Here is a 121,896-nt window from a genome sequence, read left to right as displayed (position 1 = left end):
GGTAAGATGGGTGAGAGGGAGCGAGAGATTCATGCTTCCAGTTATCGAATGAATGAGTTGCAGGAATAAAAGGCACAGCAAAGGAGTAGAGTCCATGATGCTGTCACAGTGAGTAATGGGACAGATGGGGGCTACGCTTGTGGCGAGCGGAGCATAAGCTATAAACTTGTCAAATCACTAAGTTGTACTCCTGAACTCCTGAAACTGATGTAACGTTGTGTGTCAACTATAGTAAAAAAAAAAAAAAAAAAAAAAGAAAGATGTTACTAGCACAAAGCCTGACCTGTCCTGGCAGCTGGGTGAGACGGGGTAATGGGGTTGGCCCAGTTGGGGTTCCTAGTTGCTCTGGGTCTAGCACAGCCAGCCCCAGAAGCAATTCCTATCGCCCCTATCTGTTTCCCTTTCTTTCATCTTTTTAAAAAGATTTTTATTTATTTGACAGAGAGAGAGAGAGAGATGAAGAGAGCACAAGCAGGGGGAACGGCAGAGAGAGACGGAGAAGCAGGCTCCCTGCTGAGCTGAGCAGGGAGCCTGATGCGGGCTTGATCCCGGGACCCTGGGATCATGTTCAGAGCTGAAGACAGACGCTTAACCGACTGAGCCACCCAGGCAATCCCCTCTGCTTCCCATTCTTCCAACATTTTTTCAATGCCCTATTTTTCTAATTAGAAATTCTGACAAAGATATTTATGTCTATATCTCTCATTGTTACTCATAGTGATAAAATACAGGTACATCCTGAATGTTTAATAGATGCTTAAACCGTGTCCATATGATAGAACATTTATACACCATAAAAAATACGGAAACTGCCCATATGTACCATATTATTCAAGTTACCTTGTATAATTATCTAAGCTCTTAAAAATATATATGCATAAGATTAAATACACTAAATATTCATACTGGTTATTTCTGAATTACAATATTCTGGGTGACTATTTATTTATACTGTTTGGTATATGTCAGGTTTTCTATGATGAGCAAGTATTAAAGTGAAATAAACAAAATCTTAAGTTAAGGGGCGCCTGGGTGGCTCAGTGGGTTAAAGCCTCTGCCTTTGGCTCGGGTCATGATCCCAGGGTCCTGGGATCGAGCCCCACATCGGGCTCTCTTCTCCACGGGGAGCCTGCTTCCTCCTCTCTCTCTGCCTGCCTCTCTGCCTAGTTGTGATTTCTCTCTGTCAAATAAATAAAAATATTAAAAAAAAATAAAAAAAAATAAAAAAAATCTTAAGTTAAAAAAGATTTCTTATGAATTTGTGTCAGCTTATACATCTGCTATGCCAGCAGCAAATCATCTCTAATGTCTAAGCCTTGCTACTAGTCCCAGCCAGCAATCAGCATATAGAACTCAACTCTGGTCCCACAAATGCTGCCCCAAGGGTAATATTTTGCATGTACATAATCCTTAAGTCATGGCTTTTTAAAAAAAAAATTTTAAATTTTAAATTTTAAAAATAAAAAAAATTTAAAATTTTTTAAAAATCTATGATTTAAAAATCATAGATTTTCACCAAATCTTAAGATTTAGGTTCCTCATGAAACTGAAAGTTGAGTATACATGTCACGGATCTTCACGTTGTTTATGTCCTTGCATTAATCTGAAAAGGCTTTATTACCAATTCTAATAGTGGGAAAGCTTTCTATTAATGAAGGGTGTTCTGACTGTGACTTTGGAGGGAAAGGGCCGTACCTTATTATCTTTCTGTCCTTTACAGGACTAATATAGTAGGAACTCAGAAAACATGCAATAAAATGATTGAAATCATATATTGTAACTCGTTCATGAGTATCTAAGATCCAAAGCATACGTATTATACATGGTTCAAGGCAACCTAGGTGATTATCTGAACATTTTTTGCTTGCAAATTTTTCTTGTCTTGTTTTAGCCTCAACTGGCTGCTTCAAACTTGGTTCACACAGAGTTTTGAAATTCTGATGAGCTCTTCAGAAGTACATCAAAAATATATTTTGTCAGAGAAATTTGGGTTACTTTTCCCATTAAATACCAAAAGTTTTTGCAGAAATTGCTAAGCGGATCTGCAGGTGACCCAGAACAGCTAAAACAATTTTGAAAAGGAGAAACAAAGACGGAAGACTCAGAGTTCCCAGTTTCAACAGTTATTACCCAGGTGGAGTAACCGGGACAGTTTGGCACTGGAATATGGATGGGCGTATAGATCAATGGAACAGAATTGCGACTCCAGAAATAAAAACGAAAATAAAAAAATAAAAACTCAAGCAGATCATAGACCTAAATGTAAGAAGTAAAACCATAAGACTTTTATTAAAAAAAAAACTTAGGAATAAATCTCTAATTGAATTTGGCAGTGGTTTCCTAGATATTTCCTAGATCAAAAGCAAAAATGACAAAAGAAAAAATTTAATATATGAAAATTAAAAAGACTTGTGCTTCGAAGGGCACATCATGGTAAATATGTTTTCAAATCATATAGCTGATAAGGGATTTGTACCCAGAATACATAAAGTACTCTTACAAGTCAGTAACAAAAAGAAAAATATCTCAGTTTAAAAATGAGCAAAAGATTTAAATAGACAGGACGCCTGGGTGGCTCAGTGGGTTGAGCCGCTGCCTTCGGCTCGGGTCATGGTCTCGGGGTCCTGGGATCGAGTCCCGCGTCGGGCTCTCTGCTCGGCGGAGAGCCTGCTTCCCTTCCTCTCTCTCTGCCTGCCTCTCTTGTGATTTCTCTCTGTCAAATAAATAAATAAAATCTTAAAAAAAAAAAGATTTAAATAGACATTTTTCCAAAGACATACAAATGCTGAGCAAGTACATGAAAAGATGCGCCTGGGTGGTTCAGTGGGTTAAAGCCTCTGCCTTCAGCTCGGGTCATGATCTCAGGGTCCTGGGATCGAGCCCCGAATCGGGCTCTCTGCTCAGCAGGGAGCCTGCTTCCCCCCCTCTCTCTGCCTGCCTCTCTGCCTACTTGTGATCTCTCTCTCTCTCTCTGTTAAATAAATAAATAAAATCTTTCAAAAAAAAAAAAGAAATGCAGATCAAGACTGTAATGAAAATGATTTCACTTCCACCAGGATAGCTGTAATTTAAAAAATGGACTATAACCAGTTGTTGATGAGGATGTGAGGAAACTGGAACCCTGACACACTGCTAGTGGGAGTGCCAAATGGTGCAGCCACTGAAGAAAACAGCTTCGCAGTTCCTCAAAAACTAAATAAAAAGTTACCACGTTACCCAGCAATTCTATTCCTAGGTTTATACCTAAGAGAATTGAAAACAAGTGCCCAGGGGGCGCCTGGGTGGCTCATTCATTAAGCAGCTGCCTTTGACTCAGGTCTTGATCCCAGGACCCTGGAATCCAACCTCGCATCTGGCTCCCTGCTCAGCGGGAAGCCAGCTTTTCCTTCTCCCACTCCCCCTGCTTGTGTTCCCTTTCTCTGTGTGTCTCTCTCTGTCAAATAAATTAAAACCTTAAAAAAAAAAAGAAAAAGAAAACAAATGTCCACACAAAAAGAAGTACGCCAAAGTTCAAAACATTATTACTCATACAGTAGCCAAAGATGGGAAACAAGACAGAGGTACAATGGGGTATTATGTAACATGAAATGGAACACAGATATATGATACAACATGGATGAAAATATTAACTAAAAAAAGCCAGAGACAAAAGAACACATATTGAATGATTCCATTGGTACGAAATGTCCACAATAAGCAAATCCACGGAGACAGTTGACTAGTGGGGCTGGGGCTGGGTGCATGGAACGGGGAAGTGGGAAGTGATTGCTGTGGGCACAAGATTTCTTCTCGGGGTGATGAAAATATTATAAACTTGGTGGTGATGGTTGCACAACCAACATTTTCGGGTTGTACACTACATGGGTGAATTTTATGGCATGTGAATTTTATGTCAATAAAGATGTTTAAAAGTGCACGAGAAGGAATGACTTTGGATTTTAGACATTTGTTTTAGTATCTGTATATGTGTAAAGACACACACACACACACACACACCCCCTTCAACGATGCAGGAGTTGGGGGGGCTGAACCCCCATGCAGTCAAAAAGCCCCTTATAACTTTTGACTTCCTAAGAACTTCACTACTAATAGCTTACTCTTGGCTGGAAGCCTTACTAATAACATGAACAGTTGATTAACACATATTTTCTGTGTTACATGTATTATATACCGTATTGTTACAGTGAAGTAAGCTAGGAAGAAGAAAATATTAAGTAAATCATAAGGAAAATACATTTATAGAACTGTATTTACTGGGGAAAAAAATCTGCTTATGGGGCACCTGGCTGGCTTGGTGGGTGGAGCATGTGACTCGATCTCAGGGTTGAGTTGAAGCCCTACCCTGGGTGTAGAGATGGACATAAAAAAAACAAACAACCTTTCAAGAAAAAAATCCGCTTATAAGTGGACTTCACAGTTCAAACTTGTGTTCCCATGTTGTTCAAGGGCCAACTGTATGTGTGTGTATATCCAAAATGTGTATTATGTCGGTGTGTATAAATAATGTATATGTGTATATATAAATTTATAAGCCCTGACATTCTATTTCACAGTCACTTTCATATTTGAGATTTCTGTTTTAGATGGATTTCATGTATAACTCTGAGCTCGGAGGCTGAGTCATTAGTATTTTTAATTTCCCTGTTTCCTCTTCTTAGTAGTTTTGTCAATTTTTAGATTCATTTTAAATAAAATGACTGTCGGGGCAGTGTCGTGGACTGATTTATGTTGCCCCCAAGTTCCTATGTTGAAGCCCTAATCCCTAAAACCTTGGAATGTGACTCTATTATATGGATATCTCCATAGGCGATACAGTCAGGCCTTCAGGTGAGGCTTAATCCAATTTTAACTGGCATCAGGGCACGTGTGCACCGAGGGATGACCTCGGGAAGAGGTAGCCTGGGGGCGGCCGTCTGCCAGCCAAGGAGAGAGGCCTCCGAAGAAACCGAAGCTGCCAGCATCTTGATCTTAGACTTCTAACCTCCAGAGCCGCGAGAAAACCAGTTTGTGTTGTTGAGGCCACTCAGGCTGTGGTATTTTGTTATGACAGAACAAGCAAATGAATGCAGCCAGACTCATCTGCAACTGAGTTATGGGCTGTCAGGCTCGCCTCCAGGAAGATCCACAGTATGAATCCCAACCACCAATGCCCTCAGCTTCTACCCTTAGAATGGGGGTACTTCAGTGGCTTTTCATCGAGAGAGAGGATTAAGTTATGCATAACCAAGTCAGAAATGACTTTCTTGGAAAGAATGCCTTTCTTATCTTCTAACGAATTACTAATTCTTCATGTCACTAAATCATATATTCTCAAATGTTGGCCTTTTGACAACTCAGAATCCTGCTTATATATAAGCCAAGTGTAATGAACACCTGCTTGCATGTTGAATTCGAGAACAGAAAAAGGACATTAGCTTAAAAACTACTGAAATCTGAATAAAGCACATAGTTTAGTAGTAATGTACCAATTGTTTTTTTGATGTGAAAAATGTACCACAGTAACGTAAGATGTTAACAACAGAGAAAGTGGTATGGGAGATACAGGAACTCTTTGCAAACTTTCCTGAAAATCTTATAAACTATTTTTTTAAAGATTTTATTTATTTATTTGACAGAGATGACAAGTCAGCAGAGAGGCAGGCAGAGAGAGAGAGGAGGAAGCAGGTTCCCTGCTGAGCAGAGAGCCCCATGTGGGGCTCAATCCCAGGACCCTGGGATCATGACCTGAGCCACAGGCAGAGGCTTTAACCCACTGAGCCACCCAGGCGCCCCTAAACTATTTCTCTTTAAAAAAGATTTGAAGGTGGGGAGAAGGGGCAGAGAGAGAATCACCAGCAGACTCCACGCTGAGTGCAGCGAAGCCTAATGCAGGGCTCGATCCCACAACCCCAAGGATCAAGACCTGAGCCAAAATCAAGTCAGGCCTTAACCAACTGAGCCACCCAGGTGCCCCTTAATGTTCTCAAATCAAATGTTTATTTAAATTAAGAAAACATCATATGACTAAATGCAATATGGTATTCTCCACTGAGCCACCCAGGCGCCCCTCTCTTTTTCAATATGGTATTCTCTATTGGATCTTAGAACTGGAAAAGGACACTAGAGGAAAAAACTGGTGCAGTTTGAAGAGTCTGGACTTTACTTAATAGCAGTGTACCAGGTTGGTTTCTTAGTGTTGACTAATGCCCCACAGTAATGTAGGTGTCAACATGACGGGAAACTGAGAAAGGAGTATATGGGAATTCCATATTTTCTGCAACTTTTTTGTAAATCTCAAGTTATTCCAAAGTAAAAATTTTATTTAAAAAAATGTAATGCAGGGTAGCTGGATGTATGAGCAAACTATCTGCTTGGACCACCCTAGCTAACTTCCGTGACGGCATTTGGTTTGTTTGGGACTCTGCGACAGATCTTTCCTTGCGGTCTACAGTGCCACTGCCCTCCGCCTCGTGGCGTCCACCTGAATGGCTTTCACGTGTGTGAATCTCCACCAGAGCAGTGCCTGTGGTTAGGAAGGGAAGCCTGGTTTCCCCAGGAGCATGGATGACTCCAATCTAGAGAACAAAACAGAACAAAACGGAACAGGCAAAGCTTCCGAACTGAAGGGAACCGGAGAGCAGCTGAGCGCAGGGGGTCTATTGAGCTGGAGTTAGCTCAAAGCAGAAGACAGTTAAGATTTTGGGGGGAAATAAGACAAAGATTTCAGGCCGGGAGAAGAGGACCAGAGACCAGGGAAAATGTCACTATGGAAGGTACTTGGTTTTCTCTGCCTTACCTCTCTCTGGCTTACTTATAAACTCTGTTACCCATATTATCCTTGCTGCTGGTAATATCAGATGAACAAAGATTGGCCTGAGATCAAGTGGCTGCCACCAGTTACCAGGAAGGGTGGAACAGACAGGGGTTAGGACGAGAAGGGGCATTTCTGGGGCCACAGTCACAAGACGGTTCCAAGCCTCTTACTTGTTTCTGTGGGCATCTTCTCCGCCAGACTGTGAGCTCTCCTGGCACAGGAATGCTGTCTTATTCTGCTGTAGTCCCAGCGGTGCTGTGTGGGGGGTAGGTATTCAATAAACACCTGCTTCACGAATAAGTCAGTCAGAGAGCTACAAACCAGTAAAACTGGGAATGTTTTTCTTTTGAAAAGTGATGGGGAAACATTAAATCCCAAACAGGTCTTTATCTTGAATCCTCATAGTAACTGAGGTTATTTTAAAATATTCTAACCCTTGGAAAAGGCTGCTTTTCTTTAACCAAAAATAACTGAAATCCTTAAGAAAAATACTCTTTTTTTCATGAGTAGGGATATCTGGCCTCTGATTCTCAAAGTTACACAACTGAAATCGGGGTTTGAGGGATAATACATTGTTAAAAATGTTATTTCAAGAATAAAAAGTCTCTGCCCAGCTGTACCATTTGAAGATTAGAGAAAATGGCATGCTAAATTATGCTGAGTCATTAATATTTTAATTCCAATTAAAGTAAATGAGAGAGAGGAAAAAAAAGCTCAAAATGACGTTTCAAAGAGCTTTTAATACCCAGAAGGAGAAATTGGAAAAAAGGAGTACGGTTACTTTTTTCTTTTTTTCACAAGCTAGGTTTATTCACTTTAATAGATTGTTCACTGCTCTAAGATGGTAAGATTATAGCTAACTTTTATTAACTATAAAAATGTTCTCTCTTCTGAAGAGGTGATGGTAGATGGTTTAAGATCAAAGCATCAAGTTGGAAAAAAAAAAGTTGGTGCCTTATGTCAACCCCTAAAAGGCTATTCACCCAAGAAATCTCAGATGTCTAGAAAGCACTTCTATATGTTTTTTTTACAGGGGAAGAGGGTCTAGAGGGCACGGAGGGATTTGGGAAAGGTAGTGAGAAATGCACATTTGTTGAGAACACCTACTTACTAGGCACCAAGCTTTAGACATACATGATTTCTCAGTAAAAATTTATAATTTCAGTTAGGTGTTCTCCTATTATAGACAAGGAAATGGAAATTAATATAGGATAAATAACTTACCCAAGGAATGTGCTAATGGAGGGAGCCAAAACTAAGTTTATCTGATTCTACACTCTGTGCTCTTTCTTCCATACCACTCATTATAGTGAGTTTCTAATACTCATTTTACGGAGAAATATTGATCAGTTTTTCTTGAGTCTTTCAAATTCACCTTCTGACTTGTAAATCTGCATGTTATTTATGTAGTGTCAGCAAACATTTAAAAAACTAAACCTAGAAAGGTTAGTATTAGTCTCTCAAACTCGCATGCCAACTATTTTTTGCCTTTTCGTTCCAGAAACCACATGAAACCTATCAGGAAATATTCATATGGCAAGGCCCCAATTATGTGCAATTGAAATGGTTAGTGCCACAACAGTACTACAAGTCTTTGGGCAGAAGTCAGTGAAAGCCAAGCTGCCTCGAAGAGTTGAAGACATCAAATTCTCTGAAACACTAGATCAATCCAACTGCCAGCCAGATCTTGAGACTAAAGCAACGGACCAGTTACAGAGCCAACGGCCTGACAACTCCATGTGTCACATAGAGTACAGAAGAGTGAGCGGAGAAGGGGGAGAGCACAGCACTGGCAATAGGGGTAAAGCAGCACAGGGGTGAAACCAAGGCAAACAACATGCAATGAAACAGAATATTCAGAACACTCCAAGACCATGCTGATTAGTAAGGATATAATCATGGCTTTCCAGCTTCTCACAGATACCAAAAACAAATGCAATAAAGAACACATAAGCATACAGGTAAACTCTTATCAGTGTTCATTTTAGAATTAGAAGGATATTTTTTTGTAAGGTATGTGGTTAATGCACTGTTAAGTCAGGGGTCCAAAATCTGGTCTTCTGCTTGTTAAAAATCAAAGTATAAAGTAAGACTTTGTTTTTCTTACATTCCTCAGTTTCCCAAGGTCATCTGAAAATAAAGTCACATATTTGACAAGGGTTTGGCGACCAACTTTTAATAATACATATTTAATTTTCAGAAACATATGCTAACCATCAACAACATGATCAGGGTTCCATTGCCCCAAATGTTATTTCATTGGTACATTATATCAATATTTACAAAGGCTTTCAAATTCAACAACACAAAACAAAACAGCTTAATTTTTAAAACTACAATGCTTTAAAAAAATGTAAACAGTTCATTTTTACATTATTGTAAAAAAGAAGACTCACTCCTTAATGCGGCTTAATTTTTTTAAGTGAGCAAAGCCTGGTGCTCATGGATAAAGAATGAAAAGAATTTTTTACATAGAAACATTGTGCTCCAGTGTAGCAAAAAAAAAAAAAAAAAAAAAAAAAAAAAAGAAAAGAAAGAGAAAGAGAAAAAGAAAAACAAAAGAAGATAAAGAAAAAGAGAAAGGGAGAAAAATTATATATATACATACAAAGAAAATAATTTTAAGTCCACAATTTAGACCACACACAAAAAAAATCTTGTCCCCAAATTGAGAAATTTATAAAAACCATTTACACATGGTTGTTGACCTATTGAAAACCTGTATAACATTTTCAAAACAGTAACTCAGTCAATACCACTTTTCTGAAAAATGAAGTTTTGTGCAAAAGAAACTTTCAAAGCTAGAAACAAGACCCACCCCCCGTAAGAGGCCAAAAGGGCCACTGAAATAATTTAACTCTGTTAGATTTAGTGCATGTAACCAAAAGGCACACACATGTGATTAATATATTAATATATTTTCATGCAGAAACTTGTGCATGTTCACAATTATGTAACAAAAACAAAAATATAACAAAACATAAAGCCTAATGTTTGGCAATGTTATTCTAGCCACATTCTGTCTAGTCTATCAGTCCAGGGTTTATAGGTCATTAACACTGCCGCTCAAAAAATATATTATATTTGAACAACTTCCAATAAAAATTAAACAAAAAAAAGGATGTTAGCCTGAAACACTATAATATACTTTTTTCAGTTCTGATACATACAGAAACTTACTGATATGTTTATTTTAAATGTCATTTCAAATTAAGACACATTTTTCCTTTTGTTAATAAACACTTTGATTGCTCCAGTGAAGTCAGCAGAAAGAAGAACTTCTGTATTATCTGTCTTCATGATACCTTAAAAGCATAAAAAAAAGTTTTTAGTTGAAATATAAAGTCTGCTGTTTTAAGTGTCACATGCCCGTGACCCCACACATTTCCCCCACGTTTTCAGTCTTTTCCCCCCAAGATTTTTTTTAGAAGATTTTATTTATTTCACAGACAGAGATCACAAGTAGGCAGAGAGGCAGGCAGAGACAGAGAGAGGGGGAAGTAGGCTCCCTGCTGAGCAGAGAGCCCGACGTGGGGCTTGATCCCAGGACCCTGGGATCATGACCCGAGCCGAAGGCAGAGGCTTAACCCACTGAGCCACAGGCGCCCCAAGATTTTTTTTTTAAGTAATCTCTACACCCAAAGTGAGGCTCAACCTCACAACCCCAAGATCAAGAGTCATATACTCCCCTGACCAAGCCAGCCAGGTGCCAGTCTCTTTTCCAGCTCGCTCCAGTAATCCTTTCATTCTCGTACTCTACTCCTCTCTGAGGCTCATTTCTACTTCCGGGGCCTTAGCTAGTCTTTCCCAGGCTTGGGGAGATTACAGTCCCTTGGGGCCTGGATGCCTGAATTTACTCCCAGGCAGCCTAGGCCTCTAAACTGTCCAATGCTTCACTTCACGGCAAGAGGATAACATGTTCAGCTCTAGAACTGGAATGCAGGCAGAATGGGGTCAGCTGGGCCAAGTGTGCTGTTATCAAGGGTCTCTAATGAGGTTGACAGTAAGGTTCATGGTCCAGCAGACATACTGAAATTGCCAGGAAATGAAGTACACATGATGGCTCTGGGAATGCTGACAGCAACTTGCTTCCATGGTTTGTATGAAGAGCCATGTAGCTATGCTGAAGGGCGATATGCCTACCTCTGACCTTAACCAGTAAAAAGCATTTAACAGACAAAATTCACAATTCCATTATACATAGGTAAAAACTATAGATTTATGAAGGACTGATTAGTAAGGAAGAAAATAATCCAAACTTTAACTGGAAACTTGGGTACAGAATGGGTTAAGACAAAATGGCTTCATTTAGATTTGCTAAAAACATATCCTAAGCCCGTGAACATTCCTTCCCACTCTCTGGCCTATCTCAACCTTGTGCTAGGCAGCAGGAGGCAGCAAAGGACTTGCGATAGGAGATGATGAGAAAGGCTGGAGAACAACATAATTCGCAGTACACAGATAAATGCTCTGTAAGATACAACAATAAGGACGTCTCCTACGCAGCAGGCATTTTGCTAGATACTTTATATATTCTCTTTTAATTCTTGTCACAAACGTATAAACTAGGGATTATCATGACTTTATACATGAGAAAAACTGAAGCATAAATTGCCAACTATGTCAGAGAGAGGGCAATCAGATATATTTTATGATCTCATACCAGTTTTCAGAGTTTTCTTTTTACATTTTATCTCGATGGGTACAAAACAGCAAACACAAATCTGAGTATTATCCATTAGAAGTTGTGCCTCTATAAAAAGGACCCAGCGAGTCAACTGAACCTTGTTAATATGGTGGAGTTCTGAAAAAAATGTTTTAAAAGGACTTTTTCATCTTTCAAGTTGTTTTAAACATTAGAATTTTCAGAGGCACCTGGGTGGCTCAGTCAGTTAAGCGTCCAACTCTTGATTTCAGCTCAGGTCATGATCTCAGGGTTGTGAGACTTTTGTGAGTGCTCTGCGACTGGGCGCGGAGACTCCTTGGGATTCTCTCTCTCCCTCCGGCCCTCCCCGTCAGTTCACACTCTCTCCAAAAAAAATAAATCCTTAAGGGGTGCCTGGGTGGCTCAGTGGGTTAAAGCCTCTGCCTTCGGCTCAGGTCATGGTCCCAGGATCCTGGGATCAAGCCCCACACCGAGCTCTCTGCTCAGCAGGGAGCCTGCTTCCCTTCCTCTCTCTCTCCACCTACCTCTCTGCCTACTTGTGATCTCTGTCAAATAAATAAATAAAATCTTAAAAAAAAAATCCTTAAAAAGGCTAGAATTTTCAGTGAAATGTGGAGGGGAGATGCACAGAGTATAAAAAGGTATCACTGGAAGGGGGAAAAAAAGCCCAAATGACTTGGGTTAAAGGAGAACATTGGATCTGGTTCTGAGAAAAAAAGAAAAAGAAAAATTGCCAAACAGGCATTTAGTAAAGGTTTAATAATGCTGACTTGGTATATTTCTAAATCTTGTAACTGAAGGAAGTGCTGGACTGAAATTCGTCTTTGCAATCACAGACAGAAGAAATAGTGTATTTAGTGTAATGCGCAGTGCAAATAATACCGCAAGGGAAATTACTTGAGATTAAATGAAATAAAATATTTGTGAACTGTAAATTATTCAAATACTTTTAGAAGAGGCGTTTGTATACTGTAACTTTTGTTGTGGTTTTAAAACTCTAAAAAGTCTAGCTGTAGTCTCTAGAATGAAAAAGAACATTTAATAAACTATTCTGAAATTCATTTCAACAATACATTTGTTTTCCAAATTTATAAGGTCTCACCATACTCTTAAGGGCTAACAGGGACTTCTTTTTTTTTTTTTTTTTAAATTTGAGAGAGAGCTGGGTGGGAGGGAGAGGGAGAGGATCTCCAGCAGACTCTCTGCTGATCTCACGACTCTGAGATCATGACCTGAGCCAAAACCAAGAGTCAGAAGCTCAACCGACTGAGTCACCCAGGCACCCTAACAGGAACCATTTTTATATAATTGACACTCGGTACAACTTTCTGGTGGTTTCTTTTTACTTCCTAATCTGACCATTTTATATAACTGGAATTACTCCTTATTTCCCTAAACATATGCTGCAAATCACAAGAAATCACAGGCTTGTAAATAGCTACCTGAGAGGTTACAAAGCTACCAGTTTGTGGCAAGTAGAAAAGGACACCACTTTTATTTGGTTTAATTCATTTGTTTAACACATGCTTATTAGGACCAACTATATGTAGGCAATGGCATTAGAGTAATATATAGGACATAATAAGTCTCTGTCCTCAGAATGACAGTCTGCTAGAAGAGACAGACAACAAAGAAATTTTGTATTTTATGCCTTGTTTGCACTTCTCCAAAGGGAACAACTGCCCATAAAAAAAGTAATGAACTTTTGGGGAGTCTGGGTGGCACAGTCGATTAAGTGTCTGCCTTTAGCTCAGGTCATGATGGGACTGAGTCCTGCGCTGGGCTCCCTGCTTAGTGGGGAGTCTGCTTCTCCCTCTACCCTTCGCCCCTGCTCATGATCTCGCTCTCTCAAATAAATAAAATCTTTAAAAATAATAATTAATGATGGGGGCAGCTGGGTGGTTCTACCTTCGGCTGGTCATGATCCCAGGGTCCTGAGATCAAGCACTTGGCTTGTGCTCTCTTTCAAATAAAAAAAATAAAATAAAACCTTAAAAAAAAAAAAAACTTCCAAAATTTTCATTTTTAATTCAAAGGTAAATTTAAATGAAGTAAAGCTTGCAAGAAAGAGGTTACTGAAATGTTTGGAAGGGGAAACTCACACTTAAGTCGTAAACAAGAAATTATTTCTTCATACACACAAAAACCTCACAATACCCAACGTAGGTCAATGAAGCTCTCAGTGCTGACTAGAAAACATGTAGGTCAAATAAAATATGAGTACCTACCAGAGGGCATGGTATCTAAAACTTCAGCATCTTCACCTTTTTCATTCCCTTCTGCTTTTTCGGATTGCATATCCAAAGACAACATCAAACTTGGGTTTGGAGCAAAGATGGCTGATGTAACGACTGCATTATGTGCTGGGGGAAAAAAAAGTACTTCAGCATAACTAATAAACTTGATCCTAAACATCCAGACAGAAAGTGTCATGCAAAAAATACAGTAGTCTATTTTTTAAACAGTATGTGTTATTAGCTAGTATCCTTTAAAATTAGCACATACGTAATTAAGAATGATTTAAAACCCAAATATATGTGCTTAGAAAAAAATACCACATACAGGCATACCTCAGAGATATTGCAGGTTTTGTTTCAGATCATTGTAAAAAAGAGGATATTGCAGTTAAGCAAGTCAAACGAATTTTTCTGTTTGCCAGTGCATATATAAAAATTGTATCTATCCTGCTGCAGTCAATTAATGTGCAACAGATTTAGGTACAAAAACAATGTACCCAGCTTAATTAAAATGAGGTGCTCCTGTATAAGTTCGGCCTTGGTATAGAAAAGTCAAACAAAGCGAAATACAAAGCAAAAGCAGTTATGGCTGCCAGACTGTCTCTGAAGTAATGCCTATTCATACTTACTTGTAATACATCTCCATCTTTTTTTTTTAAAAGATTTTTATTTATTTATTTGACAGAGAGAGATCACAAGTAGGCAGAGAGGCAGGCAGAGAAAGAAGGGGAAACAGGCTCCCTGCTGAGCAGACACAGGGCTCGATCCCAGGACCCTGGCATCATGACCTGAGCCGAAGGCAGAGGCTTTAACCCACTGACCACCTAGGCGCCCCTAATACATCTCCATCGTAACTTTACTCCTTTGGAGGACACACAGGAGCGGGCAATTTACTTACCCTTAATACCTTCCCAAAAATCATTCCGGTCTCTCCTGACTGAAGTAAACTTGCTGAGGTCATGGTAAGTACTCCAGATATAAACATACTTATCTTCTGAGCCACTGACAAGGTAACTAAAATCATGGCTAAAATTGGGAAAGAAAAAGTCAGTTTTGGGTGTTTTAGGTTTCCTTCTATCAACCCTTCCTACTTTAAGAATCCCAAGCGAACACCTAGGAGAGCTTGTTGACATACAGACTCCTAATCTCACTCGAGAGGTTCTGAACATGCAGGTGTGACATGGAGCCCAGAGGCACAAGGATTTTCACGAAAGCTCTAGATAACTGTGCTGCCTGTTAACCCACACGGGGAGAAACGCCTACTTGAGAGATGAAAGAGAGAAGCGGAACACTTCACCAACTAAATTTCTCGGTAATTACTGGGTAATTCAAGAAGAAAGGAAACTGTTAAGGAAAGGGCTGAATGAAAGAGGGCTATGAGGAAGAAAACGCAGTAAATTCAGGAGCGCCTCCAGACCCCCAATTAAGAGTTCAAATAATAATGTGATGTAAAGGTATAAATACAGGATGCCATACTTCAGGGTGTTAAAATGCTTTATCAGCTTCAGTACCTAAAAGGATCAAGACCATGGGTGGTTGGCAGGTAAGCTTCCTCTTAGAAAAGCTGACATAAAAGTACAAAACCACAAATTCCAGAGCTGGGAGTGAGTCTTCTAATCCCAGCTCTGCCTGCAACTACCAGTGACTTCAGACAAATCACTTCATTTTCTGAGTCTTGGTTTCTTTGTCTGCAGAATAGGGGCAACTCAACTCTGCCGACTGAACAGGTGGATACGGTTAGGACTGCAGGATGACAACGTGAGTGGTCCATTTTAAAAGTGCAAAGAAAGTAAAAACACCATATAGACATAAGGCATAGATCAAAGAAAATATGGGAGTAGAAGAGAAATATCTCTTTTGGGAATTTCTCATTGCCAGTTTACCTGAAACTTGCTTTGATCTGGCTGCTACTGTTGACATAACCCTTATACTTCATGGACAGTGACAAATCTCTAAGATCATACAGTCTGATTCTGGAGTCATTTGAGGTTACCAGTATCTAAAAATACATCAAAGGAAAAGTTAAAAATGCCATCTTTTAATCTAAGTTAAGGTATAACCAAAAAGGGTATTCCATACACATATACAGAGAAAATATACCTCAAAACTAGAAAAGCCTATATTCCCTATATTACACATGACAGAAAATACATTCTTAAGCTAGGACAGTAAGAATTTTCAGGAGTCTATATACAGTGCGAGGAGAGATGGTTTTGAATACTTAGTACCTTATTTTCTCCAGGTAGAGGTTCAATGCCAGTAATTTTTCTTCCAACTTTGTTGCGTCCTCTGGTGGACCGGACATGTATTTGTGTGTGGTATTTCAAATGCTGAAAAGAAATCACAAATTTAAAATATGAGGATTAGAAGGAACCTCAAAGATCATCTGATACAACCTACAGAGAGGCCGAGTATCGTTCACCCCAATTTATATGCCCAAAAAGGATATACCAACTTATACGAAACTGTAAGTAGTCCATCATGCAATTTACACAACATAATCCTTTACCTCTGTATCATAGAAAATACATCTGCCATCATATGTCCCAATCACTGCGTATTTGCCATTCTGACAGAAATTTGCAGCTGTGATCAATTTTGTTTGACCATCTACTTCATTCCACAAAGCGACTTTTTTGTCAGGTATGTTCCAAAGGCGGAGCTTTCCATCCAATGACCCACTTAGAAAATACCTGTCATCCTAAAAATGTTGCAAAAGAGAAAGCTCTCATTTTACCAGATCAAGAAAAATTCATTAGCAAATCAAAACATAAAGTCTGTTAGAATTAATGCTTAAAAAATATTTAGATCCCATTTATAAAATACTATTCTTTAAGTATTTTTTTTCCAGATTTTATTTTTAAGTAATCTCTATACCCTATGTGGGGCCTGAACTCACAACCCCAAGAAGATCAAGAGTCACATGCTCTATGGACTAAGCCAGCCAGGCACCCCCAAGCAAGCATTATTTTATTCACTAAAAATGACTATTAGAAACTTCAGTATTCACTTTGGAAAAATGACTTTCTAGGGGCACCTGGGTGGCTCAGTGGGTTAAAGCCTCTGCCTTTGGCTCAGGTCCTGAACTCAGGGTCCTGGGACCGAGCCCCTCATTGGGCTCTCTGCTCAGCAGGGAGCCTGCTTCTCTCTCTCTCTCTCTCTCTCTCTCTCTGTCTGACTCTCTGCCTACTTGTGATCTCTGTCAAATAAATAAAATCTTAACAAAAAAGAAAAATGACTTTCTAATTACTTTATCATATCCTTAAACTGCTTTTCCCAAAGTATGGATGTTAATGGATAATGTGTTGGAGAATGGTTGTGTGGGAGAATGGTTCACGTAAGTTTGAGAGATTCTGGGTTACAGAAAGTTAGGATTCTCAGTTAATATGCATTCTCAATCTCCAAAAGAGGAATAAAGTAGGTAGCGTTTTCCAACTTATATAACCAGGGACCTTTTTTTTGGGGGGGGGGGGGTGTTGTGGTTGGGAGAGTCGGCAGGAACACCTAGCAGGGTTAGCACTCTCAAGGAACACGCTTTGGGAGAAACTATCCTATAATGATATGTTTGTCCGGATCTTCCTCTGGGATACACGTAGTACTTGGATACAAGACTAACGCTGGTTAGCCCAGAGAACCAGTTGTTTTGTGGTTAATTTTGACACCATGTCAGTAGGAAATTACTTCAGTATTCAAATTCTCAATCCAAAAGTAGGGCTTCTCAACAGGGGGCAAGTTGGCCCCATAGAGGACATCTAGCAATGTCTGGAGACATTTTTGACTGTCACAACTGGGGATGGGATGTTCTTGGCATCTATTGGGGAGAGGACGGGAACCCTGTTAAACAACACTCTACAATGCATAGGACAGAACTTATTCCCTTTACAACAAAGAATGATCCAGCTCAAAATGTCAAGTGCCAAGAATGAGAAACCCTGCTATACACTAAACCAGGCCTACCACTAAGCTGGTCTAATGAGAGATCATTGGCAGACAATGTTATATTAGTTTCAGGGGTATAACATAATGATTCAAGATTTGTATATGTTGCAAAAATGATCACCTAAACTGGTCTCTTGGTAACGTAAGAATTAAGAGTAAAATAACTGGAATGCCAAAACAAGAAGTATTCCCTTCGGCTTAAGACTATCATTTTTACTCACCTCTGAAGCCTGTCAAAGACAATTTCTAGATAAAGGACAGTTTTATGGCTGTGGTATAGTAGGCTCTACTTAATGACTACCAGTAGAAGAGCAGAACAAGTAAAAAGCCTTCATGTTGGTCTTACAATTCAGGATTTTATTTACATACATGCATACGTGTGTGTATATATTATCTTCATTTTGCTATTTCTTTTATAATTCTGCTTCCTTCTTTCTAGATAACATTATTTTAATAGTCATGTTTCCTAAGAAAATGTTAACACCACACCACCCCACCCCAGCCCCTCTTTAAAAATCCTTCAGATCTACAGAATTTTAGAATTAGGGCTTTTCGGTTTCCAAAAATGAAACCAAATGTAAGTATAGAAAAAGTACTCACTAAACAGGAACCTTAATAATAAAGTACTACATAGGTAACTATCACACCTAATACCTCTCCCTTTCCACCCTGACACATTAGTTAAAATAGAGGTGAGGGAAGGATTTTGTTCACAGTTGCTGACAGGAGTAAAGCCATTCTTTTGCTGCATCCTTGGCTGACAGGATGGGGTTGTTATTCAGAAAGAAGCCTCAAAAAGCTTGACGGTCCAAACTGATAAGGTATCTGCAAAGATTAAGCATTTTTAATTTGCTAAGTTCTGAACCAGTCTTCTAAGGGTCTGTATTATACGCCTGCCCTGGGAGGGAAATGATATTGAAGGGGGAAAAAGTCATTCTTCTCTCTTAATTTGGGGAAAAAGAGGAAGAAATGGGAATGTAAATAAAATGCTGCATTAACATGATAATGGGTGTTAAACATACAAAGATGGGGATGTGAACAGAAATAGGATTTATACATCAACATGGGGGAGGGTAAGTCAGGTCAGCTCAAGTCCTCCACTTATCTCAGCCCAGCTAGTGGAGCAGCACCGGCACGGGCCTTCCCTTGTGCTTATAGTTGTAAAGAGTGAAAATTAATCTAGCCTTACTCATTTGGTGGCTTTATCCTTTAAGAACATAATAAAGTCAGCAATTCCAAGATGAATTTTCCTCCTTTGGTTGAAATCATATGAAATACTTCCTTTTTAGAGGAAAGATTGTGAGGGATTTTCTACACTGAAAATGAATTAACATGGATCTCACGATTAACAGTATTTCCAGGGGCGCCTGGCTGGTTTAGTCGGTAGAACATGAGACTCTTGATCTCGGGGTCGTGAGTTCAAGCCCCATACTGGGTACAGAGCTCACTAAAACAAAACAAAACAAAAACCCACAACACCCAACCAAAAAACCCAAAACAGTATTTCCAGACATTAAACAGGAATTCAGTATACCTTATCATGAATTTTGGTCTTTGCCTCTTTCAACCTTTTCTTCTGTCTCTTCTCACCCCACCCCTCCCACTATTCTTCCCTGTATGCTTTCCTATCTTATTTACCCACCTGCTGTCTCTTCTTCCTCCACCTCCGATCTCTCTCATCTTTAACAGGATACGTTATTTACACCCTGCATATCTTATTAAAGATTTGGGATGGCTTTTCATTATTATAGTTAGACTGTAACATTTCTAGTTCTCATACAGATTAGCAGAATATTTCCTTTCTTCTCTTTTCTTTAAATAGGCTACACACTTGTAACCCAAGGTGGGGCTTAAACTCACAACCTGGAGTTCAAGACCTGAGCTGAGATGAAGAGTCAGATGATTAATGGGCGCCTGGGGGGATCAGGGGGTTGAGCATCTGACTCTTGGTTTTGGCTCAGGTCGCAGTCTCAGGGTTGTGAGATTGAGCCGCACATTGTTGGGCTCAGCGCTCAGAAGGGAGTCTGCTGGAGAGTCTTCCTCCCTCTCTCCCTCCCCACCCACCTCACGCTGGCGTCTCTCTCTCTCTCAAAATAAATAAATCTTAACCAAAAAAAATTAAAAAAAAAGAGGCTGCCTGGGTGGCTCAGTTAAGAGTCCAACTCTTGATCTCAGCTCAGGTCTTCATCTCTGGGTTGTGAGCTAAAGCCCCACACTGGGCTCCATGCTGGGTGTGGAGCCTACTCTAAAATAAATAAATGAGGAGGGAAGGAAGGGAGGTGGGAGGAAAGAAGGAAAGAAAGAGAAAGACTAAATTAAGTTATTCTTAACTATGTGGCTGCTAATAATTTTTTTCCTATAGTTCAACAGCCCTCCAGAGAAACCAGGTTCCCTCACCTTCCTTATGGTCTAATAAAAAATACATAAAAACAATTCTGGGGCACCTGGGTGGCTCAGTGGGTTAAAGCCTCTGCCTTCAGCTCAGGTCATAATCCCAGGGTCCTGAGATTGAGCCCCGTGTCGGGCTCTCTGCTCAGTGGGGAGCCTGCTTCCCCCTCTCTCTGCCTGCCTCTGCCTACTTGTGATCTCTCTCTCTGTCAAATAAATAAATAAAATTAAAAAAAAAAAACAAAAACCAACAAAACAATTACTTACTCTTGGATGGAAAGCTATGGCAGTGACAAAATCTATATGTTGGAAACAGCAAAGGCATTCTCTTCTGGAAATGTGCCATAACCTGACCGTTTTATCCATCGAAGAAGAAAGCAGGAAGTAGTTCTAGTGAGAAATTGACATTGATCATTTTATCACCCTAAGAAAACACTACTTGCACAATAAAAGCAAACTTTCAGTTCTATGATCTCAACAGTTTTGTTATTATTATTGTTATATCTAGCATTAGAAAGAACAAAAGGTTATCCAATTCACTTGGAAGATCCCATTTTTCTCCCCATTATATGCCATATTCCTTTGGTTCTAAGACTTTTTTTATATGACCTCTTCTAAAATTAGGATTATCTTATGATCTATGTTAAAATAAATCTGCTAAGCACCAAGACGACTAAGGTGTGCCTTAGTTTTTATAGTCCCCATATAGTGAAACTAGGCTATGAATATAAGACATCCATTCACATGATTGTCACTTTAGTTATTCTGACATTGGCAACACTGGTGAATTTTAACTCACAAGAATTCCCTAACTGCCACTTAAAATGCCTTCAAAAAGATTACCCTATAATGCAGCATGGAAATGAAAAGTTATTGTGCACCTGTCACACCCAAGGCAAGAAAATGAGAGAAGAGAAATCGTCGAACATCTCAGAATAGATCATAGAATTTTCTAGAAGCTAGAAGAGGGGAGTGTAACGGCTTTAGGCACACTGATGGCCCATCACCCAGGAACCAAACATCTATCTGTCAAAAGTTTCCAGCTGGCAGAAGTTCTTTAACTTTTTGGCATAATTTAAGAACTATGTGTTATACTGAATGAGGAAACACAAAGAGACCCTAGAATTCTCTGGTATTCCTAAAGGTGCTAAACAAATCAAAGCAAAGATGACATTTATTGAGTACTTGCAATGTACTAAAAATTGTTAACACTATACTATGAACTAGGTATATCATTATCCTCCTTCATAAATGAGAACACTGAGGCACAGAGATGTTAAATACTAAGTGTAAATGTCGATTTGGATATGTTACTGCACTGATAAATATATGATATTTGGGGATAGCTGTAAAAGTGTATGTTTTATGTGGTATACCTGTTTTTATTTAATTAATTAGAGAGAGCATGCGCACACGTGCTGCCTGCATACATGGAGGGGAGGAGCAGAGGAAGACAGAAAGAATCCTTAAGCAGACTCTCAGAAATCAAGAGTCTGATGTTTAACTTAGTGACACAGGTACCCCTACTTGTTTTTAAATAGATAGTGTAATGGTGCCTGGGTGGCTCAGGTTAAGCCTCTGCCTTTGGCTCAGGTGATGATCTCAGGGTTCTGAGATCAAGCCCTGCACTGGGCTCTGCTCAGCAGGGAGCCTGCTCCGCCCACCCCACCCCGCCTACTTGTGATCTCTGTCTGTCACGTAAATAAAATCTTTAAAAAAAAATAAAAATAGATAGTGTATTAAATAACCAAAAAATAGAATTCTGGTACAATATTACTCAGCCATTAAAAAGAATGAAATCTTACCATTTGCAACGATGTGAATGGAACTAGAGGGTATTATGCTAAGTGAAATACATCAGTCTGAGAAAGACAGAGACGTCTTAACTGTAGGAAACTAACTGAGGGTTGCTGGAGGGGAGCTGGGTAGGAGATGGAATTCCAAACACTGCTTCAGGCTTCAAATGCCTTAAATAAAATTTAGAGTATCTCTTTAAATTTTTGCAAAACTGCTAAGATATTTGTTCAATGGCAAAACAGGCCCTCCACTTCTGAAATAATTTTGCTCTAAGGGAAAAAACACATAAAGTGATGACTTATCAAAGAGTCATATATTGTTAAACTTAATGATTTAATAAATATAGCAGATTAACCAAAGCAGTCTTGATTAGATTAGATCTGACTTCAGCACTGTAGCTGAAATCATATATTCATTTTGTAAGAATAGCAACTTTGCAAAACTAGTTTATAAAGAAGCCAAAAATACAAGTATAAAGACAGATTCAGACAGAAGCTGTTAATATAAACATTGTATTAGCCTAATTGAATGTTTCTCCTCTTTTAACCGATTACTTTGTAGGTAACTCCCATGTAGTATACATAACCAAACACTTGAAAAACAAAACATCTGTTTTTATCCTGAAGTCTTAGTTATGTAGAATTAATACACTCTCCAAGTAAGAGTTTCTTACTTTAGACCATGAAAGATCAAGGAGATCAGCGGTATGTCCTTTATATTTGCAAAACGGCCGCTGCCGAAACGGTGCATTTTTATCATCAGGGTCTTCATCAGCTCCACTGCACACCTATTTAGATATAAAGACAAATGTTAAAACTAGACAAGCAAAAACTTCACACTCTTCCCACCCCGTCTGTTCTCTCATCATTTGCTGCCTGACCAAAATCTTCATCTACCAGAAACAAACTCCCCTTTACGACGAATCTACTACTTATCACTCATTTACCTCCTTGTTCCAACCAAACCAGGATCATCCCTGAAGCCTGTGCTATCGAAGTCTTTCCCTCCCTAACAGAGCCCCTACTTTGTCCTTTTCTGAGCATTGGTTCCTTTGGAGAGATGGGAGCCAGCACCAGGGGGTGAGTCATGATTGGTCTGAGCTAATTAAGATGAGCTCATTCCCTTTCCCAGTGATGACTGGTTTAGGCATGGGCATGTGCTGCAGTTTTTTTCAATCAGACATGATGGAAAGTTTATAGGGGGAAAGGGGTGGGTGGAGACAGGGGAGAAGCTTCCAGAAAGATTTCCTAAGGGGCATACTGAAGGGATGTTCTCTCCTTCCTCTGAACATAGCCATCTGTGTGACACCTAACACTGTAGCTGCCATCTTACTACCATGAGGGGAACAAACCCAAGAATAACGAAGAAGAGCAGAGCAGGAGGATGGCAGGACCCTGTGTCCCTGATGACACTCCTGAGCTGCTACATTAACCAACCTTGGAACTGCCTTACCTCCAGACTTGCTTCCTCATTGTTTAAGCCATTTTCAGTTGGGTTTCTGTTATTTGAAGTCAAAAGCATCCTGACAGAGGTAGGTAGAAAATAATGCCATACGTGTGTGCATTTAGCTTACAACATGCGTTTGTATTCATTACCTGAGTGAATTCCTAACAACTCTGTCAGATAGGTAGTAACATTATGAAGATGAAGAAATTAAGAAAAACACCTGAGGCTCAAAGATATCAAAATAACATACTAAAAGCTCACAAAGCCACCTGTAAACAGCAGAACCAAAGCAGAAATAACAACTTTAAGTCCAAAGACTGTCCCTCAAAGGTTTCAGAGGATGTAGCATGAGCAAAAATACGGAGTTGTCAGCTAACAAGCCTTGCTCACTTAGGGAAGGACAGGTGGGATGGCGAGGCCCAGGGAAAAGGTGTATGGAGATACAGCAGAGGATTAGGTGGGAAAGGTACTTTGGGACCAGATCCTAATGAGCCTCGCATTTGTGGCTTAAAAGTTCAGATATTCTAAGGAGATGGAGAGCCAGCACAGGCTTCTGAAAAGAGAATTAACACGATGTGACTGGTGCTTTAGAAAGAGAAAGCTAAGCAGGAAGGTAAAAGATGGTAGGGAGAAAGCATGGGGGCAGAAAGAGCAGTCAGCAAGTGTGAATAAGAATAAGGAAGGCTGCAATTAGGCCGGGAGCCGAGGGACGGACGAGAACTACCACTACTATTTGCCTAGAACTTGACAGAGTAGAAAAGCATCTTCATACCACTGTGGAGGTACAGCAGCTACAACGGTGCCCTGACCTTTTGCCAACCACTCCTAATCCTAGAGGATTAGGCTCCGGCCTCTCCTTGTGCTGTCAGAATGGTGAGCACAGCTGGAACACATAAAACTAACCAGGCTTGACCTATTACATAAAGTCCAACCTTCTGTTTAATAATCATTTACATTTCATTAAGTCCTCAGCATTATTCCTCTAGCAGTGATTCCAGATCTTATTTTTCTCCTCAAACATCCATGTTCTTCTCCTTGTACTCTGTATTTTGTTTCAAAATACTTAAATACATTTTTGATTATAAATACATGGCCAGGGGTGCCTGGGTGGCTCAGTGGGTTAAAGCCTCTGCCTTCAGCTCAGGTCATGATCCCAGGGTCCTGGGATCGAGCCCCGCATCGGGCTCTCTGCTTGGCAGGGAGCCTGCTTCCTCCTCTCTCTCTCTCTCTCTGCCTGCCTCTCTCCCTACTTGTGATCTCTATCTGTCAAATAAATAAATAAAATCTTTAAAAAAAATAAATAAATAAAAAATAAATACATGGCCAGTGTAGATAATTCAGAAAGCACAGGAATAAAACAAAAATTAAAACAACACTCTGCTAACACGATGACTGCCTTCATCTTCCATTTTTTAAAAAACATTAATTTAAATCACACACGATTCACTATCTTCCTATTATGAGAATTTTCAGTAATTCACTCTCTGAAAACATTTACTAGCTGCACATCAATGTGCCATAATTTAATCACTCTCCAACTGGTTGGTCATTTAGATATTTCCAGTTTCTTGCTAGCATAAATAGCAATTCAATGAACATCCTGGAACATGAATCTTTATGTCTATTTTATTATTTATTTATCTTAACATAAAGGGTATTATGGTCAAAAGGTTTTGAGCTTGAGACTTTGACAGTATCTTCTGTTATCTGTTTTAATAAAAGCAGGTAATGTTTACTAAAGAAAATTTTAGGGGTGCCTGGGTGGCTCAGTCAGTAAGCGTCTGCCTTTGGCTCAGGTCATGATCCCGGAGTCCTGGGATCTAGGCCTGCTTCGGGATCCCTGTTCAGTGGGGAGCCTGCTTCTCCCTCTCCCTATGCCTGCAGCTCCCACCACTTGTGCCTTCCCTCTCTTTCTCTGTCATATAAATAAGTAAAACTCTTAAAAGAAAAATAACGAAACTTTTAGAAGTACAGAGAAGTATAAAGAGTAAAAGAAAAAAAGAAGACCTAAAATCCCACCACCTAGAGATGCTACTAGTAATAATTTAGTATATTTCTTTTCTTTCCCAAAGATTGTTTTTTAGTAATCTCTACACCCAATGTGAGGCTTAAACTCACAACCTTGAGATCCAGAGTCACATGTTCTACCGACTGAGCCAGCCAGGTGCCCCAAGTTTAGTGCATTTCTTTGAAATTTTAATCTATAAGTATTTAGATATGCTTAGTAAAAACTGGGATAATATTGTATTCAATTTTTCATTCGCTTTTTTCACTTAACATTTTATTTTGAATATTTTTGGAGTCATTAAACAGTCTTTGAAAACAACCTAAGGACTGCATAGTATTCTACTTTAACAATAACACCATAGTTTTTATTTTCTAGGTGTTAAAAATGTAGTTGTTTACATTTTAGCTATTTTTAGAATACTAAGATGAAAATCTTTTTATTTACATCCGAGCCTGATTATTTTTTTTTCTAAAAGATTTTATTTATTTATTTGAGAGACAGCATGCCCGTGAGTGGGGGGAGGGGCAGTGGGAGAGGGAGAACAAGACTAGCCGCTGAGGAAAGAAGTGGTGGGGGGGCTGGATCCCAGGACCCTGGGATCATCACCTGAGCTAAAGGCAGCCACTTAACCAACTGAGGCACCCAGACACCCTCCTTTTTACTTTTCTTTTTTTTTTTAATTTTTTATTATTTTTTTATAAACATATAATGTATTTTTATCCCCAGGGGTACAGGTCTGTGAATCGCTAGGTTTACACACTTCACAGCACTCTCCATAGCACATACCCTCCCCAATGTCCATAACCCCACTCCTCCTCTCCAACCCCCCTCCCCCCAGCAACCCTCAGTTTGTTTTATGAGATTAAGAGTCACTTATGGTTTATCTCTCTCCCAATCCCATCTTGTTTCATTTATTCTTGTCCTATCCCCCTAACCCCCCATGTTGCATCTCCATGTCCTCATATCAGGGAGATCATATCATAGTTGTCTTTCTCTGATTGACTTATTTCACTAAGCATGATACCCTCTAGTTCCATCCACGTCGTCGCAAATGGCAAGATTTCATTTCTTTTGATGGCTGCATAGTATTCCATTGTGTGTATATACCACATCTTCTTTATCCATTCATCTGTTGATGGACATCTAGGTTCCTTCCATAGTTTGGCTATTGTAGACATTGCTGCTATTCGGGTACAGGTGGCCCTTCTTTCCACTACATCTGTATCTTTGGGGTAAATACCCAGCAGTGCAATTGCAGGGTCATCAAGAAGTTCTATTTTTAATTTCTTAAGGAATCTCCACACTGTTCTCCAAAGTGGCTGCACCAACTTGCATTCCCACCAACAGTGTAAGAGGGTTCCCCTTTCTCCACATCCTCTCCAACATGTTGTTTCCTGTCTTGCTAATTTTGGCCATTCTAACTGGTGTAATGTGGTATCTCAATGTGGTTTTAATGTGAATCTCCCTGATGGCTAGTGATGATGAGCATTTTTTCATGTGTCTGATAGCCATTTGTTTGTCTTCATTGGAGAAGTGTCTGTTCATATCTTGGGTGTGCCACTCTATATGCCCAACAGTACTAGAGGTACACTTTCAGGTACTCTACATGAGTGCTAACAAGAGTGAGGATATAGTTAAAAAGAGATAAATACATCACTATCATGAGAAAAGAAAAAAAAGAACACACATCAGGAAAATTAATAAATGAATAAACTACACTGTGCATACCGCCCCTCATTATAGCTAGCACTAGGTTCCCAAATAACACAGCAAGTACCATAATCCAAAGGCAAATGAAATACAAGCCTCTTCTAACCATCCCCAATCAAAATGACAGAAGCGAAAGAAATACCAATCTACTCTTGAAAACAACAGATATAAATGATACTCAACTACTATAGGAAAAAAGCTCAGTACTCCAGGGGGGGTCACTACTTTTTGTGTCAAAGAACTGTTATGTTCCTCATTTAAAAGGCCTGTATTTGGGGTGCCCAGTTGACACAGGTGGCTGAGCATCCGATTCTTATTTTTGGCTCAGGTTGTGGTCTCAGGGTCATGAGATCAAACCCCGCATCAGGCTCTGTGTTCAGCATGCAATCTGCTGGAGTTTCTTTCTCCCTCTCCCTCAGCCCCACCCCACCCCACAGGCTCGAACTCTCGCTTTCTTAAATAGATGAATCTTTAAAAAAATAATAAAAGGCCGGGGCGCCTGGGTGGCTCAGCGGGTTAAAGCCTCTGCCTTCGGCTCAGGTCATGATCCCAGGGTCCTGGGATCGAGCCCCGCATCGGGCTCTCTGCTTGGCTGGGAGCCTGCTTCCTCCTCTCTCTCTCTGCCTGCCTCTCTGCCTACTTGCCTACTTGTAATCTCTATCTGTCAAATAAATAAATCTTTAAAAAAAAATAATAATAAAAGGCCTGTATTCAAACAAGATGGGAAGTTACTTAGGCTTTTTGTAGGGATGAAGTGGGGTAGATAGACGTAGTTAAGGATCTGTCAGTAGGAGGGAGCCTGGCTGGCTTAGTCAGTTGAACTTCCAACTCTTTTTTTTTTTTTTTTTAAAGATTTTATTTATTTATTTGACAGAGAGATCACAAGTAGGCAGAGAGAGAGAGAGAGGGAAGCAGGCTCCCTGCTGAGCAGAGAGCCCCATGCGGGACTCGATCCCAGGACCCTGAGATCATGACCTGAGCCGAAGGCAGCGGCTTAACCCACTGAGCCACCCAGGTGCCCCTGAACTTCCAACTCTTGATTTCACCTCAGGTCATGATCTCAGGGTCCTGGGATTGATGCCTCGGAGCTCAGCCCAGAGCTGGTTTAGTATTCTCTCTCTCCCTGTTCCTCCGCTCCTACCCCCAACTTGCGCTCTCTCTCTAAAACAAATAATAAATAAAATCTTAAAAAATACATAAAACGGGGGTGCCTGGGTGGCTCAGTGGGTTAAAGCCTCAGTTTGGGTCATGATCCCGGGGTCCTGGGATCGAGCCCTGCATCGGGCTCTCTGCTCCACAGGGAGCCTGCTTCCCCTCCTCTCTCTCTGCCTGCCTTTCTGCCTACTTGTGATCTCTGTCAAATAAATAAGTAAAAGCTTTAAAAAAAATAAAAAAATACATAAAATGATCTGTTAGTAGGATTGTTGAAATAAGCATAATATAAGTTGGGACAAATAGTTCTGGTTTTTAATAATAATCAATGCCTGGAAGCTTTATGGTGAATTAAACTAATAAAAGCAAAACCTTTCCCCCAAAGCAAAGTGGTTAAAATTTTTACTGCTACATTAGTCAGTGAAGGCTTTATGGAGGAAGTGGGCCTTGAAGAACCAGCAAGCTTCCCCCAGAAAGAAGGGAGATTACAGGCCTCCAGATGAAGAGGATAGGAATAAAGGCACAGAAGGAGGAGTTCAACACTGAGTGAGGCCCACTACAGTCAGGCATGGGGTTAGGTTCCAAGGACACTAAGATCTGTAAAGTATAGTTTTTTGCCTTAAATCAGCCCAGAGTCTAGCCAGTGAGACAAACTGCCAAAGAAGACATGGTAAGTAATATCAGTGTCAAAATACCTGTAACGTTCTGTCGGAATAAAAATGAGGAACAATTCTGCCTGCCTGATTCAGGGAAAATATTAAGAGACAATAAGATATTTGAACCAAATCCTTTTTCTTTTTTTTGAACTGAATTTTGAAGGATGAATAGGGCTCTGACCAGTGAGAAAAGGGAGGGCAGTGAGAAAAGGAGGGCACTGAGGGCAAAGCAAATAGCACAGACAAAGGCAGGAAAGTAAAAGAATGGCTACAGTATAGACCCATGTCCAGCATGGTGAGTAGGCTGCATAGGCACCAGGGAATTAGAACAGAGTTAAAAAGGTAAGATGCAGGGACTCCTGGGTGGCTCAGTCAGTTAAGCATCTGACTTCAGCTCAGGTCAAAATCCTAGGGTCCTGGGATCTAGCCCCACATCAGGCTCTCTGCTCAGCGGGGAGTCTGCTTCTCCCTCTGCCCCTCCCCTGATCACGCTCTCTCTTTCTCACTCTCAAATAGGTAAAATCTTTTTTAAAAAATTGCATTTGCTATCATAAATTTTTTTAAAAAGGGTAAGATGAGGCAGTATCAGGAAGGGCCTTCTGCAGGTGACAAGGAGCCATCAAGAGATTTTTAAACCACAAAATGGCATCAGATTGGGATTTTGAAAAAAAGCTGGTGGCAGTATAGAAAATTTAATTGCGTAGAGACCGGAGACAGAAAAAGCAATTAGGAAGCTACAGCAAACATCTCAATGAATGTTGAAGGCCTAGATAATGTGAGTGACAACGGAGAATGAGCGAAGAGATTCCACAGGCATTTGTAAATGGAGGCAGAGTGGATAGAAATTTGTAACTCATTTGATATCTGGGTAAGGAAAAAAGTAATGGAGTATCTTCTGACCAAGTTAAAAAAGTAACTTATGGATGGTGATGCCATTAAAGGCTCAAAGAGGGAAGCAGGGTTCTGGGTAGGTAATAAAAATATTTCCATGAGTGAACATTAACATCTAGCCAGTTACTCAAGCCAGACAGCTGGGAATCGTCCTAAACTATTCACCTGCCAAGCCAGCTAGTCGGTCACCAAGTGCCAGAGATCCTATCTCTTCCACGGTCTCTCAAATTCAGCTCATCATTATGGTTTCTAGACTCACTGCTTCATAATCAAAGTACTGTTTCTCTCCTGGGTTAATACCCTCTTAAGTAGTCTCCCTTGTCTCTAGCCTGGAGCCCCCATCTAGCTGATCCTTTACAGTATTTATCAGAAAGCTCTCCCGGAAACAAAAATCTTAGTATTTTAATTAAGCTCCTGATTGAAGCCCCTGAAAGCCCCTTCCCCCTCCCCTGCAGCTTACAGGAGAAAGTCCAAACATCTTGGTTTAACACAAAGGACCACTGAAAATCCTAATCCTGTCTCCCTCCCCTCCAACTCTCACATGCGCCGGCCTGGCTCCAGCCACACGGAACTTCCGGCAGCACCCTTCACGTGCTGGGCCGTCTCTGCCTCCAGGCCTCTGCCCTAGCTGATCGCTCCCTCGAGCTGCTGCCTTCCTTCTCTCACACAGCCAACTCCTGGCTCGCACACAAAGCCTCCAGGAAGACTTCCCTCATGCTCTGATTTGTTGGGATAACTAAAACTCCTGTACTTGTGTAGTACCTTCTGTAGAATATTCCCATCCAATACTAGAATTGTGGATACACTGACTTCACCAGTCAGCACAGTCCCCAGGCAAAGACTACGTCTCATTTGACTCTGCACACTCTAGCAGTATCTGGCACATAAACAGGCACTCAAAAAACATTTGCTGAGGGAATTCAGTGTTAGACCTATCAGCCAGTGTGCGTGGTGAATACACCGATGGAGAGATCCTACACACACTGTTACATGAAAAGGGGAGCATGCCCAGTAAGATCTTCTGCTTATTTAGAAACCATCAAGCTATTCTCAAAGGCAACAAGAATTATGAAGGTAAAAGCCAATTCAGGTCTGGAGGCAACAAATGAATATGTCAGACAAGGATGGCCAAGGACACAACTCTGAAAAACAGCACCATTTAAGTGAGAGAAAGAGGAAGAGATAGCAAGGGTGTAGGAAGAGAACAAGGAAAAACAGAACCTTAGAAAGCTGAGAGGAATATGCTTAGAGTAGGGAAACAGTGTCAAATTCTATAAAGACAATGAAATTTCAGGAAAATACTGTTGAGCAGGTGGACATTTTAGGTTCTTCGTTTTATATCACCCTTATTTAGGTCAATACACAAGAAGCACAAGGGACAGCTTAGAATAATATTCTCCAGTTTGCTTTTTAGGTGTAAAATTGGTTATATTTAACCTTCTAGCTATCAGACCAAATGAAAACCATCAAAATATTTTAAACTACCTGAAACTGTGATGAAGCAGTTATTAAACCAAGAAGATGGAAAAATTAAAATATTTCTGTACTTTTTTTCTTTCCTCCATCGCTCCTTATTCAGTATCCAATATTTTTAAAAAATTGTAACATGGGGGGGCGCCTGGGTGGCTCAGTGGGTTAAAGCTTCTGCCTTCAGCTCGGGTCATGATCCCAGGGTCCTGGGATCGAGCCCCGCATCGGGCTCTCTGCTCCACAGGGAGCCTGCTTCCTCCTCTCTCTCTGCCTGCCTCTCTGCCTAGTTGTGATTTCTCTCTGTCAAATAAATAAAATATTTTTTTTAAAAAAAAACTGTAACATGGATTTGAGGGAAAGGGACTTTGTTTTAAGTTCGTATTAGCAGTTTGGTAGCTGGAGTAGTATCATGCACTGTACGACAGCTTTTAAATATCACAATTTTTCATTTACCACTTCTAACAGAAGAAACTCTTGTCTCTAATATATCTTTCTTTTTTTTTTAAAAAGATTTTATTTATTTATTTGACAGACAGAGATCATAGGTAGGCAGAGAGGCAGCCAGAGAGAGAGGAGGGGAAGCAGGCTCACCGCTGAGCAGAGAGCCCAATGTGGGGCTCGATCCCAGAACCCTGGAACCACAACCCGGGCCGAAGGCAGAGGCTTTAACCCACTGAGCCACCCAGGTGCCCCTGTCTCTAATATATCTTAATTAACTGTTTTCATGTAACTGTAATTTCTGACAGACAACAAGGTATTTCATGGTAAACAAATCAAATTATAGTACTTAACAAGAGTAACCATAAATTGAACATACCCCTGTATCTGTATCAGACTTTGATGAATTCAGACTTTCCTGAGAAGGAGACGGGGATACACGTCCTATAAACAAAATAATAATTATAAACAGGCATGTACACACACACACACACACACACACACAACATCAATCAGAAATAATGACACATGTACACCTAATTAATAGTCATAGAATGTAACATTCTGAAAAAACATGTTTTCTAAATAAGTGAAGTATTAATTCTCTGGGCACCAAAATAATAGGTTTTATCATAAAATCTAGAATAACCATATCATCAATTTAATAAAATATTATTAAATCTTCATTATTCATAGAGAATACAAACAAGATGAACAATAAAGGGACACAAAGGGTCTGGGGTGGTAGAAGTCACAAGGGCTGCTGGAACAGTCTTTCTGCTCCAGGTAGGGCAATAAAAAAAATGTACTGTAAACACAGTTTAACTTTTTGCCAACCCAATTTCATCTTCAATTATGTATTATAATGTAAGCAATACCCACAGGGCCACTAAAGTATACAGGGATCATTTGCCAGTTTAGTGGATCTCCCCAGATTTCTATGTTTCTCAAACCGGTGCTTTAAATATGCCCTATTCTCCAGCCCATGGCCACCTATTGTCCTTTCTCCCATCCCTTAACTTCTTGGTTTCAGTCTTAGTTGGCTAGGGCGAGGACGGGAGTGGAAGGGAGGGGTTTGTGGAGAAAATTTATTGTAGTTAAATAATTATCAGAAAAGAATCCCATAAACCTAAAGCTCTTATCTACATCAATTCTACATGCTTTCCTGGTAAGTTACCAATGTACAGAAATATTTTATATAGTTGTAATCATGGTGTACACACATCACATTGTGAGGTTTCTCTCTGCCATTTAACCTTTTTTCATATACCTCTGATGTACTATCATATTTCCTTTTCATGGCTGGGTCTCCTTTTTTCTTTCCTTACTGGATGGATATTATTATTCTTATTCCTTTTCTAAATTAATCAGGTTATTTCATTTAAACCCAGGAGAGAACTAAAGGTTGTCAGGGGAAACCAAGCAACTTTGTTCTCAATAGTTGATGAATTAAACTTCAAATGGGATAAAGTCAAAAGCTCTATGGTAGCGTTTTCCATGGAATTCAGATGCTTTTTCGGTGTTGACTTCTGTTCTACTTTTAGGTTTGTGGCCACTATTAAAAATAGTGGTTGCTGCAAATGGTTGCCAGAGAAGAGGGCATTATTATACCTAAAATGTAAAAATACCAGATGTCTCTAGAGTTTTAAAGCCCACACGTAAATCAAAAATACCTTCGGTATTGTATTTCATTCGCATATTGTTGAAATAGTCAAAAGCATTTTTTAAAGCCCATATTCTCACTACATTGTCTTGTCCAGCTGAGGCAAGTAATCGGCCACAGTGAGAAAATTTCATGGTCCAAACAGCTCCCTATAAAAACAAAGAAAGGTTCAGAGTTATTTCTTTAGAAGTTGAAACATTTAAGATTTTATTTTTAAGTAATCTCTACACCCAATGTGGGGCTTGAACTTACAAGTCCGAGATCAAGAGTCGCATACTCTACCGACTGAGCAAGCACCCCTAAGAGTTGAAACATTACTTTAAAGCCAAAGTAAAGAATTATTCCAAATGATACTAAGATAATCCTCATATTACTAATACCACTTAAGGCCAACAGTTCAATGATGACACAACGGCACAAAGAGCAACTTTTAAGAGAAAAGTAAGATAAGATAGCAGCAGTTTACTGTAATCTAAACTAACAAGTTCAAAGCCCCAAGCCTTATCTACAAATGAATGGAAATGGAGTTCGGAGGAGGCCATAAATCATTGTAAAAATACAAATTCTAGTTGTGGATTTCAGTCTCAGAGCTGAAGGTAAGAGGGAGTGGCACTCGAGGAGGCAGAGCCCTCAGGATGCAACTAATACCCTTGACCAAGGCTGAGAGAAATACAGGCCCATGTTAGCAGTGACCCTCATGGCACTGGGCATTTGCAAGTGTTGGAATGGTGTGAGCTCAACCTGTTTTCCCCCCAGAAACAAGGTTTTAACAGTGTATGGTTAGAATTCCCAGATACGGGGCGCCTGGGTGGCTCAGTGGGTTAAAGCCTCTGCCTTCAGCTCAGGTCATGGTCCCAGGGTCCTGGGATCGAGCCCCGCATCGGGCTCTCTGCTTGGCAGGGAGCCTGCTTCCTCCTCTCTCTCTGCCTGCCTCTCTGCCTAGTTGTGATTTCTCTCTGTCAAAGAAATAAAAAATTAAAAAAAAAAAGAAATTTGTTATTGGGAACCTACTACAATGAGACTTTACTTAAAACTGGAAATAATGAAAGTGAATCAAAACAGTACAAGGAAGTTCATCAGTTCCTTAAGGAAGTTACTATAATCAAATCAAATATTTTATGTGGAGATCATAAGCTCTGAAGTTTAAATTCCAATTTGGCTGCCATCTGATGTGTTTACGGTCGCTTCCTTCCAGTTAAGCCACATTTTGGATTTAAAATCTAAATAGAAAAATAGATTACCTGATCAAAGACTGACAGCATCACTGTCCTGCCCAGCAGTTTATTACCAGCTTCCCTGTGTTCCTGGCATTTTTTTTTTTAAAGATTTTATTTATTTATTAGTCAGAGAGCGAGCGAGCGAGAGAGTGAGCACAGGCAGACAGAGTAGTAGGCAGAGTCAGAGGGCAAAGCAGGTTCCCCGCCGAGCAAGGAGCCCCATGCGGGACTCGATCCCAGGACACCGGGATCACGACCTGAGCTAAAGGCAGCCGCTTAACCAACTGAGCCACCCAGGTGTCCCTGTTCCTGGCATTTTTAAGGGGTATAACTACAATATCACTTGTGTACTTTAACCCCACTTTGGTACATTTTAACTCTGTTAGAAAACTTATAACCTCTCTCTCCTGGTTTAGCTGCCATTTTACAAAATACACGAACCTACTGCAATATTTATGTTCATTATTTAAAATACACCCAGGGAGGGGAGCCTGGGTACCTCAGTCAGTTAAGCATCCAACTCAATTTTGGCTCAGGTTATGATCTTCTGGTCATGAGATCGAGCCCCACATCAGTCTGCACTCAGCATGGCATCTGCTCGTTCCTCTCACTCTGCTCTTCCCCCTGCTCGCTCACTCACTCTCTCTCTCTCTCTCTCTCTCAGTAAATAAAATCTTTTAAAAATATACCCTGGAAACATTTTAAATGGTTTCCAAAGACACAGACGACCCTGCAAATTTAACTGCTTTAAAGTCTGGTACCTTTACATAGCTTTCTTCATGATATGGGCCTAGAGTTTACTTATTCAAAAAATTTCACTTCTTAAGGGGCGCCTGGGTGGCTCAGTTGGTTATGTGTCTGACTTGGGCTCTGGTCACGATTTCAGGGTCCTGGGATCAAGCCCAGCATTGGGTTCCATGCTCAGCACAGTTTCCTTGTCCCTCTCTCTCTGCCCCTCCCCCTGCTCATGCTCTCTCTTTCTCTCAAATAAGTAAAATCTTTACAAACAAATACTTTCACTTCTTGATAGTTGCAAGCAACATATCTTTTAAAATTTTTTTAAGATTTTATTTATTTGACAGAAAGACACAGCCAGAGAGGGAACACAAGCAGGGAGAGTGGGAGAGGGAGTATTCTCCCTCCCTGCTTCCCGTGAAGCAGGGAGCCCGATGTGGGGCTTGATCCCAGGACCCTGGGATCATGACCTGAGCCAAAGGCAGAGGCTTAACAACTGAGCCACCTCAGGCACCCTGCAAGCAACATATCTGATAAAGGGTTAGTAACCAAAATAAAGAACTTATCAAACTCAACACCCAACAAACAAATAACACAGTTAAGAAATGGGTAAAAGACATGAATAGACATTTTTCCATAGAAGATATTCAGATGGCTAATAGACCCATAAAAAGATGCTCAACGTTGTTCATCATCAGGGAAATATAAATCAAAACCATGATGACATACCATCTCACACCTGTCAGAATGGCCAAAATTAACACAAGAAACAACAGGTGTTGGCAAGGATGGGGAGAAAAGGGAGCCCTCTTGCACTGTTGGTGGGAATGCAAACTGGTGGAGCCACTCCAGAGAACAGTATGGAGGTTCCTCAAAAAACTAAAAATAAAACTACCCTACAATCCAGCAATTATACTATTAAGTATTTATCCAAAGGATACAAAAATAGAGATTCGAAGGGGTACATACACCCTGCTGTTTACAGCAGCATTATCAACAACAGCCAAACTATGGAAAGAGCCGAAATGTCCACTGACAGATGAATGGCAAAAGAAGATGTGGTATATACATATATACAATGGGATACTACTCAGTCATCAGAAAAAATGATATCTTGCCATTTGCAATGATGTGGATGGAGCTAGAATGTATTATCCTAAGTAAAAGTAAGTCAATCTGAGAAAGACAGATACCATATGATTTCACACTCATATGTGGAATTTAATTTTTTAAGATTTCATTTTTATTTATTTGAAAGGGAGAGAGAGAGAGAGAGAACAGGCGAGAGCACAAGAGAAGGGGGAGGGAGAAGCAGAGTCCCCACTGAGCAAGAAGTCTGATGCAGAGTCCAATCCCAGGACTCTAGGATCATGACCTGAGCTCAACACAGCCACTTAACCGACTGAGCCACCCAGATGCCCGCGTATGTGGAATTTTAAAAAACAAAACAGATGAACAGTAGAGAATTGGGGGGGAGGGACACAAACCATAAGAGACTCTTCTTTTTAAGGATTTATCCATTCATTTTAGAGACAGAGAGCGAGAGCGAGAGTGTGCGCGCACAAGTGGAGAGAGAGGCTGAGAGAGAAGGAAACAGAGGGAATCTCGAGCAGACTCCCCGCTGAACACAAAGCTCAGCAAAGGGACTCAATCCCCAAACCCAAGATCATGACCTGAGCTGAAAACAACAGTCAGACACTCAACTGACTTAGCCACCCAGCTGCCCCAAACCCTCAGAGACTTTTCACAATAGAGAACAAATTGAAGGTTGACAGAGGGAGGCGGAGGGGGCATGGGCTAGATGAGTATTGAGGAGGGCACTTGCTTTGATGAGCACTGGGTACTGTATTTAAGTAATGAATTCTGAATTCTACTCCTGAAACCAGTACTGCACTGCATGTTAATGAACTAAAATTTAAATAAAAATTTAAAAAACCTGGGGCACCTGGGTGGCTCAGTTGGTTGAGCCACTGCCTTCAGCTCAGGTCATGATCCTAGAGTCCCAGGATTGAGTCCCACATCGGGCTCCCAGCTCCACGAGGAGTCTGCTTCTCCCTATGAACTTCTCCCCTCTCATCCTCTCTCTCTCACTCTTTCTCACAAATAAATAATAAAATCTTTTTAAAAAATTTAAAAAACCTTTCAGTTCTTAAACAATAATCCAGACATAGACTCTGCATTACCTAGGCATTAAATCATTATTAATATTAATTTACTTTTCTTGAATCAGTTTAGCAAAATTATGTACATAAGAGATTGGCTTTATAGAAGCCAAAGTACTTCTCTCAATGAAAACAGAATCAATCCTGAAAAATATAAAGATTGCTTACCATATGCTCACCACTAAGATCTTGTACCACTTTGATCTGATCAAAATCATAAGGTCCTTTGAAACCATGCGCTGCTTTGAATTTGACAGGTCTTGTATATGGCATTCCCTCATCATCACTTGATGAAGGATCATCTTGATCAGTATGAAACACTGAATAGAAAAGCAATACAGAAATCATCACTGGCTAATGTAGATAAAGCTACTGTCCAGATTTTCATTCTACTGTTAACCAAGTATATTTATTAAATGGAAAAATACTGTCTATTACTAAATAGCATATTGGTTAAGAGCACAGGATCTCGTGCCAGATTGTCTGGGTCCAAATCCAGCTCTGTCATTTATTGTCTGTGTGACCATAGCCAAAGCACTGGACCTTTTGTGCCTTGGTTTTCTCATCTGTAAAATGGAGATAATTACAGTAATTACCTCATAGGGTTTTTATGAAGGGTAAATGAAGCCATATAGTTCCAAGTGCTTAGAGCAGTGTCTAGCACAAAATAATTACTGTATTAGTGCTTAGAACAGTGTCTAGCACAAAATAATTACTGTATTAGTGCTTATTAAATAAAATAAATGAGTATAATTACAACAAATGACACAGGAAGTGAGGATCTGTACAAATTTGGAAAATTCTCCAAATTTCAAAAATATTTATAAAAACTAACCTTATAAAACTAATTTACAACTGAATAATGAACACGCATCTCTTCCAGATTGCCATACTTCCAAAGTATGTACAAATTCATGTTCAAGATGAACAAATTTATTTTTCCTCCTGCTCATAAAATTAAGTGATACCTAAAATAACATGATTTATTGAAATGCTAAGATGTTTGCTACCAAAGTTTCTTAATTTCAATAAGAAGAATGCCTCTTATAAATTATAGACTAAATTTGAATGATTACAAATCAATTAAATATTCACTTGCAATGTTCTATTTCACTTACCTTCATCTCTAACACTTTTAACTTTATTCACAGCACGTTCACCATATTCCTCTGCAAGGTGCTTTGCTCTCTTTACTGATTTTCCTAAGAACTTCTTTAGTTGAGTCCTTACCAAAAATATAAAAAACCAAAATTATTTTTTTAAAGATTTTACCCATTTATTTGAGAGCAAGCAAGCTCATGAGCAGAGAGAGGGGCACTGGGAGAGGGACAAGCAGACGCCCTGCTGGCAAGAAGCCTGACCCAGGGCTCCATCCCAGGATCCTGAGATCATGAACTCTTACCCAACTGAGCCACCCAGGTGATCCCCAAAACCAAAATTATTAACTAACTGTAAAAGCTCAATAATTCACAGATAATTTCGTAATGGCCACAAGAAAAGTATATTATTTTGAAATAACTCCTTTTTAACATTAAAAAAATAGGTCTTTGAGTTCCTGTATCCTTTGTTCTATGGAATAAATACATTCAAGCCAATATGGCTACAAAGAAAATACAGATACTTCTGGATGTACAGCATTATATACTCTAAAGCACTGGTTTTCCTTCTTTTCTTTTCTTCCCTTCTTCCTTCCCTTTTCCCTCCTCTTTCTTTCTTTGGGAGAGAAAGAGCTCAAGCAAAGGTTAGGGGTCATAAGAAGAGGGGGAGAGAGAGAATCCCAAGCAGGATCCTTGCTCAGCAAGGGGCTTGATCTCACAACCTTGCGATCATGACTTGAGCTGAAATCAAGAGTCTAACGCTTAACTGACTGAACCACCCAGGTGCTCCTCAAGCACTGGCTTTCAATGGTGAATAAAAAATTGGTGGGGATGGGGTGGGAGGGGAGTGTTTAAAGCGCATGAACCTGAGACCCATCTGCAGATCATATGATTTAGAGTGTCTCAGGTCAGGCCATTCATCTGCAATGAGAATGTCTTTGAGAAGACTGCTTTAAAGAGTAATAATCCTTGGGGTGCCTGGGTGGCTCAGTTCGTTGTATGTCTGAATCTTGGTTTCAGCTTAGGTCATGACGTCCGGTCATGATACCGAGTCCCACTTTGGCCTCTGAGCTCAGCATGGAGTTTCCTTGAGATGCTTCTCCTCTCCCTTGGCCCCTCCCCGGCCCACTGTGAGCTCCAGCTCTTTTCCCCCCTAAAATAAGTAAACAAATCTTAAAAAAAAAAAAAGGAGTAATCCTTAAAAACACATTTCTACCAATAAAAAAACTATAGGGATTCATGGCTGGCTCAGTCAGAAGAGCATGTGACTCTTGATCTTGGGATTCTGAGTTCAAGCCCCCATCCTGGGTATAGGGAATACTTAAAAATAAAATCTTAAAAAGACAGACAGAAAGAAAGAAACTATAAAGAGGTATTTACTTACAGAATAAAATGTTTGGTACCCTATGATGGCCGTTTGTCTCTTCTCTTTCAGTTTGGGTATTTGCATGCAATACAGTTAGGTTGAGCTTTCCCGGGAAATATTCCCAAACACAAGGTAATGCAAGAATGCATCTGAAGCTTCTACAAATAGGACTTATTTATTGCTTTTCTAATAATCTCAGCCTCGAATTTCATATATTAAGATCATAAAAAACAAAGCACAGTATATACATGATATCTAAAACCGAAACAGAATTTATAGGAGGAAATTTTTCCCAATTCATGGGAGTTCACAATATTTAAGGATAGTACCTGAACAAGCTGCTAAGCTATATATGCAAAGATGTTCACTGCAGCATTATTTACGAAGTGTAAAAAGTAGGGGGAAAAAGCATAAAAAGTAGAGACAAACTGATTTTTCATCAACACAGCAATGCGTAAGTAAACGCCAGTATATTCTCAAAATGGAATGCAATAAAATAAATGAGGCAAACCTCAGTTCTTCTGAAGTACTGAGCTCTCAGTCACCTCAGGGCCAATGCACATGTTATTTCTGCCTGGAACATTCCTCTCTTGGCTAATTTCTACGCATCTTTTTTTTTTTTTTTTTAAAGATTCATTTATTTGACAGATAGAGATCACAAGTAGGCAGAGAGGTAGGCAGAGAGAGAGAGAGGAGGAAGCAGGCTCCCCGCTAAGCAGAGAGCCCGATGTGGGGCTCGATCCCAGGACCCTGGGATCATGACCTGAGCTGAAGGCAGAGGCTTTAACCCGCTGAGCCACCCAGGTGCCCCAATTTCTACGCATCTTTTAGGACTTAGACCAAACATTATTTCTCAGAAAAGCCCTCCTTGACCCTTCAGAGCACGTTTTCCTGTTTTATACGCCAACAGTACCCCATGTATTTCTTTTACTGCAATTACGACAAATATAGTTAGATTTATCTCTGCAATTATGTTTAAGTATCTGTTTCTGCTGTTTAACTGGAAGCTCTAAGAGGGCAGATAATATGACTGTCTTAACTATTCTATTTACAGCACTGAACTCTCATGTCTGGCTGACAGAAAGGCTATAATATATTTACTATTGATACTGCTATGGAAAGATGTACATTATGTATCAGGTATTCTTAAAAAAGCAATCTTGGGGCACATGGATGGCTCTGATGGTTCAGTGACTGCCTTTGGCTCAGATCATGATCCTGGAATCCTGCGATCAAGCCTCCCATCAGGCTCCCTGCTCAGCAGGGAGCCTGCTTGTCCCACTCCCTCTGCTGTTACCCTTGCTTGTGCTCTCTTTTTCTGTCAAATAAATAAAATCAATCTTTTAAAATAAATAAATAATAAAATTAACAAAACAAAACAAAACAAAACAAAAACAAGCTGACAGGGCACCTGGCTGGCTCAGTCAGCAGAGCATGTGGCTCTTGATCTCAGGGTTGTTAAGTTCAAGCACCACGTGGGTCATGGAGTTTACTTTAAAATAAAGCAGGGGATGGGGGTGGCAAAAAAAAAAAAGCAGGCCAACAAACTATAGGCACAGTATTAATCCTACTTTTGTGAGGAAAAAAAATTCTATGGAGAATACACATAATTATTAACACTGGTTATTTCTGCAGGTGAGTATGAGACTCTCATTTTCCTTATTTCTGTATTAGTTTTTCTGTTCTTGTTGTTAAAGTAATCTCTACACCTGGCATGGGGCTTACACTCACAAACCTGAGATCAAGAGTTGCAGCTCCACTGACTGAGCCAGTCAGGCCAGGTGTCCCTGTTTTAGTTTTGAAACCATTTTTAAAACTACTATAAGGGGGTGCCTGGGTAGCATAGCGGGTTAAGTGTCCAACTCTTGATTTCATCTCAGAATCATGAGATTCAGCGCCACATCAGGCTCCATGCACTCTCTCTCCCTCTGCCCTCCCCTAACACCCCCCACCCTCCACTTGCATGTGTGCTCTCAATCTCTCTCGTTCAAAAAAAGAAAAAAATCACTATGAGGTCTTGGGGTATCTGGTTGTCTTAGTTGGTGGAATATATGACTCTTGATCCCAGGGTTGTGGTTTAGAGCCCCATGTTGGGTGTAGAGATTATTTAAAAATAAAATCTTAAAAAAAAAATCATGGGGCTCCTGGGTGGCTTAGTCAGTCAGTTAAGCATCTGCCTTCAGCTCACGTCGTGATTCCGGAGTCCTGGGATCAAGCCCCAAATCAGGCTCTCTGCTTAGCGGGGAGCTTGCTTCTCCCTCTGCCCCTCTCGCTGCTTGTGTTCTCTCACCTTCTCTCTCTTGCTCGCTCTCTCATGCTTTCTCTCAAATGAATAAATAAAATCTTTTTTTAAAAAAAAATCATTATAAGGTCTCTGCTACCTATAACTCAGAAGTTATATTTTCTGGATAATTATAGGTTTACTACTATTTAGGCAAGAAGGCATATTTTAATCATTTTGGATGAGAACATTTCTAAAATGTGTGTTTTTGTGACTTCTTCAATGGCACTCAATGTTCGATAAATTGCTTTCCTTATTAAAAACGGCTAGTTACCACCTTCTCTTTTAATATATCCAGGGCCTTTCATATGGATTGTAAATGGGCCATAATATTAGCTCCCCCTCAGCCTTCAAGGTGACAGAGCAGGATCCAGGGAAGCCAGAACCCTGGGCAGACTCCTCTGGCCTTTAGCAGATTCATTAGCTTGCCCAGTGTTCAGAGGAACTATTACCGTGTTTTGTGTGTGTCATGTTGAGAAAAGTTGAAAGCAGTAACATATGGAATGGCTATGCTATGCATGAGTCCTTTTATCATTTTCTGGATTCCCCTTGTGTAATCAAAGTATTACCTGACATTCTTATATGTCGACTTACATGTTGTCACAGTTTGCTACTTCTATTTCGCTTTGACCACAGACACCAGATGACCAGATTTTTTAAAGATTATGTAAAAAGTAAGTATAATGGCTTTGAATAAACCTAAAGAGCTTTTCTTTTAGAAAAATAATAAGCCTGGGTGCCAGAGTGGCTCAGTGGGTTAACCAAGTCATGCTCTCAGCTTAGGTCTTGGTCTCAGGGTTTTGAGTTCAAGCCTCATGCAGGACTTAAAATAAAAAAAAGAAGAAAAAAAAAGAATGAGCTTTAATGCATGGAGTAAGTGACAGTTCTCCTAGGTGTTTACCTATTTCTTTAATCATTCCTAATTCTGATTTCTGATAGTTGCTACTGCTGGACAGCTGAGCTCCAGATCTCTGAGGTTCCATCATACACCTGTATGGTGGGTAGATCTTTTCTAAGAATTCTCAAATGGTTTCACTGATACACTTCCCACACTAGGCAAAGATCAGAGTATAGTGGAGAATTTGCTTTGGGGAATTACTGTCAAATAAATGACCAGTGTATAGTCAAGCAAAACCTATATGCCCACCATTTCTGCTAGATGTTTGTAAGGAAATCAGAAGGATGTCATGATTATAGTCCTTTTGCAACATGAGATTTAGTTATTTAGCACCCATTTATCTTGTTTTTAAAAGTCAGGAAACAGGAACGCCTGGGTGGCTCAGTCGGTTAAGCATCTGCCTTCACCTTGGGTCATGATCTTAGGGTTCCAGGATCGAGTCCTACATCGGGCTCCCTGTTCAGCGGGGAGCCTGCTTCTCCCCCTGCTTTATTCTCTCTGACAAATAAATAAAATCTTTAAAAAAAATAAAAGAAAACAGGGTGCCTGATGGCTCAGTTGGTTAAGGGTTGGCCTTTGGCTCAGGTCATGACCCCGGGGTCCTGGGATTGAGTCCTGCTCTCTGCTCATGTGGGGAGTCTCCTTCTTCCTCTCCCTCTGCCCCTCCCCCTACTCATGCTCTGTTTCTCTCAAATAAATAAATAAAATCTTTAAAAAAAAACTCAGAAGGGGCCATGGGTGGCTCAGTCAAGCATCTGCCTTCACCTCTAGTCATGATCCCAGGGTCCTGGGATTGAGCCCCACATTCGGCTCCCAGCTCAGTGGGAAGCCTGCTTCTCCCTCTCCCACTCCCCCTGCTTATATTCCCTCTCTTGCTGTCTCTCTCTCTCTGTTAGAGAAATAAATAAATAATACAATATTTTTAAAAATTTTAAAAACTCAGAAAACACTTTAAGATAACATAAAATGAAGGTAAAATTTAAGTGTAAGTTATGCAGACTGCAGATGTCACTAAAATTGAGAAAGAGAAATTTACTAGGACACGGAATAGTTGGGAAAAATTGGGGAGTTTAGAAAAACAAATAGGATTTGAAAGCAATTTCAAGAACAATCATGTTCTACTAATACTTCTGGGACCTACCATCAGAAAAATAATGCAGGCATGTTGCAAAATTTATTGATCATTTACTATTTGTCAAATATTATAGAAATGACCACCAACACAGCCTTGAGCAACTCATAATGCCTTGGCTGGGGACAGGAAACGCTAGTGGCAGATGGACATATAAACTAGATAGAACACAGATTTAAAATAGTATGGCAAGTCACATATTTTTTAAATAAATGCTTGAAATAAAGAGATGTACTGTAACTCATGTGTGAAATAAAGAAAAGGAATGTACTGTAACTTACGTTTTCTGTTTTAACCTTCCACCATCAGTATCTGTTGTCTGAGACTGTAATTTCTCTTCATCATCTGACTGTGCCGCGTCATTACTACAAGAAGGGGAAGAAGTCATTTTAAAAGAAGTCATTTCCCCTACACCTCCCAACAATCCATGTATACGATATACTCAGGTACTCAGAATAAAACTACATTAACATAATTTAAGTTTAATTTTAATAATGATCCTAAGAATGTAAGACTTGAGAGATTAAAGAATAGAATCGTTAAGCATGGTGTAATGTACAAAATGCAAGTGAAAGCAATTTAGGAACTTATGGAAAACCTACTACCAACAAGGCTTTTTGCTGGATAAAATGTGCTGCACAGAAATGACAAATGAGCTTCCTCTTTGCTCTTCAGGTACATCATGTATTACACTTTATTAAGATTTCCTTTCATAATAATCATTTCTTCGATCTACACAGATCTCATAGTAAAGTTAATCACCTCACTCTAAAGCCATTTTCTGACCTACACGAATAAAACAATTACTTATAAAATTTGTGGTCCTTAAAGCAAGGTTTCAGAAACCAGGTCTTCATTTCACATGGTTTTTTACCCTCAAAATGCTTCAATAATGTCTCCAGTATTATAGAAATCATTTTAGAAGAGAAATGAAATACTAAGACATTTCAGATATATACTGTTTTCCCCCAAGTAACTGTATGCTCTTAAGAGAGAACAATGTTGAATACATACATTAACTAACTCTATTTTAATCCTAAATTTAAAAGAAGACTGAGTGAAACCAAATTAGGAACTGTTGTAATTCATTAAACAGAGAAATCTTCAACACTCTGAAATACTACGAATGACAAATAGTAACAACAGGCCATACCTTACATATTCCTTAGTCCTTCTCATGATGTGTAGAGTGAGAGGATTAATACCTGTTGGCAGTTTCTCTTCCGCGAGACTCAAAGGTATTTCTTCTCCAGTATCCAGGTTCTTAATCATGACACTGGCTAAAATTTCCTGAGGTAAAAAATAACACCAAGAGGACCTATAATTATAATTATCTTTTTGAGTCTTCAAAATCCTCAAACATTTAAGCTAAGGACTTTCTAGATATATTCAGTATTGTGTACAGTAATTTTTAACTTTTTTCATGATACACAATTCATACAAAGCAAAATGCACTCATTTAAAGTGTGTAATTCAATGATTTTGAGTAAATTCAGAGTTGTGCAACAATCACCTTTATCTGAGTTAAGAGTATTTCCACTATGTCGGAAAGAAACCCCATACCCATTAAAATGTCATACCTCATTCCCCTCTCCTCCCCGCCCCTGGCAATGACTATTTTACTCTTTGTCTCTATGGTTTGCCTATTCCAGACATTTCATATAAGTAAGTCATCCTGTATGTGGTCTTTTCGTGATTGGCTTCTTTCACTTAGCACCATGTTTTCAAGGTTCATCCATACTGCAGCATGTGTCAGAACTTCATTCCTTTTAATTTTTTTAAAAGATTTTATTTATTAATTTGAGAGAGAGAGACACAGAGAGAGAGGGAACATAAGCAGGGGGAGTGGGAGAGGGAAAAGCAGGCTCCCTGTTGAGCTGGGAGCCTGATGCAGGGCTCCATCCCAGGACCTGAACCGAAGGCAGACGCTTAACAACTGAGCCATCCAGGCGCCCCTTCATTCCTTTTAATTGCCAAAAAACAGTCCATGTGGACTGGATATACTACATTTTATTTATCCATTCATGGCGATGAACATTCGTGTGGTTTCCACACTTGGCTATTATGAATACTTTTGTATTTTTTAAAAAAAGATTTTATTTATATAACAGAGAGGGGAGGAGAGAGAGCACACAAGCACAGGCAGGGGGGGAAAAGAAGGGCAGAAGGAGAGGGAAACTCCCCGCTGAGCAGGGAGCCCTATGCAGGACCCTGAGACCATGACCTGAGCCGAAGGCAGACACCTGACTGACTGAGCCACCCAGGTGTCCCACTTGTGTACGTTTTGTGGGTAGACATATATTTTCATTTCTATTGGTGTACACATAGGAGTAAAGCTGTTGGATCATGGTAACTCAATGTCTAAGGTTTTGAGGAACTGCCATACTGTTTTCCAAAGTAAAATAATTTTTTTAAATGTATCATTTAAAAGAAATGAAAACTGGGGCGCCTGACTGGTTTAGTCGGTGGAGCATGCAGCTTCGATATTGGGGTTGAGTCTGAGCACTACATTGCGTGTAGAGATTACTTTAAAAAAATCGTAAAAAAAAAAAAGAAACAAAACTAAGATTTTGCTTCAAAACTTTATTCAGAATTGGCCAATCAATATATACTAAATTTTAACGGTAAGTACTGAGTCTGTGTAACACTGTATTATCACCCAACAAGTATAAAAACATGCAATTATAACATCAATTTCTTTTTAAGCCCACTCGCTATTAAATTTGGTCTTTGTTCTCAATACATTTATTCTACCACATAATGGTATAAAAAAAGTAATTTTAAGTTAGAGTTACAAGTTCCAAAATATTAAAAAAACAAGAACTGGGGTACCTGGGTGGCTTAGTCAGTTAAGCGTCTGCCTTTGATTCAGGTCATGATCCCAGGGTCCTGGGATCAAGCCCTGAGTCAGGCTCCCTGCTCAGCGGGAAGCCTGCTTCTCTCTCTCCGTTTGCTATCTCTGTCTCTGTCTCCCTCTCAAATAAATAAATAAAGTCTTTAAAAACAAGAAACAAAATCAAAAAACAAACAAACAAAACCCCCCAAACTGGGATGCCTGGCAGGCTCAGTCAGTAGACCACGTAACTCTTGATTTCAGGGTTGTGAGTTTGAGCCCCACACTGGATGTAGTGCTTAAAAATAAATAAATGAATAAATAAATAAATAAATGTTTAAAAACTAAGAAAATCATCAATTTTCATTTTTTGCTCTACATTATATTTTTTTGCTTAACAGCAATAAACTTAAAAAATTTTTTAACAATGGTAAAATATTTTTATAGTTGTATATAGTTCAGCAGTATTAAGCACATTCACAGTACTGTGCAAACATCACCACCATTCATCTTAAGAACTTCTTCATCTTCTCATTATGGTTTTTATATTTTATGTTAAGAACAAAACAAATCTAATTATACCTCATCAGTAAGCTCTCTCCCGGAGTTGGACCTAGGTCTCTGAGGGCCCATCACTTCCCCTGCTATGGTCTGCCCATCAGGTGCTTTTCCATTTTCCTAAAATTATAATTTTATAAACAGAAAGTAGATGGAGTCAATTTCTATAAACACTCAATTATTCATTACCACACATAGCTCTAAAGAATTCCATAATTCACATAATGGAGCCTACTGAAAATTTAAATGAAATACTCCATTTCGGTCCTTTATTATTCCCAACATGCTGAAAACCATTGCTGCCCATGAAATAATGTCTTCGTCTTGAAAGCAAATAAATGTCCCATTTGAACCTGACTCAAAAGCAGTTCTCTCCTAGCAGAATGCCAGCACTAAGAGTGCCATTAATCAGGGTTAGACTTGTGCTTATCTCGAAGGCAGGGGTTGGCAAACTTTTTCTATAAAAGAGCCAGATAGTAAATGTTTTAGGCTTTCTGCTTCACATATAATGTCTATCACATATAATTTTTTTTTCTTATAATCCTTTAAAAATGTAAAGCCTATTCTTAGCTCAGGGACTCTACAAAAACACACTACTGCCAGTCTCTGTTCTAAGGCTATGACAAGACTGAAATGCCGTATCTCTCAGTTTGCTAATCTGTCCCTACCACAGCTACCACATAAGTAAGCCTTGAGTCCCAGAAATTGGGCTATGGTAAAAATTCATGCTATCAGGTGCTTTCTATTGCTTCGTATATAGATATATAGCCTATATATGAAAGTTTTGTTTCATGATTAGGTAGAGGATATTATAAATAAAAGTCCTCAATTTTGACCATCGCAGGTAAGGAAATGAAGACTATAGTTGATGTTTATCAACAATATTATAATATTACAAATAGCAGCATCTTTCATTTTTTTGATTGCCTACTGCATGCCAGGTACTTGGTATACTTCAGCTCATTCCATCCTTGCAAGACACCTTCCAAGGAAGGTTTTCCCCCCATTTTATCAATGGGACATCTGAAACTCAGATATTAAATAGTTTGTTAGAATCACCTAGGTATGCAGTAGCAGAGCTAAAAAAGGGGTTTAAGAAGGCCAGATTTTAAGGACAAGGAAATATTCTGCCTGGAGAAGAAGGTTCAACAAGCAACAAACCAGACAGCTACAGAAAGTTAAAGCCTCTATCAAATATGACATGAATTCACCAACCTGGGCAGTAACTACTTTATCTCCACTGGTAGCACTTGCCAAGTCAAGAGAGGGCTGGGAATCCTTGACTGTATTCTCTGAAGCCATGTTCGAACTTAGGAGAGTATCAGATGTAATATTCTCTTTGGGAACTGCAATGACGATGATGATAATAATAATGATGAGGAGGATAATGGCAATAACTAGTATTTATACAGGACCTTATATAGAGCTTGAAAAGTGTTTTAACCTTTGTCTGATTCTTACCAACAATCCCATGAGGAAAGTGATTTTATTACTCTCATTTTATATATGGAGAAACCAGGGTTCAAACAAATCATTTCAATTCCTCTTAAGTCTCCCATAGTAACAGATTTGAAAGTTTGAAGTCTACTAAAATGTTAGAACATAGTACTACCAATGTAAACATTCTCAGTTTTCATTACTAAAGTAACTTTTAAAACTTGGGCATGGTCATGATGTGGTTGTATATAGCATAAACTGAAACAAAACCAGAAAGTCAGTTTCAACTCCAGAATCTCTCCGCAAAAAGTTATTTCTCAGTTAAATACTTGCCATCTAGATCAGGCGTTTTAAGGGCCTCAAACTCCAATTCACTTTTCTTTTTTCTTGGTGGTGGAGCAGGCCGAGACGGAGGTGGGGGTCTCGGAGGTGGGAAGTTAGCTGGAGGGGGAGGGCGCGCTGGAACAGGCTTCTTTGTGCTAGCCACAATGTCAGGCTCTGGAGTGAGCTGTCTAGGGGGTTTGGCGGGAGCCACTTCTTCCATGGCAGCAAAATCTTTAGCAGATGAAGAGTCTGAGGACACAGGTTCTAGAACCTCACTTCCTTTGACTTCCATGGCTTCCTTGTTCAATACTTCTGTTTCCGTTTCAGGCACATGATGTTGCTCAGTTGAACTTACTTCAGTTAACTTAGTGATTTCATCTACTGACTTCTCATAGGTGTCATCAGAAGGAAAACGTCTTTTTGATTTTAATTCAGTTTCTTCAGTTGCATTCTGACTCTCCACCTTTTTGGAATCTTCCTGTAGTACTTGATCTATGGCTAAGAGTCTGGGTATATTGCTAAGATCTGTTCCAGCCATAATAGAACTGGTGGCAGTAGCCTGGTCAGAGTGTCCTTTTCCTTTGGAATCTGAAGAGTCATCTTCCAGGTGTAGTACTTTCTGACTCTCCTCTATAATACTTTCAATAATCTGATGAAAGGTTAAAAAAAAAAAAAGGCTTTAAAAAAATGAGGTTATTTACAAGAACATAACAGCTAACCTTTCATAGTACTTACTATGTACCAGGGAATGATCTTAACTCTTTGCATTTTTAATCTTTTTTTTAAAGATTTTATTTATTTGACAGAGAGAGAGGTCACAAGTAGGCAGAGAGGCAGGCAGAGAGAGAGGGGAAGCAGGCTCCCTGCTGAGCAGAGAGCCTGATGTGGGGCTCGATCCCAGGACCCTGAGATGATGACCTGAACCGAAGGCAGAGGCTTAACCCACTGAGCCACCCAGGCGCCCCTACATTTTTAATCTTTACAATAACCATATGCAATTGCATTCTTACTATCATCATTACACAAATGAAGGAACAAAGGCATAGAGAGATCAAGTGATTTGTACCAGGACACAGAGCTTGTAAGTGATGAAGTTGGCAAAAATCCTGGGAGTTTGGTTCCAGAATCTGAACTTTTAACCATTATAATAGGGAATCTGTTAGCATGTATAATCACAAAGTTCAACCAACCCTGTGAAATAAAGTTCAGACCTAAATTTACATTCAGACTCTTCATGTCATTCTTCATTTACATATTTATGCCAAGTTAGTTCCAGTAACAACCTACTGCTTTGAGCCTAGTTAACAAAACCATGAGACTCAAAACCGCCTGGCACAAAGAATTCGAATTGTTTAGTTCTGAACTCAAGCCTAAAACAGAAAAAGCCAGCAGATGCAGGGAGATTAACATTCTTAAACAAACTACACCTAATATTGCACTATTCAGAGAAATGGCAGGACCACGAAAAGAGTTCAAACACTCAGCTCACCTTGGCCTTTCCCGTTTTCTTTCTTTTCTGTAGCTGAAAATTACAGATGGGGTTTCTATATCTTCTACCAACATTTAAAAGAAAAGATATTTTCTACCCAGTACTGTCATTATTACCACATAAAATCTCTCAATCCACTTATATTTCCACCATGCCCAACTATGGATGACTTCTGCTTTCTCAATTCCTTGGCTCCAGAAAGTTAACAGAACTTATCACAGAGCCATCCTGATCTCGCTTACCACAAATTCATGCTGACTTGAACTGGACATAACTGCTGCTCAATAATATTCCTCTCTGATTTCCCAGCATAGTCCACATAATGATTTTGCTCAACCTTCAAATTTTTACCTTAGTCTTTTTTTAAAAAAAGATTTATTTATCCGAGAGAGAGAGAGAGAGAATATAAGCTGGGGGTGGAGAGGCAGGCAGAGAGAGAGGGAGAGGGAGAAGCAGGCTCCCCACTGAGCAAGGAGCCCAACATGGGGCTGGATCCCAGGGCCACCTGAGTGGAGAGCAGTCACTTAACCAACTGAGCCACCCCTTATCTTGTTTTTTTTTTTTTAAGATCTTATTTATTTATTTGACAGACAGAGATCACAAGTAGGCAGAGAGGCAGGCAGAGAGAGAGGGGGAAGCAGGCTCCCCGACGAGCAGAAGCCCGATGTGGAACTCAATCCCAGGACCCTGGGATCATGACCTGAGCCGAAGGCAGAGGCTTTAACCCACTGAGCCACCCAGGCGCCCCCCCCCCCTTATCTTAGTTTTGATCACACTTTTAACACAGGAATATTAACTAGGGTCCACCTACTTTGTCAATTAGGTGGTTACTGAGCACTGAGTACCTCAGTGGAAACAGAAGCCAGTGGGTTTAAGAATGAGTAAGAGGTGACAACATAGAGATAGCCAGCACAACCCATGTTTTCAAAAGGCTTGACTATAAATGGAAGAGGCTGCAAGAAAGTGACCCAGCATTTTCACAAGCTGAGAGGAAGGAGCCAATGGAAAGTAAGATAACAAAATTCTGGAGAACAAAAGAAAGAGGGTCTATTGAGTATTAGGCCTGCACACATATTTTCTATTTAATCATCACACAGGCCTTGAGACAGCTAGATTATCTCCCTTCCATAGAAACAAGAATCTGAGGTAAAGGCATTAAGAATTTTGTCCAAGAAAAAAAAATTTGTCCAAGGTCCTACAGCTAGTAAACTACAAAGTTAAATCTGAAATCCAGGTTTTCCCCCAAAATCCTGTGTTTTTTATATTATGCCATGCTACTTTGGACAGAAAAAAAAAATAGTAAATTCTCAGACTTGAAAAAGAGGCAAAAGATGAAAATGAATTTGCAGATAAGGGAAGTGAGAGCAGAAACGCTGTAAATTCAGGCTTCTTAGTCTCTAATGTCTTCGTGCAGTCAGAAACAAGGTTATCTGCTGAAAGCGAACAGGATACATGTGGGCGCAGTGAGCATGAAGTGACTGTAAAGGTCTGAAATGCATAATGGAAAGGCTAATGCCAGAAGAGGGGTTAAAATGAGGTTAAAAACCGTAAGTCTTCCCCAATCCCTTATCCCTTCACTAAACTTCTGTCAGTCTTACCATTCACTACTGTATGAACTATAATATCAACACAAAGTAGTATACAGGCTAGCTCTATATATATACTTTCTCCATAGCAGATAATTACCTTTTGAAACACAAGGCCCATATCTTTTCCCTCTTGACAAGCCCTCATGGCACCTACGTGTAGTACCTAACCCTGTAATTTTTATTTTCTGGGTTTCAGGAGGTAGCAAGCAGGGAAAGACCAAAAGAACAGTGAGAATCAAGACCAACATAGATTGGGACTTCACCAAGATCAAAAGTTTTAGCACAGCAAAGGAAATAGTCAACGAAACCTAAAGACAACTGACCTAACAGGAGAAGATATCTGCAAGTGACATATCGGATAAAAAGGGTTAGTATCCAAAATCTATAAAGAACTTATCAAACTCAACATCCAAAGAACAAATAATCCCATCAAGAAATGGGCAGAAGGCATGAACAGGTATTTCTGCAAAGAAGACATCCAAGTGACCAACAGACACATGAAAAGGTGCTCAGCATCACTCGGTATCAGGGAAATACAAATCAAAACCACAGTGAGATACCACTTCATACCAGTCAGAATGGCTAAAATTAACAAGTCAGGAAACGACAGATGTTGGTGAGGATGCAACACTGTTGGTGGGAATCCCAGCTAGTGCAGCCACTCTGGAAAACAGCATGGAGGTTCCTCAAAAAGTTGAAAATAGAGCTACTCTACGACCCAGCAATTGCGCTACTGAGTATTTACTCCAAAGATACAAACATAGTGATCTAAAAGGGCACGTGCACCCCAAGGTTTATAACAGCAATGTCCACAATAGCCAAACTGGAAAGAGCTTAGAAGTCTATCAACAGATCAATGGATAAAGAAAATGTAGTGTGTGTATGCATGTGTATATATATGTGTACACACACACACACACACACACACACACACACACACACAATTATGCAGCCATCAAAAAAGAAATGAACTCTCACCATTTGCAAGATGTGGATGGAACTAGAGGTTATTATGCTAAGTGAAATAAGTCAATCAGAGAAAGACAATTATCATACGATCTCACTGATATGAGGAATTTGAGAAACAAGACAGAGGATCATAGGGGAAGGGAAGGGAAAATGAAGCAAGACCAAACCAGAGAGGGAGACAAACCTTAATCTCAGGAAACAAACTGAGGGTTGCTGGAGCAGAAGGGGGCGGAGGGGGATGGGGTGGCTGGATGATGGACATTGGGGAGTGTTTGTGTAGTAGTGAGCTCTGTGTATTGTGTAAGACTGATAAATCACACACCTGTACCCCTGAAACAAATGATACATTATATGTTAATTTACAAAAATAGAAGAGAAAAAAAGACACACTAACAGGGGACATACCCTCTTATCTTCCCTTCTCATCTTCTGTGATACGAACTCCATCACTTCACCCTTTGTATTACAAAAGAATTATCATATTCTCCCCTGGACATACTTCCAAAATGTACTTTCTTTAAACTAAAAGGATCTCTATGGCAAATGGTGCTGGAGTCAGTCCCAAAATTGTTGTTGTTTATATTTAATAAAGGCATAATGACAAATGAAATTTAAAAAAAGAGACCAACATAGAGATAAACATGCTAAAGTAACTGTTAGCTCCACAACACCCCCCCTCGCTTCAAAAAACTGATTTTCCAGTGACTATAAAACCAGATGTTTTAGAATGATATAAGAGACATTCCCATAGTTTGGCCTTAACTTGGGGCTCTAGTCTCATCTGCAACCATTCTGCTCATTTTCTCTTCTCCATGCCTTTGGTTATGCCTTTCAACTCTCACCTCTGCCTGTGTAAATCTTATCCATTCATCAAGAACCAGCTCAGATGTTATTTCCTCCATGAGGTCTTCCCCATTCCTATTCTCAAGCAGGAAGTTAAGTCTCCCTTTCTGTTCTTATCACAGTTTGTAAGTTTATATGAACACTTTACATTCAGTTTTGTGTTTAACTAATTGCCTCTACTAAAACATAATAAGCTCCTGGGGACAGGGACTGTGTCCTGCCTGGAGCAGTGTATATTCCCACAGCTTTTATCATTCAGATGTGATACTTAAATCAACTGAAAAGACTAGAATTGAAAGTGAGACTGAGCCTTAAGCTTCACTCAATTGTTCCATAATGTTTACTATTTTTTCAGTTTCTAAGGTCTCCTTAAAAATCACCTTTTTTGGACACTATTATTTATCCTAAGAAAAAATTCTTAAAAAGGAAAAGAAGAACTCTAGTGGAAAAAATAGAAACATTTCAAGTTTTCAACAATAAAAATGGCTAGATGCCTTGTAATACATTAGATATAAACTGACACTATCAAATGAAAATTGAATAATGAAATTGTGTAGAAATATGATGAAAACTAATAATGGTAAGAGGAAAAAGTAAAACACAGAATTCTATCTACACTATTATTAGGCAAAGAAAACCAAAAAAACAAAAATGCATGCAAATGGGTGAGAGGAATGCTGAAAGGAATGCTGAAAAATTAAGACCACTGTTTGTTATGGTGTAGAACTGTGGACAACTTCTGATCTAAAAAGAAAAAAAATGGTATTAGTTATCTTATTTATGCTGATACACAATACCATTTCTCCCTGAAAAAAGGAAAAAAGCTGATCAATATTAAAATACAGAGTCCAATGGGGCACCTGGGTCTCTCAGTTGGTTCAGCATCAGACTCTTTTTTTTTTTTTAAGATTTTATTCATTTGTCAGAGAGGGAGACAGAGAGAGGACAGCAAGAGGAATGGCAGACAGAAGAAGCAGGCCCCCGGCAAGCAAGGTGCCCGTTGTGGGACTCGATCCCGGGACCCTGGCATCATGACCCTGACCTGAAGGCAGACGCTCAAATGACTGAGCCACTCAGGCATTCCTCAGCATCTGACTCTTGATTTTGGCCCAGATCATGATCTCAGGGTTGTGGAACTGGGCTCCATGCTGGGCATGGAGTCTGCTTAAGATTCTCTCTCTCTCTCTCTGCTCCTCCCTACTCTTTCTCCCTCCCTAATAAATAAAATAACACTTAAAATATGGAGTCCACTAAATTTATAAATTCCGTAAGGGAACAATGGATCTTCATCGAGGGCAATCTGGCCTAGTACTCCTTCCCAGAATTCCAGTGATGTCTGTAGGACATTTTTAGTTGTCACAGTAGGGTGCAGGTAGGGAGGAATCTACTGATGTCTAGTGGGTAGAAGCCAGGGACGCTGCTAAATATCTTATGATGCACAGAAAAGTGTCTCCTTCCCTCCGCAATAAAAAATTATTCAGCCCAAAGTGTCACTATTGAGAAACTCTGGGACAGAGAATGTGTCATGTTGCTGGTCTCCAGAAGCCTACTGGCTAACATGGGGCCAGAGGCCCAAAAAGTGCTCACAAGCAGTATAACTGAATGAACACACGGCATCCTTTCTCCTCGGGTTTTCTCCTGATTCTAAGAACTACCCGTTGTCAAAATTTTTATCTTGTGCTGGTCTCTTCTAGTAAACCGAACTCTGAAGCTTTAAAGCATCAATTCTTTAAAAGGTATTAAAGGCATTATCAGAGTAATGACTTCTTGTAACCTCTAGCTCCTAAAGACATCAGAATTTGCTGCACTGAGCTTTTCAAAACCTTTTTAACTCTTGGTAGTAACTTCAAGAATAGCTACAGCTTATTCTATAAAAACAGAGCATAAAAAATAAAAATACATTACAAAACATTTTTCAAAATATTGTTTAAAGGAACAATGATAGACTAGTTTGCTTATGAAATGACCTCTAAAAAGTCTGATGTGTCTTCAATCTCAAACTCAAGATTCAAGGAACATTTACTGAACATCTGCCAAGTACACAGCACTATACTAAAATGATATAGAAAAATTTTCCACTTTAAATACACCATACACATATGACATCTGTTAAACTAATACTGGCATTATATCTCACCAACCTTTTTAGACACATCTTGTTTGAATTCTTGCACAGGAGACTCATTTCCAACTTGGTGTGCAGTGTTCTCAGTTTCCTATATTAAAAAGAAAAGAAAAACAGATCAAATGATGACTTCTTTAAAATTCTGCTTAAGATGGGTACAAACTAGAAAACACAGCATTAATAAAGCAAAGGCCCATAAAGGGCTTAGATGTTTGTCTGAGGAAGATGCCCAGATATTTTATGCCAAGCGGGAAAATGTGATTTGTATAAGGTTACTACTAGTCAGCAATTTTTGGTATTTCTTTTTTTTTTTTTAAGATTTTATTTATTTATTTGACAGAGAGAGAGATCACAAGCCGGCAGAGAGGCAGACAAAGGGAGAGGGAGGAGGAAGCGGGCTCCCCGCCGAGCAGAGAGCTCTATGTGGGATTCTATCCCAGGACCCTGAGATCATGACCTGAGCCAAAGGGAGAGACTTAACCCACTGAGCCACCCAGGTGCCCAATTTTCGGATTTCTATGGCAATAAGTTATTTTCCTATAAATGTGCCCGTCTTTTTAACATTAAAAACCATACAGGAAGGTAAAAACTGCTGAGTACTTCTATAGCTTAAAAAGATGAAGGATTAAAAAAAAAAGATGAAGGATTTAAAGCAAGAATCAGAATTCCTATTTTTCCCAGAGTATTGCTCCATAAATATGCATAAATATAAAAGTACATAATGTAAAAAACCACATTCAGAGAATAGTTTTCTTAAAAATGCTACATGCTTTAGATGAAAGGAATCAAGGCAACAGAAGTTAAATAAAATCCCACAAACAGTAACAGATGAAAATTAAACCCACCAAAAATACATATATATCTACGTATACATTCATATACACATACGTACATATATATATATACTTGGGAGGTTAGACAACGTAGAAATGGATACGGCTTTTCTGCTGGAAAAAAAATTCTGGTAAAATAAGATAATTACACATTTGCAAATGTAAACATAGTATTTGTCTCCATTCTAAAATGTCATTACGTTTACAGAAGTATAGCAATTTGAATGCTATTAATGATACTGAGAAAAAAAACTTTTCATAATTTTTGGCACACATGATTGAGTCAGAGAAGGTCATAATAACCATTTTTGACAGATAACAACCTAAGGCACATAACGACGTACGTATGAAGGTAGCACTTATACAAGTATTAGGATATGATCACGACAGGTGATGTGATAAAATTATTCCAGATCAACATAATGCTGAAGATTTAATGTGTTAGAGAAATTTCTGTAGGATTTCCGATATCTTCAAGCTGAAAAGTTGTTTCATGGAATTTAAAGTGTCAGGTTAAAAAAATTCTAACTCTACCACAACCCATGAGGGCCTATATATTTGACACCTTCTATACTTCTCACCTCCCTTGTCCACCATAACTCCACAATCACACTGTGGCCAACTGGATGGTTTTTTACCACCCTAGGATGACAGCTCAAGTTTTATAACATGAGAAAACCTTCCCTGACCACCTGAAAATATCCTTACCTGCTTAACTTTCTATCACATTATCTATATTTTCCATTTCTTCATTGTATTTATCTCCATCTGAAACGACTCTGTTAACTTGCTTGTTTTTTTTTGTCTCTTCCCTGCCCCGCTAGAATGTAAGCTCCATGAGAGCAGGGGCTTTGATCTGTCTACCACTATGTACCCAGTACCTAAAGCAGTGCCAGGAAAAGTAATCACTTGCTAAATGAATGCTGAGTAACGCATGGCTCTGGCATTTCTTTAGTAAATACATATACTTTAAGTTTATATATCTTTAATCAAATTCTGGTTTTAAACTAAAAGAAAAAGAACTCTAATCAAAACCAATTAGTAAGATAATCTTGACAAGATGAAGGACAGAGAATACTTGAAGGGCTGATGGTCATCGAGTACAGTTAATGCATATTAGAGAACCATCTTCAACTATCTTATGAATTAAGTATATTTATACAATTATCCTCCAATAACTGTTCATTAGTAGGAAAATCAGAAGCACTATACAACAATAATTCCATGGGTATGTTCCCTAAATTAAACTAAGCAAACATACACACTAATAATTCCTGTGCCTCAATTTAATTTGTTGGAATTAAGTACTTACAACCATCACAGATTAACATTGTCACACTGATCAAAACTGCCAAACAGTGGTTAGACTTCTATTTTATCTAGCTTTAACAAAAGTCTCTTGGACTTTGAACCTTTGAAAGGTATCAACCTCTATAAGGTAAACTGTGGTTAAGTCACAAGTTTAATGGAGTGATATGGAACCTACCAGAGGATCTAGTCTCTAGAGAAGTTCATCAAAAGGTTTCTTCGTAAAACCTGATTTAGCACATACATAGTCATCTGTGATTCTCTCTCAGGTATGTCTAAGGTCCAGGTCTTTCCCCTAGCACCTTGATCAGGCTGTGGAGGCAAAGCAAAGGAAGCCAAGAGTGTGCCTGCAGAAAACCAACACCAACTAGAACTTCAGACACTCATTTATTACCTCCTTCCGGAGATGGGCTGCTGCATCACTAAAGCACAAGGCCTACCAAATCCCAGCTTCCCACCATTAGGCCATTGCTTTAACCCATGCCTATCACAACCTCAGAAATAGATTTCCTTAAGAGGTACGGTTGGGGGAGGGGTGGTGCATGGGTGGTGGCTCAGTTGGTTAAGCATCTGCCTTCAGCTCAGGTCATAATCTCAAGGCCTTGGGACTGAGTCCTGCATCCCGCTCCCTGCTCAGTGGGGAGTCTGCTTCTCCCTCAAACTTTGTCCCTCCCCCCCATCCACCCTCCCACCCTGATCATGCTCTCTTTCTCGAATAAATAAATAAAACCTTAAAAAAAAAAGATGTATGGTAGGATCATTCAGTGTCTAGCAATTCACTCCACTGTTTCCCTCCATCTCTGTTGGATATTAGAAAGCTGCTTGTACCCTCCTCACAGTACTCAGTTCTACAGTTTGAGCTTTCCAATTTTAATAAGCACTCCAATAAAAGACTAATCATTTTAACAAATAATTTGTACAAAAGTAATCTATACCTGGGGTGCCTGGGTGGCCCAGTCAGTTCAGTGTCTGCTTCGGCTCAGGTCATGATCCCAGGGTCCAGGGATCAAGTCAAGTCCTGCATATGACTCCCAGCTCAGCAGAGAGCCTGCTTCTCTCTCTCCCTCTGCTGCTCCCCCTCCTTGTGCTCTGTCAAATAAATAATATCTTTTTTAAAAAGATATTATTTATTTATTTATTTGACAGAGATCACAAGTAGGCAGAGAGGCAGGCAGAGAGAGAGGGGGAAGCAGGCTCCCCAAGCAGAAGCCCGATGTGGAACTCAATCCCAGGACCCTGAGATCATGACCCGAGCCGAAGGCAGAGGCTTTAACCCACTGAGCCATCCAGGCACCCCAAATAAATAAGATCTTAAAAAAAAAGTAATCTACACTCTAGGAGATTTTCATTATTATCTACTAAAGAATAGTAAGCTAAAAATGTCAGTTATTAAAAAATTCAGGTCACTTCTAGTTCTTACTAGTGAGGAAGGGGAAGCTATTAACAGTGACTAAAGTAAAATTTTATGTATTTACTTATTTACTTTTTTAAAGTTTATTGTTTTTATTTTTTGTTAACCTTTACCCTCAATGTGGGGCTCCAACTCATGACTCTCAGATGAAGCCAAGAGTCGCATGCTCTTCCGACTGAAACAGTTACATGCCCCAAAAGTGAAATTTTAAAAAATATTTTAGGGGCGTCTGGGTGGCTCAGTCGTTAAGCCTCTGCCTCCGGCTCAGGTCCTGATCCCTGGGTTCGAGCCCCACATCAGGCTCTCTGCTCAGCGGGAAGCCTGCTTCTCCTTCTCCCACTCCCCCTGCTTGTGTCCCTCTCTGGCTGTGTCTCTGTCAGATAAATAAAATCTTTAAAAAAATAAAAAATAAATAAAAAACAACATAAAAAATGTTTTATTTAGAGACATGACCTCTATTCTCTTTTGCTGAGAAGAGGAAAAAAGAAAAACAACCAAGAAATAATTCTTAAAATAGTGGTCATGTCCATCCATCAATTCCTATCAACACAATTCCTTTGTCCAAGTCTCAAGTCTTGACATTCTAAATGCCTCTTAACAGCTCTCTCTACACTTAGTCTCTTTCCTCCAAACTATCTCCCATCCTTCCACCACTTAATCTTTTGCTAAGTCCCCCAGCCAAAAAACTCTAAAGAGCACAACTGTTAAGACATAGAAAAATTGACTTTTAAAATGTATTGCTTCAAAATTTTAAAGCCAAGAGTTTTTTTAAAGGATTTTATTTATTGGAAAATAGGGGGTAGGGGAAAAGGGGACAAGTTGACTCCATACACAGCGCGGGCTCAATCATGACCTGAACAGAAACCAGATGTTGGAAGCTCAACTGACTGAGCCACCCAGGTGTCCCAAAGCCCAGAGTTCTTAAACTGATATTTGAGGTTCATCAAAATCTGGCCTCACTTTACTTTTCCATCATTTCACTGCTGAAACATTTATATAGGTCACACCAGTTTTTCAATGCTCCCAGCAAATCCTACACTTTTGCATATTAATGAGCACACACTATTGCCTAACACACAATGCTTTCTGAATTTTTCTCTATCTGCCTATGCAGTTCTTTCCCAATTTTCAAAGCCAGCCCAAGTTCTACCTCCTCCCTGAAACTTTTCTCTGCTATTCCAGGTACCCATGCTCTCTCCTGTTGTTCTCTCTCTCCCTTCCTCTTCCAAACTGCTTGGAGCACTTAAAGGGTACTCTATTCTACAAACACTAATACCTCATATACATCCCTCTTCTGTGAGACTGTAAAACCATAAAAAACATCAGGACTATACCAAATCTTTCCTTGGACTGCTTAATATCAATAGATATGCCGTTATACATGATAAGCACTCAATAGTCAGTACATTCATACCACTGACTACTATTTAATAAAAAGGAATTAACTGCTGATACAAGCAACAATTTGGCTCTCAATCCTTTGAGCCAGTGTCAAAAGGTCACACACTGTATAACTGCATTTATAGGATATTCTCAAACGACAAGACTACCGGAATGGAAAACAGCTTAGTGGCTGCCTGGGGTTAGGGATGATGTGAGGGAGGGGGTAGGTGTGACTTTATAAAAGGGTGGCACAAGGGAGATCTTTGTGGTGATGAAATAGATCAGCACTTTGTGGTGGTAGTTACACAAATATATTTATGTAATAAACTGAAGCAAAACTATACACTCCTATTGTACCAATGTCAAATTTCTGATTTTGATATGGTACTATAATTAAGATACAACCGCTGGGTGAAATGCATGACAGATACACAGGAGTCCTCTGTACTCTGTTCGCAGCTTCTTGTAATCTGTAATTATTTCAAAATAAAAAGTAAAAAAAACACCATCCGACTTTTCTTTTTTTACTAAATATGTATATTTTCTATCTAATTTTATTCAAGTTAAGCACAATCTATAATTACTAAGATAAAGTAAATTTCGCAAACCTATTTTTTTTTCTCACAAACCTATTTCTTATAACCTATAAATATCTTAGAGCTATGTGGCTTTTAAGACCTATAGGCATAAACAGCAATTGTCTCTGGGTGTGGGGACTGGGAAGTGGAGGATGACGAATGGGAGGGAAGCTACATTTTCAACCATCTACTTTTTGTACTGAGCAGATTTTAACCATGTCAGGAATTATTTTTAAAAACTGTTTTCATGAAATAGAGTAAATACGAGAACTTTTATAAAAAAATATAAGGAATGAAGAACAACCTTAAACACTCAGTTTAAGAAAAAGAACATTACCACTAGCTTTCAACCTCTTGCATATCCTTCTTCATTTTTATTACATTCTTTCCCCCTCAGAGATGCCAGATACCTTGAATTTTGTGTTTATCATCACTTGCCGTTCTTTACAGTTTTACCATGTTTCTATCACCAAAAATTACATTCTAAAGAATATATTTTTTCATGTGTTTTTGAACTTAATATCAATGGAATCTTACTGTATGTATCTTACTGTGACTTGTTTTTCCCCCACTTAACACTATGGTGCTGAAATTCATCTATGTCACTGTATATTACCAATTCATTCATATCTGCTGCTGTAGAATAAGGTATATGAACATATCACAATTTATCAAAGAGATCAGTATCCAATGTGTATAAATAGAAGGTAGGGACACTGGTACTAAAAAAAAAATATAGCATGTTTGAAATTATACATACATTATACACAAACTCAAACATACAAATACAGTATATATTCTGTTTGATAGAAATAGTTTTGTTTGGTGATATTCTTGGACCTAAAATGGCTCTCACTTGCATAACATCTCAATATCAAACTCCTTTGCTTGGAAATAAAGCTGGGATTGATTTTTATATACAGTGATGATACCAATGCATGTGTCCATAAGAAGTATACAACTGTTTTGGTTATTCCACATTTCTGTCACGCAAGTATTATTTCTTCAATTAACACACACACGTATTTTATAGTATTCTTCTATTCTAAAAATTATAAAACAAAATTAGTGGAAATCTAAAATATTTATAGTCCCTTCCTTATAGCACAATATTTGTTATTTCTAGAGTACCTAATCACACCTAGTAAGACACAGGGACAATATTATTTACCAAAAAATAAGTAACAGCAAAAGCAAGAAAATGAAGATTTACATAAAACAGAAAAATGAATGAGAAGTCTACACAACTTGTAGAAATATAACTCTCAGAAAACACAACTTACTTTTAATGTTGAAATCCCAACCTTTCCTGGAGACCTGTACAGAAATAAAAGGAAGGAGGTGAATAGTGGAAGCAAGAAGGGAAATACTTCTACACATTTATTTATTATTTATTTTTTTTTAAAAGATTTTATTTATTTATTTGACAGAGAGAAATCACAAGTAGGCAGAGAGGCAGGCAGAGAGAGAGAGGAGGAAGCAGGCTGTCCGCAGAGCAGAGAGCCCGACGCGGGGCTCGATCCCAGAACCTGGGATCATGACCTGAGCCGAAGGCAGAGGCTTTAACCCACTGAGCCACCCAGGCGCCCCCTTCTACACATTTTTAAAGAGAAGTCCACATTAAAAAAAAATTATATAGTTTGTGATTGAAAAAAAAAGTCTTCTGTGCACATAGAAAATGTAGAAAACATAAAAAAAAAAATAGAGAAGAAAATACAAGTGACCCATAATCCTACAATCTGAAGATTTGAGTATGTACCTTTTCTCTTCCCAGGTACTTATGATATATAACACTATAATAAGCATCCTTGGAAATAAAATTCTGTGCTCTTCCATGATAAATGTCTTTAAAATAAATTTTCTAGGGGTGCCTGGGTGGCTCAGTTGGTTCAGCTCCCAACTCTTGATTGCAGCTCAGGTCATGATCTCGGGTTCGTGACATCAAGACCCCAGTAGGGCTCCACATTGGGCATGGAGCCTGCTTAAGAGTCTCTCTCTCCCTCTCCCTTCACCCCTCCTCCCCACGTCATGTATATTTTCTCTCTCTTTAAAAATAAGTAAATCTTAAAACAAAACCCAAAACAAACAAAAACCCCAGTAGCTATATAAAATAGTGCGCACCATGTAATTGTAGTACCCGGACAATATAATTCCATGTTAACAAAGGACAATTTCCAGAAATGGAAAATATATTCCCAATTTTTTTGGCTTCCCAGGCAAACCTATACTGCTATGTAACAAAATTCTCTTTATCCAGAGGTGATTAGGACCAAGGCTATTATGATTTTTTTAAAAAGGAAAAAAGAGGGGTGCTTGGGTGGCTCAGTAGGTTAAGCCTTGGACTCTTGATCTGATCTCATGATGGTGAGATCAAGCCCCACATTCAGCTCTACCCTCCATGGGGGGTCTGCTTTTCTCCTTTTCCCTCTACCCCCCCATTCAAGCACACTCTCTCTCAAATAAATAAATCTTAAAAAAAGAAAAAAGATTCCACACAAAGGATGTCTAAAGCAATGTAAGTGCAATCAAAATTACAAAAATAAAAAAAACTTTGAAAGGGCTTGAATTTCTATGTGGCATATATTCTGAATGCCAATTAGGAAAAAAAAAAAATCACCCGCCAGCTCTCAGAGGTGTAGCTGCAAGATGAAGTAAGATTAAAAAAACACTTAAGCCCCGTATGAGGTAGAAAAGGGAAGAAAAAGAAAATCTGCTTTCCCTATGGCCCTCATTTTGAGAAATCTGACCAGGTTTTTTAGCTGTCAAAGAAAAAAAAACACACACAGAATGTGGAGCCACATTTATCTGTTATGTAACCGATTTCATAAAGAACGCTTTCTGGCCGTTGAGTCACAGGATCTAAATTATGGGCCAACTATTGACACACATGGAAATATTCCAGATTGGTTCTAACAGGACTTTACATATAGCGATGTACAAACTGTAAAGAGTAATTTATTACTTCCTTCTGAGAGCCAAGGGGACATAATGAAAAGAGCAAGAGCTTTCAAGCATACGGACTCTGCTTCAATAGTCTTTCTACCATTTACTCTACATGTGATCTTGATCAAATCATTTAATTTCTCCAAACCTCAATCTCCTCTGTAAAAGGGTAAAAGCACTCTATTTCACAGAACTTCTGTAAGGACTAAGTGAGAGCCATGGGGCATGAACAGTAAGTGGGAGTTTCTTTAGCAGCTTTAAACTGCTTCATCCAAACTCACAAATGATGAGCTCCAGCAAGTGCCTCCAAGATACTCCGGCAGTTTGTCAGCAGCGGGGAGCCCGAGTCCAGTTTTTGAACACAGAAAAGATACCCTAAAAGCTGTCAAACTCCAGCCCACTTACCAATAGGGAATATGAAAAAAATCAGATTATATTGAGCCGGTGATTAAAATGGGATCTGGCTTACATTCTGTGATGCCATTAAATAAAAAACTAGTAACAAAAGACACTCATGTTTGAAACATATTTTAAATGTTATGAAGTTGTTATGGTCTTGGTAGGCAGTAAAAGTTTCAGACTACTATATCTTCTTCTAGGCTAATCAAGCCTAAGATTGTCTTTACCAGGGTAGCCTACAGGTAAGACCAGAATTCTTTTATGATACATTTTTTTGAACCATTTATAGAACATTGGCATCTAGTAAAAAGTGAAAGTAGTGGCATCTGGGTGGCTCAGTGGGTTGGGCCTCTGCTTTAGGCTCGGGTCATGATCTGGGGGTCCTGGGATCGAGCCCCAAGTTGGGCTCTCTGCTCTACGGGAAGCCTCCTTCCCCTCCCCTCTCTGCCTGCCTCTCTGTCTACTTGTGATCTCTGTCAAATAAATAAAATCTTAGCTAAAATGATTTGTATCATGTGCCAAGATGAGAAAAGGACAATTAGTTTCACCCTAAGAAAAAGTAAATCATTATTTAGTATTCCCACAGGAAGGGTTCCTAATGGGGCATTGTAATAATAATAAAACAATGGCCATCATTTATTAAGCATGTGCCCAAAACCTTGCTAAGACTTGACTTGTTTCAGCTTCTTTTGTCCTCACAACTTTCCTATGAGGTAGTTTTATTACCTTCCCTATTTTACACAACAAAACTTGAGGCTTGGGTTAGATGAGGTCATTTAAATTGCACTGCTAATAAATAGTTGGGCCAGAATTAGACCCCAGGCAGTTTGATGCTGAGAGCCCACTCTCTAAAATACTTCTCAATACTGCCTCCTTTCTGGGTAAGGTGTTAAGATGATGATTATGAAAATATCCCAATTGGTGCTATGAATGAACACCGAAGTAAAAGCAATTAGTGCTGCTTCTTGAGTTGGACCAGGCTGATTAAGTCAAAAGCTCTGAACCCTAATCTGCCTTTTACAATTACAATTAACACCTAATTGATTTGGCACTGCTAGGGAATAAAATAATGAAACATTCTATATATAATATTTCAAGAGAGATGAAGCTTCTCTTTCAGTGCCAAATTTTTGAAAGTATTTTAATTATTTTTGAATTTCCATTTCAAAAGCTGCTTGTAAATAAGTACATCATGGGCTAAGTCTTGCCATTTCAGTAATCTTTCTCTTGAAAATACCTTCTTAAAGTATATAAAATTTTCCCTTTCTTACTGACTTAGAGTAATTATGCTCAAATACCACACTACATTTTAATATAGTAATGCCCTCCAGGGACACTTATTTGCAGGGACTTTATTTGCCTTCACACTATAGGACCCTAGGCTATTATGGTTGGAATGTCTGTTTTACAGTTTTGAATCTCTTTCCTCAATTTAAGTGGTCATTTTAAATGGTCACTTCTTACAGTTGGCCATGTACCTGTCTTTAAAAGCTTCTCTCCCCATCCCCTTCTAATTTTTTTCAAAGATTTTATTTATTCATGTGACAGAGAGAGAAAGTGAGCGAGTCCAAGCACGGGGAGTGGCAGGCAGTGGGAGCAGGGAGCCCACGCAGAGCTTAATCCCAGGAGTCCTGGGATGGTGAGCTGAGCCAAAGGCAGATACTTAACTGACTGAGCCACCCAGGCACCCCATTCCCTTCTAATTTTTGCTTCTAATCCTCATTGAGAGGGGAAACCAGGTTTTCAAAAATGGAATTATAAATCTAAAGGAAGAATCCAGAAATTCTGAGTGAGGGTCTCCCCATGAGAATTTTTGTACACGATTTTACTGTGGACTTTGTGGCACTTTTTTTGATTGGTTAGACTGTTTAAGTGACTACTTCTTATTTTCAGCTGTACTAGAGAATCCACTACCAAAGAAGTGGCTGCCAGGTAAGGGAGGCGTCCCTAATCTTAAGTATCTCTGGACAACAGCTCAACTCAGCCTCTGTTTCTCAGTCTCTAACTTCAAAGTAGAGAGAGATAACACTATACTATTTCAAGGTGATTATGTGCCTAAACTATTCATGTTCAGTTTGGGGACAGGAGAAATGGGTGTCTAGAGGTCATGAAAATTAAGTTCTACTTTAGGTTTTCCCAACATACTAAGCTGCATGACTTTTAAGCAGGAGTTTTTTTAGAGTTCCTGTAATTTTAGGAAATTTTAAGACTGTTCATTAGCTTGGGAGAGAAGATGCTAATTTATACCATGATTAATGATCTAAATTTTATACCCTCGGATTTCCCTTAAACTTGAGATATACTGTAGGAAACACTGACATAAACCAACACACACATCCAGAAACGGCCAGTATTACTTTCATACATCTAGTTAACTAGAAAAATATTCCTTCAAAATTTCTGTACATACTAAATATTGTAAATTAGATTCCCTGTTTTTACAGGTTAAGGTCAGTACCTTTTTCCCCAGGAAAAGTCTAAATGCCTACATAAAATAACTTTTACTGCACCCCACACAAGTGAAATATTAATGAAATTCTAAAGTGGGGCACCTGGCTGACTTGGTGGGTAGAGCAAAGGACTCTCAGTCTCTGAGTCCTGAATCCAAGGCCCACACTGGGTATGGAGCCTGCTTAAAAAAACCAAACCAAACCAAGCCAAACTCCGAATAGGTAGACATACTTACGTATTGGTGGTATACCCCTATTTAAATAAAACCTAAGAAACCAAAATGAGAGCTTCAAAAGTTCATTTTTTCATTTGAAAAGTTTTATGACAGGGTAATTTTATTTATTTTTATTTTTTTTCAAAGATTTTTTTATTCATTTGACACAGAGATAGAGCACAAGTACACAGAGCGGCAGGCAGGGGGAGAGAGAGAAGCAGGCTCCACTGAGTAGAGAATCTGATGCAGGGCTCAACCCCGGGACCCTGGGATCATGACCTGAGCCAAAGGCAGATGCTTAACTAACTGACTGAGCCACTCAAGTGCCCAAATAGGGTATTTTTAAATGAAATATTTTCAACATATTTAAATATCTGATTGACAAAGTTTAATTTAAAGAATAAATGTGCTTCTTATGAAGTTGAACAAAAACATCAAAGCTAAACTTCCTTGACTACCTAATAGCAAAAGTAAAACTTCAAACATACTAATACTAGTTGCAAACAAAGAAAATCTTGAGTTTGCAAGTTTCTGAAATTGAAGACAATATCTACCAATGACACTATTAAATTTAAACATGAAAAACAAGCAATTTCTAAAACAGCTTTATAATAAAGGCTGTTGTAAAAAAAAAAAAAGTACTGGTATTCTACTAAAAAAACCCCACAGGGCTTACAGATCAAACATTAAAATTATTTTTACTGTGGCTTCCACTTGGATTTTGAATATAAATAAAATTATCAAACTAGAACTTCAGTAATTTTCAATACAGAGAGAGTATCTCAATTCATTATACCCTTTTAAAAAAGATTTTATTTGAGAGAAAGTGAGAGTGAGAGAGATCACAGAGGGAGAGGAGGAGGGAGAAGCAAACTCACTGCTGAGCAGGGAGTCTAGCACGGGGCTTGATCCTAGGACCCCTGGATCATGACCTGAGCCAAAGGTAGATGCTTAATGTACTGAGCCACCCAGGCACCCCTCATTATATTCTGTTTTGTATAAGAAAGTTATTTTCATGTACTCACTATGTTTAGCTTACACTAACAAAGTTCATGTTTGTATATAAAATAACATGTGACAGATGGTTTCTCAAAGTCCCTATCCATTTAGCATTTTAATTATAGTTTTCCTTTTGCAGCTAAGGAATTTGTGTTTAGAACAATTCATTTTAATGTCTGCACAATATTCATTATTTTTTAAATTTACATGGCTTCAAAACATTGCCTTGGTGATTGTGCAAGACAATACAGGAGTTATTTTTCTTTTATAAACTCTGACCTGATCCAGCGATAGCCTATACATACCTTCAGCACAATTTCATTAGAATAATAAGGTCACACTCTCTGGCAGGTGCCCAGTCACTAGACTTGGATCTGAGGACAATAACTGCAACTTACCTAAAAATTGCTCACCAAGTGTCCATGGGAAGTACAATGTCCAATCCTTTATAAGCTCTGACACAGTAATACTGCATTCAATACAATTTCAGTGAAAGCTTAACAAATATGCAAGCAACACAACGCTTTATTAACCCTCTTAGATACCTTGACTTTGGAACTTGCTAAATCTGACTCTCTAGTAACTTCAAGAACATACTCATTTACTTTGGAAAAACAAAATCAGTCTTATAGAAAATGCAGAGCAGCAGGCTATTTTTAAGAGATGTGGATGCAACATAACTGTGGGTTTTCTGTCACAGGGGACAGAAGCGCGTATACCTATCTATTGATGTTGCCTAGTGTTAAAGAAATTTATAATAATTCTTTTTAAAATCCTAAAAAGTAAACAGAACAAAACCAAACCCTGAAATCCTAAAAGGATTTTTTTTTTAAGGGAAGAATAATTTTTTTGAAGACTATCTGAGAGAGAGACAGAGTGAGTGGACGAGCGAGTAGGGTTCAGAGCAGAGGAAGAGGGAGCAGACTCCCCACTGAGCACGGAGTCCAACATGGGGCTTGATCTCCCAACCCTGAGATCATGACCTGAGCCTAAATCAGACGCTTAGCCAATTGAGTCACTCAGGTACCATGGGAAAAATAATTTTTTTAAAGTGTCTGAAGGAAGTTTAAGAACCATTTATACTAATGATCTCATTTCATATGTGAGGAAAATGAGGCTAAATAAGGAGGCATTAACCCATTCATTTAACATTTACCTACTGTTTACCATGTACCAGCACAGTGCTAAGCACTGGGTGTAAAACAATGAACAAAGCCAACATGATCCGGACCATTGTAGAGCTTAAGCTAAGATCAAAGGCCTAGTTAGGACTAGGACACAAGTCTCTTTGCTGATTCTACCAACCCATGCAGCTTGTGAACTTACCCTAATAATTCTAAAAACCATGGTTTCACATGCATTTGTAGCCAACCAAGTAAAACTGGCCACTTATTACAGCCTTGATAATCCAAAGTGCCACCACAAATTGCCCAGGGAAGACATGGGGGGCCCAGAGACTGAGAAGGCAACATAACATCAATTTGGAAGTTGAAGGGCTAGAAGTTTAACTACACAGTAAAATAACATGAGCTAGAATCAAGAGATAGGACTTTTAGTCCTGCATCTGCTAGTAACAATGAATGTGACTGACCATAAAAATATATTCTGGGGGAGATTTTCCCAACTTTCAATTATGGCCATTTCAAACGTATACAAAATTGGAGAATATTATGAACCCACATGTACAATATATTGACCATGTTCAATAGTGATACCAATACTCCTCCCCTACACCCCTGTCAGATTATTCTGAAACAAATCCCAGAAACTGTTTTATTTTTACCCATAAAAATGTTATGTATCTAAAAGAGACTTCTATTTAAAACATAACACCACAGGGGCACCCGGGTGGCTCAGTTGGTTTAGTGACTGCCTTCGACTCAGATCATGATTGGTCCTGGGATGGAGTCCCACATCTGGCTCCTGGCTCAACAGGGAGCCTGCTTCTCCCTCTCCCACTCCCTGCTACTCCACCTGTTTGCGCTCGCTGTCTCTCTCTCTGTCAAATAAATAAATAATTCTTAAAAAATATTAAAAAATAAAACATAACCACAATACTATTATCAAATTTAACAATACTCTATTATACACGGTCTTGAATTCATATTGCCCAGATTGTCTCAATTAGTTTTTACAGTTGGTTTCTTTCAATTAATATCCAAATAAGGCCCATGTGTTATAATCAGTTGATACGTCTCTCTCAATCAGTAGGGTCCCCTTCAATTTCTTATTTCTTGCAGTTCATGTATTGGAAGAAATAGGTTATTCATCCTGAAGAGGATTTTCAGGGCAGTTAAACTACTCTTTAGGAGGGGTGCCTGGGTGGCTCAGTGGTTAAAGCCTCTGCCTTCCGCTCAGGTCATGATCTCAGGGTCCTGAGATTGAGTCCCGCATTGGGCTCTCTGCTCGGCAGGGAGCCTGTTTCCTTCTCTCTCTCTCTGCCTGTCTCTCTGCCAACTTCTGATCTCTCTGTCAAATAAATAAATAAAATCTTAAAAAAAAACACACACAAAAAACCCCACTACTCTTTATGATACCATAATAGGAGTACATGTCATACATTTGTCCAAACCTGTAGAATGTCTAACACCAAGGGTGAACCCTCAAGTAAACTATGGACTTTGTGTGATTATGATGTGTCAATGCAGACTCATCAATTGTAACAAATGTACCACTCTGGTGAGGGATGCTGATAATGTGGGAGGTTATGCGTGTGTGAGTGGGAGGAGGTAAATGGGGAATCTCTGCACCTTCCTCTCAATTTTGCTGTGAACCTTTAACTGCTCTAAAAAAAGGTCTTAAACCAACCAACCAAACAACAACAAAAAAAGAAACTTAGGTTGTTCATCCTGTAGAAATTCTCATGATCTGAATTTTGTTGATTGCATTTCCACAATGTCATATCATAAAAAATATTGTAAAGGAAAACATGCAGGGGGCGCCTGGGTGGCTCAGTGGGTTAAAGCCTCTGCCTTCGGCTCAGGTCAAAGATCTCAGCATCCTGGGATCCAGCCTACTGAGATTCTGCCTACTTGTGATCTCTGTCTGTCAAATAAATAAATAAAAATCTTTAAAAAATAAATAAAACAAAACATGCAGAAGAAATTGGAAGGAGGAAACGGGTACATGTCCAAAGAAAACAGCAAACACCTGTAAGAACAATATCACAAAGACTGGTGCTCAAAATGTGCTAGGATTTTAAAACAAAAAAACCAGACACAGATTTTATGTTAATTTATATTCAGAACAAGAACAAGAAAAGGTACAGGTCTGCTTAAATGTACAGATAAATAGTATAATGCAAAAGGCTGCCTTGTTTTTCTTTTTCTAATCAAGATTACTGATAGTCAAACCAGAAAAGGAAAAACAAAACTGCAGAATGAGGAAATTTAATCCCAAAGCATTCAAGGAGATAAAAGTACCTAGATAATCTAAATGAGTTCAGTTCTCCTGTCCCAGACATACCCCCAAGAATTTACACAGCTTACTTCCTTATCTAAAACCTTTAAAGAATCAGAGTCTTGAAGAAGAAAATGAGAAAAACACTAGATAGTCAACATTGGACAGCAGGTAGATGCTAAAAACTATAAACAGAGTCAATCCTAAGCAAAATCCTTGAGTATACTATTAAATGGATTAAAGGCCCTGGTGTGGGTAAAAGATAATTAAGAGTCAGTAAGCATTCACAGAAAGCCAATCATATGAGATTAACCTAATTTCCTTTTCTGATAGGGTTACTGACCTACAATATAAAGGAATACTGTATACATACAAAAAAATCTGGATTTAAGCACTAAATCCCTTTTCTTAAAAAAAGATTTTAGGGGAATCTGGGTGGCTCAGTCCTTAAGCATCTGCCTCCGGCTCAGGTCATGATCCCAAAGTCCTGGGATCAAGCCCTGCATCAGGCTTGGTGGGGAGCCGGCTTCTCCCTCTCCCACTCCCCCTGCTTGTGTTCCCTATCTCGCTATGTCTGTCAAATAAATAAAATCTTGAAACAAAATAAATAAATAAATATTTTATTTTTAAGTAATCTCTATATCCAATGTGGGGTTCAAACCCATAAACCCAAGATCAAAAGTCACATGCTTGACCGGCTGAGCCAGCCATGATATCCTTATAGACAGAAAAGAGATGTAGGCTAGAATACACTTAGGTAGGTCTGTAACTGGTTGAACATTACTCAAGGTATGCTGATTAACGGATCAATGAAAAACCATAAGGAACTATTAAATAATTTCTCCTGTGCGCTATCTTCCTTCCCTTTTTTTTTTAAAAGATTTTTATTTATTTATTTGACAGAGAGAGATCACAAGTAGGCAGATAGGCAGGCAGAGAGAGAGGAAGGGAAGCAGGCTTCCTGCCGAGCAGAGAGCCCAATGCGGGGCTCAATCCCAGGACCCCGGGATCATGACCTGGGCCGAAGGCAGAGGCTTTAACCCACTGAGCCACCCAGGCACCCCCCCTTCCTTTTTTTTAAAAAAAGTAATCTTGACACCCAATGTGTGGCTTGAATTTACAACCCTGAGATCAAGAGTCTCATGCTCTACCAACTGAGCCAGCCAGGCACCCCATCCTATTTATTCTTATTAATGTCTTGAATGTGGACACTGATGGCCTATCTACCAAATTTACAGATGACACAAAGTGAGGGATAAGGAATATACTAGCTGACAAGGCCCAGAAATATTTTATAACACATTAGAACAATAAACCAAATCTTAAAAGACTGCAGTGTAGTAGGGATAATGGTAAAATGCATGATTGGGGAGATGTGACTTAAGAGCAAACCAGGTAAAAACATTTAGGTATCAGGTCATGATCTCAGGGTCATGAGATCGAGCCCTGTGTCAGGCTCTGGACTCATTGGGGAGTCTGCTTGATATTCCCTCTCCCTCAGTCTACCCACTCTACTCTCTTTCTCCCTCTGTAAAAAAAATATAAATAAATAAATAAGAATATTGTGTGCAATTGGGATACCACATTTTAAGAGAAGCACTGATGAAACAGAACATATCTGAAAAAGAGAAACAATTTAAGGAATGTTCTAGAAACCAAGCATAATTATACATAAAACTAAGGATGCTAACCTGGAGAAGATAAGGAAGGAAATGAATGACTCTACTTTTGGGATTTGGAATTTATTTTGCAAAGTACAGGCACTGAAACTTTTCATATAGTCTAATTTTCTCACTAAAATATATTCTAAACTCTTACTTTATATTTGATATGTACAAAAAAGTACATGTAGCATGTGCATGTAATTCTGAAGCATAACAAATACAATCAACAATGATTCACCATGTCACCTGAGAATAGAGTCAAGACCAGTACAGCTACTGTGTTGCTCTATTCTATCTGCTGCCTTTCTCTTTGAGGAAACCACTAGCTCAGATGTGATTTATTGTTCCCTTACTTTATCATTTAAAAATGTAAGGTATCGGGGTGCCTGGGTGGCTCAGTGGGTTAAGCCTCTGCCTTTGGCTCGGGTCATGATCTCAGGGTCCTGGATTGAGCCCCGCATCGGGCTCTCTGCTCAGCGGGGAGCCTGCTTCCCCCGCCCTCTCTGCCTGCCTCTCTGCCTGCTTGTGATCTCTGTCAAGTAAATAAACAATATCTTAAAAAAAAAAAAAAAAGGTAAGATATCCCTAAACAATACATTGTTGTTTTAAGCTTTGTTTTCACAGATGTACTTCCAAAGAAGAAAGTGTTGGACTCAAAATTAAACACTGCACCCAAAAATTTTAGTATTCCTGTTAGAGTTACCTTTATCATTGCACACTCTAGTGTATTTAAATCTCCTAACTGTGCCCATAACCACCAGTCATCTTCTGCTGCTCCCCCACCAAGGGCTGCCAGATTTAGCAACTACAAATATAGGCTGTCCAGTTAAATTCCAATTTCAGATGAATAACAAATACATTTTTGGTATGTTTACCTAAAACTGGAATTTCATTGGCAGTCCTGTATTTTATTTGGCGACTCTACTCCACACCCAAGTTAATTAAGTGAACAATTAATCCTATGATCTGTTAGTGTGTGGTAAAGGGAAAAAGTGGGAGGAATTGAATGGCCAATATCATTGCATAAATATTCACTGAAGTATTCAATAGTGTTCACTGACCAGAAAAAAAGTAAAAAAAAAAAAACCTTGCACATGTGTGAATTCAAAGCTTTCCCTCAATGCATTCAGTGCATATGCCCAAAAGCAAATACTACTGTATATGTGCAGTTAAGTACGTTTTTCAAAAGTGCTCAGCAAAGAGTATGAAGGCATATTAATAGCTTAATTATTTTGGCTTAGATTATCCCCTTCCCCCAAAAGCAAAAAACAAACAAAAAACAAGAAGGCTACTGTAACAAATTGACAAAACCTCTAGACACGCAAATTGACTTATAACCATTATTTAAAGATACCTATATCATTTTGAAGCTGTTCTCAGTCAACATGTTCAAAGTGAGGTTAACCTATATAGGTCAAATAAACATCAACAGCCAACTTTCTAGATCACTATCAATTAAAATTATGTTGTCATTAAAAAGGGATTCAAGTGGCATCTAGATGGCTAAGTAGGTGGAGCATATGACTCTTGATCTTGGGGTTTTGAGTTCAAGCCCCACTATTGGGTATAAAGCTTACTTAAAGAACTAAAACCCTTAAAAATAAATAAATAAGGGGCACCTGAATGGCTCAGTTAAGTGTCCGACTCTTGATTTTGGCCCAGGTCGTGATCTCAGGGTTGTGAGATTAAGCCTTGCTTGGGCTCTGTGCTGGGTATGGAGCCTGCTTAAGATTCTCTCTCTCAGGGTGCTTGGGTGGCTCAGTCTGTTAGGCATCTGCCTTCAACTCAGGTCATGATCCACTCAGCAGGGAATCTGCTTCTCCCTCTGCAGCTTCCTCCTGTTCATGCCCTCTCTCTCTCTCTCTCTCTCTCTCTCTCTCTCTCCCAAATAAATAAAATCTTAAAAAAGGGGAGGGATTCAATTATTATATATATAAAATTATATATACAAAATCTATATATACCAATTCTTCATTTTTTTTAAAGATTTTATCTATTTATTTGACAGACAGAGATCACAAGTAGGCAGAGAAGCAGGCAGAGAGAGCGGGGAAAGCAGGCTCCCCGCCGAGCAGAGAGCCCGATGCAGGGCTTGATCCCAGGACACTGGGATCATGACCTGAGCAGAAGGCAGAGGCTTTATCCCACTGAGCCACCCAGGCACCCCAGGACACTCTTCCTTTTATAAAAAGGATACTAGAAATATTTCAGATACATTATTTGTCAACCAAAAAATGGATGAGTCTTCTGCAATATGAAGGATTTGCTTCCCAAGTCTGTCATTACATAATCTCAAAATCCTTCCACAACCACAAGCACTAATAGCTCCTAGATTTGAATGGCAATCAATACAAGTGTGTATTAAGAACCTTTATAGATTAAATTCCCCAAATAGAAGCTAGTTGCATGCACTGTTTTGCCTGGCTTACTGCAAAACCCACGTTTTGAAATCAAGTATTGACCTGTGTGATTATACACAGGAGTCTTGGTTTTTCAGAGCTTCAGCAAGTGGTTTCTCCCCAGGCAATCACTGGATCACCTTTTCCAATTTCAAACTTAAATCTTTATCACTCATGTGCTATGGCTTTATGGTAATCAGGCCTTAAAATCATGGTGCAAGTGCTTAAGTCTGCTTTAGAAAAGAATACTGCATTTCCGTGGTTTCAAAAAACCAGATCCCATAAACCACCCTACCTCTGGTTTCTCATCCTTTAGTTACAGATCCTGCCTTTGGGCTTGGTGTTCCTCTACCTCTTACCTGAGGGTTCTCTGAAAAGCAAACAAACACAATCTGTAAGCCTTCTGACAATAGGAAGGAGAGTGCAAACTAAACCTACATTTGCCATCTGCTTCATAGTCAACTAAACGACTAGGAACTCAAAGACCCACTTCCTAAAGCACACAAAGAAAATACTAAAAGCAATCTCATACTTAGCACATTTCCAGACTTTATACTATACTGGATGAAAAGAATATACCAAAACAATTTTGCAACACAAAGAAGAATGGATGAACAAAGTCTTTTTCTGTCAGTAAGAGGATGCACCTTTTTCTAGGCTCTGAAAAAACAAAACAAAACAAAACAAAACAAAAGGTGGTTGGCTCTGAAGAAGCCTCTTGTCAGGTTGCAAAATTCCTGGCAGAGTCCGAAAGGGGTAAAAAGCAGCAATGACATGGAAGAAGGAATAGAGTGAACCAGCTGGAACAAAGCTGGGGGAACATTTTTCTTATAAGGTGACTACCAACGGCTTAACAGAGAATTACCCTATAGCTTGATCTTGTTTTTATCCTCCTCTTCTTTTTGCCTTGCCATCAGGAAAATATAAAAGTAAAATGAGCTTAAGCAGTTTCTCAGGGAACTGAATCAAGCAGAACAAAGAACAGCTTGCCTGTATAAAGTGGGTGCTGGGATTCTAAGGTCCTAGAGGTGAATAGGATATGAGCATAGATAAGGCCTTACCAAGTCATTAAAGTAAGCAGGTAATTAAAGAGTTTTGCTTTCTAAAACCCAGTAAGCTGAAACAGGAAGATCTGATGGTAAACTAAGACCAACACCCAAGTGGCTAAGTCTAAATTAGGAATCAGAAGGGTTCTGGTGATCAGAAAACCTTGACATGAAGATTTTCTCTCCACTTAGGTCAGGCAGGAAAACAACATCAAACAGAAAGCCAAAGACAAAAACAAAAACCCAGTTCAAATTTAGATAAGATACAGTTTTATCTTTTAAATCTTGCTCTATAAATAAAATCTTAAAATGGGGGGGGCGGGTGACTGGGTGGCTCAGTTGGTTGGTTAAGCATCTGCCTTGGGCTCAGGTCATGATCCCAGGGTCCTGGGATCAAGCCCCACACTGGGCTCTCTGCTCAGCGGGGAGCCTGCTTCTCCCTCTCCCCTTCCCCCTGGTTGTCTTCTCCCTCTGTCTCTCTCTCTCTCTGTGTCAAATAAATAAAATCTTAAAAAAAATAAATAGGGGCGCCTGGGTGGCTCAATGGGCTAAACTTCTGCTTTTGGTTCAGGTCATGATACCAGGGTTCTGGGATCGAGCCCCATATTGGGTTCTCTGCTTAGCAGGGAGCCTGCTTCCTCCTCTATCTCTCTCTGCCTGCCTCTCCACCTACTTGTGATCTCTGTCAAATAAATAAATAAAATCTTAAAAATAAATAAATAAAATTTGGTGTGCAGTATTATTCATTGGAATTGAGGTATATACACTGATTTTGTTAATCACATTTTGAAAAAGATTTTTTAATATTTATTTGAGAGACCGAGCACGCATGCGAGTGCACTTGGGGAGGAACAGAGAAAGAGGGACAAGCAGATTCCACGTTGAGTGTGGAGCCTGATGTGGGGCCCAATCCCACAACCCTGAGATCATGACCGAAGCCAAAATCACGAGTCAGACATCCAACCTACTGAGCCACCCAGGTGCCCAGGCAGATTCTTATGGTAAGTTTTACTAATCAAATATGAAGCAATAAAATCATCCACAGAAAGTGGTAAGTCAAAGAACACCTTTAACTAATAACTGTACTCAAACTCGAGAATTGAGATCTAAGAGAAAATTATTTGCTGGCCTTTTAAAATGGAATCATTTGTAAAAATAAAAAAAAATAATTTGTGACAGTACCACACCCATTCTCACAGCTCTATTTTAAGTTGGCTGCTACCAAAAGTGAAAATCCCAACGGGAAAAGTCTAGGAATAGCAGAAAAAAAAAATTAGGCAATCACAAATGAGTCTTATTTTCCTAGTACAATCTATAATGTCATGTTTTAACTAAGCAGTCGAAAACAGGACTCATATTTCCCTAGATACATGGTGACACTGATTTATTAACAAGATTAACAAAAGCCAAGAATATAGTTATAATTATCAAATAGGGAATTAACAGAATCTTTGAGATATCAATTATTACTTCTATTATTCTTTGAAAGACCATTTTAAGTTTAAATACTATGAAAGTGAATAAGTAGAATATATCTAAAATACCTAATATAACTATTTTATCCATGATATTAATGGGAATAGATAGTGAAAAAAATTTGGCACAATGGCTCTGTTTTTTCAAAGTGTATTTTTGTGGCAACATTTATAAATAGTCTGTAATAAAAGGTAACTTCATAAATATAAATCTAGTCACATGTGAAGTAATTACAAACTTAAAGAAGACCCTTAATGATACGTATTTTTTCTAAAATGACAACCTGATTTTTCAAAACTCATTTACATAATCCATGTAGCTTTATGCCATATTCCTGAAAGAACATCTTGATAATCTATTTACTGACAAAAATAACAGAAAAACATATCCGTTCCCTGGGCCTACTCAAGAATTCTAAACTAAAAACATTCTACTTTGCACATTTACAGACTTTCAACAAATAACCACATTAAAACAGTAATTCAAGGAGAGGGCATCTATTTCACAATGTCCCAATTTGTCAGAGTGGGTTAGATAAAAATCACATCTCTTAATGATTTAAAGTAATTTTTAGTAAAATCATAACAGAAACAGGTAACTAAATTTTTGACTGCCTAGAGATGTTATTACTAAGGTAGTCATGCTAAATCACTTTGTAACCTACTTTTAAAAAACTAAATAAGAGGTTGGTCTACAGGTTATATCAAAAGCTTTAGCAAGTAAATGTGCTAGTATGATTTTTCAAGTTATCTAACACATCCAATGGTGTACTAATCTTAAAAAGTAAATGCCAGGGGTGCCTGACTGACTCCGTCAGTGGAGCAGGTGACTCTTTTTTTTTTTTTTTAAAGATTTTATTTATTTACTAGAGAGACAGAGATCACAAGTAGGCAGAGAAGCAGGCAGAGAGAGAGGAGGAAGCAGGCTCCCCGCTGAGCAGAGAGCCTGATGCGGGGCCCGATCCCAGGACCCTGGGATCATGACCTGAGCCGAAGGCAGAGGCTTTAACCCACTGAGCCACCCAGGCGCCCCGGAGCAGGTGACTCTTGATCCTCGGTCTTGAGTTCAAGTCCCATGTTGGGGAAAGCTTACTTTAAAAAAAAAAATAAAGTAAATACCTATAACATCTAAGGTCACCCTATATAAAAATAAGAGCTTTAAAAAAATCTGTCATGAGGCACCTGACTGGCTCAGTCGGTTGAGTCTGCCTTTGGCTCAGGTCATGATCCCAGGGTCCTGGGAATCAACCCTGCGTCGGACTTCAGACTTCCTGCTCAGTGGAGAGCCTGCTTCTCCTTCTCCCTCTGCCCCTGCTGCTCTGCCTACTTGTGCTCTTTCTCTATCTCTGTGTCAAATAAATAAATAAAATCTTTAATAAAATGTCACAATCTCCCCTTTAAAAAGTTTTACATAAATCAATTCTATGATCAGTGAACAGGTTTATTCACACTTTGAGATTCTTCACTTTTCTCTGAGTTTACTGCTCATCACCAAAGATGGGCAGAGGGACAAAAATCAAACGAAACTATTTATTTTGTTTTTGATTTTTTAAAAATTTACTGCTATCTGTGATAAAAGGTTGATGGGAAAGGAGTTTGTAAACTAATGAGTGAACTGAGGCGTTAGTGTAACTGATAGTTTTTAATTGTTCATGTTCTCCACCCATATCATGAATAATGGAAAAATGATCAAATTTCAGTACATTTAATATTAAGCATTTTATTTTATAAATTTGATTACTATGCTTTATGTATTTGAATTTCTACTTTTGCATTCTTTAATGAAATATGTATTAAAGACTTGATAATTCTCTAGAAAAATATCGAATTACCTAGAATGCTTACCTACATAAAACATTCCGAGTGGGGGTGCCTGGGTGGTTCAGTTGGTTAAGCAACTGCCTGGAGTCCTGGGATGGGCCGGAGTCCCGCATCCGGCTTCCTGCTCTGCAGAGAGCTGGCTTCTCCCTCTGCCCTTCTGTCCCTCTGCCCCTCTGATGCTCTCTCTCTCTCTTTCTCAAATAAATAAATAAAATCTTTAAAATAACATTCTGAGTGGCAAGTTTACTATTTATTATAAAAATGGTTATTCAATCTTATTTAGATCTTAAATAGTAATTACTGATAATATTATTTTTCTAATTACTTAGCTACAAGGAATGCATTTTCCTCATTAATTTGACAGCCAACAGAGGTATGATTAGGTGGAAAAAATTAATAACTACCACATGCATTCATTGTGACTGCTAGAAAACACCTCTGAAGGGGAAGGGGAAAAAAAGAAGCATTGTGTTTCCAATTAGTGGCTCGTAGCCAAAAATATGAATCAGTTATACTAAAAAACAAAAAACAAAAGACCTAACCCCCGCCCCCTCCAACTGTGGTCTAAGTAAACAACTGACAACAAGCTATAAAACAAATACAGGGCAAAAAAAAATCTAGGATTAAGACTTCTTTGATGAGGCACAGAAGCCCAATCAGCAGTGGCTCACATCTTGAGGGGTTTTCCCTTAGGAACAAAGAACATACCCTAAGAAATGTAGTTAGCAGTATCTGGAATTCCAGCTCTTGCAGTAGCAAGGTCATTTTCTGACCTAGCTACTGTACCATAATTAATTCCGTCAAAGCTTGAAAAGAACATTAAAAATACTCCTTTTTAGGGGAGCCTGGGTGGCTCAGTTGGTTAAACATCTGCCTTTGGCTCAGGTCTAGGCTCTGCTCAGCCGGGAGCCTGCTTCTCTCTCTCCCTCTGCCTGCCACTCCCCCTGCTTGTTTGTGCGTGCGGCGTTCTCTCTCACTCTAATAAAATCTTTTTTAAAAATACTCCTTTTTATTGTTTTAAACAATAAATTATACATACCCAAATGGCAGAAGAGTTAGTCTCATCATTCTAATATTCACATTTAAAACATGACATCACAAATGTTTAGTTTAGAAAAGCAAAATAAGGAGAGACCTAATCTTTTTTTTTTTAATATTTTATTTATTTGACAGAGATCACAAGTAGGCAGAGAGGCAGGCAGAGAGAGAGGAGGAAGCAGGCTCCCCGCTGAGCAGAGAGCCCGATGTGGGGCTCGATCCCAGGACCCCGGGATCACGACCTGAGCCAAAGGCAGAGGCTTAACTCACTGAGCCATCCAGGTGCCCCAGACCTAATCTTTTTTTTTTTTTTTTTTTTTAGATTTTACGTATTTATTCATGAGAGACAGAGAGAGAGAAGGCAGAGGCAGAAGAAGCAGGCTCCCTGTGATGCTAGGAGCTTGATGCCAAGACTCAATCCCAGGTCCCTGGGATCATGGCCTGAGCTGAAGACAGATGCTTAACCAACTGAGCCATCCAGGCACCCTGAGACCTAATGTTTTAGATCTTCATTCAAAACCATCATCTAATTATCACAAAGTAGTGAAGTTCCACTTCTGCTGGCTGGCCTTAATCTACCCTGAGCTGAGATTTATTTGCAAAATTAGCATAATAATTGTCCTACCTAACTCACAAAAATCGTCCTTCTGTCTCACAGAGCTGCAAGAAATCAGCAGAGATAATGAGACTAAAGAAGAAGTACCTTGTAAACTAATAACCAACATTGGTTGATGGTATACCATCATTCTTTACATGTAACAACATGTAGGGCTATAATATTTCTTTCTGATTACGAACCCATTCATCACTGGAAGAAGTTGATACCAAGAAATTGATAGGACTACAGGATAACTAGCAACGCCTCCCAAGGCTTCACCATTAACATTTAATATTTGCTGAGTACAGGATGTCCTCAAATTACAAAGGTTCCATAAATCCAAACCACTGTCCTTGCCTCAGCCCCCTCCTTTTCCTCCCTCTTTGCTCTTAAAGGAGCTGAGGTGGGGGTGGGAGTGCAGATTTGAGGGAACCAGGAAGTTCAAAACTAGAAGAAAATGGGAAAAGAAGTGGAACACCACAGAGCATGCCTACTCACCATCCCTATCACCATCTAAACCCTTTGTTGCTGCTACACAGCAGCTGTAGACATCTCTCTGTGCTGGGAAATAATGCAAAGGTTAAAAGTCAATAGCCAAGAGCTATGACCTGAAACAAAATAGGGATAATAAAGTTCACCTAAAGGGGAAAAAAAACTGATCTCAGTCATTAGCCTAATCTCTAAAGCCAACCCTATAAAGATAAAACACCAATTGCAAAATATTGACAAACCTACTCACTTTCACTCACAGATGTCCTAGTTTTATCAAACTACCTATTTATTCATTCTGTTCACCTATCTTCCACAAACCCAATAAATCTGCCCCCCTGTGATGCTAACCTATCCCACTTACCAACACATTCACTATACCCTATTTAATCAATCTTTCTCTACCTCTTCCCAAAGACCCACCCACTATATATTTCAGCCATCAGGGCCCCTTTTCCATTCTAAGGGACAATAAGTTATTATATGTAGTTAATCTCTGTACTAATGACATTGGGTAAGCAAAGGAGAAAGATGGGGGTAAAAGGGGTGAAACGGGCTGGAGTAATGTTCAAACAACCTGCCATTTTCAGTTTGACACGAGTAGACAAGCACATTTAAAAAATCTTTTTAAAAATAAATACATATCAATTCACAGACCTGTACACGTGGGGCTAATAATACATTTTATGTTTATTAAAAAATAAATTTTAAAAAATAAATAAAAACACATGAATTATTAATAGTACTGCTAATAACCAGAAAGATGATTCCCTCAGTCTCCCAATTTAAACACACTTTCAGAAACAAATTTAAAAGAGAACTATTGATATTAAGTTCATCCATGGCTAATTTTTCCAGTTCAAGAGCAATGCCAGAAGAAAAAACAAAAAAAACACTCCTACCTCTTCTCATGAACCTACTTAGTAACCAGAATGCTTGCTTCTGAGAAAGTGGGTTTGAATACAGCTCTACATTCTATTTATTGGTTCTCTAGAAAGTCTGACCTGTGGTTCAAAAGAATGCCCACAGTTCAATTAGTCTGCACTGAAACAGTCTATGACAATTAGTAGTGCTCAGGTGGGTTTTACACAGAAATGGCTTGCTCTGCACAGGTTGCCTACTGGAAGATATTGTTAAGGTTTTCAGTCAGAAGTTTACAAAACTGTTATGCTTCATGCTTTTATTTATTTACTGTTAAAGATTTTATTTATTTATTTGACAGAGAGAGAGACAGAGAGAGGGAACACAAGCAGGGGGAGTGGGAGAGGGAGAAGCAGGCTTCCCGCAGAGCAGGGAGACCGATTCGATTGGATTCAATTCGATTCGATTGGATTCAATTCGGGGCTCGATCCCAGGACCCTGGGACCACGACCTAAGCCACCCAGGCACCCCCTTCACGCTTCTAAAACAAAACAAAACAAAACACAACTATTTATCTTCCTCCCCACTCTACCCCCCCCTCCCCCCGCTTTCTATAAAACAATGTTCAGGATTAGGGCCCTGTGGAGAAAGTAAAACTTCTACTGCCCCTAAATCTATCTGTGCAACTAAAATAAAGTTCTCCTTGGAGCATTATCAGACTTTAACCACAGTTTTTATTAGGATACACCAGTCCTAAAATGAAGCCATTCAAATCATGATTTCAACAAAAATTCAAACCAGGAAGATGTAATCATTTCACAAATTTACAATCTTACTATGTAATTTTCTAGTTCAACAAGATAAACATGTTTTGAAAAGTAAAAAAAAAATCCCAAGACTGAAATTCTACTTTGATTTTTAAAACGACATTACTTATATATGGTATATATATATATGGTATATATGATACCAGTATTGGCTAAATCATTAGTAGATTAACCATGTCCAATTCAGGTAACCCAAGAGATTAATTGTGCATACTTAGAAGTCACTACTACACCATACAGTATTAACAAGCATTAGCACCAAAGACAAACAGTAACACAAACATTAATACATAAACCAACCATTCATAAATCCTAGATATTTCAATATCCTTTTTTTTCTAAAAGTAAACTCTACACAATGTGGGGCTTGAACTCATGACCCTGAGATCAAGAGTCACACCCTCTACAAACAAAGCCATCCAGATGCCCCTTCAATATTCTTATTTTTAGCAAGACAAGTAAACATTTATAATTCAAAACTAATATATTTATATGAATTCCGAGGTTTTTAAGAAATAAAAAATGCACTTGTCAAGTAAATAGAAAGGCTTATAATAATGACCCACACAACTATTCAGTCTTTACCTTTCCTTTCCTGTTTATTCGAAGGCTGAAAAAGATAACCTTTCCTATTACATATCTAAACAATTTTCTCAAATTAGAATGAATTAATCTAAGGGCCATTCTTTCTATTACCTACAGAAATTATTTTTGTTATAAGCCAGATTGCTTATTTGGTAGCTGCTGATGAATCAAGGTGGCTTTTAAATCACTTGAGCTAGCTTCTGATGATACTTAGTCTAAAATCACATTTGCAAATACTATTTCTTACATGGCCACTCTTGATCTTGAAACTTACTCTAGCTGATATTACAAAAGGATGGCCATTGGACGGCCGTGATGCAATGTATTCAATCTTCAGGACAAGGACGAACAATGGAACTGGGAACATGAGAGTGAGGAACTGTTCCCTAAATGCATTCTTGTTAAATTTTGTATGCTTAAAATGTTGGGAGACAAAAAGGTTTTGTGGACTTAAAACTAACTGACCCTGATGGAATGCCAAACTGTAAACTTCGGGACAGCTGCAGCTGGTAATAAAACGCTAAAACCTGAAGAGCTTTAGCAGAACCTGATTATATGGTAATCCCAGTATCTGAGACAAGGCAAAGGAGCTAGAAGAATAACTGATAGGCTGGTTGCTAGGGTAACCAAGGTAAATTTGTATACTGACTGGGCAAAAACACTGGGGTTGCCATCAGGTATGAGGCCCACATTATGTTTCATGTACTTCTTTCCTCAATTTTCAATCACAAGATGACAAACTAACACAAAGACCACTCGGTTTGAAAGAAGAGAATGGGCTTCTGCTCTGAAGAGTAAGGAAAGCACCCAATTAAAGGTTTAGCTGTTTAGCTCAATAATATCCCACAGCTAAAAGAGAACAGGCCTTGTGAAAGTCTGTAGAAATTAGTTTAGCTCTGGGTAGAAAAACAGAAATGTAGGTTATTTATCAATTCGAGTTAGTTATCAGGAGAACATCCTAAAGTACGTATTAATTTTTATTACTTTAAATTTTGAGTTATTCCTTATGGGCTCTTAATCTCTTACAAAAAGGATTTAATTCGCACTATGTAGGTGTGAATCTAAAACAATACTAAATGGTGTGCTCTGTTTTATCTCAGTTATCTACACTCCAGGAAGCAGCCTTATAACCTGGTCTCCGTAGCGGCTGCAGGGCCTACCTCCACCACCTCTACCTCCTGATCACCGCACTCCCACCACCCAAACCCACCCTCCACCTACACTACCCCAGGAGGTAATTACCAGAATTGCAGCCCAGTATGAGGGGGAAACAAAGAGCGTCTTTAAGGGGCTTGCCTGGCAAATTCACCTGACTTTTTCAAAGTTAAAATAATGTAGAGAAAACATGGGTGGCTGTGTAATGTAAAGGTTACACAGTAAGTCCCAAATACCAACAATTACAGACTTCTTTCTGTTCTGTAGGTCCACCACTGAACTGTCAACATCCTAATACTATATACATTTCAAAAATCAAATTTTATTTTTTTGAAGATTTTTTTTTAAAGATTTTTTATTTTATTTATTTGACGGAGAGAGAGATCACAAGTAGGCAGAGAGGCAGGCAGAGAGAGAGGAGGAAGCAGGCTCCCTGTGGAGCAGAGAGCCCGATGCAGGGCTCGATCCCAGGACCCTGAGATCATGACCTGAGCTGAAGGCAGCGGCTTAATCCACTGAGCCACCCAGGCGCCCTTTTTTGAAGATTTTATTTATTTATTTGACAGACAGAGATCACAAGTAGGCAGAGAGGCAGGCAGAGAGAGAGGGGGAAGCAGGCTCCCCGCTGAGCAGAGAGCCCGATGGCGGGGCTCGATCCCAGGACCCTGGGATCACGACCCGAGCTGAAGGCAGAGGCTTTAACCCACTGAGCCACCAGGCGCCCCCCAAAATCAAATTTTATCCACTCTATTTTATGCAGTAGGTTATCACAAGAACCGAGTAAAGTTTTTAGTTTATAGGAGTTTGTACAGATTCAAATTGAGACCCCCAAACTGCCATATATATAAGGACTGTCCTACCTCCATGAGTCACCAATTGACAGCTGGAGGACACTAAATTTAGAGCCCGAATTTACCTTATATGTAGGTTCCCCTCACTTCAACATGATGTTATGTGGGTGTGATCAACAGCTTTTACAAATATATTTCTATCAATCCACAAAGCTAAAAGCAATCAACAATAATCCAGGATTTATAAATATAATCTGATTAAATCCAACCCATGAACAGCCATTTGAAGCAAACATTCTTAAAGTAACCCATATTGCACAAACATTTTTAAAATTTAAACTTGAATCAATTTTCACTTCAGAGGGAAATCTTTCTAATGCCTAAGAAAGTGAGAAGCTACGTTTTCAAGAGGCGGCTATGCAACTTTTTGTTTTCAGATTGAACAATTCTTCAGGAGAGTCTGATCTCAGTTCTCATGACTTGAAAATCAAGATTTCACCCATTATGATAGACTAGTGGGGCGCCTGGCTGGCTCAGTTGGGAGAGCATGCAACTCTTGATCTCAGGGTCTTGAGTTCAAGGCCCCATGGTGGGCATGGAGCCTACTTAAAAAAAAAAAAAAAAGAGTGGAGTTCATACTAATTATAGACTCCTGAAACTGAACTAAATAATAATCACTGTTCTTAGATCAACTATTCTGCCACCATCCTGATTTGGAGAAAATTAGTGGGCAAAAGTCAGAACCCTAGACAGAACAGTCAATGTCCTCTGACAGCAACAAAACAGAATCATGTTAGATAGAAGACCACCTTAAGATCCCCACTAACAGGAAAAAAAAAAGAAGAAAAAAACCCAAACAAACAGAGCCCCACTAACAGGGTAAGTGCCAGTAACCTAGAGCAGGAATAGCTATCAATACTTCCCTCCTTCCAGAGAAAAGGCAGCATGGTATAAATGAGGAATCAGGAGACTTGGGTTCTAGTTTCAAGTCTGCCATTAATCAGCAATGTGTTGACTTCCCCTAGGAAGTCTGAACCTAGGTTTCTCTTTCAGTTAAATGGGAGGATTGGACTGAATGATCTCTGATCCTTTCCTCTCTAAAAATGTTACCATCAGGGGCGCCTGGGTGGCTCAGTCGTTAAGCGCCTGCCTTTGGCTCAGGTCATGATCCCAGGCTCCTGGGATGGAGCCCCTCATCAAGCTTCCGGCTCAGGGGGAAGCCTGCTTCTCCCTCTCCCACTCCCCCTGCTTGTGTTCCATTAAAATAAAAATGTTACCATTCTATCCATTCTTTCAAGGCCTCAAAAATATTTTGGTCGCCACTAAAAAAATAAAGACTGCTCAAAATGTCACATTCATTTTTATAACATGTTCCCACTGCCAGCCTTTAGTATGTGTATGGATAATTCACACGAACTAGGAGGAGCATTCATCTCATATATAATTTACCCAGTAAACATTTAATTTAAAAATCTATGGATCTGGGGGCACCTGGGTGGTTAAGCATCTGACTTTGGCTTAGGTCAACATTTCAGGGTCCTGGGATCTAGTCTCTATGTGCGACTCCCTGCTCAGCAGGAAGTCGGCTTCTCCTCTCCCTCTGTTCCTCTCCCTTCTTGCACATGCATGCTCTCTCTCTCAAAAAAATCTTTTAAGAAATTTTTTAAATAAAAATAAAATCTATTGATCTTAAAATAACAAAAAATAAAGCCTATGGGTCCTGAATCATGTACTAAATAGTATCAGATTTGTTAAACTGAAAACTAAAAAAAAAGGTGCCTGAGTGGCTCAGTCCGTTAAATGTCTGCTTTCAGCTCAGGTCATGATCCCAGGGTCCTGGGATGGAGCCCCGTATGCGGCTCCTTGCTCAGCGGAGAGCCTGCTTCTCTGGCTCCCGCTCCCACTGTTTGTGCGTTCTCTCTCTCTCTCAAATAAATAAATAAAATATTTTTTCAAAAACTTTAAGAAAATAGGGGCATGCCTGGGTGGCTCAGTCATTAAGCATTGGCCTTCGGCTCAGGTCATGATCCCAGGGTCCTGGGTTTGAGTCCCACATTGGGCTCCCTGCTCTGCGGGAAGCCTGCTTCTCCCCCCTTGCACTCCCCCTGCTTGTGTTCCCTCTCTCCCTGTCTCTCTTTCTGTCAAATAAACAAAATATTAATATTAAATATTAAATATTAAAGAATATTAAATATTAAATATTAAAGAAATATTAAAGAAAAAAATGGAAAGATTTCCCAAGAACAAAAGCTTATCAGTAAAAAGCACACTATTAAACTTCAACACGATGAGAGACTTTTAGAATTAAGAAGAGTCTCAGTGTTATCTCAATTTAAAGATGAAGAAATGAAATGACTCAGAGTCCAGGGCTTTTTTCTACTATACCACACTTCCTCCTCCCTTTCCTGCTTTACCAAAAGGCAGCATAGTAGCAAAAAAGAATGCTAGACTGAAACTGACCTGAATTCTGGTTCTAACTGCCATTAATTTGCTGTGGCACCTTGGATGAGTCCCTAGGCTTCGATTTTCACAATAATTTATATACAGAAATTATCAGTTAAATCCAGCAAACTGGTCCTAAAGCATTTTACTCCAGAATCTCTACACACAAATGCATACACACAGTGTGGGACAGCTATAATGTACTGGAAAAAAAAAAAAATACCAGACTAGGAGTCTGAAGAACTGGCTTCAAATCCCAGTTCTGTCACTTACAAGCTATGTCTCTTAGGCCAATTCATTAACCTCTCTGAGCCAAAGGCTCCTCACAGGTAAAAATGGAGAAAACAAGGAAATCCGACCTAAAATATGTCAAAATAAAGCATTATAAATGTGGTACAAGGGGCGCCTGGGTGGCTCAGCCGTTTAAGCCTCTGCCTTCAGCTGAGGTCATGATCCCAGGGTCCTGGAATTGAGTCTTGGTTCAGGCTCCCTGCTCAGTGGGAAGCCTGCTTCTCTCTTTGCCCCCCCCCCCCCCGCCGCCCCCGCTTGTGCTCTCTCTCTCAAATAAATAATAAATAAAAATCTTTTTAAAAATTAAAAAAAATTAACATGGTAATATTGCAAAGCTGGGTGACTGGAGATCTGCCACTGTGGAAAAGTAGGCTGTACTGGAATCAAGTCTTTCTATTAAAAAACTAGGCTGATTTTGAACTTTCAAAGAGTAGAACAACAAAGCTGAAGACACCAATGGAGGGGAACAGAAGAAATAAATAAATTTCAGGAAACGGACTGTGTATCTGGATTCTGATTAACAAAACATATGAGAACTCTCACTTGCCCATCCACTTACTACAATTTGATGAAATGGTCTGTGTACTGTGGCACACCCAAGAGCAAGGAACATTTCTTAAAGTTTGCAAACTCAGTCTGTTAACCTCTCAGAGTTTGTATGGTGTGCCACTCCATTTCATTACCAAGGGACAGAAGATACTTCTGATGACCAGATATCTAGTGATACCATCTGTTTCCACAAGTCAAGATTTCTCACTGCCTTTCTCTTCACGGTACCTTATGCAAAAGACAAAACCAGTCACAAAGGACAGAGGAAATGTCAATGATGCCAACTTTTTCAGTCCTCCCAGTACTGCTAGTTCTTTTCAGATGCAATTCTCCAGATGAATCTAATTTTCTTCCAACCCCCTCCCCCAACTAATACAGAATGGAGCCATGAAATTCACAGACTGACACTACAGCTTTACCCATAGAGCTCAACACCATTAGTATTTGGAGAGGTTGGAGAGGTCAGAGTTAAAATTAGAAGGCTGGGTCCCATGGGAGAGACGTTTTTACTTTTCACCTAATATCAAAGGATCAAAGTGCTTGAGAAGCTCTATTATCCCAAGAAGCAAGAAGTGATTCTATCAATTCTATCAAAATGACTCACTGGGTTTAAATAAGTTAAACAGCTCCAAGTTCTGCATACTTCCTCCCAAAGTAACCACTGTGTGAAGTTAAATTTTTTTAATTCCACGAAAGAAAGAAGGGAATGGACATTTGGGTTCTTTCTCTGTGCCAGGTTCTAGGCTAGACAATATACACTCCTGATATAACTGTCCTTCAAAATTAAATGTTTCATTCATTGAAAAGGAACAATATTCACATATTTCTAAACTGATTAAGATCATATAGTTATTTCCTTCCCCCACTCCACATACACACACTCAAAAGCATTAAACCATTAGGTCTGTCATTTAATCTAAATCGACAGCTCAACAGTTCATTACTTTGAGGGGAAACAAAATTTAATTTCAAGGGAATCCAATCTATTTGGAAATTCAAAAGTATTTTCAATCCTCTACCATCTAGCTATGAACTCGTTTCAGATACTGAACTTGGAGACTCAGTACCACCTCAAGACTGGTCACTGCCACCCAAAAATCTCGCAATAGTGATAGAAAGTTTGGTGGAAACACATCTGTGATCCACGAATGTACATTTCTTTCTGATTTTGCTGTCCCAACTTTTTTGGTGTATGTTATATATAAAATATATTGGGCTTTAGAATGACTTCTAGAAAGTACAGATAAATTTTATTTGCATCAAACACGGTATTTCTTCCAGGGGGTAAGTGTCGGAATTGAAGGCAGCTGAACTCCTGTAACCGTATTAGCGTCTACTTACATTAACATACAAATTTTACCAATTCTTAAGTTCTTACAGCAAGAAAATATATTTCACTGCCTCTACTTCCACACAAGTCGGTAGAAGAGTTCGGCAAAATAGCTTTAAATCCTGTTTCAACTTTGAAAAGTGGAGGAGTGGGTAAGTAGAAGTCCCAGTCAAGCGAAGCATTCCAACTACTGCGCTTCCTTACGCAGAATCTCTCATTCGAATCATCACTAAAACATCTTGCAGAATTAGATAAATAACACAAAGCTGTGGCTCTCCTTCCAACCACCAGATTACTCAGCACTTGTTTGTATCTCTGTAGTTGGTTATGTACAACTGAGTCCAGCTACTCTTTTAAGACGGCATCCTCCCTTAATGGTAAGAACCTTGTCTTTGATTTCCTTTGCCTCACCGTAAGGTGCTATTTTAATTAAACACTGTTGATCTACAGTACATCAGCTAGAGGACTTTCCCAAGTAAAATACCCAACCATTCCCCCGCTCCTTTACTTTCGGTGCAACGAAAAAGACGGCAGACAGTTACAGCTACCTCTGAAACGAACAGGTAAGTTAGCGCCAAAAGAAAAAAACCCATGGGAAATGCAATTTGTCCTGTTACTGCTCCTTTAATCTGTGGTCCCCAGGGCCAAAACGGATGTTCCGAAGGTAAAGCGCTGAAACCCCACAAATACAAATCTGCCGGCTCTCGGGCACGTAAGCTGTCCCACCTCGAAGAAAGCTGGACCAGACGAGAGAGGGGATCCTTAGCCCCAGGGGCCGCTCACCGGAGAAAAGCGGGGGTTTGGCCGAGGTGGGCGATTCCCCCTCCCCCGACTCCGTCTGAAGTGCCGGAGTGAGACACAGGAGCAGCAGTGGCGGACACAGCGGGACCTGGGAGGGGTGCCGGAGGAAAGCACAGGGGAAGCCGGGGGACTGGAGCGCGCGGCTTCTGGGCCAAAGCTCCAGTTACTTACCCCACAGGGTAGCCGCCCCCCAGGTGCACATCTTCAGAGGCATCAAAGAATTCCTCGGTGTCGCTTTCCGACGCCATTTATAGGACACGCCCGCGGGTGAGGGGGCCGGCGCCGCCTGGAGGGAGGGTGACTTTCGTCTCCTCTTCGTCGTCCTCCGCCCCGGCGAGACCGTGGAGTGGTGCGTCCCGGGCGAGGACAGAGACCGGAGAGAAGATCTAGAGTGAGGAGCCGGCGAGGGGCAGGGGCCGCCGTCAGCTGCCGGGCTGCGGGAATGACCGGCCGAGCGGCAGCCTGAGAAGGCGGCGGTAGGTCCACGGACTGTTGCAGTCGCCGCTCCCGGCGATAGGTGTACAAGGAGAGCGAGAGAAGAGGCGGTGGCTCTCTGCGGGGGAGGGCGGGCGCGCCGACGACAGCAGCTCCAATTTCTCCCGCAGCAGCAGTTACAGCAGCTGAGAGAGTCAGTTGCCCGCAAAATACGGACGCGCACCTAACCTCGCGAGATTTCGGGAGGGGGCCGGTTAAAGCGTGGGCGGGGCGACGAGGAGGCGGGGGCGGTTCCAGAGCGGCAGCGCTCAGATTTCTTCTACCCGAGAGGCCTATCAAAACGGCGCAAGCGCGTTGAGGGCGTTCGGTGAAGGCCGGAAGTAGCCGAGGAGGGTGGAGCCTACAACCTGCGCAGGAGCGGCGTGGTACCTTAGAGCAGAGCGAGCGAGCCCGACGTAGGTGGGGTCCGGCAGAGGATCTTATACTGTAACTTTGCAGTTCCAAAGAGAGGCATCTTCAGAGGGGTGGTTTTGAGTCTGCTTTTTTCCCTTGAGAGGATGCTGTCGGGAAGCATTGGCATTGTGGTTTACATTCATTTACATCGTCTTAATTTATTCAAGACCAGAATATCCCACCCTAGGGCATAGGCAGGTCCACCTTCTCTAGCGTTACGGGAATAACTCTCCCTATTTACTACAGGATCTCTAATTGAGATCCCTAGATAATATTCTGCGGGCCAGAGGGTGGGGTCCAAGAGAGATATGTGGGGAGTGTGCCAATTCCATGAAGTAATGATGGATTTATTGCTGGATCAGAGCCAGCATAGGGCCTCCAGTTACTCTCTTCTACAAATATTTGTTGCTGCCCATGCTTAATGTGAGAGAAATTCTTAGACCGGCCGAGAGGTGGATCAGTCAATGGTAAATATATATTGAACAGATACCGTTGCAAAGCTAAGAGCTAGTAACTTTATTCTGACCCTTGATTGCCCAATATCCAGTGATGAAAATAGAAAATTAGTTTTTGAAAGACCAAGATGTTCTTTCTTACCGGATCATTAACCACCAAAGTGATAACATTGACTTTCTAGATGATCGCCAAAACACATTTGTTTACCATTGACGTCATGACAGGAAGGCTCTCAGGACTGTTTGCTCAGACTCAACTACTGCTCAAGATGGCAGCAGGAAAGACTGGATTGGGTCTGGGCACTTGGCCTTTAAGGCTAAAATGAAGTTCTAAATTTCTCCTTGTAAAGCAACCAGGGAAAGACCTGGCGTTGTCTGGTGTACTGGAGTAAAACCAAATGCCATATACTGTAACTTCTGTAACATCCCAGGGAATTCAGGGGAAACACTGCATGTTCAAATATGGTAATTTTTTTTCAGCAAACCATATGATAATTCATATTGGGAGTAAATGACTAGCAGTGAATAACCTCATTTGATTCAGGTCAGATAGTACTGCCAAATGAGTTTAGGTTAGATCAATTAGACTGTCAAATAAGTTACTAAAACTACAAAGAAAATTCTTAGTTTCCAGAGTTTTTTGGATTTCAAAATAGCAGATTTCTCGGTCCTTGTGTCCTTTTGTCACAATCTAGTAATTATTAGCTTTTATTTGTTTTATTGCTCACTAGAAAAGATATGCTTTTTTTCATTATGGATTATGAGACGATAAACTACCTGAATGTATTCTCTTCCTAGTCATCTAGTAGTGAATTTATATTTGCCTTAAAAATTAAGTTTGGTGTTGGGGTGCCTGACTGGTTCAGTTGGTAGAGCATGTGGCTTTTGATCTTGGGGTCCTGAGTTTGAGCCCCACATTGGACATAGAGATCATTTAAAAAAATATGAATAAGATATTTTTAGTTCCTGCCTTCCAAGAGCTCACAATCTAGCAACAGATCCAAATATGGATTCCTAATTTGGTGCCTTTTTTTTTCACTATGCCATATCACCTTTCTTGGATCTTTCTTTTCCTCTTGGACCTTTTCAGTTACTGTAAACATTATGCTTAGAAAAAATTAAAGTGGAGAAATGATAAGCAGAAAACATATTAGAGCTATTAAAGTTGCCTGTTTAAATACTTTCATCAGTTATGTGAGACGGTGGTAAAATCAAAATACATGTGTCTGCGTGTCATAATTTTTTTTTAAAGATTTTATTTATTAATTTTGACAGAGAGAGATCACAAGTAGGCAGAGAGGCAGACAGAGAGAGTGAGAGGGAAGCAGGCTCCCTTCAGTGCAGAGAGCCCGACGTGGGACTCGATCCCAGGACCCTGAGATCATGACCTGAGCCGAAGGCAGCGGCTTAAACCACTGAGCCACCCAGGCGCCCTCATAATTTTTTTTAAAAAAAGATTTATTTATTTAGAGAGAAAGAGAGCACAAGTTGGGGGAGGGGCAGGAGCTTGACCAGTGACTTGATCCTGTAACCCTGAGATCATGACCTGAACCCAAACCAACAGCTGGATGATCAACCCACTGAGCCACCCAGGTGCCCCTCATAACTGTTTTTAAGATTTGACTTTTAAGTAATCTGTATACCCAACATGGGGCTTGAACTCACAGCCCTGCGATCAACCGTCGCACACTCCACCAACGGAGCCAGCCAGCCACCTCCCCCGACCCCGTGTCATCATTTTTAAAGATGTTTTGCCTGAATCATCTAAAGTTTTAAAGCAGCAGGTTTTAGGTTTAGTCCAAGGGGGTAGTTTTAAAGCTTTTCTCCTTATTAGGAATGAAACTCTTAAATTAAACCTAAAGTCTACTTATCAGTAGAAAACTGCTCCAGTTGAAGCAGGAATAGTTCAGGTCCCTGGGGGTCCAGAGACTGCCCCAGGGCACCATTAAAAAAAAATCAGAGGCTACTGATCCAAAGCAGGGGTTGGCAAATGATGGTACACTGGGCAAATCTGTCCCACTGTCTGTTTTTGTAAATACAGCAATTCCCCCTTACCTGTGGTGTCGCTTTTCTGCAGTTTCAGTTGCCCAAGATCAACTGTGGTTCAGAAGCAGATGCTCTTCCTTCTGATGTGTCATCTAACAGTCCATCAGAACACCTCCATCGTTTACCTCCCTTTATCTCATCACAAAGGCATTTTATCATTTCATATCACCACGAGAAGGGTGAGTACAATGCAATAGGATATTTTGAGATAGCCTGTATTCACATAACTTTTCTTACACTATCTTGTTATCATTATTCTACTGTATTATTAGTTGTTGTTGTTAATCTTCTGCTGGGCCTAATTTATAAATTAAACTTTATCCTAGGTATGTGTGTATAGGAAAAAACAGAGTACATATAGGGTTCGGTCCTATCTGTAGTTTCAGGTACTGCGGGGTTCAGTTTCTCAGGGGGTCCTTGGACATATTCCCCATGGATAAAGCAGGACTACTGTAAAGTTTTATTGGAACACATCCATGCCTAGTTGTCTACGTATTGTATGTCTGCTTTTAGGGCAGAGTTGAGTAATTGGGACAGAGACTGCATGGCCCACAAAGACTAAAATATTTACTACCAGGCTCTTTACACAAAATTTTGCCCACTTTTGGTCCATAGGATGCTACTTTCTAGGGTACCCCAGAACTGAAAGTACATGCATATTAAATGGTTATTTGAATTCGTTTCACAACAGAATTGTACAGTGCCACAAAATCATATATACAAATAACAATGAGGATAAAACTTTTTCCCACCCGGCTCATTCCTAGTAGCTTTAAAAACAACCCAGGTCTAGGGGTGCCTGGGTGGCTCAGTTGGTTAGGCGACTGCCTTTGGCTCAGGTTGTAATCCTGGAGTCCCAGGATCAAGTCCCCTGTTGGGCTTCGCTCAGCAGGGAGTCTGCTTCTCCCTCTGACCCTCCACTTCTCATGCTCTCTCTCTCTTTCTCATTCTCTCTCTCTCAAATAAATAAAATCTTTAAAATATAAAAAATAAAATGAAATAAAAACTACCCAGGTCTAAGGCTAAAGTGGGTTTAAGGAAGCTTTTTCTGTCTCATCTGCACAGCATAAACTCTACTTAGGAGTTAAAAAGCAAGAAGTCACAGTCAGTATATGGAACAGTTTGTCTGTGGGATGCTCTCTCTCTTCACTTGGCAAGAATAATACAAACCATTAGTATACTTGGGGCCAACTTTGCTCTAACCTCAAGGGTAATCACTGGAAAGATCAGTGACAAGTCTGTCACGGGGGTAGGCTTTTGTTACAAACAAGAGTTAAAGTGATAACACAGGGAGAAACTTTATACACAGGGTCAGGATTTGAGATAAAATATTGGCATGACCTGATTTAATATTGCAATCTCTGTGAGAGTTTTTATGGATTTTGGAGTATCAGAATCCATAAAAGAAAATAATTCTGAAGCTGGCCAAAATTTCTCAGGACCAAGCTAAAATTCTGTAATCATCAACCGTCAGTTATGTTGGAAAGATCAGCTGTGTTCCAGATTATGGTAAATATTCAAAAAAATCATTTCTATTTGGCTTTGAAATCTTTATACCTTTTTTAGATCCATACCGCCTTCTTAATGATGTTTTCTTGATACTAATATTGAAATGAATTTTCAAAATCTGAGCACACGAGAACTGAAAGTAGAGAAAGAGAGTCTAGAAATGTGTTAAGAGAGGCAGGAAAAAAAAGAGAGATGCAGGAAAGTCAGCTTGGGATTTAAATTGTCTTACTGTTATGTAGTGGAATACTAAGTAGCCTTGTATTTTGTTCAGGACTCTGGAATTGAACTAACGGGGATTATCGTAAACAAAACAAAACAACAAAAAAAGGAATTTATTCATTCACATAATCAAACATAGACTGTGATAACACTTGTCTGTTCCTTTGTGATTAATATATTAGAGAAGAATTTGAGCATAAAGCAAATTGTGGGGGCACCTGGGTGGCTCAGTGGGTTAAACCTCTGCCTTCGGCTCAGGGCGTGATCTCAGGGTCCTGGGACGGAGCCCCACATCGGGCTCTCTGCTCAGCGGGAGCCTGCTTGCCCTTCCTTTCTCCCTACCTGCCTCTCTGCCTATTTGTGCTCTCTCTGTCTCTCTATAATAATATAATAATAATATAATATATAATATATAATATATATTATATAATAATATATAATTATTATATATTATATATAAATATATATAAAATATAATATATATTATATTATATATTATATATATTATATAATAATAATATATAATAATAATAATATAATAATAAAATAATAAAAATAAATAAATATATTTTTTTAAAAAATAAAGCAAATTTTGCATTTCCTTAAGTGTGATTTTGTTAGCCAGATTTTTGTCAGCACTAGGTAAAAGCAGAAAAGTACACCCAGCTCAATCAAGTCCCATAGGAATGCATAAAATACACACCCATCTACCTCAGACAACCACCAGCTACCTCAGATCATTGTGTGTGTTTTGAGTCACACCCGTCCATATCTAAGCGCTAGAACTTTCCTTCCGAGTCTGATTTCAGATAACCCTCCTTCTACCCATTCACAATAACTCACAAGCTACAGCCACTCTGATACCCATTTCTACAAGCAAACTTCAGGTCTTTTTCAAAATAAAGTGTCCTATTTGTTTCATTATGTATCTGTTTATTTCATAACCACTTAATAAGTGTAAAATCCCGCCACTACCATTTTTATTAGGTTTGTATGTTTTGGGGTATGTGCCACTGACAAAGGTTTTCGGTGTGGGTTTTTGTTTTTGTTTTTGTTTTTGTTTTAGAGCAGTTAGGTATTATTCAGTTTTCAGAAACACATATTTTCTTGGTATGGTTTTTAAAAATTGTTTTATTTGAGTATAGTTAACAGTGTTACATTAGATTCAGGTGTACAATATAGAGACTTCACATCTCTATACACGAACTTGTTTTTTTAAAACATTTTTTTATTTACTTGAGAGAGAGCGCGAAGGAGAAAGAGAATGAGCAGGGGCGAGTGTTAGAGGGAGAAACAGACTCCCAGCTGAGCAGGGACCCCAATGTGGGGCTCAATCCCATGATCTCAGATCATGACCTAAGCCAAAGGCAGATGCCTAACCGACTGAGGCACCCAGGCACTCTGTCTATAAACGAAGTTTTTGAGTGGTGTACTCCTAGCTGCATTTTCCACGTGAACCCTGGGGTTTTTACTGAACAACTTTGTATAGTGGAGTGATTTTTAGGAAAGCGTATGTCACCGCATGGCAGCACTGACTGTAGTCCAGATGAAGTAGCTTTAGATATAGCGGGATCCAGGGTCCGATATATGAGTACTCTCTCCTCTTACCCATCTCTCAATCTTTGCTTATCTCTGCTTCTTTTTGTCATGTGGCTTCCATTTTCCTATCACAGACAGCTTCCTTCTTGAAGTCAGTGAAGAGGCCTACAGGCAACTTGAGTTTATAATGTCCTAATAATTCTCAATCCTAAAAGAAGTGAGACTTTTTTTGTCCCAGTGGTCGTATATTAAGTCTCAGAGATGATGTTGATTGGCTTTAGGAAATTCCTCTAGATAAGGGCATAGAGAACTTTTATTTGTCAGGCTAAGGCAGGTTGATTCCCTGCTACACACCAAGTGGGAAGAGACCACTGTGAGTATCTTTCTCACTAGGACCACATGGAATATGCAGTGGTTGTTTTTTCCAAAAGAGGGTTACTAGCAGACAGGAACAATGTGCTAACCACAGTTATTAATGACTTGGTCTGTGTAGTCATTGACATGACAAAAGCTCATGATGTGTTAATTGAAAACAGATGTTATGAAATACTGCATGTGGAATAATCCCATTTATGTAAAATCATTTATCTATGTATATGCGTGTATAAGCATAGAGAATTCTGGAAGATTGTTCAGAAATGATTGGTGATGATGGTCTTTGGCTGCAAATGAGATATGTGCCTTATTTATATCTTCATATAATGATTGCATTTTCTACAGTGAATGTATATTACTTTTTATTTTTCGTTTTTAAGATTTTTACTTTTAAGTAATCTCTATACCCAAAGCAGGGCTTGAATTTACAACCCCGAGAGCAAGGGTCATATGTTCCACTGACTGAGCCAGCCAGGTGCCCCATTTACTTTTTAAATAAAATAGGGAAAATAGGGACGCCTGGGTGGCTCAGTCAGTTGGATGTCTGCCTTCAGCTGGGATCATGATCCCAGGGTTTTGGGATTGAGTCCTAAGTTGGAATCCCTTTTCCGCAGGGGAGTCTACTTCTTCTTCTCCCTCTCCCTGCTCATGCTCTCTCCCTCTGTCTCTCTCACTCTCTCTCAAATAAATAAAAAAAATAATAATCTTTTAAGAAATTAAAAAAATAAAATAAATGAGGGAAAATAGTAAAAGAAATAATAACCAATCGTAAACAAGGTAGACTTAAATACAAAATAAAGAGCTGAGATTTGTTGCCTGTATAATACACGACTATGAGTCCTGGGCCTGTTGAAGGTATCACACTTAGCTTCAAGACCAGTTCAGTAAATGCCACTAAAAAGCTGAACTTGGAAAAAATACCCATAAAGCTAATCTTGGAATATAGTTAGTCTACCAGTAAAAAGTACTATTTTTTTGCACTGCAGACCTGACACACAGAGAATGATAATAGAAATTTCCAAAGCAGCTACGAAATGATAGATTGATGTGAAGCTTCTAGAGGCAAAGTATAATATTAGATGTTCACTTTTAATAATATGAACTAACCATAATTTTGTTTTTCAGAGCAACAAGCAATATATATGGCCCGATCTAAACAGGTAAACTAAAACATATGAACTTTATGCTTCAAATATTACTTAAGGTCAAAAACTAGAGAAGAGGGTTTTTTTGCCCCACCTTGACATTTACATGTTTTTTTTTTAAGAATTTATTTATTTATTTGACAGAGACAGATCACAAGTAGGCAGAGAGGCAGAGAGAGAGAGAGAGAGAGAGAGGAGGAAGCAGGCGCCCCACCGAGAGCCCGATGCGGGACTCGATCCTAGGACCCTAAGATCATGACCTGAACCGAAGGCAGAGGCTTAACCTACTGAGCCACCCAGGCTCCCCTACACGTATTTTTAATTGCTAAAACTGAATCAGATGACAAACATTCATTTAGAAGTCTCAGTCATCAGGCTAATACACACATGTGCGTGCACACACACAGACACACTCAATAGCAACAATTAGAATTTCATGGACTCTTATAATGGGAAGGGACTTTAAAAATCACTAGTCCAGACCTCATATCTGAAACATCAATTCCTTTTACAAGCCTCCCTGATAAATGGTTGTTCAGGGACATGGAGTTTACTATTTACCCAATCCACTTTTTAAAAAAGATTTTATTTATTTATTTATTTGCAAGAGAGAGACAGAGAGAGAGGGAGAGAGAGCACGCACGAGCATGGAGAGGGGCAGAATCAGAGGGGCAGAGGGGCAGAGAGAAGCAGACTCCCCAGTGGGCAGAGAGTCCAATGCAGAGCTCCATCCTAGGACCTGGAGATCATGACCTGAGCCAAAGGCAGATACTTAACCTACTGAACTACCCAGGTGCCCCTGATTTTATTTTATTTCATTTATTTTATTTTATACTATTTTATTTTTTAGCTAATCTGTACACCCAATGTGGGGCTGGAGCTCACAACCTAAAGATCAAGAGTCACATGCTCTACTGACTGAGCCCACCAGGACACCCTTACTCAATCCACTTTTTTGTTCTTTTTTTCCTAATCCACTTTTTGATAAATGTTAACAAATTTCTTCATTGTATTTACCCTGAATCTGTGTTTCTAATTTACATCTACTGGTTATAATTCTGGTTAGTAAGTCTATATAAAACCTTTAATCTATTTAAACATGGTTATCCGTCCTCTATTATTTTTTATTTTGAGAATATACACTGATGTGTTTACACTAAATGTGTTCAGAGACAAAGACATGGGAATTTCAAATGCACAAATGTACATTAAAGAAGTAGGGGACAGGGATGCCTGGGTGGCTCAGTTGTTAAGCGTCTGCCTTCGGCTCAGGTCATGATCCCAGGGTCCTGGGATCGAGCCCCACGTCGGGTACTCTGCTCGGTGGGTAGCCTGGTTCTCCCTCTCCCTCTGCTGATGTTCCCTCTCCCTCTGCTTGTGTTCCCTCTCTTGCTATGTCTCTCTCTGTCAAATAAATAAATCTTTAAAAAAAAGAAGTATGGGCTATTATGTGTACATGCTAAACATGTCTACCCATGTGTAGGGTGCCTGCCTAACAGTATGCTTTCTGTGTGTACCTAGTCATAATATATTACATTAGAATAGCTATACTTTCTGAGATAGTTTCACATCTCTTACATCATTCAATGATAATGTAATAATAATTGCTCTCATTAAGTTAGTTCTAGGTACTTTATTAAGTACTTTATATGTATTATTTCACTTAATCCATATAATGTGTGAAGAATATACTATTTTATAATTAGGGAATCAAATTTAGAGCAGTTAAGTAACTTGCCCAAAGTTCCACAGCTAGCATTTAGTGGTCAAGATTTGAGCCTAAGGTCACACTTTTATTTTATTTTATTCATTATCTTCCCAGAGTTTCCTATAGTTTTACTAGCCTGTAGCAACTGAGCCATGTTAACAAGCGAAGTATCAGAAATGATAAACTTACAACAAAAAGATTAAAGCAACTAGTTGATCTTTCTTTCTTTCTTCTGTTTCTATATATTCCTAGTCTAAATGGGTAGATCTCAACATTGGGTGTTGTGGTCAGCAGAATTATAGGATAGACCCCAAGATTGCCTAGCTCCAGTGGACTCACCCTTCCTCCCAGTTACTCAACTCAACACTCATCTAGGTGCTGCTAGGAAGGGATTTTGCACATGTCATTAAAGTCCCAAATCAGTTGACTTTAAGATAGGGAGATTTTACAGGTGGATTTGACCTAATCACATGAGCCCTATAAAAGCCAAGTTTTCTCTGGCTGGTGGGGAAGAGGAAGTCAGAGCAATGCACTCTGGCTGGCTTGGAAGAAAGCAAACATGCTGTGAACTGTTGATGAGGTGTGGAATGTGGCCTCTACCAACTGAGAATGGCCCCTTGCTGATAGGAAGGAATTGGAGCCCTCAGTCTTGTGGTTGCAAGGAACTGAATTCGGCCAGCAGTCTGAACAAGCTGGGAAAGGGACCCCAAGCTTCTTAGGAGAATGCAGCCAGGCCAACACCCTTGTTTCAGCTTGTGGGACCCTGAGCCGAGCCTGGCCACCACTGTCCCCAAGACTTCTGATTTACAGAACTGCAAGATAACAAATTTGTATTTTTCAAAGCCACTAACTTTTGGGTAATTGTTACAAAGCAATAAAAACTATTACAGGGAGGGCCACCTGACTGGCTCAGTGGGTAGAGCTTGTGACTCTTGATCTCAGGGTCGCGAGCTCAAGCCCCACGAGATTACTTAAAAAAAGAACAAAAAACAATCACAGGGTTAAATATCCCTATTCTCCCTCTGCCAGTTAAGAATGACAGATTTTTTGCAGGCTCAGTCAGTAGAACATGCAACTCTTGATCCCTGGGTTGTAAATTCAAGCCCCACATCGGATGCAGAGATTACTTAAAAATAAAATCTAAAAAAAAAGGACAACAGCTCTAAGTAGGTCATGGTAAAACAGGTATAATAGGTCAACAGATGTTGTTTGCTTTCTGAAGTCCTTGAGCGCACTCGGGAATGAATGTTCATGCTGGAGCGAACATTCAGGTGTAATGCCACAGAAGAGAAAAACAGTGAATTTAGAAAAAATAACCCAACATGCATTTACGATATGAAAGAAGTATCTTGCTTTATGTACACACTCCCACCCAGACTACACCCCCAAATTCAACCCATTTGCAAAATCTCTGAAGACTTGTAATCCTGCTACCCATGTGATATTAGGGACTGGGAGCCCCTGCTTCTGTGGTCTTTTACCCTTGAATAAACCTCCTTGCATTCAGAATCTGGGTTGAGTTTCAATGTTAATGTTACTACCAACCTTTCAGTATTGTTCTCCGGCTTCCCTGTGGTGGCTTGATCATTCATTCATTCATTCAGCAGACATTTATTAAGGGCTTACTATGTGCCATGTGGTAGGATGACAATGGTATGGCCTAGTCCTTCTGAAACTTACTCAAGCAACTATGCTAATTGTCCTTTGCTCCTTTTGGGGATGAGATATGACTGGGTACCTCATGTGGGCAAGTGAAGCGTTGGCTTTAGCCTAGGAAGTTTAGTAGACAGAGTAAGGCTGCTAACTAAATGTGGCCTATATCTGAGGATTTTTTCATTTCATTACTTTCAGAACATCCTCAGCCATTGTCTTTAGATACTGTCTCTCTCTCTTGCTCTCTCTCTCTCTTAATTAAAAAAAAGTCTCAAAAAAAAAAATCTTCACACCCAGTGTGGGGCTTGAACTCATGACCCCAAGATCAAGAGGTACGTACTTTACTGACTGAGCCAGCCAGGTGCCCATCTCTCTTATTTTCTTTAATATTTCCTTCTAGAATTCCTATTAGATGCATGTTGGTCCTTCTCATTAGATCCTTTATATGTTTTAACCTGTGCTTCCTGTTTTTCCTTTCATGGATGTGATATTTATTTGAGAGCATACCTTCATTGGACCCTTCTCTTTGGATATTCTTTGAGTTCTGGATTTGAAGTGAATTCTTCTGGAAGAGAGTTGTATTTCCTCCTACGAGTCACCTGGAAATCCACTTGGCCCTTGAACAACGTGGGAGTTAGGGGTACCAACCCCCATGTAGTCAAAATCTGTATAACTTTTGCCACCCTAAAAAAGTTAACTACTAATAGGTTGCTGTTGGCCAGAAGACTTATTGATACCATAAACAGCCAATTAACGCAATTTTGTATGTTGTATGTGTTATTACAGTAAAGTAAGTTAGAGAAAGGAAAATGTTAAGAAAATCGTTAAGGGGCACCTGGTGGCTCAGCTGGTTGGGCATCTGCCTTCAGCTTGAGTTATGATCCCAGGGTCCTGGGATCGAGCCCTGCATGGGGCTCCCTGCTCAGTGTGAAAGCCTGCTCTCCCTCTCCCACTCCCCCTTTTTGTGCTCTCTCTCTCTCCGTCAAATAAATAAAATCATAAAAAAAAAGGAAGAAAGAAATTCATAGGATGGGCACCTGGCTGGCTTAGTCAGTAGAACATGTGACTCTTTTATTTTATTTTATTTTATTTATTTGACAGAGAGAAATCACAACTAGGCAGAGAGGCAGGCAGAGAGACAGGAGGAAGCAGGCTCCCTGTGGAGCAGAGAGCTCGATGCGGGGCTCGATCCCAGGACCCTGAGATCATGACCTGAGCCGAAGGCAGAGGCTTAAACCACTGAGCCACCCAGGCGCCCCCAGATTTTTTTTTTTAATAAACACAATATAGTACTGTAAATGTATTTTCTCTTCCTTATGATTTTTTAAAAAAGATTTTATTTATTTATTTGTGAGACAGAGAGCACAAGCAGGGGGAGGGGCAGAGGGAGAGGGAGAAGCAGGCTCTCCTCTGAGCAGGTAGCCTGACGTGAGACTCGATCCTAGAACCCTGGGATCATGAACTGAGCTCAAGGCAGAAGTCCAATAGACTGAGCCCCGCAGGTGCCCCATCTTCCTTATGATTATTTTTTAAGTAAGCTCTATATCCATGAGGGGCTTTGAACTCACGACCCTGAGATCAAGAGTCACATGTTCTACTGTTCAAGAGTCAAGATCAAGAGTCACATGTTTGGGGCGCCTGGGTGGCTCAGTGGGTTAAAGCCTCTGCCTTCGGCTCAGGTCATGATCTCAGGGTCCTGGGATCGAGCCCCACATCGGGCTCTCTGCTCCGCGGAGAGCCTGCTTCCTCCTCTTTCTGCCTGCCTCTCTGCCTACTTGTGACCTCTCTCTCTGTCAAATAAATAAATAAAATATTAAAAAAAAATCTGCATGTAAGTGGACCTTTGCTGTTCAAACCTGTGTTGTTCAAGGATCAATTGCACTGCCAATACAGACCTATTTTAAGCTACATTTTTGGTTTGTGGGGTTTTGACTGTATAGGTAATGTGAATTCCTGACCCAAACATGCCTGAGTACAAGTTTGGGGTTATGATGTCTAAAGGGAATTTCTCTCTCTCTCCCCTCTTTTTCTGTTCTACCCAGAGACAAAACCAAGAGCAGCACATATCTCTTCCATCTGCCTCTAGGTAGTGTTTTGATGTTGTTGTTGGTCCCTCCCCCCTTTTCATCCATTAAGGACATCATCTCTGGGGATGTGACTTTAAGCAGAGAAGGAGGGAGATGCTGTGTGCCTGATCCAACTTGTAACCTTGCCTGGGCCATTTGTTCCTTTTGTCCCTTGCACTTGACTGACCCATTAAAACAACTCTCTGGGATCCTGAAGAAGCAGTAGCTATCAGAGGGTAAAAGCCAGCTTTATAGCTTCCTTTGTTTCCTCTGGATTAGTGCTTATGTCTTCTTATTGGCTCTTACTTTCCCACCATCTCAACCATCAGTCCTGCATTTAAGAGGACACTGTCTGGGGTGTCTGGGTGGCACAGTTGGTTAAGCCTCTGACTCTTGATTTCGGCTCAGATCATGATCTCAGGGTCTTGAGATCAAGCCCTGCATGGGGGCTTAGGATTGTCTCTCTGCTTCTGCCTCTGCCTTTGCCCCGCCACCCCCCCACACCCAGCGTGGGTGCTCACGCGTGCTCTCTGTCTCTCAAATAAAATCTTTAAAAGGACATCGTCTCTCTGTCCTCTCTCTGTCTCATCTCTCATTTTAAGATGCGCTATACTACAGGTATTTCTTCAGCCATCTCCGCTGCTCTATTACTTCTGTTCAGTTCTGTTCCGCGGAAAGATAGGGCTTTGGAGAGGGGGATTCAGTCCTGTGAGAATTGTCATGGACGCAGTCTGTCCAGCAGAGAGTAAAAGCGACTATACAGAAGCTCAGCCTTTAGGTTTCTCTTGATCAGGCTATACCATAGCTGTGGTGGCGGAGATGCTGCCATCAGATTTTATAGTGTCTCTGAAAAAATCAGGATGTTTGAGGCCCTGGATCAGGTAGTGTGTCAATTACTTCTCCCAGCAGCTGGTTCTCAAGAGGCTACTTTTCTGGACTGGAGAATTGCAGAAAGGGGTTCAAGCACTGTTTGGTAGAAAGAGAGACTCCATTCTCTCTGGAAGAGTATAAGGGTATCTAGTCTGTCTAGGAAGTAACAGAGGTTCAATCTGTTAGAAACTGATTTCAAAAAGAAAATCTTGGGACGCCTGGGTGGCTCAGTTGGTGAAGTGTCTGCCTTCGGCTAAGGTCAGGGTCCTGGGATCAAGTCCCACATCGGACTCCTTGCTCAGCGGGGAGCCTGCTTGTCTCTCTGCCTCTGCCTGCTGCTCTGCCTGCTTGTGCTCTCTCTCTCTCTCTCTCTGACAAATAAATAAATAAATAAAATCTTTAAAAAAATCTTTGAAAAAACAATACCACAGGGTGCTTGGGTGGCTCTGTCGGTTAAGCACCCAGTACTTCATTTTGGCTGCAGTCATGATCTCAGAGATGTGAGATGGAGCCCCCATCAGGCTCTGTGCTGGGCGTAGAGCCTGGTTAAGATTCTCTCTCTCCCTCTCCCTCTGCTCCCCACCTCTGCCGCTCACGCTGTCTCTCTCTCTCTAACACACACCTATTAATGGCTTTGTCATGATGACCACAGTCAAGGTCCTGACACCTGAAGGAAATAAAGCCGTGAAGCAGCATGTCTCACTGCAGTGCTTTCCAGACTATATACTTATGCGGGGAATATAGATTCTGGGACTTTACCCTAGACCTGTCGAATTCTGCTCTCAGAGAAGCCCCTGAAACCAGCATTTTATTTATTTATTTTTTAAAAGTTAAAAAAAGTTATTTTAGTGATCTCGACACTAGTGTGGGGCTCACACTATCCGGCTCACACTATCCGGCTCACAACCCGGAGATGAAGAGCTACGTACTTACCCAAATAAGCTGGCCACGCACCCCTGAAATCAGCATTTTACTGTGATGCAGGTGGTGCTTTGGCAACACTTTAAACAAGGTTGATTTGAAGAAGCTTCATGTTATGTTTTCATACCTAAGGATTGCCATTTGGCCATTAGACTGAAGATCCCAGCCATAAATACTCAGAGACGTTCATAGAAGAAATGCCTTCCTTTCTCTAAGCAACTGTGACAGTGGGGAGGAGGGGTCTAAAAGTGGGACTATTAAAAAATATATATATTTTAGTGTATATGTATACTCTAATATATATTTATGTATGTTATATATAACAAATATATTACATATATTTATATAGAAATATACTTATGTACTTATAAACATACTTCTTTTATATATATTAGTATTAAATATATATACATACATATTATTAATAAATATATAGATTAGTAATCTCTATACCACTGTGGGGCTCAAACTCATGACCCGGAGATCAGGAGTCACATCCTCCACCAACTGAACCAGCCGGGCACCCCACGACTATTAAAATATAAATATAAGTATTTTAAGTCTTCGCAAAGGCTTGATGGCAGTTAGCGTATATATGTGGGATGGTTCTGAAGATAAATGTTATACAAGCCTGAATGGGGGGAAAATTGAACTAGAGGGCGGTAAGGAAATGTTGGGGGAGGCGAGTGTGTTCCCTAGGGGTAGATTTGTAAAAAAAAAAACAACAGGTCCCAAATTCTAAAGTGTTTATTGAAAAAGAAGAGACAGAAAATGTGCAGGACAACCAGAGTCAGGGACAGAGAGAAGCTTTAGAAAGCTAGGTACAGAATACAGAATATATGTTGGAAGTTGGAAGGTGCAGCAGCCAGGGAGCCTGGAGAGAGACAACAGAGAGAAAGACTGTGGACCATTCAGGATGCTCTAATCCTAGGGGCGGGGATAGGAACAGTGTGGGTTCAGGGCCTCAGGGAGGAAGAGATGGAAACAGGACATCCTGGGAGCAGCCAGAGGGAAACTAGCCCTCTGGGTGTTGAGAGGCAGGCAGAAAGTTAGTGCTGCTTCAGTCTAAAGCCCAAAACCATCTCTGCTGAAGACTAGACAAGAAAGGACTTTGCTTGGGGCACCTGGGTCGCTCAGTCATTAAGTGGCTGCCTTGGGCTCAGGTCATGATCCCAGGGTCCTGGGATTGGGCTCCCTCCTCCGTGGGACGCCTGCTTCTCTCTCTCCCACTCCCCCTGCTTGTGTTCCCTCCCTTGTTGTGTCTCTCTCTCTGTCAAATAAATAAATAAAATCTTAAAAAAAAAAGAAAAAGAAAAAAGAAAGAACTTTGCTCCTCAAAAGACCAAAAGGCTTATATCATAATCTGGGATTAGAAGGTGCAAGTAGGGAAAATTAATTAGCAAAAGTGGTCTTCTAGGTCAGGGTTTACTCACTATGGGGAGTCCTCTATACTATAAGGAATGTTAGCAGGATTCCTGGAAGGACCTAGGTAGTAGCTCAGGCTATGCGGAGTTGAGTTGTACTTTGCCATCACTACAAATATAAATAGCTCCCTCCCCCACCCTGATTTTCCTCTTAGTGCTTTAAATTTACTTGCCTCAGGAACAGACCAAGGGACCTGGTCAGTAGAGAAACAACAGTGAGGACCCCAGCTGGAGGGTATGCAGGCTCCTTCCTTCCTTCCTTTCTTTTCAAGATATTTAACATATTTGAAAGAGAGAGAGAGCACGCATGAGCCTGAGCCCAAGCAGGGTGCAGGGGCAGAGGGGCAGAGGGAGAAGGACGAGGAGAAGCAGGCTCCCCACCGAGCAGGCAGCCCGATTCCGGTCTCGATCCCAGGACCCTTGGATCATGACCTGAGCTGAAGGCAGACACTTAACCGACTGAGCCACCCAGGCACCCCTCCAGGTCCGTTTCATTCCATCAACAGCCCCCACAGACCCTTCATTTGAAAAACACGATGCTCACCCCTTAAGTCCTGGAAAGCGAAAGAATGCCTTTATATCCAAACAGCCCTCCTTAGACCAGGTCTGTGGCCAATAACTAGGCTCCCACCTGTCTGTAGCTTTAGTTTATGCTCCTGTGTGCGTTTGTGGACATGTGCCCCAACTCCTTCTGAACACTGGCTTTCTTGTTCTGACCACACACGCACCAAGGCACTTTCTTACCGCCAGTTCATGGCCTTCTCGAATATTCTCGAATGTTCTTCTAGAGAGGGGTAATGGTCCTGGTCCACAAATACCGTATGTGTGTCTAGGGAAGCGGGGTGAAAGGATTCGAGAGGGCCCTTTAATAGGACACCCCTGCCAAAGCAGGCACAGATTAGAGTCTCAGACCCAGCCTGGGTCGGGCCTTCACATTTCCCCATGGCTAGAGACCTCCAAATCATGGTTAAGCACTCCCACCTAGGATAAAGGCCCCAGTTTTCTTGTGTCTCCTTTGTTGTGGAATGACAACAACAGATGTCCTCTATTTCCATGGTCTGTTAACTATCTTCTAATCCCAGAAATATCTTCAGGTTCCTTGGGCTAGGCTGGCTAAGCTGTCCTCGGGACTTTTTATCTAAGCAGCTGTTGATAAGAATGTGATGGTGTAATGAAGGCATCCAAGGAAGCTGCTCTGGGGATAAATTGTCCTCCGTCCCAGGATCAAGTTCTGTCTAAAAAAGAAAATTTTAGGTGGCTTCATTGCACTCTGTGTCAAATACCGGACCCTGGAACATTCTTGCATGCCAATAGTAAATCTATCCCCACAAAACAGGACTAGCTAGAATTATAAATAGCTGTTGAAGAGATTTATTAATTTACCTACAATGGTTTGATGATAAATTATTACAGGAAGCTAGAATTATTACGGCTGTATTTTTGAGCAGATTGAGATATTGTCAGCGAGGACCATCATGTTCTTTATGCTATTAGTGACAATATTTAGTTTAAATCAGCAAGACAGTTCTTACATTCTTACAAGGTAACGTTGCATCATATTTTTAGAAAAGAGAACTTTACATGGTTATAACAAAAGTAGTAATGGAGGGGTTCCTGGCTGGCTCAGTTGGTAGAGCATCCAACTCTTGATCTCAGGGTTATGAGTTCAAGCCCCATGCTGGGTGTGAAGCCCACTTAAAAACCAATATTAATGGAAACTTGTGTTTTTCTATTACTTATAAGGTTCATTCATTCATTCATTCATTCAGCATGGCATTACAAAACTGAGTAAGACTTGGTTTATTTCTTCGCAGACCTTAGAGTGTAGAAAAGAGGACAAATATGCTGAAAAGTGATTGAAATACAGTGTAGTATTGGCGATATATGGTGGCAGTGGTTCTCAACCTTGGACACACATCAGAATCACTTGGAGAGCTGTGAAAAATTCTGATGCCCAGATGGCACCAGAGGGATGGCCTTTGCCTGGGAAGAGAAGGACACTCTGTAGCTGAATTTTGAAGGGGGAGTATTTCACCAGGTTAAAAAGAAGAGGAAGGGCCTTATAGGGTGAAGAAATTTTGCTTGCAAAAGTGCAGATGGGGGAACTGCAAGGCTGGAGACATCAGATCCTAGTATGCAAAAGAAGGGGCTACAAAAGATGTATTTGGGGGTGCCTGGGTGGCTCAGTCAGTTAAGCATTTGCCTTCAGCTCAGGGCCTGATCCTGGGGTCCTGGAATCGAGCCCTGCATCAGGCTCCCTGCTTGGTGGGGAATCTGCTTCTCCCTCTCCCTCTTCCCCTGCTTGTGTTATCTCTCTCACTGTCTCTCTCTCTGTCAAATAAATAAAATCTTAAAAAAAGAAAAGTTGTTAGTTATACTAATTCTGGGAGAGTCAAGAGGATTTGAAATTGAGCTACCAGCAATCTATTTATGTGAAAAATCAAGGAGTCCTCCGTGGAAGAATGTATTCTACTCCTGTGGTCATCACTTTCGGCTACACATCAGAATCACTTGGAGAGCTTAAAAAAAATTCTGATGCCCACGGTGCATCCCAGACCAAATAATCAGAATTAATTGGCCAGGCATTAATATTTATTAAACTTCCTCAGTTAATTCTTTGTACAGCCAACATTGAGAAATGGCTGCTGTAGAGGATAAGAACATACCAATACACAGGGCTGAATCAAGGATATCGGCTGGGGTGGCAAGAGAAGGAGTGGTTCTGGGTGCAGCAAGGGTCTACCAATCAAATTGCCCCTGGGTTCAGCTCCCGCGGGGCTTGGGGTGGGGGGTGGTGGGGGTTCCTACCTATGGCCACACCTGAATTGCTGTCCTTGAGACCTACATCTAAGGAGCTACAAAAGCATCAGCGCTGGGGCGCCTGGGTGACTCAGTCTGTGGAGCATTCAACTCTTGATCTTGGGGGTTGTGAGTTCGAGCCCCACATTGGGCATAAAGATTATGTTAAAAATAAAATCTTTTTTTTAAAGATTTTATTTATTTATTTGACAGACAGAGATCACAATTAGGCAGAGAAGCAGACAGACAGAGAGAGAGGAGGAAGCAGGCTCCTGGCAGAGCAGAGAGCCCGATGCGGGGCTCGATCCCAGCACGCTGGGATCATGACCTGAGCCAAAGGCAGAGGCTTTAACCCACTGAGCCACCCAGGCACCCGTTAAAAATAAAATCTTAAAAAAAAAGAGTAAAAGCCAAAACACAGTGTCCTCTAAAACTCAGCAGGATAGTAGTAAGAACATAAGGAGTTAACAGCTATGGCATTGGCACCAACACCGGCAGTAATGGTGATGGTGATTCCTCTAGCAACATTTTCTTGAGAGCCTGTCCTGTGTGCCAGGCAAAGAGGATTGACCAGATCCTTTCTTTTGGATCATGGACTGTAGTAGTTGTGTTGGTCCAGATGGACTGATAAACCATCACGGAGTGAGAAGTACTATGCAGGATATTAAATGGAGTTATGAAAGAGAATGAGTGTCTTCTTGGTTCGGTAGGTCAGGGAGGTTGCTGTCTGCAGAGAGGACATTATAATGTGTGAATGACAAGAAGGGGGGAGCCATAGAAAATTCAGGGAGAAGAACACCTTAGGCAAGGGCAATAGCAAATATAATGACCCAAAGGTAGGAGCTGCTTTCACACTTGAGGAACAGAATGGAGGCCGTGGGGCTGGACTGGATTGATGGAGGAGAGAGCGGCACACCGTGAGCCTCTGACGCAAGTCACGAGACAGATCATGTACGGTCGAATAGGTCATGGTAAAGTCTGAAATTTGGTTTTTGTTGGTGGTGAAGTCTGAATTGTGATCTAAGTGTGATGGAGAGCCACTGAATGGTTTAGAGCAAGGAAATGATAAAACCTATTTCTTATTTTAAAGGACCATTCCTACTACTGTTGTGGGAAATGGATCGGATTGGAGAAAGAATGGAAATGGGGAGAACACTTACTGGGGTATTTACGAGAGCACAAATAAAATATGGTAGTGGCTTGGGTTGGGGTGGTAATAGTGGACTTGGAGAAAAGTTGGCCTATTTGAGATATGTTTTGGAGATTGACTTCATACAACTTTGTGTGTATATACATATATACACATACATATGTACATATATGTATATATATTTTAAAGATTTTATTTATTTGAGAGGAAGAGAGAGGTTGAGAGAACTAGTGTGAGGAGGCGCAGAGGGAGAAATAGACTCCCATCTGAGCAGGGAGCCCGACATAGGGCGCAATCCCAGGACCCCAAGATCATGAGCTGAGCCAAAGGCAGACGCTTAATCGACTGAGCCACCCAGGCACCAGAATCCATACAACTTATAGATAAATGGGATATGGGATCTTGGGAGAGGTGTCAAGATGTTGGTGATGATGGCAGCAGTTTTGGTAGTGTCATTGTTGAGGACAATAGCTCTTTCTGTAATGGTACCTTCAGTGTCTTATTGTTTTTTTTTTTAAATTTTATTTATTTATAGGACAGAGAAAGACACAGTGAGAGAGGGGACACAAGCAGGGGGAGTGGGAGAGAGAGAAGCAGGCTTTCAAGCTGAGCAGGGAGCCTGATGCGGGGCCCAATCCCAGGACTCTAGGATCATGACCTGAGCCAAAGGCAGACGCTTAACAGCTGAGCCACCCAGGCGCCCCGGTACCTTCAGTGTCTTTGACAACCAGCATCGGTGGCTTCAGCTCAGACATCAACTCACGAGGCCTTCATGAGCATTGTTGCCACACAAGCCGCTCTTAGTCATGAAAGGAACAGGAGACGTCATTACTGGAGAAAAATGGCAGGCACCACATAGCAGCAAAGCAGACTCATTTACAGAGCATATGTGAGATAGCCTCAGAGGACTTACTGCCAGAAATATTGGAGAAAAACTTAAGAAGGTTATTTATAACTTCTGCAGAGCAGAGGAAGTGGAGTCAGAGATATGCTATTTTGTGATTGTGATTGCATATTATCCATAAGCTGCTTTGACAGAACTAATCTGGATTACTCTTAGAAGAGGTCCAGGAGCGCCTGGGTGGCTCAGTCATTAAGTGCCTGCCTTCGGCTCAGGTCTTGATCCCTGGGTCCTGGGATTGAGTTCCACATCCGGCTACCTGCTCTGTGGGAGGCCTGCTTCCCCTTCTCCCACTCCCCCTGCTTGTGTTCCCTCTCTTTCTGTCAAATAAATAAATAAAAATCTTTAAAAATTAAAAAAGTGGTCCCAGTTAGGGTACCGGGGTGGCTCAGTCAGTTAAGTGTCTGCCTTCAGCTCAGGTCATGATCTCAGGGTCCTGGGATAAAGCCCTACACCAGGTTTCCTGCTCAGTGGGGAATCTGCTTCTCCCTCTCCCTCTGCTCTTCCCCTCGCTCGTTCTCTCTCTCTCTCTCAAATAAGAAAATAAAATCTTAAAAAAAAGAGGTCCCAGTCAAAGCTATACTAAATTAAGCATGATTAAACATATATTTTTGTAAAAATTTTGCTACCAACTATACAAATATTAACATTTTGTATTATAATTGTACAAGAAATCTTCAGGTACATGCTTATAAAGATTCATATAAGACAGAAGTTAAATGTTGTAATTGTTAGTCTTCCCCTGACTGTTTCCCAGTCACATTCCCCAACATGTGGTAACCATAAGAGTTTAGTGAGTTGCCTTCAAAATGTTCCATGCTTTTATATAATATGTGTACGTGTATATGCTTTTTGATATGCTTTTTAATGCATATGATATGTATTTTTATTATACATTATATTAATGTATAATATGCTTTCATACAGATATAAAAGCATATACATTAATATACAATATATAATATAAATATAAAGTTATATAGACATAAATTTATATAAATAAAATATAATATGCAATATAAAATAAATATATACCTTACATATTTATACACATATAGAAGCATATTGAAAAAACATACATACACTTATATAAAAGCATAGAAAAATGTTTTGAAGGAAAAGCATATAGAAAACAAAAATAGCGTATATATATGTTATTTATATAACACAGATACAGATTTTTTACTTTCATTTTTTTTTAAAGATTTTATTTATTTATTTGACAGAGAGAGATCACAAGTAGGCAGAGAGGCAGGCAGAGAGAGAGAGGGAAGCAGGCTCGCTGCTGAGCAGAGAGCCTGATGCGGGACTCGATCCCAGGACCCTGAGATCACAACCCAAGCCGAAGGCAGTGGCCTAACCCACTGAGCCACCCAGGCGCCCAACTTTCATTTATTTTTTAAGGTTTTATTTTTAAGGAAAAAAATAAAAATAATAAAAATGATGATTAAAAATTTTTATTTTTTTTAAGATTTTATTTATTTGCGAGAGAGAGAACAAGAAAGGGGAGGAGCAGAGGGAGAGGGAGAAGCAGACTCCCCAATGAGCAGGGAGCAGAATAGGGGGCCCGATCCCAGGACCCTGAGATCATTACCTGAGCCGAAGGTAGGTGCTTAATGGACTGAGCCACCCATGCATCCAGGCTGCCCTCTATTTTTTTAAGCTCACCATGGTCATCCTCCAGCTCTTTAGATCAAAACGTAATACTTCACGGTACCTGGGTGGCTCAGTCAGGTAAATGTCTGCCTTCGACTCAGGTCATGATCCCAGGGTCCTGGGATTTAGCCCCACATTGGGCTCCCTGCTCAGTGGGGAGTCTGCTTCTCCCTCTGCCTCTGCCTGCCGCTCCTCATCCTGCTTTTGCGTGCGCCCTCACACTCTCTCTCTCTGTCAAATGGAGAGGTAAAATCTTTAAAAGCAGACAAAACAAAGGAAAACTAAGGTATTACTTCTGTGTGTGTGCCTTGGGAGAAGGGGAATGAGAATCTTCATCTGATCGGGTCATCAGAGGTTACTTGAAATCTAGCCTGTTTAAAATGTTTTTACTCGGGGGGCCGGGGTGGCTCAGTGGGTTAAAACCTCTGCCTTCGGCTCAGGTCATGATCCCAGGGTTCTGGGATCGAGCCCTGCATCACGCTCTCTGCTCAGCGGGGAGCCTGCTTCCTCCTCTCTCTCTCTGTCTACTTGTGAGCTCTGTCTGTCAAATAAATAAATAAAAATCTTAAAAAAAATAAATAAAATGTTTTTACTCTACCCTGTCACTTGATTAATGTTTTGGCCATGTACAGAATTTTGGTTTGGATGTAGTCTTCCTTCAAATTTTGAAGGCATTGCTCTATTGTTTTGTCTTTTTTTTTTTAGGATTTTATTTATTCATCTGATAGAGAAACACAGGGAGAGAGGGAACACAAGCAGGGGGAGTGGGAGAGAGAGAAGCAGGCTCCCCGCTAAGCAGGGAGCCCAATGTGGGGCTCGATCCCAGGACTCTGGGATCGTGACCTGAGCTGAAGGCAGATGCCTAACCAACTGAGCCACCCAGGTGCCCCGGCATTGCTCTATTGTGTTTCAGTTAACACTGAGAGGTGGTTCAGTTAAAGTCATTACAAGGTTTAGGTTATGGCGGTAGAAGTGGGCAGCTGAGGTAGCCTGGAGAAAAACATCACTGGATGTGACCAGGTCAAGGAACTGATTAACTAGAGGGATTCAGTGATCATCCATGGGAATATCAAAGTCACCAAGAATGACTCAGTGGTTTTGGAGAGCAAGATGTCAGACTGATGGCAGAGTCATCGTGACTGAGGGCTCGATGACAGTCACAGCATGCGGAACCGGTGATTTTGAACGAGGAAGGAACTGGAGATGGCCGCTAGGACAATGGGCAACAAGGAGAGCACTTTACCTCCATGTCTAGTCATGTGACTTCTGTGGAAGGGAAACAGCCTTCGCTTGACAGGGCTTTGGGGAAAGCATCGTGCTTAGGGAAGTGTGAGGTTTCAGTGAGAACAAGGGGAAGGAAACATTTAGGGAAGAGGCTGAGGTTTAGCAAGGTTTCATGTTGGTAATAATTGAGTTTTAGAGGACACAGGAGAAGAATTTGGGAGGGTAAGGAGAGTGAGAGATTTGGTTATCTTAGAAGAGGAGGAGGGCAGTATGCAAATTAAAATATAAATTATGATAAACAAGAGGTTTGGATGGCTGCTGTGACTGAAGGAAGCAGGCTCTATGAGGCACACTGTAATTGCTGGATGCATGGGTGTACATATGAAAAATTGAAATAGATAATATGTAATGAACATTTTATTTGTTTTTTACAAATATTTATTTATTTATTTTAGAGAGAGAGAGAAAGAGCGGTGAAGGGGTAGAAAAGGGCAGAGGGAGATGGAGAGGGAACCTTTAGCAGACTCCCTGCTGAGCGCAGAGGCTGACCTGGGGCTCGATCCCATGACCCTGAGATCAGGACCTGAGCGGCAGCCAAGAGTTGGATGTGGTACTTACTGACCGTGCCACCCAGGTGCCCCTCCTATGAATATTTTAATAGAATTTATTGTAGATCTTTAATAGTCAGTAATTTGCCTTCTAAAAAGGTCGAAGCAATTTCTAGTCACTCTCACCAATAGGGTTTAAGAGAGTTCATTTCTCCACACCCTCATCAGTACCACTGAATGTTAACAAGCGCGTGAGTGTTCTTTTCTTTCTTCTTTCCTTTTTTATAGTTTTTCTTTAAATTCCGGTTAGTTAACATGATTATTTTCATTTTTGCCAATGTGATGGTAAAAAGAAGAGGCCTCATTGTTTTTATTTGCATGTTTTCGTTATTAGGAAGGCTAAACATTTGGAAAATGCTTTGTTGGGTGGATTGGCTCTGTGAGAAGAACATGTGACTCTTGATCTCGGGGTCATGAGTTCAAGCCCCGTGTTGGGTAGAGATTACTTAAATAAAAATTTTTTAAAAAGTCTTATTGGTGGGGCACCTGTGTGGCTCAGTCAGTTGAGCAACTGACTTCAGTTCAGGTCATGATTTCAGAGTCCTGGAACTGAACCCTGTGCGTGGCTCCCTGCTCAGCACAGAATCCTCTGGTCTCTGTCCCTCCATCCCTCTCCCCCACTCATGCACTCATGCGCATGCTCTCTCTCACTCTTTCTCTCTCTCAAATTAATAAATAAAATCTTTAAAAATAATAATATTTAAGTAATGTCTTACTAGAAATTCCTACTTTTCATCTTTGAATTACCTGTTTGCCTATTTTTTCCTTTGGATGGTTGTTTCCTATTGATTTGAGGAAAGGCTATTCTTTTTATATTATATATATATTCTATATATATATATAGAATATATATATATTATATATATATTCTTTTTATATTTATATTATATTTGTATTATAATCCTTTGTTTTTTTTTTTTTTAAAGATTTTATTTATTTATTTGCAAGAGAGAAAGAGCACGTGCACAAGAGGGTGGGGATGGAGGGGCAGCAGGAGAGGGAGAAGCAGACTGCCCTCTGAGCTAGGAGCTTGACCTGGGGCTCAACCCCAGGACCATGACCTGAGCCGAAGGCAGATGCTTAACTGACTGAGCCACCCAGACCCCAAAAATCTCAATTTTTAAAAATTTTATTTTTTAAGAAGATTTTATTTATTTCTTTGACAGAGAGAGAGACAGCAGGAGAGAACACAAGCAGGGGAGTGGGAGATGGAAAAACAGTCTCTCTCTCCACTGAGCGGAGAGCCTGATGTGGGCCTCAATCCCAGGACTTTGGGATCATGACCTGAGCTGAAGACAGAGGCTTAACCGACCGAGCTGCCCAGGTGTCCCTGTTTTTTCATTTTTGAAGATGTTCTTTTATGTGCTTCAGTGAATTTTATAGTTTTCTTGATATAGATTTTATACAGTTTTTCTAGGTATTTTATACCTATTATAGTTTTGCTGTTGTCATGAATATGGGTTTTTTTCAGTGCATTTTTAGTTAGTGATTATCATTATACTGAAAACAATTGATTTTGTGTCTTCATGTTTTATCTTGACTCCTATAATTTTATTAGTTTTTATTTTATTTTATACCTTTTCAAGTTAGGCCATCGTATTATCAGCAAATAAGTTGTCTCTTACTTTCCAATATTTAGCACTCAATTTTCTTCCTTTTGATTTTTTTTACTAAGATCAATATGGTGAAAGTGGATATTTTTTTCTTGTCACTTAATCCTGATAATTCCAATCATAGATGACTGTTAAGCTTGCATCTCTTGCATCTTATTTTTTAGATTATTTTTATTTTTATTATTATTATTTTAAAATAAGTTCTAGGCTCAACGTGGAGCTTGAACTCATGACCCTGAAATCAAGAGTTATGCACTCCACTGACTAAGCCAGCCAGACACTCCTCTCTTGTATTTTGTTTTATTTTATTTTATTTACTTATTTCTTAGAAAGATTTATTTAAGTAATTAATTAATTAATTATTAAAGATTTTATTTATTTATTTGAAATGGAGAGACACAGCGAGAGAGGAAATACAAGCAGAGGGAGAAGGAGAAGCAGGCTTCTTGTTGAGGAGGGAGCCCGATGTGGGGCTTGATCCTAGGACCCTAGGATCATGACCTGAGCCTAAGGCAGGCGATTAACAACTGCCACCCAGGCGCCCCTCATTTATTTTAGAGAGAATAGAGAGACCACAGAGGGGAGGCTGAGGGAGAGAAGCAGACTCCCCGCTGATCACAGAGCCCAACATGTGGGGCTTAATCTCACAACACAGAGATCATGACCTCAACCGAAATCAAGAGTCAGAGGCGTGGGCTTCCTGTGTGGTTCAGTCGGTTGGTTAAGCATCTGACTCCTGGTTTTGGCTCAGGTCATGATCTCCATGTCTGGAGATGAAGCCCTGCATTGAACCCAGAGTGGGCTCTGCACTCAGTGTGGAGTCTGCCTCCCCTCTGCCCCTTCTCCACCCCCCACCACCCCCCAATCTCTGAAATAAATAAATCTTAAGAAAAAAAAAGGAAACTTAACTGACTAGGCCACCCAGGCACCCTGCCCCTCTTGCATTTTATTTTTATTTTTTTTTTAAGATTTTATTTATTCATTTGACAGAGAGAGAGCAAGTACAAGCAGGGGGAGCAGCAGAGTGAGAGGGAGAAGCAGGTTCTCCAATGAGCAGGGAGCCCGATGCAGGACTTGATCCCAGGACCCAGGGGTCATGACCTGAGCTGAAGGCAGACGCTTCACTGACTGAGCTACCCAGGCACCCTGCTCTCTTGCATTTTAAATTAAGATTTGGGTTTTAAATGTTGGCTGGATATTTCCTGGAACCTTAAACTCAGCACGTCCAAAATCAAATGTAGGGGCACCTGGGTGGCTCAGTGGGTTAAGCCTCTGTCTTCAGGTCAGGTCATGATCTTAGGGTCCTGGGATCGAGCACCGCATGGGGCTCCCCGCTCAGCAGGAAGCCTGCTTCTCCCTCTCCCACTCCCCCTCTTTGTGTTCTCTCTCTCTCTGTGTCTCTCTGTCAAATAAATAAATAAAATCTTTTTTTTTAAAGATTTTATTTATTTATTTGACAGACAGAGATCACAAGGAGGCAGAGAGCAGGCAGAGAGAGAGGAGGAAGCAGGCTCCCTGCTGAGCAGTGAGCCCGATATGGGGCTCGATCCCAGGACCCTGGGACCATGACCTGAGCTGAAGGCAGAGGCTTTAACCCACTAAGCCACCCAGGTGCCCCATAAATAAATAAAATCTTAAAAAAAAATTTCTCTTGTAAAAAAAAAAAGAAATTTCTCTTGCTTTGGTCTTGACCAATTGTTATCACACATATCTCCTCCTTTCTATTCTTACTATTACCCCCCCTTTCCAATCTTATTTAACAAACAATTAATTAATTAGGGCCTTCAATTTTTAGGTATCCATATGGAGATACAAATGTAAATAAGATAGGGGTGCCTGGGTGGCTCAGTCGTTAAGCGTCTGCCTTCAGCTCAGGTCAGGTCATGATCCCAGAGTCCTGGGATCAAACCCCACATCAGCCTCCCTGCTCTGCAGGGAAGCCTGCTTCTCCCTCTTCCATTCCCCCTGCTTGTATTCTCTCTCTCTCTGTGTCAAATAAATAAATAAAATCTTTTTAAAAATGTAAATAAGATAAAGTTTCTGCTCTTGAGGAATTCACAAAGAGTGGGCGATGGGTCTTAAATTTCACTGATTATAGTTCCATGTAGTAGATGCTACAAGTACTATAGGTATAGGGTGCCTGGCTGGCTCAGTCAGAGGAGCACATGACTTTTGATCTCAAGGTCGTGGGTTTGAGCCCCACATTGGGATTAGAAATTACTTAAAAAAAAAAAAAGACTTGGGGCACCTGGGTGGCTCAGTGGGTTAAAGCCTCTGCCTTCGGCTCAGGTCGTGGTCCCAGGGTCCTGGGATCGAGCCCCACGTTGGGCTCTCTGCTCAGCAGGGAGCCCGCTTCCCCCTCTCTCTCTGCCTGCCTCTCTGTCTAGTGATCTCTCTCTCTGTCAAATAAATAAATAAAATCTTTTAAAAAAAAAGACTTAAAAGAGAGAACTGTATGTTTAAAGAACTAAAGTAGTTCTGAGAAGGCAATTATTTCTGTTTTTTGCTGAGTTAGAAAGGTTGACATTTGAGCTGAACCCTGAAGGACAAGGTATAATTTTTTTAGATGGGAAAGGAGAGGGAGAAGGGGCATTTCTGGTAGAGGAGACAGCATGAGTATATGTCTTATATGATTTATTCAACAAGCATTTATTGAGCGCTTACTGTTTGTCAAGGGTTGTTGACAACCTTGAGACACAGATACAGGAACAGATCAGCACAACAAGCCATTATGTAAA

General features: G+C 40.0%; 1 protein-coding gene across 2 annotated transcripts; it reads right to left on the bottom strand.

Moving 5' to 3' along the window:
- Positions 1–8,948: 8,948 nt before the first annotated feature.
- On the bottom strand, positions 8,949–93,034 carry WDR44 (WD repeat domain 44). 2 transcript variants are annotated; one of them, XM_045996234.1, is made up of 21 exons: positions 92,561–93,034; positions 63,106–63,139; positions 56,326–56,400; positions 53,747–53,797; positions 49,304–49,943; positions 48,749–48,879; positions 47,558–47,653; positions 45,296–45,432; positions 44,424–44,507; positions 38,487–38,593; positions 37,537–37,688; positions 33,265–33,403; positions 31,971–32,035; positions 22,494–22,607; positions 20,291–20,413; positions 16,206–16,397; positions 15,925–16,026; positions 15,580–15,695; positions 14,595–14,722; positions 13,688–13,822; positions 8,949–10,098 (listed from the first exon to the last, which is right to left on the bottom strand). In XM_045996234.1, exons 1-21 carry the CDS (start codon positions 92,635–92,637, stop codon positions 10,004–10,006), a joined length of 2,793 nt encoding a protein of 930 aa, XP_045852190.1. In that variant the 5' UTR covers positions 92,638–93,034; the 3' UTR covers positions 8,949–10,003. The 2 variants fall into 2 exon arrangements, with proteins under 2 accessions (XP_045852190.1, XP_045852191.1); XM_045996235.1 differs by lacking the exon at positions 53,747–53,797.
- Positions 93,035–121,896: the final 28,862 nt, after the last annotated feature.

This window comes from Meles meles, chromosome X (genome assembly GCF_922984935.1).
Source record: "Meles meles chromosome X, mMelMel3.1 paternal haplotype, whole genome shotgun sequence".
Classification (NCBI taxonomy): domain Eukaryota; kingdom Metazoa; phylum Chordata; class Mammalia; order Carnivora; family Mustelidae; genus Meles; species Meles meles.
This window is presented reverse-complemented; position numbering and strand designations above follow the sequence as displayed.

Coding starts and splice junctions, on each gene's coding strand:
- WDR44 (XM_045996234.1), bottom strand. CDS start 92,637: ATGGCGTCGGAAAGCGACACCGAGGAATTCTTTGATGCCTCTGAAGAT. Junction 47,654..48,748: donor ATAAAGTAGTTACTGCCCAG/GTTGGTGAATTC, acceptor TTATAATTTTAG/GAAAATGGAAAAGCACCTGA. Junction 13,823..14,594: donor TTTTTGGGAAGGTATTAAGG/GTAAGTAAATTG, acceptor TTTTTCCCCCAG/CACATAATGCAGTCGTTACA.